Source organism: Rhynchophorus ferrugineus, unplaced genomic scaffold (genome assembly GCF_030347505.1).
Source record: "Rhynchophorus ferrugineus isolate W39M unplaced genomic scaffold, kcgeb_rfMv2 rfM9, whole genome shotgun sequence".
Taxonomy (NCBI): Eukaryota; Metazoa; Arthropoda; class Insecta; order Coleoptera; family Curculionidae; genus Rhynchophorus; species Rhynchophorus ferrugineus.
Genome location: NW_027472588.1, coordinates 39,445,022 through 39,577,598, shown reverse-complemented (window position 1 = coordinate 39,577,598; position 132,577 = coordinate 39,445,022). Strand labels below are relative to the sequence as shown.

Genomic DNA, 132,577 nt, shown 5'->3' with positions numbered 1-132,577 from the left:
AGAGCGGACAACTTAGTTGGTGGGGCCACTTTCAGCGTATTTAACAGGTGGGGCAAAAGTCCTGCCACCATTTTGATTGCGCGCCATGTTGGTTATTTGACGTTTAGCTCAGTTTCGCTTTAACCATTGTGTGGTGTAGACGTCAAAATTTTATTATGGATAAAAATACGCCACAGATCGAACAGAAACAGTGAAAATATTTATTGAAAATAATCGTTCCATTATTGCCACTCAGCGGAAATTGAAGAAATTGCAGGATGTCATGAAAAATGATGATAGCGAATCGCGGTCACCATTTAGCCGATATAATTTTTCAATCATAATGAATAAAAAAGACCAAATAAACTTTTTATGAAAACTAGACTTAGTTATCTTTCCTTTGAGCAAAGTTATAGGCAATCAAATTGGTAGCGGAACTCTTACCTCACCTTGTATAGTTTTAAAAGGTCTGGGAAGTAAGAGCGGAGAGAATGGTCTAGTCAAACAACCTAAACAAAACTGGGACGAAAATATCAACGAGATATTACAGAAAAGAGAAAAAACTCTGAGAAAAGGAAGAATGTTGAGTATAAACAATAGTAAACGAAAAATATTCATTATTGAGAAATTCTTTGTTCTTTCTTTTCTTTGAAATTCTTTGAAAATGTTTTTTTTATCATTTGTTATTACCATTTTAGGAAGCTATATTTTTAAAGAATCGAATATTTTCAAAAACAATAAATTCGATTTCGTTAATATTTGTTTTTTGTATTAATCGTCCACAAATATAAATAATAACCCCCGTACCATACTTGTTTTGTCGATACATAGCAGTTGTGTTAAAATTATTGAACGAATCAAGCCGCAGGGTTAACTACGGCTTATCCAATGGTCATTAATAATAATGCCAATGTTCGTAATAAAGGTTGAGTTATGTAAACCACCGAGACTGTGCGATTTTCCTTGATTTGCTCGTGAAAAATATGGAAACGTAGTTCCAATCCGTGTAAAATTTAAAATAATTCATGTTTTATTCAGTATCTGTTTATGTAATTAATTGGATATATATCTGTGTGGAATGGGAATTGGATTATTGGTCGTTTATTTATTACTAATGGGTATACAAGTTGAAAATCCGTCTTATAAATGGAATATTATTGTTGAATAAATTGAAATGTGAAGATAATTTGTTTTATTTTCTTCTTTATTAAGCATTATTAATGTATCACCTGTTTAATTTTTTTAACCAATTACATCTTACATTAGATATGCTTACTACAGTCTCAATTTACAAATTAATATATCAGTACTATTCTGTTGTACTTTTATTAATAGACAAGCAAGGCGGGTACGGAATTAATACATCAGTATGTGTTTCCCAAATTAAAATAAGTTAATCTACTTAAGCCAAAATTAAGAATTCACTTATACACTAAAGAAGTTCATGTGGTTTGGTACGTTTCAATCCTTTGATTTCCTACGTGTTCCAGTAGCTCTATTGCTTCCACGTTGCTCTGACTTAGCAACCTTATTTCATATTTTAAAGCGAAATCTTGATGTATCCATTTGATTTCGAGGTCATCTTGCAGTTATTCGTTGGTTACGTAGCGATAAGCATTGGTAATTAATCGTAGAACTTTGATTTGGTTTGCCTTGTATTAATGCAACCCCATATTTACGCTCCGTAGGTCCAATTTGGCTTTATACCTTTATACCTTTATTGAAAATAAACCATTTTTAATTAAGTTTAAGAAAGTATGTTTTAATAACCTTTTTTATAACCTCTTTATTAGATACACTTAGTACAATCTTAATTATATATTTATAAATTAATTTATTACTATTATTTATTTCATTTGTACTTGGATTAATTCACTAGCAAGACGAGTGCGAGAAAATATATCAATATGTATTCCTCAATTATAAAATTACAATAACTTATAACTATAGTTTATACTAAAACACTTTATATAAGTTCGTATGGTTTGGTTCACTTCAATCTCCTGACATCCTGCGCGCTGTCCAGCAGTTTTATTGCTTCCACGTTAGTATGATTCAGTAATCTTCTTTCGTGTTTCAAGGCGAAATCTTGTATAACTTCGCAAATCCATTTGATCTCCAGGTTATCGTGCAGTTCTTCGTTGGTTACATAGCGATAGGCATTGGTAATCAATCGAAGAACCTTGTTTGACAGCGTTGTATGACTAGTTGATTTGAATTTTTAGTGCAACCCCATATTTGCACCCCGTAGGTCCAAATTGGCTATATGGTTGTCTCATAAATCAACCTCTTTAATTTTAGATTAAGTTGAGAGTATCTTCCGACTAACCAGTATAGCTATTTTATTTTGGTTCTAATGTGCTTTGCTTTTTGTCTAATATGATGCTTCCAATTTAATCTACCGTCAAGATGGATATAATTAAGTTTTTATTATTTCGCCGCGATGCAAAATTTACCTGGACAGATTTGGAGCTATTAAGTTGAATTTTCCAATTTTTAGTCCAATTGTAGATTTTATTGACTGACACTTGTACTTTTTCTACTACCCTAGTCAGAGATATGTCGTTTGCCATAATATTTGTGTCGTCAGCAAAGGTTCCAAGTAGCGTTTCTTTTGTTGTTGGAAAGTCAGCGGTGTAGGGCAGATATAGGAGAGGTCCTAAGACGCCACATTATGGAACTCCAGCCGAAATAGTTGTAAATGTCGAGAATGCCATTTCGTGCGATACTCCAAAAAAATATGACTCCAGCAATTGACAATAGTTACGCGGTAATAATTTGGTCATCTTACAGATTAATCCCAAATACCAAACCCGATCAAAAGCTTGTGAGACATCCAGGAATGTTGCAGGGCAGTATTTATTTTCCTCAAACGGCCGCAGTTACTCTGTGCTTAATAACCTGTAAAAGGTTTTCTATAGTCCTATGGGATCGCGGTTTATTATCGTATAAAGAATTAAGTTTGCCGATATATTGCTGTTTGATATAAATCCGTCAAATTACAAAATTTTACGACGAGTTCTGTTCAACAATGCCAAGTTTGCAGGAAGATGTCATGTGTTATCTGACAACACTTAGTTCTACAAAAGTCAAAAATATGTATGTTACATAACACTCATAAATGGACTTAGACTTGGACAACCTAGTACAAAAAATTCCATGCTTGAAAATTTCTTGGATTAACTAAATCGAAGATGATTGTCTTTGGTGTTATATAGTTTTCAAATGCAGTTTGAAATAATTGTTGTAAAGGCATTTGATTAGTTGACGCATCACGTGAAACCGTGTCATCGCGTGATTAACCTCTGACGTCACATTGTATTAACCAAGAAAATTGAAATAAAAAATTAAATTTAATATCTGTAGTAAATTGATTGAATAGATTATATATTAAAGTCTCCTTTTACCGACGAGCTTTTATCTGGATTTAACCTACCGACTGGCGAGTGACCAGCTTAGAAATCATCCCAGAAGACATCCGGTCTTACTCAGTCTGGTTACTGGCGTGAGTTTGATCATTTTTCTTGTCGGATTTGGCACTCTTACTTAAGACGATCGCAGATATTAAACAATCATAAACATACATTTACGATGATGGCCCAGTAGGAATCGAAACCGCGGCTATCGCAACAGTAGGAGAACCGTCCTGCCGGTGTTATGGCAGGATGGTTCCTGCTGATGTTATGAATATGGTAAAATCTTGAATAAAAATGAAATAAAATTGAAAAAAGAGAACAATCTTGATACAGTTGCTAAATGAGGAATAAACTACCGCTTTGCCTCTAAAAATCGAAACAGATTATAAATAAGAAGTGCGTTTAGTCCTTTTTTTTTAAAAATCCGAGACATTAAATAAAGTAACACTTTAAAAATGAGATTCCAACTACTCTAAATGTTATTTCGAAAACAATTTGATTTATAAACAAATTATATAATATTTAGTCTATTAATATCTCTAAACATTGACATTTGAATGAAATAATTTAAATATCAATATTGAGTTTAAATAAAAAATAAAAAAAACAACAGTGTTAATCGGTAGATCGAAAAGCTGTCAACAAAGTAGGCGTGTTTAACAAGTCGCCTACTTGTTTCTTCACAACAATAAGTAATAGATACCTAAAATCAAAAGCCGACGCTTATCCATCCTTAAGAATATTCATGGGCAGACATTATAAACAATGGTATATTGTTTATTATTACGACAGCTACCGGCAGAATGAAAATTATAATAAAAACATGCAGCGTTAATTGGAGAAAGAGGTTTATTATTCCTATTAGCTGATTTTAATTGGTAATTTCAAATAAATTTCACTATTTTTATTTACGCTTTCATCGAGGAGAGGGGACCCATCCAGCATTTCGTTTAAAACTATTTAATATAAGCTTGAGGAAATGGTAATTTCGGTTTTTCCTGATAGATAGCTTTAGAGGCGTATGTTTCTAGTAATAATTATTCAAGGAAACCATTTGAGATAAAACCCTCAAAGTATATGTATTTTGGGGTGAGTGAAATCAAAATCCCTGTAAAATTGCTTTAGGATATATAATTTTTAAGTTACGTGGCATAAACGTAAGGTCGTCCACAAATTATTATACCACCATTCGATTCAGCGTAAAATTCTCTACAATCCCTATAATTTTCATTAACCTGATGTTATTTGAACAGATATGATATCAAAATATTTGAAAATGGCAGAAAATTGCAAAATTTCACGACTATATATATGGAAAAAATGGAATTTTTTTTTACCTCTCCGATTGGGACAAAACTCCGAAATTATATGTATTTAAGGCTGAAAGATACGAAAATCCATATTAAATTACGTTAGAATTTATAATTTTTAAGTTACGTGGCAAAAACAGAAATTCACTCATTTTTCGAAAATACATTTCTCATTGTATATCTTAAAAACTAAAGGTCGTACACAAATTATTATACCACCATTCGATTCAGCGTAAAATTCTTTATAAACCGTATAATTTTCATTAACCTGATATTATTTGAACAGATATGATATCAAAATATTTGAAAATGGCAGAAAATTGCAAAATTTCACGACTATATATATGGAAAAAATGGAATTTTTTTTTACCTCACCGATTGGGACAAAACTCCGAAAGTATATGTATTTAAGGCTGAAAGATACGAAAATCCATATTAAATTACGTTAGAATTTATAATTTTTAAGTTACGTGGCATAAACAGAATTTCACTCATTTTTCCAAAATACATTTCTCGTTGTATATCTTGAAAACTAAAGGTCGTACACAAATTATTATACCACCATTCGATTCAGCGTAAAATTCTTTATAAACCGTATAATTTTCATTAACCTGATATTATTTGAACAGATATGATATCAAAATATTTGAAAATGGCAGAAAATTGCAAAATTTCACGACTATATATATGGAAAAAATGGAATTTTTTTTTACCTCACCGATTGGGACAAAACTCCGAAAGTATATGTATTTAAGGCTGAAAGATACGAAAATCCATATTAAATTACGTTAGAATTTATAATTTTTAAGTTACGTGGCATAAACAGAATTTCACTCATTTTTCCAAAATACATTTCTCGTTGTATATCTTGAAAACTAAAGGTCGTACACAAATTATTATACCACCATTCGATTCAGCGTAAAATTCTTTATAAACCGTATAATTTTCATTAACCTGATATTATTTGAACAGATATGATATCAAAATATTTGAAAATGGCAGAAAATTGCAAAATTTCACGACTATATATATGGAAAAAATGGAATTTTTTTTTACCTCACCGATTGGGACAAAACTCCGAAAGTATATGTATTTAAGGCTGAAAGATACGAAAATCCATATTAAATTACGTTAGAATTTATAATTTTTAAGTTACGTGGCATAAACAGAATTTCACTCATTTTTCCAAAATACATTTCTCGTTGTATATCTTGAAAACTAAAGGTCGTACACAAATTATTATACCACCATTCGATTCAGCGTAAAATTCTTTATAAACCGTATAATTTTCATTAACCTGATATTATTTGAACAGATATGATATCAAAATATTTGAAAATGGCAGAAAATTGCAAAATTTCACGACTATATATATGGAAAAAATGGAATTTTTTTTTACCTCTCCGATTGGGACAAAACTCCGAAATTATATGTATTTAAGGCTGAAAGATACGAAAATCCATATTAAATTACGTTAGAATTTATAATTTTTAAGTTACGTGGCATAAACAGAATTTCACTCATTTTTCCAAAATACATTTCTCGTTGTATATCTTAAAAACTAAAGGTCGTACACAAATTATTATACCACCATTCGATTCAGCGTAAAATTCTTTATAATCCCTATAATTTTCATTAACCTGATATTATTTGAACAGATATGATATCAAAATATTTGAAAATGGCAGAAAATTGCAAAATTTCACGACTATATATATGGAAAAAATGGAATTTTTTTTTTACCTCTCCGATTGGGACAAAACTCCGAAAGTATATGTATTTAAGGCTGAAAGATACGAAAATCCATATTAAATTACGTTAGAATTTATAATTTTTAAGTTACGTGGCAAAAACAGAAATTCACTCATTTTTCGAAAATACATTTCTCATTGTATATCTTAAAAACTAAAGGTCGTACACAAATTATTATACCACCATTCGATTCAGCGTTCATTTTTCGAAAATACGTTTTTTATTTCATAACTAAAAAATGGAAAGATGCTTAACTATTATTATAATACAATTCGATTTAGTATAGTGTTCTTTATAGTTAATGCTATTTTCATTAATCTGATATTATTTGAACAGAATTGACAGCAAAGTATTTGAAAATGGTAAGGAAATTCACCACTCTATAGATACAAACAAAATTGTTTACCTTTAGAATAAAGACAAGACTCTCAAAATCAGAAAATATACACATTTTGGTGTGAAGCAAAGGACTGTAGCTCTAAAATGGCTCAATATATACTTCATCTTTAAAATTGAAATCCTTAAGTTATCATATTATAAATGGATAAAATATATTACGGATTAAAAGCGTATCACATTCTCCAGCCCAATTCTAATTAATCTGCTTGTTTTAATTATTTTTGATTGCTTTCATTGCAACCAAATAATACATGTTACTTTGCAACAGACTTTCGTCAGTCAAAAACACTATTTCGATCAATGTTATTTGATATTAATTTGCATAAACGACGTGAACGTTATGGCGTAGACAAATATCACATTTTTTCCGCCAATATCGATATGTAACGTAGAAGGTCTGGTCAACTTTCAAATTTATTGAAACGGAAAAGGCGACTGGTTTCAGATCGGTGGCGAATTTCGATATGAACAACGGCAACGACATGTTATTAGCGGCAAAATTAGTATAAATCATATTGGCGTGTGGCTCTCGGTTCTATTCTTTTTTCCTTTTCGGTGGGTTGTCGACCTAGTATTTGCGAAACCCGCAATTATTTCGTTATTTTTACTCGAAATTATACCGTGGATGAACTCATTCTTTAAAGAATCGTTCGGTTAGTTAGAAGAAGCGTAGGTGGTACATTTACGTGGCGTTTTGGTAATTTCTTTCCAGTGTATCTTTTATAGAAAACACATTTATTCAAAGTATTAATTCATTTCATATAGCAGGCAATTTATGGATGCCATTACAAAAGAATGTTAAACCAATTGAACCTATGAGTCTATTTTAAGGAGTTTTGTACGTACGTCATCTAAATTTATGACGTCAGAAGGTCGCAGTTTTGCCGTACCAATTCTAAGTTTTAGTTCAGTTTGGCTTTGACATAATAACATTCTAATCTAAAAAAAAATAATTAAACAAAAATACCGTTACCAAAAATAATTTATTTTAGCTTAAATCTAAAAGATATATTATCAAAGGACTTAAATCTTTAATTAAGTACACAGTTATAATAGTTTGTAGGTTAGGGTCTGTTTAATTATACTTTCATTGAATTCTTTTCGACACCACCTGAGTGAGAGTCAGTGAATATCAATGACAAACTAGATGACTATATTGATATATTGATTTATCATAATAATATACCATAGAGAGATTATGCATAATATTTTTACTTTAAGATTAAGTGGGATTACTAAAATTTTACCAGAAAGAAAAACACGAAATTATTATAGTATTTTTTGGAGTATTATCGACATTTCCCTCGTTGCCCCCCAATTGATCCTGATTTGGTTCCAATGGGACCACCTCGGAAGTGCACTAAGAACTTTGAAAATCGGCTTATATACAGTCGAACATAGAACCTCCTCCTTTTTCGAAGCCGGTTAAAAATAAGCTTTATTATGGTAATTGTTTAATAAAAAATCTTCCCTATGTATGATAATCATATTCTATATATGATTCTGAGGGAATTTTGGATGGTACGATTTAGTATTTTCGTTTTCTGCATCACTATCGCAGAAACAAACAAACAAGATATGAGGAAACAGCGATATACGTGTTACACAGTAATAAATTTCATCTTGTTCGTAAATGCCAATGGGCCAGCTTCATATCTTTCACCTTTAATCACCTTTCCGTGTTCTCTACCGCGATCGTGCTTATTCCATTTTAGCTACATTCCTTTAATTTTTAACAGCTTGTCTAGGTTAATGCAGTCTATGCATATCTCATGTAGATTACCTCGAAAATATTCTTTAATACAACGATTTTTACTTACACTTTCATTAGTTCTTCAGAAAATTCAGAAGAATTATTAAAATTTTCAGTTTTTCTTCGTGTTTTCGTGAATAAAGACACGTTAAGGCGTGACCATATCATCAGCATAAACTAGCAATTATACTATATAATGCTGTGAGATCATTGATGTAGAGGAGATGGCTATGGCACGGTCCCAAGACACTTCCTCGAGGCACGCCAGCCCTTATCGGATTGAAATTAGTGTATTTTTCTTCATGTTTAACACGAAAATATCTATCACCTGAGCTATGGGATGTTTAAAATCCCTGGTAGCTTTCCAGTGAGAATACTCGGTAATAATATTCACAGAGAGTCTCGAAAGGAATCCAGCGATTGGTGCTTTTTTGATTTCTTTAATTTCCTTTATTGATTGCTATATGGCTCTTTTAAGTAAGGTTATCTAATTTCTTTTAGAATAAAATGTAAGTTGTAGTAAAAAAGTGTGATTCCATGAAAATCAATCTCACATAATTATCACTTGACCAAGATTGAAATAATACAATTAGGTACTGTAGAGTGGGAATTGCTGAAACCAAAATGGTGAGATTTTATCAGCTGTCTTCACCTATCACCTGAGCTATGGGATGTAGAGTGGGAATTCCTGAAACCAAAATGGTGAGATGGTATCAGCTTTCTTCATCTATCACCTGAGCTATGGGATATTTAAAATCCTTGGTAGCTTTCTAGTGAGAATACTCGGTATTACTATTCACAGAGAGTCTCGAGAGGAATCCAGCGATTGGTGCTTTTTTGATTTCTTTAATTTCCTTTGTTGATTGCTATATGGCTCTTTTAAGTAAGGTTATCTAATTTCTTTTAGAATAAAATCTAAGTTGTAGTAAAAAAGTGTGATTCCATGAAAATCAATCTCACATAATTATCACTTGACCAAGATTGAAATAATACAATTAGGTACTGTCAATGTTTAAAATCCTTGGTAGCTTTCCAGTGAGAATACTCGGTATTACTATTCACAGAGAGTCTCGAGAGGAATCCAGCGATTGGTGCTTTTTTGATTTCTTTAATTTCCTTTGTTGATTGCTATATGGCTCTTTTAAGTAAGGTTATCTAATTTCTTTTAGAATAAAATCTAAGTTGTAATAAAAAAGTGTGATTCCATGAAAATCAATCTCACATAATTATCACTTGACCAAGATTGAAATAATACAATTAGGTACTGTCAATGTAGAGTGGGAATTCCTGAAACCAAAATGGTGAGATGGTATCAGCTTTCTTCATCTATCACCTGAGCTATGGGATATTTAAAATCCTTGGTAGCTTTCCAGTGAGAATACTCGGTATTACTATTCACAGAGAGTCTCGAGAGGAATCCAGCGATTGGTGCTTTTTTGATTTCTTTAATTTCCTTTGTTGATTGCTATATGGCTCTTTTAAGTAAGGTTATCTAATTTCTTTTAGAATAAAATCTAAGTTGTAGTAAAAAAGTGTGATTCGATGAAAATCAATCTCACATAATTATCACTTGACCAAGATTGAAATAATACAATTAGGTACTGTCAAAATGGTGAGATTTTATCAGCTGTCTTCACCTATCACCTGAGCTATGGGATGTTTAAAATCCTTGGTAGCTTTCCAGTGAGAATACTCGGTATTACTATTCACAGAGAGTCTCGAGAGGAATCCAGCGATTGGTGCTTTTTTGATTTCTTTAATTTCCTTTGTTGATTGCTATATGGCTCTTTTAAGTAAGGTCATCTAATTTCTTTTAGAATAAAATGTAAGTTGTAGTAAAATAGTGTGATCCCGTGAAAATCAATCTCACATAATTATCACTTGACCAAGATTGAAGTAATACAATCAGGTACTGGTCAGACAGGATCAAGACCATTAGAAAGTATGCTCCGTTTCATATGACAAACAAAAATAACAAAGCCAAAACGTAGTAGTATGATAATGAACGATACGAGACATAAAATTATAAAAGTAAATAATAAAAAAACGGTGGCGGAATTTAGTTGAATGCCATGTGACTGGTCGGTCAGGAGGCTATGCGACGGTGAAAACTACGTGAATTCATACGTATGTAAATATATCGCCTGCATTTTATTAATAAAACCGAAATCAGAATTTCAGTTTGTTTATTATTAATTGTACAGCTGTAATTTTATGTAGAAAGTCATTTGGTCGTTGGTGTCGTTAGGATTTATTTGTCAAAAGTATAGATTTGAAAGTTCTGTATCATTCAATTTTTTAAAAATAAGTATTCATGATAAATAACATTTTTTTAATATATATTTAAGTCTTCTGGTGATTTAAATTTAAACAACACTATATACTCCACCAGATCAATTTTCTTAGCCAGTGTTGCGTAGTACTGCGAGGAAGAAATCATTATCTTAACTGACCACGTCGCAAATGATTCGTTAAAGGTAACTACAACAAGTACTGTTATAGTACGCACTGGCAAGCCGAAGAACCGACGACTTTTTTAACGTTTCAGGCTAGATGAATTAGCATTCTTCGCCATAGAGCGTAACGATCATTAATAATCATTTTTCGTGACTGTTTATCTTATATACAGGGTGGTGGGTCTTCTGTTTATTTTTGAAATACATTCATTTATACATACATTTGAAATACATAATGTTATACATAGAGCATATTCAAAGTTTATTTGTATATTCGTCATCGATATTTGTGACGTGGAGACGTCATAATGTTGCCGCATCAACTCTGAGTTTTTGTTCAGTTTGGCTTTGACATACAACAAAATTCTAATCTAAATAAAATAATTGAACAAAAAATTCATTAAACATATTTAGTTTATTTTATTATTATAGTGAGTCTAATGCATATATTATCGAAGGACTTAAAACTACAATTTAGAACACAGGTATAATAGTTTGTAGGTATATACCATATCCACAAAACAATTACAATCATATCTGTGTACACAAATCTTTCACGCCCTATAATACCATTTTCTACAGTTATATTCTATTAATTATGTGCATACCTTTAGTTGTTTTCACTTTCATCACTCTGTCTCAGGAACTTCCAGCTTTGCACAGCATTATCACTTATCCTGAAAGTTTCCTTTAGTCACTTTCACTTTCCGAGTCACTGTCCAAGTTAATCACTAAACTGTTAATTTCCAATATGTCTAAAACATGTTCACGATTCCACGATTCATCAATTACTTCCTCTGTATGTCTATGTCTACGAATATTATTCTCGGCCAGCATGACCTATTATAATATAGATCTTTGCTTTTGATTGAATATACAGTGATAGGGAAGAAGTCGTAAGACTATGTGACCATATTGTCCAATCATCTGATCTACTGTATATCTTTTCTACGCATATACAAAAAAACTTTGAATAGACTGTATTAATTTCACGTTAAAAATAGATTATTATGTGTCCGAGAATCGAATATCTTAACCATGATGTCTGAAATTAATGAAGAAGAAGCTGCAGCAATGAAAAAAATAAAAGCAGGTGTATAGTGAGGCAGTGTTTTGGTCCCTGTTCTTTACTATACTGGAAATGTTACTGTTGATTTGCTGGTGACACGGGGATACTTGCTATTAGAGAAAACTGCATTACGCAAGTAGTAATATAAGTAAATGAACCCAAACATGGAAAATAAACGTCAACGAGAATAAATCAGCTCATATTGGTTTAGACCAAACTGTTCAAATACCAATAAATGTGAATACAGTAAAAATGGGATAAGAAATTGAACTCAAACAATTATATTAATTTAAATTTGTTTTATTCGTAATTTAATTTCGTGTATATATCGCAAAATTATATTATTATTTTTGTATTGTTTGGTCTGAGAACAGATATCAAAGTTGAATAGGTTTAGGAAGGTATTAAGCTAAAATGTGTGTATATAGTAGAATATAAAATATGTGTAGTAGATAGGTTAATTTTTTTTTATTTACTTATTACAATCATGTTATGCACATATCTTGTTTTAAAGCGTTTTTTTTTTGTGTTAAAAATCTAAGTTTGATTATTTTTTATCTTATTTATTTTCGGTTCAATTTTTTTTGTTAAAATTATTTTATTTTATTAGAGACCAATAGGTCTTCCTAGATAAGTATCTAGTTTTAGTCACTCTAGAGAGAATTTGCAACTTAGTCGACAATGACTGGTAATAATATATTAATAAATAAAAAAATCTACCCTCTGTAAAGCTGACCGATTTAAACCACTATCGGTATCCGATCGATAGTAATGGAAGTCGTCATTCAAACGGTCAATAATAATCCATATTTTAATGATTTTTAGAATGGAACGTCATGCCTCACAAGATAGGTACTGCTGGTTCCGTTGGATAATACAGTAATTCATTTTTTTTTTCTTTAGCCAGCGCACTTATAACCGTCAATTTAACTGTAATAACACCTAATTATGGAAACACAACTACAAAAAATGTTGGATGGTTTCTTCAATAGACATATTGTGGATAAAATTGAATACATTATAGGAAAAACACACTATTAGTACCAATAATTTAATAATTTATTATCAACATTAATTCGATAACTACACATGATCATAAAACAATTTAAATAGACATATATTGAGATAAATGTGTACAATTTATATTAATTAAAAATGTTTTAGCAAAAAAAAATTAACAGACTTCAAACAATATATAAAGAACTCACTAAAAGTAAAAAATAATCAAACTTAGATTTTGAATACAAAACAATGTTTTAAAATAAAATATTTACATAATAATCGTTGTAATAACTAAATGAATATAACCAAAAACCTTATTTAATCTATCTACTACACGTATTTTATATTCTACTATATACACACAATTTAGCTTAATACCTACCTAACCCTATTTGTCTATTTACAATATTATTTTAACTACTACCAACTGGTAACTGTGAAGTCGGTATGAGCAACAATTTGGATTTGTTTTGTTGGTAATTTAATTTTTTGTATGTATCACAAAATTATATTATTATTTTCGTCGGTATTAAAGTCGGTTAAAAATAGATACTATCATTTTCTAAAACTTTTTTGCGTCAATATTGAGTCGAAAGAACGATGGAAACTGTTTGCCAGTCAAACCATGCCGCATCGATCTGAACAAGTAGTAATCAAAAGGTTCTATGTCTGGATAGTACGCTGGGTGCGGTAGAATTTCCCTTTCGAACTTGACAAGGGGATGACTTTGCGTCGTTTACTCGTTATTGTTGATCTTTTTTACCACAATATGTCGTTCAATTAGCTCATTTGGCATTGGTGAACATCTTTGAGAACAGTTTAATTGGGTTTTGGCAGCTCTTTGTGTCTTTAGTATACATATTCCGCTTCGATGTTGACGTGAATGATTTTTATGCACTAAATCATGATTTTTGCACTTGAAGTTATCATAGTAGATTCACCTTTCATCGCCATTTACAATACGTATACGTATACAGAAAATAACCTTTACCTTTTTACATTAATACCTTAATACTTTTAACAGTATCAGTTAAATATCTTCTGTAAGTAATTTTGTAGTAGATTTTGCGAGCAATATCATGAGCCCGATGAGCCAATACATTTGATACAATTTAAGTCCAAGTTGTTTCCGTTTAGAGAGTATGTGCTTCTTCCAGGTTAGGCGTCGATCTAAGTGCATACCAAGATATTTAACATGCTCTCTTGGGGGAGTTGACGATGATTGATATTCACTGGTGGACATGTTCTTCTACGCAGGGTTGTTTCATTGGCTTTAATGCGCCATGTCTTCAACCATAATTGTATTTGCTCCAGGTGGGTTTGTAGGTTTGTTGATGCTGTAACTGGATATTCATGGGATGCTAAGATTGCTGTGTCGTCTGCGTATGTTGGACGGTACTGGACCCAGTACACTACCTTGCGGAACTCCTGAATATATGGGATTTAATTCGGTATGTTCATCAGTGTTATTAACTGATAGTCCGGACGAGGGAGAAGCTAACAGTAGGTCATCTAGTTGTCTAACCTCACTGTGTCTGAAATAATAATTATGCAGAATAGTACTTTTAACAATATTGTTGAACGTAAAAAATAATGGGTTATTTACATTATTTATAACTCAAGAATGGCTAGATCGATTTTAATAATCTCTGGTTTGTTGGACTCTCATTTCTCATTTACACAATGATATATACATATAACAGAAATTCAAGGAAAAGTAGTGACATGTAACATAACAAAAACATTGAAATCTAGGAAGAAATTAAAGTGGCATAATTTGCAAGTGGCTCTTTAAGCAACTTCTTGGCAGTTGTACTGAATATATATGTGTTCTGACGTATGAATAATATGTGTTGAAAACAGCATGCTTTAGTGCCAAATGCTATACCCGGTCAGAAGCTTGAGAGATGTCCACGCATATAGCAGGGCAGTATTTCTTTTATTCGAATGCCTTTCCAATAATCGCGGTTACTGCGTGTACTTGGTTGATTGTCGAATGGTCCGAAATCCAAATCTTTTATTTCCATAAATGGTTTAGTACATTTTAACAGCAGTTCTCAAATAATTTTCATATCGCAGGTAGCAGCGAAATAGGCCTGCAAGATCCAACTTATTTTGCCAGTTTGTCTGTTTTTTCTAAACATAATTATTGGAGCCATTTTAAAACAATCCGAAACATGCTTCAGTCTCAAACAGGCATTGAATATGTATGTCGACATGATGAGTGCTTTTCGTGATAGCTCTTTCAATAACCCAGGTAAAATATCATCAGTTCCAGGAGTTCCATTGGGGAAATCAGATTTACAACTACATCGGGCTGATAAAAGGATTTGTATTAGCGTTGGGAACGGTAGTCGCAATAGTCGCGATAGTCGCAAAACAATCGAACATTCACAGTCAAAAAACCAGCGACTGAAAATAGTAATTACTATTGACTGTATGAATTGTGAGAGAGAAAAGAACAGAGAGAAGCCTTGTTTCTTCCTTTGTACAATGTAATATTATTAGCAAGAGAAAAGGGAGAAATTCAAAAGAAACAAAGAAACTTAATAATAGATATTGTTTATTTTCCTTTTCCTATAACGATGTGTGGCTCACTGGTATTCAAAAACAATGACTGTCACAGTTAAGAGACTTAAACGTTGTTTAGTTTCGAGTTACTATCGAGGAAAGTGACAAATTACATGCGGCTGCTACCATCTACTCCGAGTATAAATCAAACCGGTCACGTTAAATATCAAGTTCCGTTTGATTGTCGAAGTGGCGATCGTTTTTTTTTTGATTTTCTCGTTATGAAATACCGTCCTGGCGATGTGGAGCGCCTGTTTAATCCCCTCGGGAACGAGACAATACGATTATCGAGATGGTAATTATAAAATATTGTTCTTCACTTCGGCCGTCGCGCCTAGATTTGTCAGCGGACAAAAAGAAAGCGCAGCTGGATGATGTTAATCCATTTGTCACATGCGGAACTGTTGTTTCCGTTAAGTCGATCCGGTAACTAGACCTATCGGGTCTAGCAGGGCGACTTTCAACTGTTAAATTTCTCGGAATATCACTTCGGATATTTTGTGGGTAAAATAACACGTTGTTGCGACCTTTGACCTCTTCAAATATCATCCAATAGCAAGTTATCCAACAAAACTAAGACGTTCCACTTAAGAATTCAGTTCGAAGGAAATCTAACCTAGTTTGATGGTTGTGAAATTTATATGAATTAAATAATAGTTGTCCATTCACTATTTATTGAGTTACTGAGTCCAGAATTTGTAATATGGGAAATTATTTTAAACATAGAAACATTTAAACATTTTAATAGAAAACCTATTAATTTAACTCAAAAAAAACTATTTTTTTTAATGAAAAGACGAGGCGACTGGTTCAACGATGATATAAGGTGTCATTGGTGCTAAAAATAGGTAATATACTATTTTTTAGATATCTCACTCGTAATACCATTTAAAACAGATGGAGACCCCTAGATGTAAAGTCTGTAGTCACTGCTGTACTAGTTGTATACTGTAACACCTCCCTCCCAAAGAAAATATCACAAAAGTATATGTGGTCTTTGTTCCGTATTGCCATTGGTTTGAATATGGCATGTATGTCCGCCAGTTTACTTTTGAAGATCTAAATAGCAATGTTTCTACTCAAATCTCCATGACCTCTCTATGGAATGGTTTTACAAGTTTCGGTAAGCTAAGAAACTAAGCTACTACAAGTCACCATTGGTAGCCATTCACCATGAACTCGAAGCTTCTGTTCAAATTTCTATCAAATTATGTTAATTCACAGCAGCTTCAGTCCGCCTTTGATGCTCTTACACCTTGAACTATGATAAATATGTCGGAAATCCACGGACTGGGAGTGTTTTCCAAGGCTTGAGTGTTTCTTACTTGAAATAGTATATAGCTAGGGGATCTTTGAGCGTGTTCAATTCACCTTTTGTCATCTTACAGCTTTAGCTGCGATACTTGCCAACTCAGCATCTGCCTGTCTTCTTTTCTTGATAAGTGATTTGATGAGGTTGAAGTTTTTTTGATGAATTTGAATAATGATTCACACTAGTTAACTACCGCCCACAAATACCTTACAAATATACGATGTTTTATTTAATTTTAAATTGTTTATATTAATATTTTCGTTTCTTTTCAGGTAAGGCTTACTCACAATCACCTACATTACAAGCTGCTGCACTATTGGGTATATATTTATTATGTATAAAGGTATTTATTTTAGTTAATAATTAGTTAATTAGTGTAAATTGAAATTGAATGAAATAGCAGACACTCTAAAGATATCAGCTGAACGTGTACATTATATCATTCACAAATATTTGGGTATGAGAAAGCTCTGTGAAAACTAGGTGCCGCGCGAGCTCACTTTTGACCAAAAACAACGACGAGTTGATGATTCGGAGCAGTGTTTGAAGATGATCAAGCGTAATAAACCCGAGTTTTTGCGTCTATATGTGACAATGGATGAAACATGGCTCCATCATTTCACTCCGAAGTCCGATCGACAGTCATCAAAGTGGACAACACACGATGAACCCGCTCCAAAGCGTGGGAAAACGCAAAGGTCGGCTGGCAAGGTTATGGCGTCTGTATGTTGGGATGCGCATGGAATAATTTTCATTGACTATCTTGAAAACGGAAGGTCCACTAACAGCGTTATTGGACCTTTTAAAGGACGAAATCGCCGAAAAAGGGCCGCATTTGAAGAAAAAGAAAGTGCTTCACCAAGACAATGCACCGTGTCAAAAATCCATGAATTGGGCTTCGAGTTGCTTCCTCATCCACTGCATTCTTCAGATCTGGCCCCAACGACTATTTCCTGTTCTCAGATCTCAAAAGAATGCTCGCTGGGAAGAAATTTTCGTCGAATGAAGAGGTGATCGACGAAACTGAGGCCTATTTTGAAGCAAAGGACAAATCGTACTACAAAAATGGTATCGAACAGTTGGATGGTCGCTATAATCAGTATATCACTCTTGAAGGGAGTTATGTTGATTAAGTAAAACTAATTTTGCCAAAAAATGTGTTTTACTATGGTAGGCCGGGGACTTTTCAATTGAACTGTTATCTTGCTGCATTTACACAATGTTGATAACAAACATAAATTCGTCAGAAAGAAGAATCAGAAGAAGAAAAGCCTTTACGAAGTCAAAATTCGATGTCGATCGGTCAAACGATTGGTCAACAACTATATAAGAATAACAGAAGAGATGCTATCTTCCATCTTAACAAGGCGTGACTAAACCTAACTCCTTGGTAACCCGCTAAAAACTGTGACACCTTGGTGAAGAAATTTTGATTATCCATATAGTCCAGACAGAGTACCGTAGAGTTACCGTAGCTCACATATCATGAAGCTTTGGCAGTTTTTTTTTAAATGTTGATGAAATAATATAAGAATAACGGACTAGAAATTTCTTTTATAGATTGGAATGGGAATTTTTTAACAGATGTTACATTCTACATAATATAAATACACTTAAAAATTAACTAAATATGCTTTATAAAAGATAATCAGAATCAAGTAAACAAAAACAGTGACCCTTTTCACTCGAACGCTGTAACGTTAATAAATCCGGTTGAAACAATATATTTGAGTTAACATTACAAATGGCGTAAAGAACGTATTAATCTGGGTTAATTAAATTAGTAATAAAAGATCATTTTAGTTGCCACAGAGGAAATTTTAAATGGCTGAAATCCAATATTCGTAATTTAATTAGAATGTTGTATGTCTAATGATGGAAGTATTAGAGCGTATATTAATAGAAAAAGTATCATATCGTATAAATTAATGTTATTAGTGATTAGTGGTTTTTTTTTACGTTGCGAAATAATAATAATATATATCTAAAATAGGAGATATCTTAAATTGTATTTTTTGTGTTGACATCTTTATTAGATATGCTTAGTTCAATCTTAATTATAAATTAATTTATTGCTACAGTTCGTTTATACTTGGATTAGTTCACAAGCAAGACGACTGCGAGAAAATACATAATATGTATTCCTCAATTAAATTGTAAAAAATGAAATTGTTTTTTACTATTAGGCGCTTGTATTGCTTATTGTATTTTTTCATTTTAAAAAGGTATTTATTGTGAGAAAATGGAACAGTATAACGTGGGCCAAAAGTCCCGCTACCATTTTGATTACCTATAACTTTGCTCAAAGAAACGATAACTAAGTTTGGGTTTCATAAAAAGTTTACTTGGTCTTTATATTTTTTTTTAGTTTTGATTGAAGTAAAGTTATGTTGGCTAAATGGTGACCGCTATTCGCTATGAAACTTTCGGCTCTTTTTAAGGCATTTTTCATGACGTCCTGCAACATCTAGGGTTGAATTTCTTCAATTTCGTGACGAATATTGTCTTTAAAATGTTGAGTAGTTTTGGGGGTTATTCACATAAACTTTTGATTTTAAAAAACCCCACAGGAAAATGTCTTGTGCTGTTAAATCCGGAGATCTGGCTGGCCATGCCAAATCGCCATTTCGCGAAATTAGTCTTCGTGAAAAAACGTCATTGAATAGTTGAATTGTTTAACGAGTTGTGTGTGCTGTGACCCCATCTTGTTGAAACCACATGTCCTCTAGTCCTTGCTCTTGCATTTCAGGCACAAGAAAATTTCGAATCATGTCTTGGTACCGTTTAGCAGTAACAGTAACAGCAACACCTTGGTCATTTTCAAAAAAATAGGGACCAATGATCTTTCCAGCATGAATACCATACCATATAGTTTCTTTTAGTGGATGCAATGCTGTTTCATAAATTAGTTGTGGATTTTGTGTTCTTTAAAACCGACTGTTCAGTTACTGACGTGGCCGCTGAGAAGAAAATGGGTTTCATCGCTCATCAATTTAGACGAAAAATCTTTTTCACCATCATTTTCATCAAATTTCACCAGACAGCCTTAGGATTGCATTACTGTACTCAACTTTCTGGAGACTCCGCGACACTATCGCGCACCAGGGTCTTATTTTCAGTGTTACGAGACGTCCGTTGTCTTCCAGAACGAGACCTGTCTGCCGTCGTACCGTACTGTCAAAAATTCGTATGTAAACGATAGATGATTAGGATATTTTTGACGCAATTTCCGCTGAGTGGCAATAATGAAACGATTATTTTCAACAAATATTGTCACTATTTCCGCTCGTTCTTGTGGCGTATATGTATCCACAATAAAATTTGGACGTCTACACAACACAATAGTTAAAGCGAAACTGAGCTAAACATCACATACCCAAGATGGCGCGCAATCAATATAGTAGCGGGACTTTTGCCTCACCTGTTATATATTTATCAACATTTTTTCAATATCTGGTAACATACCGATACCATGTTGAAAGATCTATATTGATTTGGCTGCGACCCGATCATCAATCTGAATAAGTGATAATCAGAAGGTACTAGGTCCGGTGAGCACTTTGGTCGTGGCAGAACTTCCCACTGGAGCTATAATAATGTATTCTTCACAACTTTTACAATGTGTGACCTCTGTGTCGATGTTGATGACCCTCTTGGACTAACCCATGAGTTTTTCCTCTTGGTATTGTTGTTATAGATCCACTTGTTATCTGCATCAGTTGTATCAGCTTTTTTGAAACGGTTCGATATAATATTTTCAGCCAATTCGTTTGGTAATTATTTTCATTTCTTTTGGATCATTCTCATTACATGTAAACCGTTGATTCATCAGGTTTTTTGACAGTTTTTTACCTTGTTTTCAAAGACCTTTTTTGGTCTTCCATGTCATATCTTGACATTAATATCAAAATTTCCAATTTTAAATCATTGAAACCAAAGCTGATACTTGGGATATGACAGAGTAGCATCACTATACGTTCCTAGAAGTCCTCGATATGCTCTGGCAGTAAATTTCATTGATACCTCGCAGGTTTATGTATATATCTCTGATCAGAATAAAGACGAGCACCTATTCCTGACAAACAAAAAAGTAAATAAGACAAATAATATATACAATTTTTGTTTGTTTGTTTTTTTTTCCGATTCGGAAAGAACTAAAATGTTATTTAATATACTTATATTCATTTCAGTTCATATCTACCCACAACCGCTGCCCCTGTCACCACATCCCCCGCAAACTCAATACTCCCACCTTCACCTATCACTAATTAATAGCCCAATTATTGCAGTTTAACCTTTATTTAGTGCACTTATACCCAAATAAATCTATCCGTATCGATAATTTATATAAAGACTCAGAAAACACATTCGAATGTTAAAAAGCAGCCAACCCAAAGTGAAATATCTTTCAAGGTAGCTTCCCACTAAGAGCGACGTAAAAGGTTCCAATAAATAATAAGGTTAATTGATACAGTCGGCCAATTAAGAGACGCCGAATGCTGACATTTTGGGAGTGAGAGACTGTTTCTAGTGATTCCATTTCGACGAAATTAATTCGGTTTTTCTTACAATTTGTTCAATCTATTTCTGTCCTGAAAAATAATTGATGATAGTTGAACACATTATCCTGTTAAAGGCTGTTTAAAAGGTGAATCATTACTACGTTAATATTACTATAATTTGTTTTTGAAGTAGTAGTATAATTTATAAGAACTTGTATGTATTTCGATCGGCGATATGTATTGGTGAAAATGCGAATCATCAATTAAGTAACTGTTAAATTTTATGGTTTTGTCTCTACATAAAACAACAGTTGAGTATTATTGCCTTAGTCAGTCTATATAGACCTGCATTTTTGATTTCTATTTCTTTTATTATTTGATTTTCATTTGAAGGAATTCAATCTGTCCAAACCTGTCAAAATAGAAATCCATGATGGTTCTAATCACTCTTTCTACGAACAAAATTCTTTCCTGATATATATTTCCTAAAACACAAAGAACCAGAAGCGAGGGAAGGGATAAATCTGGCGAATAAAGTGGATACTGTGATAGTTAGTAGTTTAATTTATAGACTTCTGTTATTTTTTATAAGTAGTGTCTTTAGGTATATTATTTGCATGTTTTTTTCTGTAAACCATTTTTTTTCAGGATTTTTAAGATCCAACTTGTCCATAATCTTACATTAATACTGCCTGGTTATCTTTTATGACTATAATAGAATAATGCCAATTTTTGGTGTCTTCATATGATATGAGATGATGTTCAGTCACGGAATAAAAGCGAAATAAACAGTAAACCCTTTAATTGAACAATGTTCGGTAAATATGGTGGATGGAGTAGTACGTCCCACGTAAGTCTTTCCAGTTAAAATTTCGCATATTTTAAAAAACACGGTAAAAAATATGGTTATCATGTTATAAGATCACTTAATGGTATTTCTATTAAAAAAAGATTTCTTTCGATAACCAAAGAGTGGAGAATAATATCTTAATTTCCTCTACAACAGTTGAAAACCGAAGGTTTCGGTGTAAGTATTTGTTCTTCGAGTATCTGGTTGCATCCACAATACTTTTCAGGACTTTATTCTGAGATACTTGTATTATGTTGATATTTTTTTTCGCAAAACATCCTCATAATTGCAGGTGTTTCTTTCACTGTTGAGTAACCTTATTCTTGTTTAACTCTAGACATCCTGTGTGGGATGTAGAAGTTCAGTGTATTACTTCGGTAACCTTTTAGGGACTTTGGTCAATCGTTGAATGCTTGTCTATAAAACAAAACTAATACACCGGTATTAGATTTTTCTCTATAGAATTGGTTTTAACACACATTTTTCAAATGCTTCTATTTTAATCCGAATCCGATTCGTATCAATGCATTAATCAAGTTGGCGAGTTTTATAATTACATTTGGTAATAAATTACAATATATTATTCTTTTCTTTGACGATTTCGTTTGGCTTACCAACTAGAGAAGCTTAAAAAAAAAGAAATTTGCAAAATTATGTTGTCAGCAGATGTCCAATTTGATGTTTAACATATATTCATTAAAGAAATAATAATTTTCATTAAGGAAAATCATTCGCCAGGTGTTCATTTTTACGCCCAATTCATATTTACCACGGCAGCAATTATCAATATTTTAACGATCTGCAATATGGTCAGTTGCATCGTAAAACCGAAAAACCACAATGGAAAACGTGCGAAGAAAAATCCTCCGTGTCGTTGTCGTGAACGATCATTGTTCTCCTTCGTTTTGTTTCACGATTGGTCATTGGGGCATGAAACACTTTCTTTTTGGTTGACAGCGTAGTAGTATGATTTGTTTAGCGTTAAAAGTAAATTACCACGTTGACTGCGCGATTGATAAATGAGTGCTGCAGATAATATCATTCTTGGATTATTTAATATCTGTAAAATGCATAAATCCTTGCAGGTTTTCTACTTCCCTTTGCCAGATATGTTTCTTATAAGTTTCTCATGCTGTCAGAAGCTGGACTTACTATTGTTTAACATTTTCAAGATTGATTCTGAGGTTCTGATCTATTTTGTTGATCTAACAAGTAATACGTAAACATTATCAGTTAATACTAAGTTAGGACCTTCCTATACACCTAGATGTAAGTTATTATAAAAACAAATTGTAGGTTAGTCGACAACCATTAGTAACATTTTAATAAATAATAATTTAAAAAATTAACTTATAGTCCGATTCTGGAATAAGATACGTTACATCATGAGGAAGGAGAATAAGTAAAAGAAAGTCAAAATGAAAAATAAACAAATGTACAAGAAATATTATTATAATAAAAAATTAACTTTTTTCTAATAAGATAAAGAAGATAAAAACGTAGAAAAAAGAGAGAGAAAATAAAATTTAAAAAATAATAATGACAAAAAAATGGACTAAGAGAACTATAATATTAAAACATTATAAACTTATTAAGTTTTTAACTAACGATTATAAAAGAGAACAAACAATTGATGAACGATGACAGCATACGAAGAAAAAATAACAAAGAAAAACACAAAATAATAACTGGACAGAGATCTTATCTATTCTAAAAGATCTAGAAGGCTTCTTTAAAAGAGAGATATCGCATTGCATTTTTCGTTTAGTTGATCTGGGACACAACTTTTAATACGTAAAGAATGGTACTTAGTAGTAGTATTAGTACTTAGTATTTTATTAATTAGTATATATATATATATATATATATATATATATATTATATCTATATATTTTATTCTATTGATCTGTTATTCAATTTTTTTTTTATATCTTTAATGTACCCTTTTTACCAACGATGTTTTATCTGGACTGGACCTACTGCTTAACGTGGGCTCCGATACAAGATCTTCGGCATTACGCCTACCGACTAGCGCGTGACCAACTTAGAAATCATCCCAGAAGACATCCGGTCTTACCCAGCCTAGTTACTCGCGTGACATTGATCATTTTCCTTGTCGAATTTTACACTCTTGCCTAGGATAATCACAAATATTAAACAATCCCAGGCATCCATTTACGACCATGCCCCAGCAGGACTCGAACCCACGACTGTCGCAATAGACCGTCCTGTCGCCTTTACCACTGCGCCCACCAAGCCGGAGTATCTAAATTTTGATATCTAAAAGAAGGACTTGGAAGTATAACAAGATGTAAAAGCTAAAAGATTTGAAAGTAACAGATGTATATTAAAACGTCGCCGATGAATTCTGTCAAGTTCACTTGAAGACAATTTCAAAAATATGGATCCACTTTCTCGCGCACTTTATATTTATATTAATTGCTGTTACACATTTAGCAATATGACATAATTAGGAAATATATAATAACTGGTGATGATATAAATGGATTTCCAAACTGCAAAATGATGTTAAGAAATTAATTCGATGATACCTAGTGGTTTTTTATTAATTAGTAGAAAATGTAGGTGTAGTTTACATATATGTATATAAATGAATGGATTGTAACATATATTATATAATAATTTCCATTTTTTGTATTCAAATTTCAACTGTTTTCAAACGATTTGTTGGTAACGTTTGGTATTAGGACTGTTATTTGAGTGTCACAAAGTATTGGTTTTATCTCTGTATTCGCCTCTCAACTTATAACATGCGTTACAGATCTCTTCTCATGATTTTAGTCGGTTCGATTTTTAACTATTCAATATTCATAAACAAAATTTAAAACATCAGAAAAAATCACCAGCCTTATTTTATATTTCTTTATGACAGTAATATAGGTTATATTAATTTCCTTACTATTATACTAATAAATCTGAAATAAAATTTGAATAAACTGAATCATTTTAATTAGATACACACCTCCATACCATTCTCCACACCTTTATGATTGATTATCATACCAAACAATGTATTATTGTATTTTCCATAATGTTTTCAGCGAGTATTTGCCTAGGACTTACTGAGATATATGAAAACAATCAGTGAAACTAGCGATATATACCTCAATATTTTTTGTTAATACCAATTTCAACTTTTGGCCCGTGTGGTGTATACGATTTTTTTCATAGCCGGTCGAAAGTACCTTATTAACAACATTCAAAACAACATTGATGATTATTTTTAAGGTTAGAGGTAGCAACGTTAATGACAGCGGTAAACAGTTTGTTGTAGCGACAGAATAAATAGTCCCTAGTTAAGAGTGTCCGCATAAGAAATTCCTCCCGTCGTTATTGAGGACGCGGGTGTACTTCTCCCAGGGAGTAAATGTTTAACTTTCTTCCCTGTTATTAAGTACGAAAGAACGTACTTTTAACCGAGGTATGAAAAAAAATATTTTACTAAGCCTCTTGAAAGTTACCAGTTTCTCTTTTTGTCATGAAAAAATATGGGTTTTTGAGCTTAAAGGTATAGATGTAGTATAGGTGAAGATTATTGAATATTGTCGGAAGTTATATATTTCATTTGATATTCACGCCTATAAAACGCAAATAAATAATAATATGTTGATTTTTTCGTAGAATAATCGTAGATGTCAGTCATGTAAACATGTCGGTCAGTTACGTGTTTAAAAATGGAAGCATGTAATTGGCAGCTTACATGGTTTGTGATGAGGTTGTTATTTTAAAATTCTTGTATATGAGCTGGCAGGTTGTTTGATAAGTTCGCGGAGACACAGCGAAAAAGAAAAAAATTATTTGTAGTTGTAAAAATGACATATTTTAAAATATTTTCTTCCAATTTTTTGATACGTTTATTTTATCAATCCTCCAATATATGCACATCTACGTCGGCTATTGAATTTTGTTTTTTGAAAAAGTTCCCCGTCAAAAATAAGAAATATACAGTTACTTTTTGATCTGCAAATACCATTGTAATATGAATATAATGTAATAGCAATTAAAATGAGTTAGATAAAGTGGAGTTATTATAGCTTTGTCAAAGAAATATACAGGAATTATAGGGCATAGAAATATAGATAGGGGCTTTTGTAATAATAACAGCATTCCAAAAATATGGAATATAATGAATAAAAAGACACCTTATAATGATGAGACAGCCAGAAGTAATGAATATCCTAATTGAGAGTGTCAAAATAGCACAAGTATATGCATCTAAATATATATAATAATAGGTCATAGAGACATTCAAAATAATGGAAGTCAGGAGGTAGAAGTGATCACAAGAATTAGAAAAAACTTAAATGTATACTTTTCTATAAATAGCAAATTCATGAATAAAAATAAATATCAAGACAAACTGAAATGGAAGTGTACAATGCAGTTTACAGACCAATCCTAATTTTCGTGTACTGGATGTAGATATAATCAAAGGGAGATAAAAGTAAGATACTGATAGCACAAACCTAGAACTGTCAGGGATGTAACAAAGATAGATAGGGTGAAAAGAAATACGAATAATCACTGCAAGATTATATGGCAGAGATACAACTCTGTAAAGACACTTACAGTACATGGAGAATACAAAACAGTTAAAAATAACATTGGAAGCAAGGATGGAGAGGAGAAACATCAGAGGGCGACCTAAGCCTGGGACTGAAACTGCATGTAAAATAGTAGAAAACATTGTATATTCCCCCTACCGCAGTGTATTTTCAAGTAATGTTTCATAACAATATTGCGAAACATATTTTGACCGGTCACTCCAGTGAAAAGTAAATTTTTCTGAATGAAAACGCCGATTTTGAATATAAATCGTGCGCTTCTGATATCACACTTTCACTGGACAATACTTTATATTCTACGACATTCCAACTTATGATTCTCTGAATGAATCACTGCACCGTACAGGTTTTTAAATGGCCAACAGCGCCACAGTTCGTAATTTAATTGACTCAATTATGTTCCATGCACATTTTTCTCGGTATTGTTGACTAGAATTTATCTAAGCTGTTATACCAGGACTCTACGATGAGTAGTAAACACAAACATTAACAGGTCAATTGAAACGTTTCCCGGTCTACCATAGTAAAACACATTTTTTTGGCAAAATTAGTTTTTTTTCTTCAACATAATTCTCTTCAAGGGTGATATACTGATTATAGCGACCCTCCAACTTTTCGATGCCATTTTTGTAGTACGATTTGTCCTTTGCTTCAAAATAGGTCTCAGTTTCGGCGATTACCTCTTCATTCGACGAAAATTTCTTCTCAGCGAGCATTTTTTGAGATCTGAGAACTGGAAATAGTCGCTGGCGGTCAGATCTGGAAAATACGGTGGATTAGAAAGCAATTTGAAGCCCAATTCATGGATTTTTGCCATCGTTTTCAGTGACTTATAACACGGTGCATTGTCTTGATGAAACAGCACTTTCTTTTTCTACAAATGCGGCCTTTCCTTCCTTTCTCCAATAGCGCTATGTAATAGTCGCTGTTGATGGTCCATCCTTTTTCAAGGTAGTCAATGAAAATGATTTCATGCGCATCCCAAAATACAGACGCCATAACCTTGTCAGCCGACTATTGCATTTCCCCACGCTTTGGAGCGGGTTCATCGTGTGCAGTCCACTCGGATGGCTGTCGATTGGACTTCGGAGTGAAATGATGGAGCCATGTCTCATCAATTGTCACATATCGATGCAAAATCTCGGGTTTATTACGCTTGATCATCTTCAAACACTGCTCCGAATCATCAACGTCGTTGTTTTTGGTCAAAAGTGAGCTCGCGCGGCACCCACTTTGCACAGAGCTTTCTCATACCCAAATATTCGTGAATGATATGATGTACACATTCGGTTGATATATTTAGAGTGTCTGCTATTTCATTCAGTTTCAATCTACGGTCATTCAAAATCATTTTGTGGATTTTTTAAATGTTTTCGTCATTAACAACCACGTCTAAACTTAGCATACCAATCCTTGATGGTTGATTTTCCTGGGGCAGCGCCTGGAAACTCGGCATCAGCCAAGTTTTTTTTGACTATCGACTGTTTCGAGTGTTTTCAGTCGATAGTTCCCAACGCTAGTTTTAACAACGCTAGTTTTATATCTTTTGAAATTTTGCCGCATTTTAACCGCTTTCTTTTTACAATAACACTTCTTTCTCCGAATTTAGAATACGGACGATTGACAAACGTCACGGTTAACTTTTTAGCCCGTCATGTCATAACAAACAGGAACGTAATTGTTGTTGGTCTTTTTTATTGAGAGACAGTACAACGATCTTGTTTTTTTTTCTCTCAAAAACCGACGTTCATTTGTCGACTATGCGTATTGTTTATTGGAATTAAGCAACAATTTACAGAGTGTACGTGATCATTTACGTAATGACGGTTTAAGTGGTACTCGTTTTTTACTATACGATTAGTTATTTACTAACTGAGGGCGTAATTGATGTTACGTGAGAGTTGTAGTAGCTAAAAACGCGATACGATAGGCAAATTGAGGTGCATAAATGCAATTTTATTTTATATTGTTTTGTTATTTAGTATTATTTTAGGGACATAATAAGAAATTATATTAATTATAAGAAAATGTTATTTGGTCACCATAATTCTAATCAAAATCAATATATATATATATATATATATATATATATATATATATATATATATATATAAATTTTACTAAAACATTAAAAAATCCACAAAATGATGTACATCATATCATTCACGAATATTTGAAAGCTCTGTGCAAAGTGGGTGCAAAGTGAGTTCACTTTTGACCAAAAACAACGACGAATTGATGATTCGGTGCAGTATTTGAATCATTTCACTCCGAAGTCCAATCGACAGTCATCCGAGTGGACTGCACACGATGAACCCGCTCCAAAGCGTGGGAAAACGCAACAGTCGGCTGACAAGGTTATGGCGTCTGTATTTTGGGATGCGCATGGAATAATTTTCATTGACTACCTTGAAAAAAGAAGGACCGTCAACAGCGACTATTACATAGCGTTATTGGTCCGTTCGAAGGACGAAATCGCCGATAAACGGCCGCAGTTGAAAAACAAAAAGTACTGCTTCACCAAGACAAAGCACCGTGTCAAAAGTCTGTGAAAACGATGGCAAAAATCCATGAATTGGGCTGCGAATTGTTTCCTCATCCACCGTATTCTCCAGATCTGGTCCCCAGCGTCAAAAAAAATGGATAAAAAGAATTTCGCGTGTTGATAAAATATTGCTTTTTGAAAGGAAAAAATACAGGTGGCGCAAAAATTTGGCTTGATGCCGAGTTTCCGGACACTGCCCCAGGAAAATCAACTATTAAGGATTGGTATGCTAAGTTGAGACGTGGTGAAATGAGTACCGAACACGGTGAAAGCAGTGGACGCCCAAAAAAGTTGTTACCAACGAAAACATTAAAAACTTCCACAAAATGATTTTGAATGACCGTAAATTGAAATTGAATGAAATAGCAGACACTCCAAAGATATCAACCGAACGTGTACATCATATCAATCACAAGTATATGGGTGAATGAGAAAGCTCTGTGGAAAGTGGGTGGCGCGCGAGCTCACGTTTGACCAAAAACAACGACGCGTTGATGCTTTGGAACAGTGTTTGAAGATGATCAAGCGTAATAAACCCGAGTTTTTGCATCGATATGTGACAATGGATGAAACATGTTTCCACTATTTCACTCCGAAGTTTAATCGACATTCCTCCAAGTGGACTGCATACGATGAACCCACTCCAAAGCGTGGGAAAACTCAACAGTCGGCTGGCAAGGTTATAGCGTCTGTATTTTGGGATGTTCATGGAATAATTTTTATTGATTACCTTGAGAAAGGAAGGACCATCAATAACGATTATTACATAGTGTTATTGGAACGTTTGAAGGACGAAATCGCCGAAAAATGGCCGCAGTTGAAGAAAAAGAAAGTACTGCTTCACCAAGACAAAGCACCGTGTCAAAAATCCATGAATTGGGCTGCGAATCGCTTCCTCATCCACCGTATTCTCCAGATCTGGCGCCCAGCGTCTATGAAAACGATGGCGAAAATCCATATCGAAAAGTTGGAGGGTCGCTATAATTAGTGTATCACCCTGGAATTATGTCGAATAAGAAAATAATTTGCTAAGAAAATTTGTTTTACTATGGTAGGCCGGGAATTTTTCAATTGACCTGTTACATGGCACGTAGAAAATCACTTCGTTAAGTGATCTCCTCTACAAAATACTATTTTAATTAATTAGTCTTATTTTAAAACTTATTCTAAAGTCTGTATGTATCCAATAATCAGATCGGATGGTGTTAGATGTTTTAATCTATGCACTTCACTGTCACTTCGCATATTTAGCCGATTAGCGTGTGCAATGCGATGCACTGACACTCTTTCGAAGTACTTCACACAAACATGTTGAATTATAGTCGTTATTAGTTCTATAGGAATGTCGCCTTGTATCACTTCATTTAAAACACAGTACGGAGCATCGACAATGACACGCAACACTTTATTTTGGAACCGTTGTATGACGGATATATTAGGATTGCTAGCGGTTCCCCATAGTTGGATTCCATAGGGCCAAATAGGCTTGAGTATAGTTTTATACAATAATATCTTGTTATCTCGTGATAACTTGAATTTGCGTCCGATAAGCCAATACATTTGGTAGAGATAAGACTAACTAATGAAGATAATATTTAACTCTCTTATTGCACACTGGGCAAAATGTTGAACCACTAAGGGTAATAATAAAAAATCAACTGTTGGATATTTTTGTTATTAATATTATAGTTTAAACGATTTTAAAATATGTTATAATGTGCAATATACGGCATTCCTTTTTAATCCAATGCCCGATGCAAAACATACGACATATAGACGTACCCGTATTAATTACTCTCTTTTTTAACCTCTGGTTCATTTTATGGTAAAAAATTGAAACTCAACACCGTCTGCGTCATACTGTCGATGTACTTGAACAGCTTGTATATCCTCTGTCTCGTATTTCGTTAATTTCCTGTTTAAATTGTTATAATAAAAGCTAATCAACTATAAAAAGGGGTTTGTCTGGAGGATAGATAAATGAACGTAGTTAGCGGCATAGAAATAAGGCACTTAAATGGTTACTTCTCCTTTTGCAACTCGTACCGTTGTTACCAGCTTACCAGACGTCTTTTCTAAATTATATTTGCGTAATAATCTATAATTTTTAAGATATTTGTTATAATTTATTTATTACATTATTACTAGTCATTGCTAACTAACCTACAATTCTTCTTTACAATTACTTAAATCTAGGTATATAACTAGGAGGACCCATCGGCCTTAACTTAGTCTCTGGTGTAATAATGTTTATTTAGTAACACTGTTTTTCTATTGAATAACAGGTCAATTGAAAAGTCCCCGGCCTACCATAGTAAAACACATTTTTTTGTAAAAATTTTTTTTTGTTCAACATAATTCCCTTCAAGTTTGATACACTGATTCTAGTGACCCTCCAACTTTTCGGTACCATTTTTGTAGTACAATTTGTCCTTTGCTTCAAAGTAGGCCTCAGTTTCGGCGATCACCTCTTCATTCGATGAAAATTTCTTGCCCGTGAGCATTCTTTTGAGATCTGAGGACAGGAAATACTCATGGGGGGCCAGATCTGGAGAATGCGACGAATGAGGAAGCAATTCGAAGCCCAATTCATGGATTTTTGACATTGTTTTCACTGACGTGTGACACGGTACATTGTCTTGGTGAAGGGGCACTTTCTTTCTCTTCAAATGCGGCCGTTTTTCGGCGATTTCGTCCTTCAATCGGTCCAATAGTGCTATGTAATAGTCGTTATTGGTAGTCCTTCCTTTCTAAAGGTAATCAATAAATATTATTCCGTGAGCATCCCAAAATACAGACGCTATAACCTTGCCAGCCGACTGTTGCGTTTTCCCACGCTTTGGAGCGGGTTCGTCGTGTGCAATCCACTCGGAGGAATGTCGATTGGACTTCGGAGTGAAATAGTGGAGACATGTTTCATCCATTGTCACATATCGACGCAAAAACTCGGGTTTTGCTCCAAAGCATCAACGCGTCGTTGTTTTTGGTCAAAAGTGAGCTCGCGCGCCACCTACTTTGCACAGAGCTTTTTCATACCCATATATTCGTGATTTATATTATGTACACGTTCGGTTGATATCTTTGGAGTGTCTGCTATTTCATTCAATTTCAATTTACGGTCATTCAAAATCATTTTGTGGAAGTTTTTAATGTTTTCGTTGGTAACAACTTTTTTGGGCGTCCACTGCGTTCACGGTGTTCGGTACTCATTTCACCACGTCTAAACTTAGCATGCCAATCCATAATAGTTGATTTTCCTGGGGCAGTGTCCGGAAACTCGGCATTAAACCAAATTTTTGCTTCAATTCAATTTTTTCCCTTCAAAAATCAATATTTTATCAATACACGAAATTCCTTTTTATTAATTTTTTTTCACTATAAGAAAAGTTGCTTTACTGAAAATGCTATAATTCACAAACTAATGATCGGAGAGCTGTTAAATTTATACACGCATATTTTAAGGGTTAGGGCTAACTAAAAACATATGGATTTAATTCTAGTAGCGCCATCGATGTGTCAGACCGGGGACTTTGTAATTGACATGCTGTACCTCAAATGGCTTGATTCTATAGAATCTGTATCCTGTTCTAATGTTATCCAAGAGTTGTAATACGTCGATATTGGCATGAGAATGGATGGTCTTTCTTCATGTCTTCTTGCGATTTTTGATAAAGATATTGGGTTGAGGAGGAAAAAATGAGTTTATTTACTTTAATTTCAAACACTGTGTATGTGTGATTTTGATGTGACTTCAATCTTCTGATTTTCTAGCTGTATTGATTCCTGTTCTGTATTACGAGCTGTGACTTAGCAACTTTATTTTATGTTCTGGGCCGAAATCTTGGATCCCTTCGTATATCAATTTGAATTCGAGGTCATCGTGCAGCTCTTCGTTAGTTCCGTAACGATAAGCATTGGTAAAAGTGATGACAAAAATGTGGTATTTCGTAGTAATGTAGTGAAACATTTCCTTAGAATGATAACCATTTTAAGATTTCGTGACTAATAAGGATGTGATATAATGTTATAAGTTAATAGAAAATTGTATTTGCAGACTGGTTGCATTATATATGTAGAAGAACTAAATATATAATAATAATCAAATGTACTAGTTCATTTAGTTTCTAAAACATTACAAATGTATAAAGGTATTTCTTATTAATTTGTTTTAATTTCCTTTTAATTAAAATATCAGAAAATGATAAATTGGGAATGTTATAGATTTACGTAATTAACTAAGTACTTTTATTCAACATTATCTTTTTTGAAAACAATAGAATGAATGTTTACATAATATTTAAATGTAAATGAATTGCTTAAAATGTATTCTTATGCTAATAATATTTAATAAATCATCCTAGCCATGAATATTATGATAGTGTTTTTACAATTTTAATAATGTTGTATAAGAAGTATAAGTAGCAGTCAATTCAAATCACCAAATGGACTAGAGACTACAAAATTCAGCTTAATAACTCCAAATATGTTCATGTTAATTTTGGGTTTCGGTGGAATGAAGAAAATCTGATTATATCATTTGACGGATGCCCGATTCCTCAAGCAGAATCAGCTAAATACCTCGGAATGCATCTCGACAGTCGGTTAAATTGGAAACATCGTGTTAGAGAAAAAGCAGAGCAGATTGAAGTCAAGCAATTATCAATATAATAGTCGGAAAATACTCTCAACTTTATCTAAAATCAAATATAATTGTTTATAAATCAATCATAAAGCCAATTTGGACCTATGCAAATATGGTGTTGTTCTAAAAACATCAAACCAACCTCTACGATTAATTGCCAATGTTTATCGCTACGTAACCAACGAAGAGCTGCACTATGACCTCGAAATCAAACGGGTATACGAAGGGATCCAAGATTTCGACTTAAAACATGAAACACGGTTGCTAAACCACAGCAACGTGGAGACAATTAAAAAAAAATTATCGGTGGTAAACATTTGGTATAATGTTTACGCGTTATAAACAACAGTTTTTACGCTGTTATATGACGAAAAAAGCTGATGCGCCACTATAACCACTATTAAAAATGCATATTTTAGCAAATAAAGGTAGAACGGTGCTTCAGTAGAATACTCTCCAGACCAATCACAACAAAAAACATCAGCACTCAACAATTGACCAGGTCCACAGAATCACAGATGTTATTGAAAAAGCCTACGAAAGTCAAAAAGTATACTCAGCTATATTCTTAGATGTAGCACAAGCCTTCGATAAGGTTTGGCATGAAGGCCTTGTTCATAAACTACAGAAAATGCTACCAAAACAACACACCGAACTATTAAAATCATACATTACAACCAGAATGTTTAGAGTCAAACAAGAAGAAGCTTACTCTACAATAAAAGAAGCTAAAATAGGTTACCTAAGCTTACCACAAGGAAGTGTATTGGGACCCAATGCTTTATCACCTTTACACTTGTGATATACCACAAATGGAAAATATCACGATGGCTACATTTGCTGATGATACTGCGATTATAGTGAAGTGCGTAGACTCAAACGCAAACTACCATACGAACTGATTAATACACACATAGAGTGAAATTTAATAACCTAGAATAAGCTATAATAGTTTTTAGAATAAGTTAGGATATGCTTTAAAATAAGTTAGAATAGTATCTAGAATAAGGTTCCATTTCCATTTGAACTGATGCCAAACAAACAATACACGACCAATCATCATAAAACTTCGTCTGCATATGCTGACATAAAAAAGCGACCGATCACAACAACTTCTAAAAATATCCCGAGCATTTCTTCTACGCTCTTGTACCTTCTGCGACTAAAACAGGCTATATCGTAATTTTAGAAAGTAGATCAACTGGATGCAACCGTTCCCGGCCGTTGTCATTGATAAATTAAAACTAAATGACCCGCGAATGGTTCTTAAAATTCCCCGTAAAGTGTCCTGCTGACAGATGGATCGATAAAAGACTCCCAAAGATTCCAAAGAACCTCTCGTTCGGTTTCGTCCTAACTTAAATACTGCTCTATTAACCGTAAAGCGTGTTGGGCTGACGTGTTTACTAGAGAAAAAAAACGTAAACATAAGTTTTCAGTGTTTTGAGTGTTCGATGTGGGGGGTCACGACCAAACTACACGACGGCGGACTTTATTAGTTAAATTTGCATCTTTTCTATTACTAATTGTAATAATATCCGGTGTCCTTGCTAATTCAGCGTTTATTTCTGGTAATGATTTAATATCTATTATTGAAAAAACGCTTTTCTTAATCATATGAAAATAGTTTCGAAATCACCACTCGACAATTGACCAACTGCACTCGACGAAATTATATACTGCCCTGCAATATTCGTGGACGTCTCGTAAGTTTTTTACCGGGTATGGCATTTGGGATTAATCTAAAGAATAAGCAAATAGCGTAGAGTAGATAAAGTTATAAAAATGGCACCACAAAACATAAGTTTGTTTTTAAATATGTTTTAAAGTCTCCTTTTACGTCTAGGGGTTTATTTAGACTGGATCTGTAGTTTAACGTGGGCTTCGAACCACGGTCCTCATCATTAAACCTACTGACTGGCGAGTGACCAACTGAGAAATCATCCTAGAAGACATCCGGTCTTACCCAGCCTGGTTACTGGCGTGACTGGGATCATTTTCCTTGTCGGATTTTGAACTCTTAGCATAGGGCAACCACAAACATAAATTTACGACCATGCCTCAGCAGGATTCGAAACCATGACTATCGCAACAGTAAGCGAACCGTCCTGTCGCCTTTACCATTGCGCCATCAAGCCGGCTCTAATTTTATTAAAATTATACCCAACATTCTAAAAAAGAACAAAAACCATCTATATTGCATAGTGTTGAATAGTGAGAAGTTGAGTGAATTTACATTTTTATATCTAGTATTATTTAGTAAATAACATTAAAGACCAAAGAAGTGTATAAATACAGATAATGTTATTTTTATTATAATTTATTTACAGTTAACTCAATGGAAGGAATAAAAAAAAAAAAACGAATCATAACCGATGTATACGTACCAAATTCATTAATTTTAATTTTCATAAACTTTCCGATCACGTGGTCAGGTAGCAAGAAACCGAACGGCGCGGACCCAAACGTTCGAAAATTCAACGTCCGTGCACGCCGTCCGGTCCCGACCCTACAGTGTATCTCCGTATTATTAGCAAAGGAGGAGCCACACATGTGATAATAATAGATACCGTCAAACGAAATGAATTTTTAGCTTCGAACACACTGCGTTGGCCAGAGACCATCGCTAGTACCCGAGAAAATGCGGTGAAAAGTACGAGAGAAAGAAACAAAAAAAACGACGTTTCGAAACCGAACAGTGCGAAAATTTTAGTGCCATGAATGCCGTTTAGTTTGTGATATAAATCGTGGGTGTACGTGAGTGAGTTTTCCCAGTGACATAGTAACAAGATAGAGGAGGCAATAAAACAAGAAGGTATAAATTAAAATGCGTGATATATTTTTGCGAAAAGTTTTGCCAGTTTGGCCGGTCCAAGATGCAAACAAAACGAAATATATCTCGTAAAACGTGACGAATGGTGCAAGACGAAACAACATTTTAAATATTGGTTTAATTTTTTCGAGTCGTCGGTTTTTTGTTCGGATTCTTTATTTCATGGCGGGGGAATCGATTGTTTATGAAGATTAACGGAAAGGTTTCTGTAAAGTAGGTCTTTAAATACGACTAAATTAATTATTTCGATCGATAGGGAGATGGTATGGAAAAATATTGATTTTATTGGACCAGTGGCTTTTACTGACTTCATTTTGATGAAATAAATTTTAGTTCAAGACAAAATTATGATTCTTTTTTTATCACTGTGTCGTACAATACAACATATTTGAATTTCTCTCAAAACTACATATAATTTCATACTACATGTATACATTTTATTAGTCATGATACACTGGTCATTAATTTAATGGGTTTTTAATTTTAAACAATTTAATTATCCACCTAATGTGAAATAATTTTTATCCTAAGTTTAAGTAAAACGATGGATAATGTTTTAAATGTTTGAGGATAGTTTATCGAATAGGTTTCTACAGAGGAAGTCATGTATGTCAATGCAGTTATGTCAATTAATAGGGAAAAATATTGATTTTATTGGACCAGTGGCTTTTACAGACTTCATTTTGATGATGTAAATTTTAATTAATGACAAAATTATGAATATTTTTTATCACTGTGTAATACAGTGCAACACATTTTAATTTCTTTCAAGATTATATGTGATTTCGTACTAAATAATATACATTTTATTGGTCATGATTCACTGACCATTAATTTAATGGTTTTAATCAATATTAACCGTATTATTACATCAAGTTATATAATATTCTTTTTTATTAGTGACAGTTTTGCTTTGTTAAATTCTATTAAATTAATGATTTTGCGTCAGAGTTTCCATGTTTTTCCTGATATTAAATATCATAATAGCATATATTTCTTACTAGTAAATTAATTGATAAATTCAATGTGCATTATGTTAAATTATTTAAAATAAATAATGATTTAGTGTTTAAAAATGTTATATATAACCAAATAATTAAATTATCCATCATTTATAAATGCTTCTACTGTTACAAATTATGAAATCATTTCTGTATGTTAGATTTCATTCACTGAAATAATGCACATTGTTTTAGACGGTTGGGGATCAAATTCATTTGAAAATTTTGTTGGTGATGAGTACCATGATATAAAATAATGTCTATTATCTAATTTAACATAATATTTGACAAGAATTGAGCTAAATATTTGATTGATCCACCTCACTGAATTATTTTTAGCGAGTATTGCAGTGATGTTTTATAATATTTCTTATTAAATATTTAAAAAATTAATTAATATTGACATAAATAATGAAATATTGTAATAACCTTAATTATATGGTAAGACATGGCTTAAGCATTAAAAATAATAACGTTCAGCAGTATTTTAAGGAACTTGGAATGTAATTGGGATTAGATTAGGCAAAAACAGGCCCCAGGAATCTACGAAAGCAGATCAATGTCGTGCGTTAAAACCTGGAAAGCTGGTAATGAATGTCTGAATAATCTCTTCTGAACTGTTGGTTTACTAAATCCTGCTGTGCAAAGTTAGCACTTTAACTGACCTACGAAAATATGACCACAGAAACGCAATAGAAAGGACAATTTTGCTATAGAATCTAATAGTACGAGAGTGAGCTGTTAGCCATAGCTGAAGGGAACCCAAAAACCTTGAATGAAACCTATCCCAGTCTAAACAAGGGGTTACCTATTTAAATATAACGAAAGAATGTATTTAAATGTTCGAGATAGACGGATGTTCTCCATTAAATCAAACAAAATTAATAAGAAATTAAATATTTCGACGACATTTCGTTATTTTATTCATAATGGTGCCATTATTTGTTCTTCGTTGATATCTTAAATGCTGATTCACAGACTAATGACTAGCAGTTAGTGTTAACATGAACTAAATTCTATTAGTTTAAAGTATTATTGTAAACTGGTGTATTATTTTCTTGAAAATAATGGTATGTTTTTATTAATATTTTATTTTTTAAATATTCGGCACTTCTTTAAACCATTTTAGTACGTTTCCTAGAATGTAATAATAAGCAAAGGTTATTCAATCTGTTGTTGTTCCTAGAAATACGACTCCGAAAAATTTCCAGTCCAAAGACTTGCAGGCCAGCTTACAAATCAGACCCTTTTTTATGTAGGGACACTATTGTGATAGCTATCTCATTCATAAAATGATTTTAGAAAATGTATTGTTCGATTACAGCTGTCGATGCCTTTCGTTCTTTTTTTTTAATATGTCTGAAATAGTCGGCCTGCTTTTATTAATTCTTGTAGCTTTTGTGATTTAGTTTTCTGTTTATAGTTTATGTAGGTATTTTTACTAATAACAGGTCATTTGAAATGTCTCCGGCCTACCATAGTAAAACACATTTTTTTGGCCAAAATTAGTTTTTTATTCAACATAATTCCCTTCAAGGGTGATACACTGATTATAGCGGCCCTCCAACTTTTCGATACCATTTTTGTAGTACGATTTGTCCTTTGCTTCAAAATAGGCCTCAGTTTCGGCGATCACCTCTTCATTCGACGAAAATTTTTTCCCAGTGAGCATTCTTTTGAGATCTGAGAACAGGAAATAGTCGCTGGCGACCAGATGTGCAGAATACGGTGGATGAGGAAGCAATTAGACGTCCAATTCATGGATTTTTGCCATCATTTTCACTGACTTGTGACACGGTGCATTGTCTTGGTGAAGCAGCACTTTCTTTTTTTTTTCAAATGCGGCGATTTCGTTCTTCAAACGCTCCAATAACGCTATGTAATAGTCGCTGTTGATAGTCCTTCCTTTTTCAGGGTAGTCAATGAAAATTATTTTCGTAGGATAACGTCGACCATGTGATGTTGATGGGTTCCGTTCCTCGTGCTATCCTTCCATGTACGTGTCGAACACCTCTCGAGTGGCTTATGTTGAGCTGGTTTATCTGTTAGGCACTTCGATCACGTCGGGATCACCAATTGTAGAAATGTTCGCCTGGTCGGTCTTTTTAGAATGTTTTCTCTTAAAATCGAGCTCGCGGTATTCCAATTTTCCTATCTAGAATTTTTATCCTTACTCCTTTTGACTTACAACAAGTAAAAGAATATGGAATACGTCGAAACTTCTTTAATGCAGCATATAGAATAGAAATTGACGTTTTCCATTTGACAATAGTGACTGGTACAGAGCTTTTGCAATGAAAAATAATCGCTAGAATTTCAGAGAGACTGACAAAAATGCAATTTGTCCCAACAGAAGAGCTCAAATTAATATCTAAATAACCTCTGGTCAAATAAGTTCGATAAGGATCCTTGTTTAACACTGTTTTTCCACAAACTGGTCAGCTATATATTGGAACATTTTAATATTATACTATTTTCAGTCTAAAAACCTATCCCTAAAGTATAACAAAGAAAGATATGAATAAAAATAGGGAGTAGTAAATTAAGCAGTCACTGTTAACTGTAAATATGTTAATGGGATGTGTCGTTATCAGCGTCAGCGAGAGTAAATATGTTCAAGAGTCTGTTTAACAGAGGATTTATCCCATCAGCTGGTTAGGAAACTTGCGAATTCACATCCAAGACGACGTGTATACGTATCTTTATTAATAAAATCGTTATAGCACCGGTTAAGTCTTATCTTTATTTTTTTATTTAAATTGTATTGCGTACGAAATGGCGTGTACGGATGCATGATAATTAGTTATAATTTATAATGATTACGTAGGGATCTTTGTAGGTATTTATAAAGAAAACGACACAATATTTCATTATTTTATATATTTATTTTAGTAAAATCATTAGAAATCGATATGTACATAGGGCCCATAAATTAATTTTAAATGATTTCCAACATATATTGTAAATATGCATTAATCGCATATGACAGGAAGACTAATTTCGCGAAGTTGCGATAAGAGCACCAGACTTAGTTTATGTGAATAATCCCCAAATGATTCCAGCTTCGAATGTTGCGGGATGTCATGAGAAATGCTTTAAAAAGAGTCGAAAGTTGCATAGCGAATTGCGGTAACAATTTAGCCGATATAATTTTTCAATCATAACGAAAAACAACGTAATGATCAAAATGGTAGCGGGACTTTTGCCCCACGTTGTATAAGGCGCGTCTCTAGATATATGGACATTTTGCATCCTGAAAATGGAAATTGCGATCTTTGTTAGTTCAGTGAGTCCAGATAAGTCCAGATTGAAGAGCATAGTTCCCCATTTTTCTTCGCTCCTGAATTCGGAGTCTCTTCTGTATTATTTTCTCTGAAGAGATTTGCTTGTTCCCTGGAGAAATTAGTGCAGCATCAATTTGGAATTTCGATCGTTGATGTAACTTGGGAGTATGCATTTTCGATATAACTAGCAAGCTTCCATCCTTCTGGTTCCTTCTTCAATTTGGTATTGGCATGATTAATTGGTAATTTGGCATGATTCAATCGGGTTAAGTGACCCGATTTTAGTAACAAATCCTGTTATAGTTTCCAATAGGTTTTTCATTTCGTTGATTGGAATGACGCTCCAAGTTATCTGCTAACAGTTAGTAACACCGAGAAATGGTCTGAATCCAAAAATCTGTGATACGTTGGGTATTTCCTTGTATCGAATTAGTAGGTAGGCTCATTAGGAATGATGAGATCGAAATTCAAAGTGTCGCTGAGGTTGATGATGAGGCTTCCTTATGTATTTAGAAACTTTGTAGTTCAAGAGAAATTGTGTAGTAGCATATAACAGGTCAATTGAAAAGTCCCCAGTCTACCATAGTAAAACACATTTTTTTGGTAAAATTACTTTTTTTTATTCAACATAATTCCCTTCAAGAATGATACACTGATTACAGCGACCCTCCAGCTTTTCGATACCATTTTGTAGTACGATTTGTCCTTTGCTCCAAAATAGGCCTCAGTTTCGTCGATTTTCTTCCCAGCAGGAATTCTTTTGAGATCTGAGAATAGGAAATAGTCGCTGGGGGACAGATCTGGAGAATACGGAGGAAGCAATTCGAAGCCCAATTCATGGATTTTTGCCATCGTTTTCACTGACTTGTGACACGGTGCATTGTTTTGGTGAAGCAGCACTTTCTTTTTCTTCAAACGCGGCAGTTTCTCGGCGATTTCGTCCTTCAAACGATCCAGTAACGCTATGTAATAGTCGCTGTTAATGGTTTCCGTTCTGTTCTGTTTCAAGGTAGTCAATGAAAATTATTCCATGTGCATCCCAAAATATAGACGCCATAACCTTGCCAGCCGACTGTTGCGTTTTCCCACGCTTTGGAGCGGGTTCATCGTGTGCAGTCCACTCGAATGACTGTCGATTAGCATCAGGCGAAATTCTTTTTTAACCATTTTTTTCACAATAACAAAAGTTGCTTCACTCAAAATGCTATAATTCACAAACTAATGATTCGACAGCTGTCAAATTTATACACGCATCTTTTGAGGGTTAGGGCTAACTAAAACACATATGGATTTATTTCCAGTAGCGCTATCTATGTATCAGGCCGAGGACTTTTCAATTTGTTTCAACAGTACAACTGTGTAGTATAACCTGTTAGTTTGTAGTAGTGTTCCATTATTATCGAAGTTACGTCGATGCTGGTGTACCCTTGTCATAGAGAGGGGTAATGTTTTATATCAGCTTTGTTGTTAATTACTATGTCTCTATTGACAACTTCAGAAATGTTTGCAGTATGAAACTTCACAGGGGAAAGCTTTAGGCCACCACGCATTCACCTACATCAAAGTCTAAGGTTGGCAACGCTGGTGGAGTGGTACCATGCGGTTCCCAACTCCTTTTTCTTTTCTCTACCCCCTTCTAACAGAACCACTTCCACAGCGCTACCGTACTTCCTGTATCTTAACGTAATATCCTGTCCATTCTCCTGTCGGCCACATTTTATTCAACCAGTGTTTTCAGTTCCCGTGCGAATTCCTTCCCCGAAATAATAGTGAGTGTTCGGACAACAACAATCGCATCGACAGCCACACATTCCAACCGACCAGACGAACATTCCTACAATATAATTAATATTGTCATAACAGTTGATTAAGCACGGATCTGATACGATACACAAGCATTTGCAAAGGCATCTGGAAGGGAGTCCTTCTCCATTGATGATTGATTCTTAACTATTCTTTGGTGAACTAGACATATTATCTAGGGCAAATGAAAACAGCCCAAAATACTTGATTCAGTTTTTCAGCCCGAGTCAGTGGCATCATACGTCTTGTGAAAAAGTGGCGAAACATTCGGTAAATTCGGTTAAATAAATTGTACGATAAAAACGTCACCAAGTTTCCTCCGACCCAAATTATATATATCCAAGCTGTTCGGGCGTGAAAAAATATCGTGTAAAAGTCAGTGAGATATTATTTAATACATAAACACTATAATACTATATTATATAATATACAAACACTTCGAGATATTAAAATTAGGCTTGTTTTCCCCCCAATTCGTATTACGAAAAGAACCAGCGCATTCTCACTTATTATTGACAACAAAAGCCATTACATAAACATCAAACCGTAACAGTAATTGAATGTTATTCGAGACTGTAACAACACAAAAGTTTGGTATAGTAAAAAATGGTGATTTCCGAGTCAGAATCGTTACGAAACTGTTCGGTCCGGTTGTTGACATCTCGATGTTTCACTGCTGTTTCTGATCGGGTTGTTTCAGTAAATTTAATTATTCTGTGATGGTCATTTAAGTTGCGCATTGTAAGGCCAATCAAACTTACAGTATTTGCGTCAAGCCGTTATAATATGGTAAATTTCTATGGATGTTTAGAGATTATTTAAACCAACCATCTGTGTCGTTACGAATAAGATATTAGTATATTTCTAACAGATGTTTTTTAATTAAATTATATGTTATACTAGCTCAATCTAGGTGTAAAATATATTTTTTTAAATTTATTTATTACATTATTACTAGCTGTTGCCGAATATATAGTCTATTCAAAGTATTTTTTTAGTAATGCGTCGTGGATATTTATGACGTCGAAACATTACAATATTGCCGCATCAACTCTGAGTTTTAGTTCAGTTTGGCTTTGTAATTGAACAAAAATGTTATCAAATATAATTTATTTTAACATTATAGTACATCTAATAAGTATATTATCGAAGGACTTAAAACTACAATTAAGCACACAGGTATAATAGTTTGTAGTTTAGGGTAAATGATGTGGCTCGGTGAATGGAGGTAAATCGAAATAAAACAGTGGTATTTACATAATGTGACCGTTATTTATTGACAGTATAAAAAATGAGAAAAATACAAAGATAAAAAGGATGGCAGCGGAGTTACCTGAAGACGAGGCTTGGGCAGTCGATGGTGGCACGTCTTAACCAAACGAGGGTTGAGCACTGAATGACCGAAATACCCTTCAATAATATCCCAGATAAACGTCTCGGGGTTGCCGCCAGCTATTCGGTGTCGGGTTCCAATTGGCACCCCGCCCGTGTTCAACATCTGGGATTATATTTCTGGGTATTTTGTAGACCGTTATTCCACGATGTAAAATTCGACATGCCTCAATTCGCTACAGTAGGTTAGATTTGTTTTGTTTACATTAAAATTTTTTCCACACCATCCATGAGCTAGAGTTTCTAGGCGCGTTTTTTATGTAGTGTTATGCCCCTGGAGACCTAATCCACCTAATTAACAGTTGTATATCTGAGAAACATATTTTACTTTCATTCGAGAGCATATTAACTTTTTACGTTTAGTTCTTATTTCCTTCGATGGTGTGTTTACGTGGCAAATCATCTTGGTATCACTGTATTTTTACTTCTTCTTCTACTACCTGTGTATACCATTCTTGACCAAATTAATCACTGAATTATGTCTAATCCGTTTACCATATCTACAAAACAGTTAGTAGTCATTCTCTCCTCATACGTTCTAATCTAAGGTTCATGTTTAATTTTGAACAATTACAATCATATCTGTGAAAACAAATCTTTCACGCCCTACAATACCATTTTCTACAATTATATTCAATTAATTATGTGCATACCTTTAGTTCTTTCCACTCTCATCACTCTGTGTCAGGTATTTCCAGAATTATCAAATATCCTGAAACTTTCCTTCGTTCGCTTTCACTTTACGAATCACTGCCCAATTCAATCACTAAACTGTTAATTTCTAATCTGTCTAAAACATGTTCACGATTCCACCATTTATCAGTTACTTCCTTTATATGTCTTATCGAGTTCATCCAAACCGAAGGTGTTATGGTTGACAATCCTTCCTTCCACATATTTGATGGAATATCCTTCTCAACCAGCAATATATCTGCAATTACCTATTAATAAACATAATGAACAACAATGAATGCTATTGAAACTTTTACCTTTTTCCATCAATTTTTGTTGTCTTTTATTGCCACTTTTTTTTTATTTTCTAGTCAAGGGTGTCACAATGAACCATTTTGAAATATTCAAGTTTCTTATATTATTTTATGCCTTTAATTGAATTCTTTTGAGGTAATGTCTGGAAGTTCTATTAAACCTCTCCGACAGTTATATTTACACTATTTAAACCCTATCTCCCTAACACCTTACTAACGGAATTTGCCAGCAAAAGGTGGTCTCCATTAATTTAGCGTACATCTGACAACCAGACGGCGACCGGCTGTCAGATGTATGAAAAATTCTTGAAAGCCATAGTGATAAGAGATATTAACTCTTACGTATACATTATTTAGTTTTTAGATTTACTCTAATGTTAAAACAAGTTATATTTCATAATATTTTTGTTCAATTATTTTATTTATATTAGAATTTTTTTGTAGGTCAAAGCCAAACTGAAGTAAAACTCAGAGCTAATTCGGCAACATTGCAATATTTCGACGTCAGAAATATCTCATTACTAAAACAACTTTGAATAGACTACTCTATATATACAGCCGAATACAGAACCTACTCCTTTTTTGAAGTCGGTTAATAAAACAAATTAATTGGATACTACACAACATTTTGTAATATTTGCCATATTTCAAAAAATATGGTTTAAAATAGTAATACGTTTAAATTTTTTTTCTTCTGTTTTGAATATCGAGAAATCAGTAACACGTCTAGTGGACTAACTAAAGCTATACGTTCAAATCTGTAGAATTCATGATTATACTGATATGAAATTGATTTTAAATTGTTCTTATGTAATTGGTTACATTCAGATATTATCTAGAATGAAATAATTAACTTATATCATTTCAGTGTCTTTTTCTTTTCGTAATATAAATCAAATAAATAATAACTAGGTCTTATTTCAATATATTAAGCTCCAAACGTTTTTGAATGACTTGTCGTTTTTAAAATATCAAAACCCCTTTTTTATATAATATAGTTTTTTTCCGCTAAATCAAGTTAACACGTATTAGATTATTTTAAAGCGTTTTTTTTTATTTTGTTCGAAGTGGACTGTGGAAGTCTGTCGTTTTTTATTCAAATTAAATGCACTATCGCTGAGGTTTTTTTCTTGAAAAAGGTATATCCGGTCAGGAAATTCATTCCGGTATGGGAAATGCGTTTAGAATTCGAAAGTAACTTCTTCAGCGTCGAACACACCACGCGTGGCTACAACCAGGAAGCCCTATAAACAGAAGATCACAGGATGGCCGTTAATAACACTACCAACTTACTAAAAAATCTCTAATATATATAAGTTATTTGAACATTTTTTCATGTAGGTTAAATTTTCATGGTACTAATGTTAGGTACTTGCTTGTACTATGATAATTTTTTCACCCTAAAAGAGTATTTATTGAAGTTATAGGTAAATAAATGATGTGGCTCGGTGAATGGAGGTAAAACGAAATGAAACAGTGGTGTTTACATTATGTGACCGTTATTTATTGGCTGTATAAAAAAATGTGAAAAATACAAGCAATTGAGTACTGAATGAATCGAAATACTCTTCAATAACTTCCCAGATAAACGTCTCGGCATTTTGTTGTATTGACCTGAACAAGTGGTAATAAGAACGCTAATTGCAGCAGAAATTCCTATTCGAGCTGTAACAATATATTCTTCATAATTGTCGAAATAAATGTGCTGCTAATCTCTATTGAAATATGTCTCTCAATCTCCCTTCCAGAACTAGCGCTTGTCGTAGTAGATCCACTTTTCATTGCTAATGACAATACGTCATAGAAAGCTTTTTTTTTTGTCCTGTAAACAATGAAACTTGCAGTCGATTCGTCTGGTAGCCATCTTGCCTTCTTCTGGACCTTCTTCCATCGCATGCAAACATTTATAAATGGTTAATTCATCAACTGTTGTAAGCTGTCTGGAAAGTTCTTTGAAAGTTTGAACTGGGTTTTCACCCAATAAACATTGCAATTCACCGTCTTCTAACTTTTTTGGTCGTCCAGATTGTTCTTTGTCATTGACATTAGAATCGCCATCTTTACATCGTCGACACAGTAGTTACATTTCATGACAAGAACCTCATGAGGTAACAGTCATGGCTCCAATTTTGGAAGCTGTAAATTAATCGACAAAAAACCCAAGTCATCATTTTTCACCTTACTCATTCTTTCTAGCAAGAGACGAACAACAATAGTCAACACAAAAAGTCACTGTCATAAAAAGGACATATTTAATTTAAGACTATATCATCAGTGGTTAATAAAACCACTGTTTGTCCAGAGCAAGTGTTTTTGATTATTATTTCGACTTGTTTGTTTTTTATTTGAATACTCTTGTTTTTATTGATCACGATAAAATATGTACCTTGTGTGACCTTGTAAACCTTTTGAACAATTAGAAAAGCTTGATTCCGTTAAATTTGTTATTTGACTATGAAATGAACCATTAAAAATCATTCTTTGTCAGTATTTTTTTTTCAATTCATTAAAACAACCTTTTGTGTTACTTTTACAGTGTTAATGGTCTAGATCTGTCAATTTTTTATGACACAGTCCTAATATACTTTTTAACACTATTATATTTTCGATTGAGAATAAGCAACAATACGTACATTAAGCATTATCGCAAAGTTTATCGCGGTATTTTGGTTATTTTAATTATAAATCACGTTGTTGGAACAACAAATACAGGTACTCGTAATACGCACATTTTGTCCGGCCTTGGACTTAATATACCTTTACCTACCATTTAATAAAATTACTAGGTACAAAATTCAGTGTAATAACATCAAACAAAAACTACTTGTTTACATAGATTCGTATATATATATATATATATATATATATATATATATATATATATATATATATATATATATATATATATATATATATATATATATATATATATATATATATATATAATATATATATATATATATATATATATATATATAACGGTCCTCAGCATTAAGCCTACCGACTGGCGAGTGACCAACTCTAGAAATCATCCCAGAAGGCATCCGGTCTTACCCAGCCTGGTTACTGGCGTGACTGGGATCATTTTCCTGGTCGGATTTTACACTCTTGCCTGGGCATTCACACATTTTAAACAATCACAAACATACATTTACGACCGTGCCCCAGCAGGATTCGAACCCGGGGCTATCGCAACAGTAGGAGGACCGTCCCATTACCTTTACCACTGCGCCACCAAGCCGGCGTATTTAATATATTTAATATTTTAACAATATTTTTGAAAATTTCATGTATCAAAGAACTTAAGTTTTTAAATATCTAGATGGACAACTAATGTTATCAATAACATATTGATATTCTATAGGACATATTCTATTAGGACATTTTATTGCAATTCTATCTATATACATCTCCAATTTATATAGAGATTACATTTAAAAACGTCTATATCAACCATATCATCCATATTTGTATATGTCATTCATCTATCTCAAAGCAAAATATTCATCTTGCAGATTATCGTACTTTTCACCTGGTCTCCAGTCAAGACATCATTATCTTCACAAAACAATAATTTATTTACCTATGTTCTTTTATAAAAATATATACTTTTTTCTTGTTTGTTTTACTCCTCCACCCTCAGAGTAGTAGTTATTAGATCATTAGGGTGTCGTTGATGATTAATATTATATGTTTTGTTCATTCGATCCAGGTTAACTCTTGTTAGTACATTCAAGTAATATCTATTTTTTATGAGTTACTATAATTTTTGCTACTATTTTTGATAGACAAATCCCAGACTGACTCTCTAGGTTTTGGTTGACATATTGTTCATTTACTAACCTAAAACAAATTAACCATCCATAATTACAGCAAAATATGTATAACAGTTATAATTACTTTTAATATTACTTCTAGTACAATTGTATATCATTTCTCTCATACCCTTTGCACGTTTTTTATTTGAACAAAAAGAATAATTTTCTTCTTTGCTTCTTGTTATTGTTTTGAAATCTGCAGTTATATCGAGGTGAAATTTTGGCTTCTGTTTGATCTCCTTGAAAATGTTTTTTTTTATTTGGTGGTTAATATTCCCAATACAAACAAAATTGATACTGTTTTGATATTTTAACTATGCTATGACTACACGACTAATAGTAATACAATACTAAGAATAACACAACAATTTAACTATTATAGTTATAAACTTGTTAATGCGTTACAAAATCTAAATATTCTAAATTATTTGTTATTTTCACTCAAGGGTAAATTTTAAAATTATACACACTGTAGGTAGAAAAAAGCAATTTAACCAATTGTGCGGATGTGGAAATCTGAACAATCCCTTGTATAGTCTATTCAAAGTTATTTTGTTATGTACGTCATCTAAATTTGTGACGTCAAAACGTCGCAATTTTGTCGCATCAACTCTGAGTTTTGGTTCAGTTTGACTTTAACATACAACAAAATTCTAATCTAAATAAAATAATTGAACAAAAATGTTATCAAATATTATTTATTTTAACATTATACTCTATCTAAAAACTACAGTTAATTATACAGCCACAATAATTTATAGGTTAGAGTTATAACCTCTTATGATATTGCTATCAGGAATATTGCGTGACAACCGGACGACTTTGACAGGCTCATTCGTTCACGTGTTCGAACTAATCAGGCAGCATTGTGTCTCTTTTTAACTGGAATAAAATGAGAAGGAAAATGTGTCTGATTCTGAAACGAATTTACAAATTGCGGCAGGCAATACATTAAACATCTTGATGACGTATGTACAAAAAACTTTGAATAGGCTATATATATAGCATATTCTTATTCGACGTCATCTATGACGTGCATTGTCATGTTTCATTCTACAGCAACGCTATGAATGTTATTTCAATTAATTATTTGATCTTTTTAAAAAACGCAAGGGTTATTTTAATAAATAAATGAATGTTCGCTGTTATATATAGCTAATATTCTATAAATATTTCAGTGCGTCCCTGAACATATTTCTGAATATACCATCCTAATTACACAACAATTTGTTCTACATTCGCCATGACTTCGGACCTGGTTATTTTTTAAATTCGCCGTATTTCGTTTTGCACTACGTCACTTGGTACAAGTACACTGGTTCAGTATATAACGTTTTATTGTCGATTTAGCTTCCGCTCCCGACCGAAAGCCATCCGCTATGCGATAACGCAGCGTGTCCCGATGATTTTCTCTCCTCCAGCGTCGCGATGAAAAAGTTCTGCAACAAACTAGCGAAAAAGGAATGGCGCGTCACCATACCGAACATCACTTCGCCGGTATTCGGACGCTCCCCCAACAAAGAGACTGAGGACAAGACATCGAAACGCTCGTCCGGATTCTACGACCTACAGGAGGCTCAGGTCGAGTACGACAAGTGTCAGAGTCTACCGAATAGCGTTTATATCGAGAGTCCCAGTAGTTCTTCCGAGAGTGACGTGGACGACGACAACTACCACGATGCGAGGGAGAAGAGCAGTAACCAGGACATCAGGAGGAGCGTAAGCGAGAACGAAACCGACCAGGAACTGTACGTCGACGTGGAGGAACCGAAGAATATCGACAGGAACAACAGCAGGTTCGAGTACGATGTTCCCAGGATCAGTTTCAAGTTCAGCGAGAAGAGGGATCCCGAGTCGAACATCTACGAGAACAATGTCCATGGTTCGGAGCCGGTGTTGGTCAAACACACGGCAAAGAGCGAGGTTAAGATCGTCCTCCAGACTCCGGAGGGTGATATTAGCACCGATGCACCTCCGGATATCCCACCGGATACCATCCATGACGTCGAAGAGACAAAGAAATCGGAGAATGATGAGGATCTACCGAAATGTCACTCCTCCGAGAAATTCGGCAGTCAGACCGAAATAGTCGTCCGCAGGAGTCGCGAGAACATACCCCTGGCCATCATGAAGTGCGGAAGCGATCCAAACCTCCGCTCCAGCATAGAAGACGACAATTTATACAAAGTCCCTCGCACACTGAAGATACAACACCGCATGTCCCAGTCACTCAATGATTTCGACCCGGAAAACATGAACCAGACCATCTCCACGTCGAACCACTCGAGCATCGAGCATATATCCTGCAGTCAGGTGAACCTAGCTCGACAGAATCAACCGCCCAACAGAGCGGGTTCCGTATCGACGGATTCGATAAAGTTAGATTACTGTAAGACGCGCAGTAAGCTGCCTATAAGGATCCGGAGACCCACTTTGTTGAGGAAACCGAAGAAGTCGGTCGATTCCTGGAATAATTTCAAGAGCAAGGTCAGCAACATGATCTCCGAACAGCAAGAGGCTTTGCAGAAGGTAGACAGGGAGAAGATCGCGATGAACATCGAGGAGATGTACAAGAGCTCGAAGAACAAATGCAAGAAGGTGTTCCAGAACACGGGCAAGATTTTCTCGCCCAGATCGACGCCGAGCAAAAAGTCGGGAGTGTCGGAAGGGTCGTCGGACGTGGTCAGTTGCGCGAACTCGCCCAGTATAGGGAAGAACAGCGAGAGTACTTTTACTTTCCGGAAATCTAAACTAAGGGTTAGCGATATCGAATATAAATTGAACGTGAACGGTGAGAACAGTGCCGCGATGAGTGATTGTGAGCCCGTATCGCCGATCAGCAAGGATGGAAGCGAGGATGTTGGAGACGGGATGAAGGAAGAGTTTGAAATCTCAACTATTAGAAGTGCCTTCAGGAAAAAACTGTTCCTTCCGGAGGTAAATATATCATCAGATTGTTGTGTTATTATTGGAGATACAATTAATTAATATTTCTGACTTGGGCAATACAATTTTTTGGGCTAAAGTTCCACTACCATTTTGATTGCGCGCCGTCTTGGTTATTTGATGCTTAGCTCAGTTTCGCTTTAACCATTGTGTTTTGTAGACGTCCAAATTTTATTTTGGATAAATATACTTCTTTCAAACATTTTTTACAGCACTAGAAACAGTAGGTTCAACAAATGTTAAGTCCTGAAATTTCTTAGGGAGCTTGAGGTGTATCTTCGTCCAGTGAAAACCACTTCAAGCATATAAATTTGATGTTATCAGTTAGTTAGTCATTTACAATGCTTTATTTTGTCAGTCCTTTAAGTGCTTTGCGATTTTAACATTCTATTCTAACATTTAATAACACCAATACTTCTCTAACGTTTTTCTGCTGATATTATCTCATTCCTGTTTGAAGTAACTGATTAGAGACAATTTTTTTCTAACTATTTACCTCTAATCGTTATCATTAATGTTTTGAAGATTTTTGCGGACATTTGACAACCAGGCGAATTTTAGACTGTTACTGTTACATGTTAGAATGCGTCACACAGTATTGTGTTTCTTTTCGACTAGAATAAAATGTTGAAGAAAAATACGGTCTGAATTTAAAAAGAATTTACAAACTACAATAAGCAATTATAGTAAATATTATTCTAATTACGTGACTACTTTTATTTGTTTTCGCAATATTCCTACTATAACATCGATTACTACCTACTATTTATAATCAATATATAAAAACGGTACTAGAAGAAATATAGTCTGTTCAAAGTTATTTTGTACATACGTCATTTAAATTTGCGACATCAAAACGTCGCAATGTTACCGCATCAACTCTGAGTTTTCGTTCGGTTTGGCTTTGACATATAACAAAATTGTAATCTAAACGAAATAATTGATCAAAAATCTTATCAAATATAATTTATTTTAACCTTACAGTACATCGAAAAGCTACAGTTAATTATACAACCACAATAGTTTATAGTTTAGGGTAAATTGATATGGCTCGGTGAATGGAGGTAAAACGAAATGAAACAGTGGTGTTTACATTTTGTGACCGTTATTTATTGGCAATATAAAAAATTTAGAAAATACGAAATAGATAAAACGGATGGCAGCGGAGTTACCTGGAGACGAGGCTTGGGCATTCGATGGTGGTACGTCCAAACCAAACGATGGTCGGTTACTGAATGATTAGAAATACCCTTCAATAACATCCCAGATAAAGGTCTCGGGGTTGCCAGCTATTCGTTATCGGGTTCTAGTTGGCGCTGCTGGCACCCCGCCCGTGTTCAACATCTGGGATTATATTTCTGGGTATTTTGTAGATCGTTATTCCACTATGTAAAATTCGACATGCCTCAAGGTCGCTACAATAGGTTAGAGTTATAACCTCTTATCTTGTTTTCAAGAATTCTGCATACGTCTGAAAACCAGACGACTTTAACAAGCCCATTCGTTTACGTGTTCGAACTAATCAGACCGCATTGTCTCTTTTCGCAATTTAAAAATTGCGGCAGGCAATATATTAAACATCTTGATGACGTATGTACAAAAAAACTTTGAATAGACATAAACTATATACAACAAAATTCTTAACTTACTTACAAAGCAATACAATACTTAAGCTAACTTTTTATATTAAATAATATATAAATATAGTGTGATAATAAATATAGTGTAATAATAAATACAATATGATAATACCAGATATCAGATATAAACAATCAAGCCAGGTCAAAACAAAATTGGCTGACATTTAAGAAGAATTTAAAAATATTTTGTAAGCATTTACAGAATATCTTTAATTTATATTTTTAATAATTTTTTAAGGTTTATTGCTACTTTGACAGTTATAGGTTTACTAAAATTTTCAACGTTTTTTTTTTCGGTATATTTTTAAAAAGATCGATATTTTTCCCTAGTTAGTAAAAACTGCTGAAGTCCACCGGGTACGGACAATGCGTCACTGAAAGTAGCCACAGATGGAGATTTAGGGTAGTTATATGGCAGTGGTTGTTTACATGGTGTGACTGTTATTTTATTGTTAAGTTATAAAAAAATAGAAATAGCAATTGATAAAACAGATGGCAGCTGTGTTACCTGAAGACGAGGCTTGGACAGTCGATGGTGGCACGTCTGAACTGAACGATGGTCGGTGACTGAATGTTCGAAAGTACCCTTCTTATCTCTCAGGGTATTTTGTAGACCATTATTCCACGATGTAAAATTTGACATGCTTGAAGATCGCTACAGACATATCTTATCATGAAATGCTTGTTTTGATGGGAATCACATCAGTTAAACAACTATGATGTTTGGACATCATTATCAGCTTACTAAAACAAATAATGATAAATATCAGTCGTTTTCACTTTTAAATAAACAAACAAAAACGCCAAATTTCATCAGCGACCGAAACCAAACAGGCGATGGAGTAATCGAGGAAATAAAACTGTCAGAATACCAATTTTTTACCTTACGCTAACTATTTATTTATCGATTATTTACAACCTTTAGATATGCCGCCTATCATAAAGGTGTACGAGACGACAGACGACAAAAACAACTGAATTTATTGACCAATTTTAATGAATTACATAACGTAGTACGACGTCGTACAATCACCTGTTCAATCGAGCGAAAGGTCAATTGGTAAGTTCACTTGTTAAGTCGGCTCGCGTTGGAAAACGGGTCAGTAACCCAAACCGTTGGTTCGATAGATGAGGGCCGCAAGGAAGACGAATTTATCGCGAAAAAAATTACGTTATTTCATAACAGAGGATGTTTGGTAATATAACCATGAAATTATCTGAAACATTGAATATTGGTACAACTGCTATTCAAAATTATCTCCAGTTTCGATCAATGGTGTTGAGGTTCTCTCTATGATGATATGTTGGTGTTGATAAAACATAATAATACCGGAGTTACTATTCATATTTCTGGCTGAATAATTTTTTCCTTCTCTGTTCAACAGTAAGTCGCTGTACCGTACATCTTCTAGGCTGTTTGTTATTGTATTTTTAATGAGAGTCTCTGGGAGCAACTACAATCGCACTACACGAATCTATTACTAAACGAATCATCTTACTGAAACTGGGGATGTCGCATCTCTTGAGCTTCGCGTGTTGTTGCTTTCATATTCCACAGAATACATTACTCCACAACATCTCCGGATTTAACGCATGCGCATATTGAGCTCCATTTAATTTTAAAACAGAATAATCCGAGTTTGACGTATGTATCCGTGATGCGTACATACAGCTTCATTTACTTACATTTTTGTTATAGTGATTATTAGATTCAATGTCGGATATATTAAGCAGGTAAATAGATTCAGGATGTAAATAAAAATGGTAAAATTTTGGAAATAACACATTTTATTTAAAAAAGTATTGAATAAAACGAAATAATAAAAATATAATTAATATATGTCCAGCCATTCTATTTTTATAAAAGCATCGTATTACACCTCATTATTTCTTATAAATAAATATACATAAATTTGATAAATAATTGATTTTGATGTTGAAACTATATATAAGGAGGGAAATAAACATTGAAATTTTTTGGAAATAACACATTTTATTTAAAAAAGTATTTAATAGAACGAAATAATAAAAATATAATTAATATATGTCCAGCCATTCTATTGTTATAAAAGCATCGTATTACACCTCATTATTTCTTATAAATAAATATACATAAATTTGATAAATAATTGATTTTGATGTTGAAACTATATATAAGGAGGGAAATAAACATTGAAATTTTTTGGAAATAACACATTTTATTTAAAAAAGTATTTAATAGAACGAAATAATAAAAATATAATTAATATATGTCCAGCCATTCTATTGTTATAAAAGCATCGTATTACACCTCATTATTTCTTATAAATAAATATACATAAATAAACATTGAAATTTTTTGGAAATAACACATTTTATTTAAAAAAGTATTTAATAGAACGAAATAATAAAAATATAATTAATATATGTCCAGCCATTCTATTTTTATAAAAGCATCGTATTACACCTCATTATTTCTTATAAATAAATATAAATAAATTTGATAAATAATTGATTTTGATGTTGAAACTATATATAAGGAGGGAAATAAACATTGAAATTTTTTGGAAATAACACATTTTATTTAAAAAAGTATTTAATAGAACAAAATAATAAAAATATAATTAATATATGTCCAGCCATTCTATTGTTATAAAAGCATCGTATTACACCTCATTATTTCTTATAAATAAATATACATAAATAAACATTGAAATTTTTTGGAAATAACACATTTTATTTAAAAAAGTATTTAATAGAACGAAATAATAAAAATATAATTAATATATGTCCAGCCATTCTATTGTTATAAAAGCATCGTATTACACCTCATTATTTCTTATAAATAAATATACATAAATAAACATTGAAATTTTTTGGAAATAACACATTTTATTTAAAAAAGTATTTAATAGAACGAAATAATAAAAATATAATTAATATATGTCCAGCCATTCTATTTTTATAAAAGCATCGTATTACACCTCATTATTTTTTATAAATAAATATAAATAAATTTAATAAATAATTGATTTTGATGTTGAAACTATATATAAAGAGGGAAATAAACATTGAAATTTTTTGGAAATAACACATTTTATTTAAAAAAGTATTTAATAGAACGAAATAATAAAAATATAATTAATATATGTCCAGCCATTCTATTGTTATAAAAGCATCGTATTACACCTCATTATTTCTTATAAATAAATATACATAAATTTGATAAATAATTGATTTTGATGTTGAAACTATATATAAGGAGGGAAATAAACATTGAAATTTTTTTGAAATAACACATTTTATTTAAAAAATTATTCACTAAAATGAAATAATAAAAATAATTTCTATATGCCTTTCTGTTTTTATAAATACACCATATTTAAAGTAATTTACATATTTAAACAATTAACAAGAACTCCAAAAACCATATAAATAAATAATACCATAAAAATACCAAAATCGTTTCGATCAAACCCAGTCAATATAATTAAGACCAAATGAAAAGCCACCACTATATATGAAAGCACTGAAATGCTACTAAAGATCTCCAAATATGATGTATGATCGCCACTATTCTTGATCCACAAACCACATTCATGAATTGACTACCTCGAAACATATTGTACCTTTACTAGCCTAAAATGAATGGACTATCGTATCTTTTAGCTGAAAAAAATCTCAGTCAATACATCATTATATTTACCACACAATAATTTATTTACTTACGCTCTTATATAATAATGCATTGTATTTTCCTTGACTTTAGATCATTAGGGTATCGTTGATAGTGTTATATTTTGTTTATTTGATCCAGGTCTACTTCTGTTAGCAAATTTAATTATTTTATAGTATTGTTGTGCACTGTTCTTACATTTTAACAATATGCTGTCTAATTTCTTCTTCTCTGAATTTCGTATTCATCGATTTTCACTTTCAACAAATTCTAGTTACATCTCCCTATAAAATAAAATTTAAATCAATACTAAATATTATGTTTAAAATAATGTCTAATTATTACCTGTTACTCCAATTTTTGCTACTATTCTTGATGGAAAACCTCATTAATGACTTGTCTACTTCCAACACAACAAGCATCATTTTCTTCTCTGTTCTTGTTGTGCAAAATACAAAATCTAAATATTCAAGATTTTTTTTGTTGTTATGACAGACAGTACCGATCGACCCGAAAAGAATGGACCGCCATTAGAAAAGGAAGACAATATAGTTTCATATAGTTTATTCCTGTCTATGGTTTATTATATGCAGGAAAGTGCGCATGCGCCAAATCCGAGGGCGTTGTGGAGTAATGTATTCTATATTCCACTCAGCGTCAATACCAGCTTGTTCGCATATTTCTCAAGTATTTTCTGATACTTTATCCCATATTGCATTATTTTGTGCTTTACTGTTAGCACACCCAGATTCACATACACATACTTGTTGCTCATGCCTTGAAGAATATGGAGTAAGTTCTTCAAAGCCTTGCTCTGAAAGCTTTCCAATATTTTCATGTTGCTGTTGCTTGCTGTACCCCATAATTCAATGTCGTATGTCCAGATTGGCTTGATGATGGATATGTGTACCATTTCACTGCTTAAATTGCTTTCATTGCTTAAAAGGGAGTGACTAGCTGTTAACCAATTCAGACCACGGAGTCTGCTGTCAAGTTGTTTCAACTTGGTCCAAATATGTTCTGCCAAGTTAACCTGCCATCTAAGTGAAGGCCCAAATATTTTGCATGTTCCTCTTGTGGGATTTTTTGATGATACACTGGTTTCATAAGATTACGTACGGTGTTTGTGTTTTCTCGATATATAATCTATAATGGATACAAATCCTGTTTATCAGCCCAACGTAACTATAACTGATGTAACGTTACAGTTACGTATTGATGATATTTCACCTAGGTTAATGAAAGGGCTACCCTGAAAAGCAGTCATCATGTCGACATGCATAGTCCTGCTTGCATATTGAAACATGCTCCGGAATATTTTAAGGTTTCTCGAGTAATGATGCTCAAAAAACCTGAGAAACCGGCAGAACAAACCGGGTGTCTTCAGAGAACTATAAAATCAACAAACTCCAACGTTACGTGTTTAATAATCGAGCTCTGATGGTTATTTTTCCTTTCTAACAAATCAAACGTAACGGATTCCGTTGTTCGATAACGCAAAATCGAAGGTGACGAGATGGCGAACTCGCGAACATTCACGAAATGCAATGGCAAGGCCTCCTTACTGGCCCGACGCGGTTCCGATTGAATACACCGCGATACAAATGGATATTTTAAATGTTAGATACTCATCATGGCCAGGCCATGGTCTCGCTATTATGAACATAATTTTTTCACCAAAATTAACTACTCATTTATCAATATCGTATTACGATTGCAGATCCATTCTAAAAAATCATAATTTATCTTTATATATATATATATATATATATATATATATATATATATTATAACATTAATTGAAATTGCAATATGGAAGGTCTTGTGGTAATGTGGTGAATTTGACAACTTATTTTCGAAAAATCTGATGGCGGAAAGACAAAAGAAGCCAAAATATTATTACATAGAATTTCTAATATATTATTAAAATAATTAATTTCTCTTGAAACACAAGTTAACACTTTTTCGTTTAATTTTCATCTTCTACATTATAATAAATATATATATTTTTTTATTAATCTCTTCTAGAACGTCAACAATCTGCCCTTGGACAATAAGTATTATTGTTTGATTTCCGTTATATAATATAACCATCCTGACATGTAAAAGATCACTTCAGTAAGTGATCTGCTGTACAACTTATAATCTAAAGCTTATTCTAGACAAGTCTATCCTAACTTATTCTAAAGACTATTCTAACTTATTCTAGAGATTATTAAAGCTTACTCTATGTGTCAATTAATCAGTTCGGATGGTAGTTTGCCTTTGAGCCTACGCACTTCACTGTCATTGCACACATTTAACTGTTTGGCGAGTGCATGGGGATGTACTAATAGTCTTTCAGAGTGCTTTGCATTAACACTTCGATTCACACTCGTTGTAGTTTCTAAGGGGATATCGCGCTAAATCAGTTTGTTGGACACCTAATATGGGGCATCAACAATGACTCGTAACACTTTATTCTGGAACCACTGGAGTCACACCACGCCCCATCAGCCAATACATTTGGTTTAGTTTAAGTCCAAGCTGTTTTCGTTTTGTCACTATACATTTTTTCGATGTCAAACGTCGATCAATATGCATTCCCAGATATTTAACGTTGTCTGCTTGTGGAAGTTCATGATTATTCAATTTTACTGAGGGACATGCTCTTCTACAAAGGGTGAATGTCACATGGGTAGATTTTATCTCATTTGCTTTGATACGACACGTTTTTAATTCGACTTTGTTAAGAAAATGTAATATAAAGAAACCAAACCAAACTTGTTTAATTTTAAAACCATTAGTCTATTGAAAATTATTTTGTACATACGTCATCTAAATTTGTGACGTCAAAACGTCGCAATGTTGCCGCATCAACTCATCAACGAGCTTTAGTTCAGTTTGGCTTTGACATACAACAAAATTCTAATCTAAATAAAATTTATTTTAACACTACGGTAGATCTAAAAACTACAGTTAGTTATAGAGCCACAATAGTTTATAGGTTAGAATTATAACCTCTTATCACTATTGTTATCAGGAATATTGCATACGTCTGACAACCGGACGACTGTGACAGACTCATTCGTTTACGTGTTCGAACTAATCAGACAGCATTGTGTCTCTTTTTAACTGAAATAAAATGAGAGGGAAAATATTGTCTGATTCTGAAACGATTTATAAATTGCGGCAGGTAATACATTAAACATCTTGATGACGTATGTACAAAAAAACTTTGAATAGACTATAGATATATTTCTTCACTCTTTTAAATATTATTGTTTCAAAAATCCCGAAAACCAAAGAGATAATGTTCTGCTCCATTAGTCAATACCCTTTCTTTCCAAACGGACTCACCCGAGGAGTCCAAAACGAAATAACGATAATCGCAGCTATCTAGATATTAAAATTAAAACAATCTTGTACCCAATATTCGATTAGGTTTTTTTTTTCGTCGTCGTTCTGTGGCGTGTCGTAATTAGCTTTGCGTTCGATTATTCGCTGTTTGCTTTTCGCGTTATTGCTGTAAGGTCAAGTTGATTTACAGTTCTTCTCAGTATTTTGTGTTAACAAGAATGGTTTCTTTGCAGGGCCAGAACGGGTTTGAGGATCTACGAAGGTACGTCAAGCAAGGCGGAGATTTCTGCAAGGAACTGTCAACGATACTGCAAGAAAGGTAATTATTTGTTGTTATTTTTGTTACTATTAGTTGGTTGCATGTGTGCTGATCACTTCTTTTCTCAAAGAATGTTTTTGGGAAAATGGAAATGAGAAAAATAGGTATAATATACAGTCTGTCCAAAGTTTTGTACATACGTCATCTAAATTTGTGACGTAGAAACGACACAATGTTGTTAATATTGTTATCAACTTTGAGTTTTAGTTCAGTTTGGCTATGACACAAAAAAATTAATCTATATAAAATAATTAAACAAAAATACTGTTATCAAATATAATTATAGTAAATTTAATGTTATTATTTAATATTATCAAACGACTTAAAACTACAATGAAGTACACAGTTATAAATAATTTGTAGTTTAGTGTTCTGTTTAGTTATATTTACATTGAACTCTTTTCCATACCACCCATGGGTTAGAGTTCTAGGCGTGTTTGTAGTTGTATCCTAATCCACCTAATTCACAACACACCTATTTCACAATATCCAACTATTATATTTTACTTTCATTAGAGAACATATTTACTTTTTAAGATTAGTTCTTGAGTCCTTTGGCACAGTGTTTTCTTGTAAAGACATTTTGATGCCACTGTATATCTCCTTTGTTTGTTCTGTTAATTTAATCACTGCATTCTTCTTAATGCATTTGCCATATATGCAAAACAGTTACAGCATTCTTTATCTCCTGACACCTTTTAACCAAATGCTCGTGTATATTTTGAATGATTACACACATATCTGTGCATGTAAATATTTTACACTCTACAATAACATTTCCTACTGTTATCATATATAAATTATATACTCACCTTTTCTTGTTTCCACTCTCATCACCCTGTCTGAAATTGGCAGTATTGTTTTTACAACGATTATTAACAGGTCAATGGAAAAGTCCCCAGCCTGACACATAGATGGCGCTACTAGAATTAAATCTATATGCTTTTTAGTTAGCCCTAATCCTCAAAAGATGCGTGTATAAATTTGACAGCTGTCGGATCATTAGTTTTTGAATTATAGCAATTTGAGTGAAGCAACTTTTGTTATTGTGAAAAAAAGGATAGAAAGGAATTTCGCGTGTTGATAAAATATTACTTTTTCAGGGGAAAAAATACAGTTGAAGCAAAAACTTGGCTTGATGCCGAGTTTCCGGACACTGCCCCAGGAAAATCAACCATCAGGGATTGTTATGCTAAGTTTAGACGTGGTGAAATAAGCACTGAAGACGGTGAACACAGTGGATGCCCAAAAGAGGTTGTTACCGACGAAAACGTTTAAAAAATCCCCAAAATGAATGATGATTGATTTTGAATGACCGTAAATTGAAATTGAATGAAACAGCAGACAGTTTAAAGAGATCAACTGAACGTGTACATTATATCAAAATCCATGAATTGGGCTTCGAATTGCTTCCTCGTCCACCGTATTCTCCATATCTGGCCCCCAGCAACTATTTCTTGTTCTTAAATCTAAAAAAAATGCTCGCTGGGAAGAAATTTTCGTCGAATGAAGAGGTGATCGCCGAAAATAAGACCTACTTTGAACTCTAAATCGTACTACAAAAATGGTATCGAAAAATTCGAGGGTCGCTATAATCAGTGTATCACCCTTGAGGGGAATTATGTTGAATAAAAAAAACTAATTTTGCTAAAAAATATGTTTTACTATGGTAGGCCGGGGACTTTTAAATTGACCTGTTACGTACATATGTATTATAATATTATTTTTTGTGTTAAAAATCTAACTTTGAATATTTTTTAATTTTTAGTGAGTTCCTTATTTATTTTTTGGAGGCGGTTCAATGTATTTTTTAAAAATATTTTTATTATGTCATTTTGGTTTGAATATCCATTCGTTTTAGTATGTTTACGGTTTTTCTGTATTTTTTTTTTAATTGATTTTGGCAACTCCTATGTTTTTTCCTGCAGAATTTGAGGCGTAACACTCTACATAAATTAAAACTGTGTCAGATACAGTTCATATTATTTTTAAGTTTGATTAACGATAAATCTCAGTAGATATTTTATTTTTATATCACATCTAGAAGCGGAAATATACGACCTTTTATTTTCTATATACACAGGGTTGTTAAAATACGTGTACTCTGAAAGTGTTAACCTCTTTCAGTGAATTAAAAAATCAAACGTACGATTTGCCCTCAATTTTGATCTTCATGTACAAAGTCACCGTCTTTGTTGAAGAAACAAGGTTACTTACAGTGAACAGTTGTTTTTTCAAACTCACTGGTACATGAGTTATAAGTTAATATCGCCAAACTGAATGGCAATCATCTCAACGTTAAACAGCGTTTAAGACAATAATTTCGTTGAAATATGTGAGACTTATGGAAATAAAACTCTGGGATTTTGCATTATGGCATCATAGCATCTCACCAGGCTCTTGTTTCGAACAAATTTCGCCAGAAACACCATCTATAAACCACTATAGACCTAACCATACTAAATAGCCACTATAAACCACACTAGACAACAAAAAATAATTCGTGCCGGCTTGGTGGCGCAGTGGTAAAGGCAACAGGACGGTCCTCCTACTGTTACGATAGCCGAAGGTTCGAATCCTGTTGGGGCATGATCGTAAAGTTATGTTTATGATTGTTTAATATTTGTGATTGTCTATAGGCAAGAGTGTAAAATCCTACAATGATAATGATCCCAGTCACGCCAGTAACCAGGCTGGGTAAGACAGGATGTATTCTGGGTTGATTTCTAAGTTGGTCACTCGCCAGTCGGTAGGCTTAATGCTGAGGACCGTGGTTCGTGGCTCTCGTTAAACTGTAGGTCCAGTCCAGACGAACCCTCGTTGATAAAAAGGAGACTTTAAAATATGTAAAAAAATAATTCGTGATCATATTCAAAAAACAATTCAAAGAAGCTAAAGCAGGTGTACCACAAGGAAGTGTACTGGGACCAATGCTGTATCTACTTTACACTTATCATATACCACAAATGGAAAATATCACGATGGCTACATGTGCTGATAATTCTGCGATTATAGCAGTCGGGGACAATAGTGAAGAAGCCTCACGAAAATTACAACGGGCAAGTGACAATATAAATAATTGGACACAAGCTTGGAAAATAAGAATTAATGAAAGTAAATCTGTACATGTGCAGTTCACCTATAAGCAGAGGATCTTCAGATACCCACAGTCAGTCAAGAAATCAAGAGAATTGCAATGGGGCATGAGGAAAGATTCCATTCTCATACTAATATTGAAATATTGCAACTTTTGGATACCACCAGAACAGGACACAGACTCAAAAGAACCAAACCATCTGATCTTGTGTAGTGTTGTGTAGTGAGGTGCTTATATTAAAAATTCCGCAGTGACATGTATAAACATTATTTCACCAGAGACTGAGTTAGGGCCGATGGGTCCTCCTAGTTATATACCTAGATTTAAGTTACCATAAAGACAAATTGTAGGTTAGATGGAAACAACTAGTAACAATATATTAATTAAATTTAAAAAAATATTCAAAAAACACCAACCTTCTTAAAGAAATTAACAATTATTTATTAACGTAAGATTAAGTGTTTAATACTCGCGGTTTTTTCGATCATTGCTTTTGAGTTATTTTTAGAGCGGACCCTGATACCTAGTGGGACAAGATCATTTATTATATTAGTGTAAATTTATATCGATTTTATTGCCAATTCTGAAATAATTATTTTGTTTATATCGTATATTTTTAGTTCTACGCCACCGAATGATTAGTCATGTTTTATTTCTATATAGTTTTTATTAAAATTTTATTTCATGCATATTATTTTGATGTTTTTACTATATAATTTTGAATGAAAATCTTCTTATTATCTGTTGTGAAACGGTATCATTATTTATCCTTATATAAGATGGGTAATTTGTACAAAACGAAATATCTCTACTGTAATATATAAATTTTGTATTCAATAGTATAAATAACTTCTGAATATTTGTGGAAAGTAATTTCAATGATAGGCCAATGTGGTTGACTTGATGGTAATCCATATTCTCGACCCATTTTTTCAATATTTTATCTAAGTCTTTGTGACACTGCCTTAAGAATAACATAATTTTCCTATAGATCATTAAAATACTTATCTTAATGTTTTCAACATGATAATAAAAACATGTTTAATTAAAATTATTTTCAAAGATTCATTATGGAAATATTTTTTCATGTCAAAACTGTATCATTTACTTTTATATCATTTTACTATTAAGTAGGCACCATTCATTTTCATGTTCATGTTTCATGTTCAATTTTGACGATGTCTAGTTTTAGTTGTTGAAGCAAATATAGTCAGGTAGAACCCAAGAAATCGAAGAACCAATATATATGACAATATTGACGTTTTGACAATTAAAAATTATGGTTTAGTGATTTGTTCTTGGGAAAAAACGCCCGAAATGATAAATTAGGTGACGTCAACAAGGTTTCTAATTGTCATTCGTTGATTTTTGAGCACTAAATTATCGTTTTGCTTAACGACTTTAAGGACTAGATTCATTGTCTTTTAGGTGTTCTCTATCTTCCTTAATCAATTTTCATGAATTAAAACTTGTTTCACATATAATAATATTGCCTAATAATTTTTAATATTATTTTGAGCGCACGGAAAGCCAACGAAACCATTTTTAAGCCAAAATGCTAAGTGCTTTATTGTTTTTTAGAAATTTGTATTAAAAATTAAAAAAAAAACATTTTCCTTGAAAATTACTGGCTCTATGGCCGCAAAACTTATCAAAACGGTCAGATCTAAAAACGGAAAAGAACAAAAAAGTATTCGGATTTAAGAAGGTCCCAGTGAACTAAACTTGAAAGTCCTACTATTTGTTAATCACGGCGGTATCATTCGAAAAAGTTATAGATGTGTCAAAATCATAACAAATTGATATTGAAAATGAGAAATTTCTTATAAATAATTATTTTTAAAATGGGTATCTTCCTGAATAAACAAAAATAACAAATATTGTTGCACAGATAGTATAATATGTCTAAACGCAAACACATGTATGACGAAATTAGTAATCCCATTCACTGATAATACTAACCCAGTTCTTGTGATTGATTATGCATTCATTCAATAGCAGCAGCCTAAAAATAAAACTGATAAGGGTTGTCTAAAATTGATGTTTCATATGTTCGATTTGGGAAAAATCTTGCGTAGTCAGTCTTGACGCTGAAAAAGTTCTGGTGATGCTATCTCATCTATCACAAAATGAAGACTTTCATACATATAAATTTTTGAATATTTGTATGATGTTTCTATTGCTTTGCTTGGTACAACCCATCAGTTGAACTACATAAATGCACAGTGGTTTCGACACTTGTTGGTAAAGCAAAAGCTTATTATATACTAAGAGGGCGTAATATCTACCCAATAACCAGTACCTTTTTTATACTTGTAGGAATGTTTGCCTGGTCGATCGGAATGTGTGGCTGTCGATGCGATTGTTTGTCCGAACACTCACTACTATTTTCGGGAAGAAATTCGCACGGGAACTGAAAACACTGATCGAATAAAAATATGTTTATTGCGATATTAAATGATACATGTGGTCGACGGGAGAATGGACAGGATATTAGGTTAGGTAGAGGAAGTACGGTAGCGCTGTGGAAGTGGTACCGTTACATGGGGGTAGAAAAAAGAAAAGAGAGCGAGACGTCGTCGTGGTAGTCTTTTATAGCCGGGAACTGCATGGTACCAATCCACCGGCGTTGCCAAACTTGCTGTAGGTGAATGCGTTGTGGCCTAATGGGTCGTAGCGGTCGCTACATCACCCCCCTCCTAGTGGGGCTGCCGTAGAACGTATTTCTATGTGCAGATTCCGGAGTGCACCCGCAATTACGCAATGAATCGTCTAGGGACTGCTTATGAGATGAGGATCCAACCTTAGTCAGGAGATTTACGGAATCAGCTGTCATCGAAGTTGTAGCAGGACGTCGTTCGTCTTGGGGCGTTCCGATTTGTTTGAGGGTACCTATAAGTGTGTTGCCTAGGTGTCTCGTTTCGTGATGCAAGGGTGTTCATGTATTGATGTTATGCATGATGGGCTTCTGTGGTTTTCGTCCATCGCGTTAGTCTTGTGGGATAACGTCGATCATGTGATGTTGATGGCCTTCCTCGTGCTATCCTGCCATGCATGTGTCGAGCACCTGTCGAGTAGCTTATGTTGAGGTGGTTTATCTCTTAGACACTTCGATCACGTCGGGGTCACCAATAGTAGGAATGTTCGTCGGGTCGGTCGGAATGTTCGTCGGGTCGGTCGGAATGTGTGTCTGTCGATGCGATTGTTTCCGAACACTCACTATTATTTTGTGGAAGGAATTCGCACAGGAACTGAAAGCACTGGTTGAATAAAAACTTGTTTATTGCGATATTAAATGATACATGTGGTCGAGGGGAGAACGGACAGGATATTAGGTTAGGTAAAGGAAGTACGGTAGCGCTGTGGAAGTGGTACTGTTGCAAGGGGGTAGAGAAAAGAAGAGAGTGAGACGTCGTCGTGGTGGTCTTTTATAACCGGGAACCGCATGGTACCAATCCATCAGCGTTACCAACCTTTGAACTTGCTGTAGGTGAATGCGTGGTGGCCTAAATGGTCGTAGCGGTCGCTACATACTTACGGAGTTCTCTTTTTTCCCTCGGGACTTTCACCTAAGTTTAACATCAAGGGTTATACCAAGATATTTGACTATATTTCCATCCGGAACCACTTGCTGATTTACATATACTGACTTGTGCTTGATTCTTTTGTTGATGAAATAAATATGCATTGATTCATTTTGATGCGCACTTTTTCTGTCCAGCATTGTATTTCGGCAATAGCTGTTTGTACATATTGGGTTGATTCAGTGTTATTACCTGCAATGGCTAGGATTTAGTGTCATCTGTAAATATAGCAACAACATTTTCATTGATGTAGGCAATCCTCTAGTGTACAGCAGATAAATGACTGGTCCCAATACATTTCCATATGGTTTGTATTTTCCTCAAGTCAGAATAGGCATATTCTTGTTTGACTCTGAGTTATCGGTTATATATAAGTCTAACATTTTTCAGTATTGGTCAGGGAGAAGCTTGAGCAACATCTAAAAATATTGCAGAACAAACTTTATTTTCTTCTGGTGATTTGGTGATTTCTGTGGCATTGGTGATTCTGTGAACCTGATCAATTGTGGAATTTTGTTTCCAGACACTAAATCCTTGATCCAGAATAAGATGGTTTTCTTCAATGATTGGTATTTTACTTTGGTATTATATATATTTTGCACAGAGCTTTCTCATGCCCAAATATTAGTGACTGATATGATGACTGATATGTTGCTTCAACTGTGTTATTTCCCTTCAAAAAGCAATATTTTATCAACACGCAAAATTCCTTTTTATCCATTTTTTTTCGCAATAACAAAAGTTGCTTCACCCAAAATTCTATAATTCCCTAACTAATGATCCGACAGCTGTCAAATTTATACACGCATCTTTTGAGGGTTAGCGCTAACTAAAAAATATATGGATTTAATTCTAGTAGCGCCATCTATATGTCAGAATGGGGACTTTTCAATTGACCTGTTAAATACATGAATGAATATATGTAACAACTATTGCTTGTAATATTAGCACATATATATTTACTTCTTGTTCTTTTTGTTGATGTTGAAATTGATGGCACAGGTTCATCTGTTTCTAAGGAATTTGCGGATAAATACATGTCATAATCTTAAGTTTTTAAACCTGTCAATTTACTTTCTGTGAAAAAAAAAAGTTATTTGTACTACTAATTATTTTTTGAAATATTAATGTACTGACTGTAGTTTCCATTGCTAAAAGGTATTTATATTTGATTAGGTACATAAAAGACTAACTATTTAATATACAATTTCAAATTTTCTTCAATATATTCTTTAAAGTTCTAGAAAGCATTAAAAGTTGTGTTCTTATTGCTTATATAGCTCCCACCCTCTTGTAACCAATCAGCAAAGGTTGAATATGTGAATATTAGTTTCCCTTCTATGTTTTCTATATTTTGTGACTATGACTTACCTTTGTGGCGATTAATTCTCAACTCTGTCATGGACAACTAAAAATGTTACGTCAGGTTATTGAAAGAATACTCCCCAAAGTGTCATGTCATGTCAAAAATCGCTCTTTTAATAGAATTAATTTGTTTTCTAATATTAAATTTAACTTTACTAGATATTTACTTAACTTATTTAACATTAATGATCATTTCAGAGCGGAAGCTGAGACACAGTACGCCAAGAGTCTCTCGAAATTGAGTGCAAAACTCTCAAGGGCATGTCGAGAAGGCGTGGGCGGGACGAACGAGGCCTGGAAGGCCGTCGCTCAAGAACTGGAGGCCAAGGCGGACGCACACAGACTGACTGGGAACGCTCTGTTGGAGGATGCCGCCAAACCTTTGAAGAGTCTCACTGAAAGTCAGCACAGGTGAGCTAATTTCATACAGTTTAAAATATAGGAGTCCACTCGTAGGTACGCATGACGTGCGCGCCAAAATTTTGATTTTGCCACGTTGCCTGTTCTTGTAAATTATACGTATATTTCAGGAATATATTTTCTTATCACATTTACGAATGTTACCATCTAAAATATACTGAAAATAATATCAAGAACTTTTTGTAAAGATATTTCTAATTATAGAATAAAGAAAGGAAATATATCAAAACAAGTATTACAATTTTTTACCAACATAAGCACCTTGTTCTTTTCATATTTCAAAATCTTCAATCGACTCAAATTTCAATGTTTCTTGTTCAATTTTTTCCCTAGGATAACTGTACATCGAGTCTAAAATATAATTAATTAGATATAGAATTGAATCCAATTTGCATAATTAAAATAAATAGTAGAACAGATACTTACCAGGATGAAAGTTCCCCAAATGTCTGTTCATTGGTTTAACAACAATCACAACTAAATAATTTGTCCATTATTAACTACTATTTACAACTACAATTTGAACGTTACAAAAACAAATAACAATATAATACTAACTCTATATGGAAAATTAATAAATTTCTTAACCCTGTATATAAAATATAAAATTAATTAACAAATGCTGCAGATTGTATTCGACTTCGGGGCATCGCTTATAACGTGGCAACGTCGCACTATGGCGCAAAAATTACCGAAATTAACCGAGCACTAATAACGCGTCACTGAATATAGACATTACTATTTAAAGTGTTTTTTTTCTCAATTTTGTTGTATCTGGAAATTAAATTACCTCAAATATATTTTCAGTTGTTATAAATTCTCTATTCTGTTACTTAATGTTTGGTAGTTATTTCAATTGTAGGAATGTTCGTTGGGTCGGTCAATCGGTCGAAATTTGACAGAACACTCACTACTATTTTTGGAAGGAATTTGCACGGGAACTAAAAACACTGGTTGAATCAAAGTTGTTTATTCTGACTTACGATTGATACATGTAGTCGATGGGAGAATTGACAGGATATTAGGTTAAGGTGAAGGAAGTACGGTAGCGCTGTGGAAGTGGTACTGTTACAGGGGGACGGTGATAAGAAAAGAGAGCGAGACGTCGTCGTGATGGTCTTTTATACCCTGAAACTTGCATGGTACCAATCCACCGGCGTTGCCAACCTTTGTAGTTGTTGATGGTGAATTGGTCGTGGCCTAAAGGGTCGTGGCGGTCGCCACATAACTCCCCTCCTAGTGGAACAGCCGTGGAACGTACCTATATGTGGTGCAAGTTCCGGAATGCACCCGCAATCACGCAAACAAACGCCCGGGGACTGCTGATGAGATGGGGATCCCAACCTGAGCCAGGAGTTTTACGGGATCAGCTGCCATCGGAGCTGTAGCAGGACGTCGTTCGTCTTGAGGCGTTTAGCTTTGTTTGAGGGTACCTGTAAATGTGTTACGTGTCCCGTTTCGTGATGCGAGGATGCTCATGTGTTGCTGGTATACATGATGGGCTTCTGTGGTTTTCGTCCATCAGGCTAGTCTCGTGGGATGTCGTCGACCACGTGATGTTGATGAGTTCCGTTCCTCGTGCTATCCTTCCATGCACGTGTCAAGCACCTGTCGAGTGGCTTATGTTGAGTTGATTTACCTGTTAGGCACTTTGATCACGTCGGGGTCACCAATTGTAGGAATGTTCGAATCGGTCGAAATGTGTGGCTGCCGCTGCGATTATTTGACAGAACACTCACTACTATTTTTGGAAGGAATTTGCACGGGAACTAAAAACACTGGTTGAATCAAAGTTGTTTATTCTGACTTACGATTGATACATGTAGTCGATGGGAGAATTGACAGGATATTAGGTTAAGGTGAAGGAAGTACGGTAGCGCTGTGGAAGTGGTACTGTTACAGGGGGACGGTGATAAGAAAAGAGAGCGAGACGTCGTCGTGATGGTCTTTTATACCCTGAAACTTGCATGGTACCAATCCACCGGCGTTGCCAACCTTTGTAGTTGTTGATGGTGAATTGGTCGTGGCCTAAAGGGTCGTGGCGGTCGCCACACAATATTTACAGTATTGACTCTCAATGATAATCAAACAATAAAACTATACATGACTGAAAGATTTATTATTATCAAGAAAATACTGAAATAAGCGCAAATATATGTCACAATAATTCGTGGAAGAAACTTTGAGAATTTCTATGTTAACAAGACTCATAGATATGATTCAAAGTTATATGAGGAAGGTTCATAGTACACACTAGTTTTTAGGTATACTCCTAAACTATGTAATTGTAATGAATCACGGAATATATTCCTAATATATCTCAACTTCCTGGAAGCAAGCTTCAACAATTTTCCTAACATTTCTTTGATTTTGAACAGCTTATCTAAATATGCTTAGTACAATCTTAATTTACAAATTAATTTATTACTACTGTTCTGTTGTACTTGCATTAATAGAGAAGCAAGGCGATTGCGGGGTAAATACGTCAGTCTGTATTTACCAAATTAAAATGAAATTAAACTACTTAAGCTTAAGTTAAGAATAACACTTATACACTGGACAAGTTCGTGTGATTTGGTTCACTTCAATCTCCTAATTTCGTGTGTGTTGTCCAGTAGCTGTAATGCTTCCAACGTTGCTGTTAATTATCAATCTTATTTCATGTTATAAAGCGTTGTCTTGGTTAACTTCATGTGATTGTTGTCTTCTTGTAACTTGGCACTAAAACTTCGAATCACGCTCGTTATAGGTTCTAAGAGGATAACGCGCTGAATAATTTTGTTGGAGACGTAATGCGGGGCATCGACGATGACTCGCAACACTTTATTCTGGAACCTCTGGCGGATATATATGTTCGATTTGCTAGTAGTACCCCACAGTTCAATACCATGGGTCCAAATGGGCCTAAGTATTGACTTATACAGCAAAACCTCGTTGTCTAAGGACAATTTAGATTTAGTTTAAGCCCAAGCTATCTGCATGTTGTTACTATATGTTTTGTCCACGTTAAACGTCGATCAAATCTTTGATCTTTGATCAAATTAGGAGTATATTTCGACCAACCAGTATATTTGTGTGATTTTGAGGTTTATGTGATGCTAATTTTAAAAGAATGTTACTACAATCAAAGAATATTGGATGAATTTCTTTGTTATAAACAAAAATAATCACGATTTATTTGTTTCTTAACTCGCACGGATCGATCCGTATAATTTACTCTGAATATATTATATAAAATTTTCATAAATACATAAAACATAAATGCCATGAACGTTGTGGACATGTGTTTCTGTATCAATGATTTCTAATTCGATCGGCCTTGAGAAGGAATAACAATGAAACTATGTTTTGTTTTGAATTGCAGGTCTAGGAAACAATGCGAGGCGGCCGTGGAAAAGGCGGCACGTTTGTTGGCCGATGGGAGGGCAGCCGAAGCCAAAGCCAAAAAGCAGAGCCACTCCTGCGCGAGGGACAATGAGAAGCTTCAGGACGCCGCCATTTTCGATACCACCAAATTTGCCAAACAAACGTGAGTTACTTTTATTTAATTTATTCCCACAAGACTTAATTATCAATATTAACATGCCCATTGGAAAGTTCCCGGCCTACCATAGTAAAACACATTTTTTGGCCAAAATTCGTTTTTTTTACTCAACATAGTTTCCTTTAAGGGTGATACACTGATTATAGGGACCCTCCAACTTTTCGATACTATTTTTGTAGTACGATTTGTCCTTTGATTCAAAATAGGCCTCAGTTTCGGCGATCACCTCTTCATTCGACAAAAATTTCTTCCCAGCGAGCATTCTTTTGAGATCTGAGAACAGGAAATAGTTACTGGGGGTCAGATCTGAAGTATACGGTGGATAAGGAAGCAATTCGAAGCCAAATTCATGGATTTTTGCCATCGTTTTCAGCGAGTTGTGACACGGTGCATTGTCTTGGTGAAGCAGCAGTTTCTTTTTCTTCAAATGGGGGCGTTTTTCGGCGATTTCGTCCTTCAAACGGTCCAATAACGCTATGTAATAGTCGCGGTTAATGGTCCTTCCTTCTTCAATGTAGTTAATGAAAATTATTCCATGCGCATCCTAAAATACAGACAGCATAATCTTGCCAGCCGACTGTTGCGTGTTCCCACGTTTTGGAGCCAGTTCATCGTGTGCAGTCCACTCGGATGACTGCCGATTGGACTTCGGAGTGAAATGATGGACCTATGTTTCATCCATTGTCACATATCGATGCAAAAACCCGGGTTTATTACGCTTGATCATCTTCAAAAACTGCACCCACTTTGCACAGAGCTTTCTCATACCCAAATATTCGTGAATGATATCTTTAAAGTGTCATTCAATTTCAATTTACGGTCATTCAAAATCATTTTGTGGATTTTTTAATGTTTTCGTCGGTAACAACCACTTCTGGGCGTCCACTGCGTTCAGCGTCTTCAGTGCTCATTTCACCACTTCTAAACTTAGCATACCAATCCTTGATGATTAATTTTCCTGGAGCAGTGTCCGGAAACTCGGCATCAAGCCAAGATTTTGCTTCAACTGTATTTTTTCCTTCAAAAAGTTATATTTTGTCAACACGCCAAATTCCTTTTTATCCATTTTTTCCACAATGACAAAAGTTTCACTCAAAATGCTATAATTCACAAACTAATGATCCGACAGCTGTCAAACTTATACACGCATCTTTTGAGGATTAGTGCTAACTAAAAACATGTGGGTTTAATTCTAGTAGCGCCATCTAGGTGTTAAGCCGGGGACTTTTCAATTGACCTGTTACTAGATAGGTTAAATAAGGTTTTTGTTTATTTTGATATAGTCATTACAACGATTATTATGTACATATTTTATTTTAAAACGTGTTTTTTCGTGTGTTAAAAATCTAAGTTTGATTATTTTTTATTTTTTGAAGTCGGTTCAATTTTTTTGTTAAGAATATTTTTAGAATAACCATTCATTGAAATATGGTATTAATCGATTTATTGTTTATTTGCAGGTTATCAAAAAGTGCGAGTTTAATACATCTAGCACACCGACAGAATTCGGCGGACAAAGAGAATGCAAAAGTAAGTAAAATGTATATTTCCTGGATATACGTCGATCAGTTACACAGAAATTACGCAGAAATTGGGACGAGGTTAAAGAACGATTTTTTTACTAATTACCACTACGTGGCGTTGAATCGTTTTCCACATCGTAACTTTTTTAAAACAAGTAAAAACGGTGATATATATACAATTGTTTACCTGGTATGATAGTTTTCAAGGTGACGAAAATCATATTTTATTCTTTATTCAAATGATGTCGGTACGGGGGTAAGATGAAAAGTTCTCGAATGTCGTTCTCTAAATAAATTCATTATTTTACTAATTTTAACCATTAACGGTGATTTATTGTATTAATAAGTACAATGGGTGGCCAGATTATTAGGGACAATATTGATATTATTTAATGTCCTAGTTTATTTGGGTTCCTGTTACAATTGATTCGTTAAGGGCCTCATATATTGGGATCCTAAAAACTATTTAAAAAGATATACAAAACAGTTTTATAATCTTTTTTTTTAGTAATTTTAATATCACTGAAAATAATAGAGTTAATTTTAATATTTGGTACTGCCACCAACAGGTCAATTGAAAAGTTCCCGACCTACCATAGTAAAACACATTTTTTTGATAAAATTAGTTTTTTATTTAACATAGTTCCCTTCAAGGGTGATACACTGATTATAGCGACCGTCCAACTTTTCGATACCATTTTTGTGGTACGATTTGTCTCTTGCTTCAAAAGAGGCCTCAGTTTCGGCGTTCGCCTCTTCTCTGAGAACAGGAAATAGTCGGGGGGGGAGCAGATCTGGAGAATACAGTGGATGAGGAAGCAATTCGAAGCCCAATTCATGGACTTTTGCCATCATTTTCACTGACTTGTGACACGGTGCGTTGTCTTGGTGAAGCAGCACTTTCTTTTTCTTAAAACGCGGCCATTTTCCGACGATCTTGTCCTTCAAAAGGTCCAATAACGCTATGTAATAGACGCTGTTGATGGTCCTGCGTTTTTCAAGGTGGTCAATGAAAATTATTCCACGCGCATCCCAAAATACAGACGCCATAACCTTGCCAGCCGACTGTTGCGTTTTTCCACGCTTTGGAGCGGGTTCATCGTGTGCAGTCCATTCGGATGACTGTCGATTGGACTTCGGAGTGAAATGATGGAGCCATGTTTCATCCATTGTCACATGTGGATGCAAAAACTCGGGTTTATTACGCTTGATCATCTTCAAATACTGCTCCGAATCCTCAACCCGTCGTTGTTTTTGGTCAAAAGTGAGCTCACGCTATTTCATTCAATTGCAATTTACGGTCATTCAAAATCATTTTCTTGATTTTTTACATGTTTTCATCGATAACAACCTCTTTTGGGCCTCCACCGTCTTCGGTGCTCATTTGACCAAGTCTAAACTTAGCATACCAATCCTTGATGGTTGATTTTCCTGGGGCAGTGTCCGGAAACTTGGCATCAAGCCAAGTTTTTGCTTCAACTGTATTTTTTCCCTTCAAAGAGCAATATTTTATCAACACGCGAAATTCCTTTTTATCCATTTTTTCGTAATAACAAAAGTTCATTCACAAACTAGTGATCCGACAGCTGTCAAATTTATACACGCATCTTTTGAAGGTTAGGGCTAATTAATAAACATCGCACAACCAAGATGGCGCGCAATCAAAATGATAGCGGTACTTTTGCGCCCTTATATTACAATACCTAGACAAAACGACAACAATACTGCAAAGTGTTAAAACGTTTAACAGGCAATGACTGAATGAGAAGAAACTTCACACAATCGACAAATAACTCGCGTATGCTAGTTGCCACTTCACCAAAACATTAACGATGAAAAACGACATAATTTATTCAAACAAATATAATTATCTATATATTCCATGAATACGAGTACTGTCCCTAATAATTTGGCCACCTACTGTAGCAATAATGCAGCGATACGTTGTTATATGATTAACACATTTGAAATGTATGCACGTTCATATCAGAAAGCCATAGCTATCAAGTACCATTGATGAAATGAAGAAATATCAAAACCCAACCCTTTTATTTAATTTTTTTTTTATATATTGTAAAAAGTAGTTTGTCAATACCCATGATATAAAAAACTAATAAATAATAAGATGTATTGGTGAAAGTGACAAATAATTTGTCTATTGTCCGAAGAGTACATTTTTTATTATAGAAAATAACAATATAAACCTTTACGTTTATTAGCAGTACTTACTTTTCGCATACGCAATAGCAGCTACTCTCGTACGAATATATATTTTCCAACATTATGATATATAATTTTTGGTTCATTGTTATTTATGCCCTATATATTTACTTTCTTTTAAATAATACGACTAAACACTTTCGCTTATAGTATAATTATTTATAAGTTTTTTTTTAATTAATTAATGTTAATTAATTCTCGAGATAGTTTCAGTTAAACCACTTGTTGCTGGCCGTGTGAAATGTATATCCGCAAATTTAACTTTTTTATGCAAATGTCATCGTTTTTGCATTTATCTATTGTTTATTGATAATCTTAAGGTTTTTGTATTATATTTTAATTTACACATAAAGTAATGATATATTAATATTTTTATCTCCTTTCATATATTTCCGCCGTTGCGTCAGTTTTTTTTTTTTGGAGACAATATTTTTTTGGATGGGACAATGTTTGGTAAATATGGCGGGAGGATATGGCTTCCCTTTTTATCATTTTCAAGTGGACTTTGTGAATCCAAACCATTCTTCAATTCACATTCACAAAAAAAATTGAACCGACCTGAAAAATAAAGAACTTACTAAAAATTAAAAAATAGTCTAACTTAAATTTTTAACATAAAAAAAACGTTTTAAAATAAAATATGTACATAATAATCGTTGTAATAACTAAATGAAAATAAACAAAAACCTTATTTAACCTATCTACTACACGTATATTATACTATATACACACAATTTAGCTTAATACCTACATAAACATATTTCACAAAATTATATTATTATTTTTGTATTGTGTGGGCTCGGATTTTACTCAATAAATTACGCAGTTATTTTATTAAGTATTACAATGGCTAGACCAAGTAAAGGAGCAGCCCATTTGAGGAAAAATAGGAATAAAGAAACAATTATTGAAAACAAGGAACGCCTCAGACTCCGAGGTCCGCTACCTGACCTAGGTGATTTGACAAAGGTTTTAACCAAACTAGAACAACAACAAAAAGTCGTTGCCCCCACCGGGAATCGAACCCGCGACCTCCGCTAACTACTACACCACAGAAGCAGTTGCCTCCAACATTTTTACGGCTTCTCACATGATATGGTTAGTGTTTAAAAAGCAAACTGAATGGCTTTTGCACTGAACGACTTCCGGTCTTCCGACACATCAGTTCAGCAATAATATTATATACAAATATCTGATTATTTTAGATCAACAAATATGTGAAAACTCTGTAAGTGCCTTTGAAATTTGAGGATTTCCCTCGATTTCCCCCCTTCTCCCATCAGATCCTGACTTGGCTCCAATGGGACCACCTCGGAGGTGCACTCTTTTGAATAAAAAAAGAACTATATAATATATATATATATATATATATATATATATATATATATATATATATATATATATATATATATATATATATATGTATATATATATGTATATAAGCTCACCATTTAAATATACACACATCGTCTGCATTTGTCCCGATTGTTAAATTTACAATAGTTTTCTAGGCTATCCTGTAAACCGGCCTCTTTAAAATATTATTAGGTTTCCTTTCGTTCGATCTCACGCTAATTTTAAATTCATTTCCGATAAATCAATGCGAATTTAGTTCAGGTACGTTCACTTTAAATTAACGGTTTACGGCACCTAATTAAATTGATTTGCCTTAACAAGTGTTTATTTTCTGGTGTAGTCTGTTCGTTTAAATTTATCATCATACATTCAGATATGTATGAAAATAATTGCATCACTATACATTAGAAAACAATTGAATAAACAAGCAACCAATACAGGTAAACATTAACCTATCAAAAGTCATTAAAACGTCAAAATTTTCCTGTAATCATTACAGCTGAATATCTAATCAAATTCAAATTAACTAAATCATATATGTGTTTTTCCTCCATCAAAATGTCAGCATAACATTAGAATCGACATCATTTTAACAGACATTTTTAATTTATTACAATTAATTCCACACGAACGACCGTTTTCTGCTCTTCTGACCATAGCAATGACTGAGAAATCTCGTCTAGGTTATGTAAGCCGCTGACACTTGGAAGAAAGTGAAATAAAACGCTATTAAGGAAATAGATAGTATCAATGGTATCATTTTTTGTGCGCACCTAACGTTTATCGGCTATAAAAGTGTATGCAATGAAAAAGTCCGGAACTACAGCATTATAATAAACTGGAAAATGTTAAATTTATGGTTATTATAAATCGAAACTATTTTTACTAAATACTTACCTATAACAGACATTTCTGGTCATTGAACAACACTTTCAATAAGCATAATAACTCAATTAAATTAAAAATAAACTTAATGTAATTATTTTTCTTATTATCTGTAAATATTTCATAAAAGCAACTTTCAAAAATAAACTTCTTACTTCAAATTACATACGTAATGTCATATTTGACAAGTGTGTCATTTCAATATGTCTTGCATCAAGTGATTTACATAAGTTTTACTCTATCCAAGGCGGATACAATTATTAATATATTTACCTTTTAAATTTCAGTTAGAAGGAAAGAAGAAAAAAGCGGAAGATGCGGTGAAGAAGGCTGATATTGATTATTACACGCACTGTGTACGAGCGGAAAGATCAAGGTGAGCTGTGACTTTATACAGATTACAGAGCTAGCATAAGGAGTTGACAGTCAAGAAATAAATAATTTTGTCTTTGTATTTTAAGATTGGAGTGGGAATCGGCAGTTCTGAGAGGCGTAAGTACTTTCCAAGCCCTCGAAGAAGAACGTCTGAACAACCTGAAAGTCGTTTTAAATGCGTATCTTCGCCACAACAATGAACTCCATCCAAAAATTGCCGAGGTAAGACGACTTACATGCTAAATGAAACGTACCCCTAAAGGTTATGCAACTTACATTACACGAATAAAATTGCGAACGTTCTAAAATATCGAATTGTTCCACTGTACCATGATTAGGCTGTCACTGGACAAATTTTGTTAATAAAAGGGGTATTTAGCTGGAGCAGTGGAGCGAAAAAATCATTCCCCAAAAGATATTAATATAATCCTATGAAATTGTTACGCTTGGCGAAGTAGATTGTAACTAATAACGAGAATAATAACACCGAAAAATTGGTTTGCATATTTACTAATGTAGGCCAATGAATTTCAGTATAACTTAGCATTTGTTACTAATACGATATATGAAATTAAAGTATTTTTGGTTGTCTATACACTTTATTAAAAATATAAATTACTGCTATAAAAAATATTTTCTATAACTACATTATTGCGTTTGTATATAGCCTCTGTCACAATCGTATAAAGAAATAAATGCATTTATATTGTCGTATTAGATTGTTATATAATCGTAAATCTACTAGTTATTTGCTTGATAATAATATAGCAATAAATCTAAACGCGCCAAAAAACAAATAACTCGTTCTGTATTAGGAACTAGTACTAAAAGCAAATTCATACCAAAAACAGCTTTTCAGATTCGTTTGTTGTAAAAAAAGGTTACGCCATATTATATAAGCGTTGTCAAACTCGGACTCGTTATAATAATATATTTAACTAATAATTATATTTAACCCTTCTCGCTATTCATACACAGGTTTTGCATTATCGTCGTGTCTGTTCGGAATGCACCGAAGAATACCGAAACTGTCATTGTTTGACATTGGAACTTAATTCACCATATATTTTACTGTTTTTAGTTTTCATTCAATTGATTTTAATCATAATATCAAATTTTTAATGCCCTTTTTGTTTATTTATAGTATTTAAGTACACACTCAATGTATTTATTGAAAAACTATGTTTTGATCATATTACATATCAAAAAATAATTTTCTACAGGCAAACGAGAGGCTCAAAGGCCCCATAGCGGAAGCGGAGCCATCCAGAGACCTCGTGACTTTCCAGAATCTGAAGCAAACTTCACAACAGGTTTCGGAACAGTTGTTGCCTGATTTCTACTGCGAACACATCACGTTAGCCATGAACAGGGAAAGACGAAAACAGGTAAGTCGACTATACAAGGAATTCTTAATTATCATAGTTCACGCGCATCAGTTACTGGTACTTTGTGTTTGATGGACATAACACACATAACAATGCAATGCAATGAAATATTTAGAAAAACAAACACATTTAACAACAGATTGATGTGACAACAGTCGACTTACTGGCGCCTACCACTAAACAAAAACTCGAACAGTTCCCAAATGTCAAGAACGATACCTTTGAACGTTATTTTGAAGTTTTTATGGGCTTAATGTCAAACATAAGTCCACCTAATTTGCCCGATGAATTCGCCATAAACCAATTAAAAATAATAAAAATATTGTACAAGGATTTCAAGTACTGGATTTATTTTTTTGAGTACACCACAGTATCATAGGAAACTGGGTTAATTGTTTTTTTTCTCGCGTGATTACTAATTTTCAGTTTAAATCTCATTTTATTTGTGGTGTATTAATTATTATAGCTTTATAATATATCTTGTGTTTTTTAATCTGAGGTGAAAGAAATCTGATCCATTATTTTATATGTTGCTGTTATTTAGAGGGAATTGTTATTTTAATTGTTTTAGCATCAGTATACTGAATAATTTCTTTCAAGTCACTTTCTTGAGGTTTAAATCCAAATAAGTGAATGTGAATTTTCCGGTTTGTATGTAGCATAGTTTGACACCAATGCAAGAATATGTAGATAAATGCACTTAACTTAAATCTGACTGATATTAAATGTCAAAAAGTTAATAATTAACACCATAACACTGACAGAAACAATCGAACATCATTGTTTTTATTGCAATGCATACTTGATGTAAAATCGTTTTAATAAAAATAAAGTGTATATTTCTGTGTGATCCATTTCCTCGCAACTGGAACATTATTTTTATTTAGGCTCTGGTCAAACTGCTTCATTTAATACGGCAAGATATTGACCGTGAAAGAAAGTCAAAGAATGGTTTGGAGAACCTGTCCAAGGCCTTCAAGCAGACTCCCACCTTTGGTACCGAAGATTCCCAGCAAAGTGTTTTCGAAAAACTGTATCATGTAAGTTGAAACTGACAAGAGTCGGTATCTGCAACCCTTGAATGAAGGCTTCATACCACGAATTTATTTAATATACCCAACGATATTTAAAATCCTGGTTATTTTACAATGATATCAATGGTTTTCAGATGAAATCAATGTTAACATACCTGGAAGGTGCCAGATATAAAGTACACAGTGCCTTGGCCGAGTTGGACAGTAGGCCTCGCGCGGGACATCCGCTAGCACCTCACATCACCATCACCAGAGACAAATCTGGCTTGCAACAAAGTGTTCTCAAGGTAGGTTTCGATGGACTTGTTGATTCGTCATTGTGAGTAATACATGTAACGTTTCAGGTACCTCAGTGGTTGAAGGAAGAATTTTTCGAGACCGACAGGAGTCCGCTGAGCGAGAAATCACTCAAATCGGAGAAATCCGACAACTCTGACCCTCACATTAACGATGTCGAGGATAACGTACTGCACGACTGGACCCATAGAGGTGCGGCCGATGGTAATTCCAACCAACCGGATTCAGATTTCGGTAAGGCGATTCCAAAAATAGGCTTCCCCACGTTTGTTGTCATTCTTCGTTGTCGTAGATGAATTCTCGTCGCAGTGTAGCAGCACGGACCATCCCGCTGAAGCTGAGAATATACACCCAATCGCCAGGTGCAGAGCGATATACGCTTACACACCGAATCTACCTGATGAGCTTACTTTAAGTCCTGGTGATATTTTACAGGTAGTGTAAAAAAGCGGTACTATAAATTTATCCCTCAAGATACATGGTCTAAAATATATTCCGATATTGTCGATTAGTAACTGAAAACACTGGATGGATATACAGCAAGAGACATAAATCATATTCATTATGTTACGATGAAGTTATATGTAGTAAGAATAGAACAATCTAGTTAACTATGCAAAACAAATGCTCTCTTTCATTAAGTAGTGTAATCTTATATTTTATATAAGAAGAATTATTATTTTTTCACCAAATTGAAAAACTAGTAGAAATAAACATTTTTTATGAATATATATGCATATATGCTTCCTATGACTTTTAAGTCCAAAAAAAATAATTACATTGAAAGAAATATAGTCTATCCAAAATAGAAGTGATCGCACGTCATATCTACTTATTACTTCAAAACGGTGCAATGTAGCCTCATTTAACGTTGACATTTTACGCATTTTAGTTTAATCTAGCTTCGATATATAACAACGCTCTAATATAAATAAAATAATGCATCAAAAATATAATTTATTTTAACATTATAGTATATCTAATGCAAATATTATCGAATGACTCATCAGAGAACAGATTTACCTTTTTATGTTTAGTTCTTGTTTCCTTCATTGCTGTGTTTTTTGTCAAATCATTCTGCTATCACTGTATTTCTCCCTAGCTTCTTCTGTTACTACCTGTGTATATTTTTCTTCAAAAATTAAATTCAATCACTGCATTCTCCTTAATGAATTTGCCATATCTGCAAAACAGTTAGTATTAATTATCTCTTTGTACATTTTAACCAAATGCTCATATACATTTTAAACAATAACTCACATGTCTAGGCACATAAATATTTCACACATTACAATACGATATTCTACAGTTATCCCATATTAATTATATACTTGCCTTTAGTTCTTTTCACCCTCATTACTCTTCAGGGCTTTCGTGATCGTTTCTGATTCTATGAGTTCTCTATAGATGATCGAATAAACTTATCATTGTCTCCCACCGGGAACATCCAATCCTGGAAATAATTGATTATTTCATCATATTATTTTCTATAAGAAACAATTATTTCTGTAAAAATGTTTTAACTAGATATAGAACTCTATAATAAACTAGATATAACGCTATTTTGAAATGTTTTAAAACACAATATACTTAGTTTCGGTATTTTATTATTTCTTAATAAAATAATTTAAGCAACAACAATATAGCTCACATATACTTCTAACTTCATCTTAAGATGCAGAAACAGAACTATGGAAACAGATCATAAACAATATACTGACAGAATAAAAAGTCAGTTATATCGTTATTTATGCAAAAATAGACTAGACCTCCGTATATTTGGTTGCCTAAGGGCGCAATAAGGTATTAAATTTATTTCGAATAAAATCTCACAACGGTTTCATTGCCCAATACATTTTATTACATTATAGCATAACTGTCAAATATATCTTAGTAGTGCAAGATTTAATTTAAAACAAATTACAGAAAATTGTTCTTTAGCGTAACACTACGTGTAATTACTAAACAAAACTATGAACTATTTATTTTATTTGAATTAGAACTATAATGAACAAACCAAATGAAAAGTTCTCGGTCTATCGTATGAAGACATTTTTATAAGCAAATATTCATGTGTCCGGTCTTTTTGATATGAAGATAAATTATTTTTTGATCACTGTGATATTATCGCGGGTTAAATTGGTTTAAACGATTTAAATATATGTTTTTTTTTGCAGGTGTACAGACAACAAGACGATGGTTGGTGGTTGGGTGAATGTAACGGCAACGTTGGAATCTTTCCCGCGACCTATGTCGAAATCGTTCCTGCCTAGATGATAAACTTCCGTGTAAAGAGCAATAATAGTTGGTAGCAATAAACAAACAAACAAAAAATCAATACAGATAAAGACTGACTCAACACGCAACATGTTACATTCAATCGTGGGATTGATGAGAGAGAATGTTCTCTATATGTGAAAAAAAAATGATATTTTGTTTCGGCTGGATTTCTGCTAAAGGTCTAATTACTAATGCTGATAATCATTCGTTTAATTTTTAATTCCGTAATTAGTCGACCACATTGAGAATTTCAATTGTTTTAAAGTATTGATATTTATTATGTTTAATACTGTAATAATTTTGTTTTTATTATTCTAGCCGCTGTTTATATTAATACGGTGTTAACTAATTAATGTATAAATAAATAAAGTACATTTTTATATTAGATGTTGTTTTATTATACAGGGTATTTTATGAGTATAAATACTCAAAATAAAATCAAATTTGCTGAGAACTTAAATGTTTGCCATTCCTGTTCGAATGTGATTTTGCCATATAATTGCCATGGCCGTCTTGGATGTGGACAAGGCTGGAGAGACTTTTCTCGATAACTTCTTGCAATAATTGGGCTCTATACCTATAATAATATACAGGATTTTGTTTGGGATTGAGGGGTCTTGAACCATATTTCAGGTTTAATTTAGTTTATAACGCAGGAGTGGTTTTTTGAGGGGCTCGAACCTTTAACCATTACCAGTATAGATTAGTAACTTTACATATTTTCTCTTCCAGAAAGTAATCTAGTTATGTTAAATGTTGCATAAACTATATGACATATAAGTCTGCGAACCAAATTTTTTCCTTTAAATTCTTCACAAAGTGGATGGCTGCAATTCTTGCGCTATAATCCCAATAACTATATTTTAAAAAAAAAATATGCACAATTTGCTAGTGTTGTTCTGGCGTCGGTTCACTTATGATGAAATAACAAACCAAACAAAAATCACTAAACATGGATACGAGAGGTTCTCAATAAACGAAAGGTATTTAAAACATTTTAATGTGTGCACTTTATTATGTATTATATTTTCCTTTAATATATGATTTTACTCGAAAAATTCTCAAAAATATATATAGTCTAATCAAAGATTATTTGTATATGCGTTATCAAGATGTTTAATGTATTGCCTGCTGTAATTCCTTTTAGAATTAGACAATATTTTCCTCCTCTTCTTGTTCTATTTAAAAAAAGACACAATGCTGTCTGATTAGTTCGAACACGTAAACAAATGAGCCTGTCAAAGTCGTCGAGTTGTCAGACGTATACAAAATTCTTGAAAGCAATAGTGGTAAGAGGTTATAACTCTAACCTATAAACTATTGTGGCTGTATAATTAACTGTAGTTTTTAGATGTACTATAATGTTAAAATAAATTATATCTGATTACATTTTTGTTTAGTTATTTTATTTAGATTTGAATTTTGTTGTATGTCAAAGTCAAACTGTCAATCATTTTAACACTGTCTTCGCAGTTATTCTAATTAGGAACACAATAATAGAACACAGTTATTTCATAGAAAACTAACGTAAAATACTACTAACTGGCAGTCGTTTTTGTTGAAAATCTACCAAAAAAGCAAATATGTCACTTTGTTTTAAAATCTGTCATCAAATGCTTTCGAACATAAATCTCAGATATTTAAAATTGTAATATCAAATTAAATATGCATCATTGACAGCTGTCAAAAATATTTTATCACCAGCTTAAAACTATACTACTAAGATACGGTATTGTTAACTATGAGGTTTTTCTGCTATTAAGAGGACAGAGTTATAGACCCTAACTTTTTTTAAAAAATTATAGTTTTCTTACTTCTAAGGTTTAGAAATATGTTTTGGGACCACTTTAAATTGAGCTGGATTCGTTAATATTTGAAGGTTATGTTGTGTTATGACATCCAATCTTCGAATATGACATTTAAAATCAAACAATATAATTTTGTGGGCTAGTAACAAATGATGTATTTATTTTATAACATACCTCTTTATTATAAATATATTCTTTATAGATGTTTATAAAATTAAGCAGGATAATTAAACCTGTTTTATTTTAAATTAATGGCAATGTTATATTTCATAAATTAAACTGTTAACAAGAATTAGTGAACGATTTAGTACGAGGGTAATTCTCCTGTAATTTAACGAGACAAATGACGGGCGATGATCCTTTAGAGACATTCTTGTCGTGAGAACTCGTTTGTCCAGACCGCGACGAACACTTACAGACAATAAATTAATCGACCACACAACATCCTCCGTTTCCATACTGTGATTGATGGTATCTGTCGTCAAAGAGAGCTACTCCATTCTGAACTCGTTACGATTTGCTCGGCCAACTGTGAAATTTGCTTGGTCGTTTATGTCCGTAGCGGCTCGACAATTGAATAATCAATAGGGTTTGGACACGCCTACTCTTGAACAACGAACTAAGGGCGAGTATACGAGGGTTGTCTATATTGTAATATTTTTTTTTACTCTTTTTACTATCGAAAGGTTCGAATGTTGAACCATTTGATAGTAAAAAAGTAGTCGAATGTAATTAGTAATTACTATTTCAGTTGAATCTATGCTTCTAATGTTTTCCTATTCGTGCTGTAACATGGAAATGTATATGAAAGAGGAAAAGAAGGAGTTAATTGGAGAGATTAATTTATAAAAAAAGGAATGGAACAGTGATCCCAAATATGTTTCAAAGTAACAATTAATTAATACGATACATGTAATTAGTTATTACAATTTCACTGCAATGTGTGCTTACGAATGTTTTTTTCTTGTTTTTTTCGTCAACCGTGTCATAAGTGGGACTAAGATATAAGTATACCTTCTCATGCTAATTTTAAGAGAGATAATTGCTGGACCCTAATGCGTTGGAAATATTAGTTTTCATTTTCGCGTGTAACCTACGCGTCTATAAAATTCGCCTGGTTGCCAAATGTCCGCAAATTTCTTCAAAATATTGGTGATGGTAATTACAGGTTATAAACAAGGCAAGCGTAGTTTTGGCGCTTTCCTTATTTTCATACGTTTAATATCGCTAATATCTGTTCAGGCTCTGATTGAAAATTCAGACTGATTGAGTCAGAAACAGATTGTTGTGGCGTTGTGGCCAAGTTTAGGTAGGTATTAATTAAATTGTGTGTATAGAGTAGAATATAAAATACGTGTAGTGGATAGATTACAACGATTATAATGTACCTATTTTATTCTAAAACGTTTTTAGGTGGCTAAAAATCTAAGTTTGATTATATTTTTACCTTTTAGTGTGTTCCTTATTATTTTTGAAGTCGGTTAAATGTTTTTGTTAAAAATATTGTATTTTTCCCCCTTGTAGTGTTAGATATTTACTCAATAAATTATACAGTCATTTTATTAAGTATTACAATGGATAGGTCAAGTAAAGGTGCAGCTCATATGAGGAAAAATACGAATAAAGAAAAATAATTGAAAATAAGGAACGCTTCAGTTCAAAAAGTCGTTGTCGCCGTCGGGAATCAGACCCGCGGACTCCGCGTGTATGCAGAACGCTATAATCGTTACACCGTAGAAGCAGTTGTCTACAATATTTCTAGGAATACATTACTCCACATCTCCGGATTTGGCGCATGCGTATATACAGCTACATTTACTTTACTTTATTGTTACCATAAAGAAGACCAAAATCGTTGTGATCAATCACAGCCAATATAGTTAAAACCAAATGAAAAAGCCACCACTATATATGAAAGCAGTAAAGGAAAATTTTCTAAAAATCTCCAAATATTGTCGCTAATACTATTCTTGATTCACAAACCCCATTAATGAATTGACTAGCTCGAGCTTTCGATTAACATATTGTACATTTACTAGTGTAAAACAAATGGATGGTCGTATTTTGAAAGACATCTCAGTCATCATTATATTTACAAAACAATAAATTATTTACCTATTCTCTTATATAATAATGTACTATATTTTCCCTGTCATTAGATCATTAGGGTGTCGTTGATAGTTTTATATTTTGTTTATTTGATCCAAGTCTATTTTTGTTAACAAATTTAATTATTTCAAAATATCACTGTACACTGTTCTCATCTTAGCAAAATGCTGTCTAAATTCTTCTCTGATTCTCTGAATTGCACATTCTTCGACTTTTACTCTCAACAAATTCTAGTTACATCTTACTGCAAAACCATCTTACTAAAATATATTATGTTTAAAATAAATGTCTAATTATTACCAGTTACTAGAGTTTTTGCTACTATTATTGATGGACAAACCTCATGAATTACTTGACTTCCAACATAACAAGAATATTTTTTCTCTTTTGTTAACATTAAATTTTAGTATATTTTGAAACATATTCGATGTCTTTGAGAAAATGATGATGTGCACCTGATGATGATGATGATGAGACCAGTGTATGTTAAATCACCAAGAATAACACAACAATTTAATTATTATTACTATAGAACTATTAATGTAAGACAAAATCTAAATATTCTAGATTTTTTTGTTGTTCTGATCTGATCGACCGTACCGATCGATTCAAAAAGAATGGACCGCCATTAGAAAAGGAAGACAATAGAGTTTATTCTATGCAGGAGATGGAGTGGATGCAGGATATATATATATATAAATATATATATATATATATATATATATATATATATATATATATATATATATATATATATATATATATATATGTTACAATGTTACAGTCGAACGTAGAACCTCCTCCTTCTTTGAAGCAGTTTAAAAATAAGTTTTCTTCTCGACCTCGTATAACGAATCCAACATACCCGGGCCCATTAATTCCTCCTAATTACTAAGCCACACTTCTGTCGTCCGCAGCAATATGTTGCTGTCATCGACGGCGGCATTATCGCCCTAGTTTCGAGCCGGTCCTCCTCCGCCGCCGCCCCGTCCCGAGGACCCAGGAAGCGCCCTCCGTGAGAACCTCGTCCCGGCCCATTGAAATTCATTGTTGCGAATTGTTTGGCAACAATTTTAAGTGTGGCGGATTACTGTCATTTTCCGGGGTCCGATAATAAGCGTTCCGTGACAAATTAATAGGTTTACGCGCATAAAAAAAGACGAAGGGATTGTTTTTATCGGTCGGATACGTTCGGTTTGTTATTTTTTAGACCTGGGGGCTTGTTGCTGGATTCTGCTACTATGGTTACGTTTGCAGAAAAAACCGTGGCGACCGCCACGACCCCTTAGGCCACCACGAATTCGCCACCAGCAAGTACGAAGGTTGGCAACGCCGGTGGATTGGTACCATGCAGTTCCAGGCGATAAAAGACCATCACGACGACGTCTCGTTCTCTTTTCTTTTCTTCGCCCCCTTGTAATAGTACCACTTCCACAGCGCTACGGTACTTCCTCTACCTAACCTAATATCCTGTCAATTCTCCCGTAGACCACATGTATCACTCAATATCGAAATAAACAAGTGTTTATTAAACCAGTGTTTTTCAGTTCTCGTGCAAATTCCTTCCAAAAATAGTAGTGAGTGTTCGGACAAATAATCGCAGCGGCAGCCACACATTTCAACCGACTAACCGACCCGCCGAACATTCCTACAATTGGTAACCCCGACGTGATCAAAGTGCCTAACAGGTAAATCAGTTCGACATAAGCCACTCGACAGGTGCTTGACACGTGCATGGAAGGATAGCACGAGGAACGGAACCCATCAACATCATGTGGTCGACGACATCCCACGAGACTAGCCTGATGGACGAAAACCACAGAAGCCCATCATGTATACCATCAACACATGAACACCATCGCATCACGAGACGGGACACGTAACATACTTATAGGTACCCTCAAACAAAGCTAAACGCCCCAAGACGAACGACGTCCTGCTACAACTCCAATGGCAGCTGATCCCGTAAAACTCCTCGCTCAGGTTGGGATCCCCATCTCATCAGCAGTCCCTGGGCGTTTGTTTGCGTGATTGCGGGTGCACTCCGGAACCTGCACCACATAGAGGTACGTTCCACGGCAGTTTCACTAGGAGGGGAGTTATGTGGCGACCGCCACGACCCTTTAGGCCACCACGAATTCACCACCAGCAAGTACAAAGGTTGGCAACGCCGGTGGATTGGTACCATGCAGTTCCAGGCGATAAAAGACCATCACGACAACGTCTCGTTCTCTTTTCTTTTCTCCATCCCCTTGTAATAGTACCACTTCCACAGCGCTACCGTACTTCCTCTACTTAACCTAATATCCTGTCAACTCTCCCGTCGACCACATATAACATTGAAATAAACAGTATTTCTTCAACCAGTGTTATCAGTTCTCATGCAAATTCCTTCCGAAAATAGTAGTGAGTGTTCGGACAAATAATCGCAGCGGCAGCCACACATTTCGATCGACTGACCGACCCGACGAACATTCCTACGAAACAATCAGAATAATATAAGTAAGCGGACTCAGACATGGAGAATAAAAATCAACGATAGTAAAACCTTGAACATTGAATTCACCTATGAACAAACTGAATTATACTATTGTCCTATGCAGTAACTATTCATCCCAAGTATCTTGGGATGGCCCAAAACTTCGGTGGGAAGAGCGTATGAAAAAGACGTAAAAGCGAGTCTTATTTGTTTATATTTTCGCGACATTTTCTTTCTTAAACACAGACAGAGACATGTAGCATTCATGGAAATCATAAATCGTTCCCAACGTCTATGATACTTTTATATTCTAGACCTTCAGCCTTTGGGTAGTTCAAGTGTTTTTTTAAAAAAAGTTTGATTACCGCGAATTTTTTCTTCGGGAGTTGTATTTGCCAGATGTTAGAACTTCATAAAAGTCAGTTTCTAAAGACAGAGTCGATGTCTTCATACTCAGTTTATTTTACTATGTTTTGTGCCCGTCCAAGCTGAGTTTCATCAAATGGTGAGTTTGTTCACAGAGTATTCCGGTTTTTTATTTATTATTTTCCATTTGTTATTCTTCATTTATAATCTCTGCTGTGCGTTACTTTCCTTTGGTACCGTGTATACATGTCATACTTCATCCTAGAATAGTCTATAATTGCTATCAGTTCGTAATTGTCTGTTTTATAATGATTATCCGTGAATTGTTGACTACTATGGACAAAGATTATTGCTAACCATCCTGCCAACCATACTCTATCATTGTATTGCCTACTATTGTAATCGTCTTCTATAGAGATTAGTAATATCATCCATTACTAGTATTTTTCACAACTCCCATAACAACATCAGAGGACGAAAGGCGTTTCTCAACACTAAAGCGCATCAAAAGGTTTCTCAGCAATTCAGTTGGCCGAAGATTGTTTAACAGCTCTTTCCATGCTATCTAGTAAAAACCAGTTTATCTCCGAAATAGACAATTTTAATGACAAAGTGATTACCAAATTTGCGAAAAGAAAAGAACGTAAGATAGACTTAATTTATAAAAAAATAGGTAAGTTTTTTTTGCAAATATTGCAGAACACCTTGAAATTGTTGTGTCAGTTTTGTTTAAAAATATTGGAAATATTTAAAGAAACCCAAATTATTATTGTAACTTACTAATGACTAATAAGGTGCAAATAGATAATTTTAATGACAAAGTGATCACGAAATTTGCGAACAGAAAAGAACGTAAGATACACTTAATTTATAAAAAATAGGTAAGTTTTTTTTGCAAAAATTGCAGAACACCTTGAAATTGTTGTGTCAGTTTTGTTTAAAAATATTCGAAATATTTAAAGAAACCCAAATTATTATTGTAACTTACTAATGACTAATAAGGTGCAAATAGATAATTTTAATGACAAAGTGATTACCAAATTTGCGAAAAGAAAAGAACGTAAGATAGACTTAATTTATAAAAAAATAGGTAAGTTTTTTTTTGCAAAAATTGCAGAACACCTTGAAATTGTTGTGTCAGTTTTGTTTAAAAATATTGGAAATATTTAAAGAAACCCAAATTATTATTGTAACTTACTAATGACTAATAAGGTGCAAATAGATAATTTTAATGACAAAGTGATTACCAAATTTGCGAAAAGAAAAGAACGTAAGATAGACTTAATTTATAAAAAAATAGGTAAGTTTTTTTTGCAAATATTGCAGAACACCTTGAAATTGTTGTGTCAGTTTTGTTTAAAAATATTGGAAATATTTAAAGAAACCCAAATTATTATTGTAACTTACTAATGACTAATAAGGTGCAAATAGATAATTTTAATGACAAAGTGATCACGAAATTTGCGAAAAGAAAAGAACGTAAGATAGACTTAATTTATAAAAAAATAGGTAAGTTTTTTTTTGCAAATATTGCAGAACACCTTGAACTTGTTGTGTCAGTTTTGTTTAAAAATATTGGAAATATTTAAAGAAACCCAAATTATTATTGTAACTTACTAATGACTAATAAGGTGCAAATAGATAATTTTAATAACAAAGTGATCACGAAATTTGCGAACAGAAAAGAACGTAAGATACACTTAATTTATAAAAAATAGGTAAGTTTTTTTTGCAAAAATTGCAGAACACCTTGAAATTGTTGTGTCAGTTTTGTTTAAAAATATTCGAAATATTTAAAGAAACCCAAATTATTATTGTAACTTACTAATGACTAATAAGGTGCAAATAGATAATTTTAATGACAAAGTGATTACCAAATTTGCGAAAAGAAAAGAACGTAAGATAGACTTAATTTATAAAAAAATAGGTAAGTTTTTTTTTGCAAAAATTGCAGAACACCTTGAAATTGTTGTGTCAGTTTTGTTTAAAAATATTGGAAATATTTAAAGAAACCCAAATTATTATTGTAACTTACTAATGACTAATAAGGTGCAAATAGATAATTTTAATGACAAAGTGATTACCAAATTTGCGAAAAGAAAAGAACGTAAGATAGACTTAATTTATAAAATAATAGGTAAGTTTTTTTTGCAAATATTGCAGAACACCTTGAAATTGTTGTGTCAGTTTTGTTTAAAAATATTGGAAATATTTAAAGAAACCCAAATTATTATTGTAACTTACTAATGACTAATAAGGTGCAAATAGATAATTTTAATGACAAAGTGATCACGAAATTTGCGAAAAGAAAAGAACGTAAGATAGACTTAATTTATAAAAAAATAGGTAAGTTTTTTTTTGCAAATATTGCAGAACACCTTGAAATTGTTGTGTCAGTTTTGTTTAAAAATATTGGAAATATTTAAAGAAACCCAAATTATTATTGTAACTTACTAATGACTAATAAGGTGCAAATAGATAATTTTAATGACAAAGTGATCACGAAATTTGCGAACAGAAAAGAACGTAAGATACACTTAATTTATAAAAAATAGGTAAGTTTTTTTTGCAAAAATTGCAGAACACCTTGAAATTGTTGTGTCAGTTTTGTTTAAAAATATTCGAAATATTTAAAGAAACCCAAATTATTATTGTAACTTACTAATGACTAATAAGGTGCAAATAGATAATTTTAATGACAAAGTGATCACGAAATTTGCGAAAAGAAAAGAACGTAAGATAGACTTAATTTATAAAAAAATAGGTAAGTTTTTTTTTGCAAATATTGCAGAACACCTTGAAATTGTTGTGTCAGTTTTGTTTAAAAATATTGGAAATATTTAAAGAAACCCAAATTATTATTGTAACTTACTAATGACTAATAAGGTGCAAATAGATAATTTTAATGACAAAGTGATCACGAAATTTGCGAAAAGAAAAGAACGTAAGATAGACTTAATTTATAAAAAAATAGGTAAGTTTTTTTTTGCAAAAATTGCAGAACACCTTGAAATTGTTGTGTCAGTCTTGTTTAAAAATATTCGAAATATTTAAAGAAACCCAAATTATTATTGTAACTTACTAATGACTAATAAGGTGCAAATAGATAATTTTAATGACAAAGTGATCACGAAATTTGCGAACAGAAAAGAACGTAAGATACACTTAATTTATAAAAAATAGGTAAGTTTTTTTTGCAAAAATTGCAGAACACCTTGAAATTGTTGTGTCAGTTTTGTTTAAAAATATTCGAAATATTTAAAGAAACCCAAATTATTATTGTAACTTACTAATGACTAATAAGGTGCAAATAGATAATTTTAATGACAAAGTGATCACGAAATTTGCGAACAGAAAAGAACGTAAGATACACTTAATTTATAAAAAATAGGTAAGTTTTTTTTGCAAAAATTGCAGAACACCTTGAAATTGTTGTGTCAGTTTTGTTTAAAAATATTCGAAATATTTAAAGAAACCCAAATTATTATTGTAACTTACTAATGACTAATAAGGTGCAAATAGATAATTTTAATGACAAAGTGATTACCAAATTTGCGAAAAGAAAAGAACGTAAGATAGACTTAATTTATAAAAAAATAGGTAAGTTTTTTTTTGCAAAAATTGCAGAACACCTTGAAATTGTTGTGTCAGTTTTGTTTAAAAATATTGGAAATATTTAAAGAAACCCAAATTATTATTGTAACTTACTAATGACTAATAAGGTGCAAATAGATAATTTTAATGACAAAGTGATTACCAAATTTGCGAAAAGAAAAGAACGTAAGATAGACTTAATTTATAAAATAATAGGTAAGTTTTTTTTGCAAATATTGCAGAACACCTTGAAATTGTTGTGTCAGTTTTGTTTAAAAATATTGGAAATATTTAAAGAAACCCAAATTATTATTGTAACTTACTAATGACTAATAAGGTGCAAATAGATAATTTTAATGACAAAGTGATCACGAAATTTGCGAAAAGAAAAGAACGTAAGATAGACTTAATTTATAAAAAAATAGGTAAGTTTTTTTTTGCAAATATTGCAGAACACCTTGAAATTGTTGTGTCAGTTTTGTTTAAAAATATTGGAAATATTTAAAGAAACCCAAATTATTATTGTAACTTACTAATGACTAATAAGGTGCAAATAGATAATTTTAATGACAAAGTGATCACGAAATTTGCGAACAGAAAAGAACGTAAGATACACTTAATTTATAAAAAATAGGTAAGTTTTTTTTGCAAAAATTGCAGAACACCTTGAAATTGTTGTGTCAGTTTTGTTTAAAAATATTCGAAATATTTAAAGAAACCCAAATTATTATTGTAACTTACTAATGACTAATAAGGTGCAAATAGATAATTTTAATGACAAAGTGATCACGAAATTTGCGAAAAGAAAAGAACGTAAGATAGACTTAATTTATAAAAAAATAGGTAAGTTTTTTTTTGCAAATATTGCAGAACACCTTGAAATTGTTGTGTCAGTTTTGTTTAAAAATATTGGAAATATTTAAAGAAACCCAAATTATTATTGTAACTTACTAATGACTAATAAGGTGCAAATAGATAATTTTAATGACAAAGTGATCACGAAATTTGCGAAAAGAAAAGAACGTAAGATAGACTTAATTTATAAAAAAATAGGTAAGTTTTTTTTTGCAAAAATTGCAGAACACCTTGAAATTGTTGTGTCAGTCTTGTTTAAAAATATTCGAAATATTTAAAGAAACCCAAATTATTATTGTAACTTACTAATGACTAATAAGGTGCAAATAGATAATTTTAATGACAAAGTGATCACGAAATTTGCGAACAGAAAAGAACGTAAGATACACTTAATTTATAAAAAATAGGTAAGTTTTTTTTGCAAAAATTGCAGAACACCTTGAAATTGTTGTGTCAGTTTTGTTTAAAAATATTCGAAATATTTAAAGAAACCCAAATTATTATTGTAACTTACTAATGACTAATAAGGTGCAAATAGATAATTTTAATGACAAAGTGATTACCAAATTTGCGAAAAGAAAAGAACGTAAGATAGACTTAATTTATAAAAAAATAGGTAAGTTTTTTTTGCAAAAATTGCAGAACACCTTGAAATTGTTGTGTCAGTCTTGTTTAAAAATATTCGAAATATTTAAAGAAACCCAAATTATTATTGTAACTTAGTAATGACTAATTAGGTGCAAAAACTCGTAAAAAAATGTCCAGGTTACAAAAAAATATCACTGTGTACATATATATTTTTAGATATTTAAAGCCTCCTTTAGACTCTTTACCAACCAGCGTTTATCTGGATTGGCCATACTGCTTAACTCCAAACCACGGCCCTCGGTATTAACCCAATGTTTTTTTGTTCACGATTTATGTGAAATATTTGCTTAATTGGAATCACTACTCTTCAAACCGATACATATTTAAAATTATTGAAAATTAAAATTAGAACATTTTTTCTGTTTATTATTATTATTATAATGTACATATAATGTATATGATATAAAAAATTATTATTTGAAATAAATTAATTTAAAAATAAGTATTAATCTACAATCTGGAAGCGTTGAGCCAGACATCGCCCTCCACAGACAATACAAAACTGACTTTCTCGATTTGGATTGGTACTTGGGTCTTGTCATTTACGGTGAACTTGAACTTTTTCAGTAAACTGACTAGGCCAATTTTCGTCTGCATCATACCAAAACGAAGACCTACGTGGTGATAAAATCATCAAAACAGTTGCTTACTATGCGAATTAATTAAATGCTTACCTATACACATTCTGGGCCCCTCTCCAAATGGTAAGAAGGTCATATCCGGTCTTGTGGCTTTGTTTTCCTTATTGAAATTTTCTGGATCGAATATCTCCGGATTCGGGTAGTATTCCGGGTCCATGTGTATGCCCCAGACGGGTATTTGAACCTTAGTGCCTTTTTCGATGGTTACGTCGGTTCCCGGTACTTTGTAATTCTTGCTACAAACGCGAGGGATACTTGCTATTGGTGGATATTTTCGTAACGTTTCTAAAGCAAACCCAAAATATGTGTGTTTTGTTTAATACAAGATTTTTATTCACTATTTTTATTTGTATATGTCACAAAATTATATTATTATTATGCACCGACTTCAAAATGATCAATTGGTAGTAGTAAAAATGATATTGTAAATAGATAAATAGGTTTAGATAGGTGTTAAGCTAAATTGTGTGTATATAGTAGAATATAAAATACGTGTAGTCGATATAACCTATCGAGGGTTTTAATACGGTTTTTGTTTATTTTTATTTAGTTATTACAACGATTATTATGTACATATATTGTTTTAAATTGTTTTTTTTTTGTGTCTAAAATCTAAGTTTGATTGTTTTTTAATTTTTCCTTACTGTTCCTTATTGATTTTTTGAAGTCGGTTCAATTGTTTTGGTAAAAATATGTTATTTTTCTCTTTTTACTAAAAATTACGCAGTTGTTTTATTTAATATTGCAATGACAAACAATGAATGAAAATAAAGGACATGTGTACATCACATCATTCACGAATATTTGGGTATGAGACCAAAAACAACGACGACTTGGTGATTCAAAGCAATGTTTGAAAATGATCAAGCGTAATAAACCCGAGTTTTTGCATCGATATGTGATAATGGATGAAATATTGATCCATCATTTTACTCCGAACTCCAATCGACAGTCATCCGAGTGGACTGCACATGATGAACCAGCTCCACAACCTGGTAAAACGCAACAGTCGTCTGGCAAGGTTATGGCATCTATATTTTGAGATGCGCATGGAAAAATTTTCATTGACAACCTTGAAAAAGGAAGTACTATCATTAGCGACTATTACATAGTATTATTGGGCCGTTTGAAGAACGAAATCACCAAAAAATGGCCGCATTTAAAAAAAAAGTAAATGCTGATTCACCAAGACAATACACCGTGTCACATGTCAGTGAAAACGATGGTAAAAATCCATGAATTGGGTTTGGAATTGCTCCTTCATCCACCGTATTCTCCAGATCTCGCCCCCAGCGACTATTTCCTGTTCCTAGATCTCAAAAGAATGCTCGATGGGAAGAAATGCTATCGAGAAGTTAGAGGGTTGCTATAATCAGTGTGTCACACTTGAACGGAATTATGTTAAATGAAAAAAAAAGGTCGGGGACTTTTCAAATGAACTGTTATTAGCGTTTCTTTTAAAATTTGTAAATTTTTTTAATATATTACACATCTTTCCTACATTTACCGTGCTAATTTATCAAGTATCGATTTTGAATTTATTTTAGTTGAATACAAACTTACCATTTATCACCATATCTAAGTACTTCATCTCCATCAGGGCCTCATACGTCAGCACTCCCCCATGTTGTTCGTGGACCTCCAGAATCTCCGTCCTCAACCTGTCCTGAATATCCTCATGTAAACTAAGCTCCAATAAAGCAAAGGTCATGGTGGTCGACGATGTCTCAAAACCAGCCAAGAAGAATATAAAACATTGTCCGATAATTTCATCCTCGGTCAAACGTTCGGTATTTGATTTCCCTTCACCGCGTTTCATTTGAAGTAACAGGTCCATGAAATCCTTTCTGAATACGTTGAACCTTTCCCGATATTTTATGGTATCCATAATGGTATTGGAGAAGAATTGGTCGATGTCATGGTCGTTACTTTTGAAGCCTAGTTGTCCCAGTACTGAAGATGGTACAGTGTTTGTTAGGAATAGTCGTAAGGTATTGAGTTTGACTGCTCTTCGTCCGTAGTGGCGGAAGAGATTTTTATCCTCGCCCATGGCATCATTCTCGATACCAAAAGCACAGCTGGCGATGATATCGGTCGTGAATCTTGATGTTATGTCTTTGACGTCAATGGGTTCCCCTCGAACGATGTAGTTGTCGACCAAAGTCTCCAGACCCTCCGTCTTAGCCGACAACGTCTCAAACATCATCTTCATCTTAACGCTGGTAAACGTGGGAGTGAGTTTCGTTCGAAGAAGTTTCCAGGGTTCACCCTCCATACTAAACAGGTGCATGGACAGACGGTCACTAGGATGAGCGAACCCACCGTGTCCTATGAAGTGTGAGAAATCCTTCACCATAATGTGTTTGACGATGGTTGGATCCGTCGGTACGTAAACAGGTTCCAAGAAGAAGTATATCCCGACATGCTTCTGTTTTAAAGCCCTGGCCTGCTCGTAAATGTCCCGAAACATTACCAGCAACGAGCGCTTACCCATCAGCTCTCTCCTGGCATTCCCCAATATAAATTGCGGTTCGATCTGATACAGATTTCTTCGTTTCCAGTAACTTTGTCGACGCCTAGCAAACCACAAGAAGGCAACTAATACAACAACCGCGTAAAACAACATTTTCTCTCGATTATACTGTAATTTTTACTTCAAGAAACAGATATTCGCTGTTTAAATAAGCCAGACAATCGGTTTAAGCTATTATTTCTCATGGTAAATCATACATGCGCTCTATCTTTATGAGAGAAATCGCCACAAGTGTTATTAATACATACCAACGATAAAAACTATCGAACGCATGCTATTATAAACGAGGACGGATCGTTTTAAAGATGGTGGATTTATTGTTTTTATATGAAACAAAATAATAATGGGAATTTGATTTAAAATATTGTTAAAAATGTATTATATAACTTTTCGATTCTATTGTTTCTCTTATGGAGGTAAATCGACATCGGACTATGCGTTTAAATCGTCAGGCTTTCATTATATAATTAAGAGTATAATGTAGATGCCTATTAAAAGTGCATAGTACTCGTGTCCTAACTATTATCCTAACTACCTTCTATTTAACCTGGTGTTAAGTAGGTCTTATTATCTCTCCGTTCATTTTTTCTGTTTTATGGTATGGTAGGGTTCATTATATATACAGGGGACGGACAAAACAATATTACACCTGAAATACACACATACAACGTGGGGAAAAAGTCCCGCTACCATTTTGATTGCCTATAGCTTTGCTCAAGAAAAAGATAAGTGAGTTTGGTTTTCATAAAAAGTTTATTTGGTCCTTACAATTTTTTTTTCGTTATGGTTGAAAAAATATATCGGCTAAATGGTGACCACGACTAACTATGCAACTTTCGGATCGTATATCTGGCTGAGCATGATAAATCGCCACTTCGCGAAATTAGTCATCTTGTTGAAACCACATGTCCTCTAGTCCTTGCTCTTCCATTTCAGGCACAAGAAAATTTCTAATCATGTCTTGGTACCCTTCAGCAGTAACAGCAACGGCAACACCTTCGTAATTTTCAAAAAAATAGGGACCAATAATGTTTCCAGCATGAATACCACACCATAGAGTTGTTCTTAGTGGAGGCAATAATGTTTCATGAATTAATTGATGATTCTGTGTTCCCCAAAACCAACTACTTACTGACGTGGCTACTGGGAAGAAAATAGCACTCATCGCTAACCTCCCTGTCTTTGTCTGCTGTCTTTATGTGTTTGTCTAAGTAGTCTCAGGTCTTCCAAAAATGTAGACCATCATTAAAGATGAATTTTGTGGTGAAAAATAAGGCCACCCTCTAAATACTTTGAGATTGAAAAAACAAACATTGGATAGCCAACTTTGACAGGCCCACAGTCGTTCAACAGACATGTCTTCAATTATACTGATTGTCACATCGTGATTAGAAATGAATAACTTAATGTTTAATCAATTTTTAACATTTCTAATATCATTTCGGGAAAAAGCATGACGAATTTGCCTTAAACATCGCATTTGAAAAACCGCAAGCTTACAGATATCATACTGTAAAGGTATTGAAGTCTCGTAGCCATACAGAATGTTTGAGGAAGATTTTAGTATTGATTGAGGAAAAATCATATCGACCACGGAATATGTAGCAGTATATTGAACCTCATGTCAGTTTTTAAAAAAGAACGATTATATTTTACTAAACGAATATAACTGAAGATAAGGCCTTTGTATGCTATTTATTTACAGCTTAATGCTAAAGGTAGCTGTTTGCATAAAACAATCAATTGATTTTAAAAGATATCTACTCCTCAAATGCATCTCCTATCATTTGACACCAAAAACAGTCAATGTGTTCCTTCTAGCCGACCAAATTGTCAACAGGGAACATTATTTCAGTTGTAAATATATTTTTCTCCATTCTAATCACCATCAAAATAAACCTCTTTGATCACATTATTTTAAATCAATTAAAGAAATTAAACAAGGTCTTGAAAAGCATCCTAAGAATGAAATTTAATAAATCTTTTGAAGAAGACATTCCTTTGAAGGCGATGAAACAAACCGATTGAATATTATTTTTGTTCAGTAATATATTTTGACTTATTCCTTCTACTTATTAAATACGCTTATAATATACTACATGTTAAATATGCTTTTTCTAGCATGACTAGTGTGTAACTTATTATGTGTGTAACTATATGTGTAACTATTGTAGACCTTCATACATAAATCATTATTTGATGGAGGTTTAGGGATAAATTAATACGAACCTTGCTATTTACATTATAGTTAATATTAATATTTACATGTATATTATGTATGTGATTTAATGTTGCAAAACAAATCAACTGCGACTTTATTTACAGCTCTTTAAGATAAGTCTACTATTGCCTGGTTATTTGAATGCATATGTATTAATATTTACCGATAAATAAGTTGTACACTTGCCGGTTAGTTTCTGTTAAAAATTATTGGGTGGATTTTTCCAACCGCTTCATATTTTTTTAACTTTCATTTCATTAATTTGTTAATAGTAAAATTTGACTCCATTTTTAGCTGATGGTTCAACAATATGCCCAGCGGATAACAAGCATTTCTTAAGATAACCACTACATATATATTATATAGAAAATAACTTCAATAAAATATTTATTGTCTAAAATATATTGTTCTAAATCTTAGTCTAAGGTCTGTATACACTTCGCGACAAAACTTTAGCACACTATATATAATTTCATGTCAATACATGACAAAAATACATTTTTAACTTTTACATTCCATAACTGATTATAAAGTCACAAAGACATGGTTAATGTTTATTTAATGGTTCTTTAGGCGGAACGTATAACAATAGTTTTGCCGTTAGATCGGCGCGACGAAACTATAGCACAGTTTGGTAAAATACTTATAGGCTACATATTTTGTTTAATTTTCTTTAAAACGACAAGTTTATTCGAAGATTCTAGTCACTAAAAGTGAAGATTAGGGAGAAGTTTCTTTAATTTAACCTGAAATCCTTTATGCCAAATTTTATCAAAGACTATAGATATATTTTTTTTGTTACTTAATTAATACATTGTTACTAATCGTTTCCGTCTAACGTACAATATGTCTTTATGATAACTTAAATCTAGGTATATAACTAGTAGGACCCATCGGCCCTATCTCAGTCTCTGGTGAAATAATGTTTATACATGTCACTGCTGCACCTCACTACACAACACTACACAAGATCAGATAGTTTGATTCTTTTGAGTCTATATCCTGTTCTGGTGGTATCCAAAAGCTGCAATATTTCAATATTCTCATGAGAATGGAGTCTTTCATCATGCATTGAAATTCTCTTGATTTCTTGACTGACTGTGGGTATCTGAAGGTCTCGATGTAGATAATCAGTCCTATAGTATTTGGGTGCACCCACAACACCTCTCAGGACTTTGTTCTGAAAAATGCCTATTTTGTTTATGTTACTCTTTGCAGAACATCCCCATAATTGAACTCTGTATGTCCATATAGGTTTCAGCATTTGTTTATATAATAGCAATTTATTGTGTACTGATAATTGTGATTTTCTTCAAATTATCCAGTACATTTTCTTATATTTCAATATCAGTTATTTTCTTTCCTTCTTTATATGTTCCTTCCAGCGAAGTTTTGCATCAATATACATTCTGAGATATTTAGCGTTGTTGCTATATGGAATGATATTATATGGTATTATTTAATGTTACTGCTGCTTGACCTGTCTGTTTATAGGTGAACTGCACATGTACAGATTTACTTTCATTAATTCGAGATATAATAAACAGAATTTCTTTGTTTTATTTACGTCAACTTATGCCAAGAAAAAGGTTTTCAAATTTGTAAATTCAGTTCGTTTCTCAATTGTTATATTGAGATCAATAATAGATGTTTTAAAATAATTCCTTCTTTTAGCTTCGCCAAAAATAATTAATTATATAGATTAATGATATATAGGTTTGGTAATCTAAGGATTAAAACAAACATGAAGTTTCCTTTGAATATTATATTTGTTGGGAAATTATATTAGTGTCTTAAACATTATCAAAATCATGTGTTCCAATGTATCTGGATCTAATTCATTACAATTATTATTTATTTTATACACTGGTAAATATAAAAACAACGTCGCAGTTAGCAATGTTAACAACTAACAGTTAATACCCACAGTAATAATAAAGAAAATACCGAAATATATGAATTATGTTATACTTTTGAAGCGTTCAACCAGACATCCCCTTCTACAGACAGAACAAAGCTAACTTTCTCCATCTGAATAGGTGTGCGTGTTTTCTCATTCACCGTAAATTTGAAGTTCTTCAGCAAGCTGATCAGTCCTATTTTAGTTTGCATCACTCCAAAACGAAGACCTACGAAATAATTAATAATATAAATTAATATAGTTTGTAATAATAAAGTTTCAACCAAAATTAAACAAAATCTATTACAATATAAGAAACTTGTAAAAGAGTACTATAATTTTACATTTTTTCGGCTTTAGTTCGTTGACCAATAGAATTTAGGAACTGCAATATATTTGCCCAAAGAATTTAGTTTAAGGAAAACTTCATTGCGCTACAGTATTTCAAACAACGATCTGGTTTTTAATAAGACATTGATAGAAATAGAATAATTACTATCTGATGTAAAAATTATGTTGTAGGATTGATAATTCCACTAAAAGAATGTCTATTAGAATACGAACATACAGTCAACAATGTAAAAATGTATTTAGCTAATGTCATACTGTCAAGCTCACTTCTGATGGGGAACACAAATAACACACACATATATAACACTTTTCTTTTATGTCATCATTGTCAAATGCACAAGCAAGTGTACTGGGGCCAATGCTACTGGACTCTACTCTACACTTGTGATATACCACAAATGGAGAATATTACGATGGCTACATTTGCTGATGATACTGCGATTATAACTGTCGGAGTCAATGGCGAAGAAGCCACACGAAAATTACAATAGGCAGCAATTATTTATGACAATATAAATAATTGGACACAAGCTTGAAAAATAAAAATTAACGAAAGTAAATCTGTGCTGCTCACCTACAAGCAGACCGTATAAAGACCAATAACATTAAATGATACTATAATTCCATATAGCAACAACGCTAAATATCTCGGAATGAATCTTAATACAAAACTTCACTGTAAGGGACTTATAAAGGAGAAAAGATAAGAACTGGAATTTAAATATAAGAAAATGTATTGGAAAATTGGAAGAAAATCACAATTGTCAATACATAATAAATTGCTATTATATAAGCAAATATTGAAACCTATATAAACATACGTAGTTCAATTATAGGGATGTTCTGCAAAGAGTAACATAAATAAAATACAAATTTTTCAGAACAAAGTTCTGGGATTTATTGTGGACGCACCCAAATACTATAGGACTGACCACCTACATCGAGACCTTCAGATACACACAGTCAGTCAAGAAATCAAGAGAATTGCAAGGGGGCATGGGGAAAGATTTCATTCTCATGAGAATATTGAAGTATTGCAACTTTTGGAAATCACCAGAGCAGGACACAGACTCAAAAGAATCAAAGCATCTGAATCATTATTTCACCAGAGACTGAGATAAGGCCGTTGGGTCCATCTAGTTATATACCTGAATATAAGTTATCATAAAGACAAATTGTAGGTTGGTCGGAAACGACTAGTAACAATGTAATGTAATAATTAAATAATAAAAAAAAATTGTCAAAAAAGGATCAGAAAATATGGTCTCAAATATAACCATTGAAATGATATTTAAGTGTATGTACTATATCAAAACTATTACGGATTATTTATACATAAATGATTTAACAACATAACTTACCTATACACATGCGTGGACCTTCCCCGAAAGGAATGAACGCCATCTCTGGTCGTTTGGCTTTATTTTCCACACTGAAATTTTCGGGATTGAACTTGTCCGGTTCGGGATAATATTCGGGATCCATATGTATGCCCCAGACGGGAATTTGAACTTTTGTGCCCTTTTCAATCGTTACTCCAGTCCCAGGAACCTCATACTTTTTGCTGCAAACACGAGATATGCTTGCTGCTGGTGGATGCTTCCTTAGCGTTTCTTAAATGACAACAAATTATAAAATAATTAGTTTTTATCCTAAAAATGTCACGAGATTAATAAAAGGAAAAAAGAATGTAACAAATTAAAATTAAGAAAACATTACTCTTACTAATACTATAGTTAATCGAGCTGTAAATGGTCAATAAAAATATGTAAACTAACTTTGACTTTATTAACATACTTTTTTCTTGGTATGTTTTAATTTAATTAGCTATAGCGTAATAAATCAATTACTTTAAGCTAATAATTAGTTCCATTATCATACAGAATATAATATGCTATCCCTATCTAATATAAAATAGTAGAAGGAGTTGACAATAACTTTTAACTGAATGACGGAATGACGCTATATTTACATCTAAAATGTTCTAAAGTCTGTTATCTTTCAATTGAGTTATAGTATGGTTTCATTGCATTAGTATTAGTAGATAATATATATGCGGCTTTTGAAGTTTTTTTTCTAAAAAATGTTCACTAAAAAATAATAAAATGCATTCTACAATATTTTTAGATGTTTCTCAATCTTCCGATAAAGTTTGGCATCAGCCGATAGTTCAGAGTGAAAATATTCAAAATACTAGCAAGTGTACCACAAGGAAACATATTAGGACCAGTATTTTATCTGCTGTACATTTAAGACTTTATAATCTTTTGCTACGCCAACAAATCTTGAGACCAGTATGAACTTATCGTGTTCAATTCTGGGGTTGTACCAACCAAAACCATAGAAATATCATACAAAGACTACAAAACAAGATAGTGCAAATTATTGTTGATGCCCCATAGTACATTCGTAATGACAATCTTCATAAGGACCTGCAGATAGAAACTGTCGATAATGTTATCAAGGGCTGTGCCCAAAGACATGAACACAGGTTCCATCAGCATGTCAATGTTGATATTCTCCAGCTCCTAGATAATGATGGTTTATTTAAACGACAAAAGAAAGTAAAATCGTTTAATCCCAGTTCAGTGAAGATATAAGTAAAACCCAAAGTGTCTATCGTAGAACCACTTCGTATTTTTAAAACCGTAATAAACTAGAATAAAAACAAACAGCTTATTAGTGTTAATTAACTATATTCCTATAATTGTGAATATGAATTTATTTTATGGTATTTATTATTAGAGAATCTTATCATTCTTAACACACAGACAAACAAACCTGTTGTACACCAACTACAAAATGCCTCCAATGTTGATTAGCTAAAAAAGTGGATAAAGAATTTGCTGTGTAAAGGTTCTTTCTGCAATAAACCAACGCTGAAACCTGCCTCTACTATTTCAGCCAAAGAAAATGAATGTACACGAAAGTATTATTTAGTTATTACAGATCTACGTTATTCTCTAGATAAATATTCTTGCCCTAAACTGACATTACTTGCCTACAGATACTTTTATTAAAAATTTAAACTTTGCTATTGGACACACTATACAAACATTAGTGTTCAGAAAAATAGAATGTCACTAGGTAAGGGTAATAGATAGATAATAGTGACATATAGTTAAATATATATTAAATCATTGTAAATAATAGATTATCATTTTATTTTTGGTAATCAAAAATATAAAACAAACACTTTTTCAAATATCAGATAATAATAATATAGCAATACAATATGACTAAGCATGACTTTATATTCGCAATATTATTTAGTTTCAACAACGTCATCTGTCAAACAGAACAAAACAAACTTCAGAAAAACAAAATGTCATTAAACAAAACGCTTTAATGTACAATTAAATATACTAAGTCATCATAACAAATCATTTTTGACTTTTTTTAGTAATCGATCTAAACCGAACCAATTCTGCTATATCATATAATCATACAACTTAGAGATAAGACAATCGATTGGCAAACAGTTATGCTTGTTAACGTTTATTCATCAAAAAAGTTCGTCTCGTGAATAAAATTGATCTTTCCCTCAAAATTAGCCCTTATTTTGATAATAGGACACTGGGCATTAACGAAACTGGCGAACGAAAGTATAGGGGATACTCCCAAATAATTTTATTACAACTAAAATCTGCACAGGCCAGATAACGACCACGTACATAGTTTTGATCGTTTCTTTAGGAGGAAGGTATTAATACAGTTTTTCTATATCTCTCTTGCAGAAATGATGATTTCAATTTATGTTTAGGTGAAATAACCCATTTATTATTTTGAAATAAATCAAAACGAGATTTTGTTAAGTCTTTAATAATTTCTAATATATGAGCTTTAAAAAGAATCATTCTTTTTTGAAATCTGTATTATAATTTTCAATCTCGACTGTTGCTACATTTTTTTTCATATCAGAGAATATGAATAATGATTAAAAAAAGTTAAATAACGTACCATTTATAACCATATCCAAGTATTTCATTTCCATCATGGCTTCATACGTGATACGACCATCATGTTGATCCAGGACATCGTTGATTTCCGCCCTCAACTTATCCTGAATATCTTGATTCAAACCCAGTTCCAATAGAGTGAACGTGATGGTGGTTGAGGATGTCTCGAACCCGGCCAGGAAGAAAACGAAACATTGCGCTATTAATTCATCGTCGGTCAAAGTCTGAGCGTCTGTTGCCTTGTTGCCTTCGGTGTTCCTCAACTGCAACAGTAGATGCATGAAATCCTTACGTACTATTTTATTTTTCTCTCGATATTGGATGGTATTCATCACGGTTTCTATAAAGAACTCCTCCACATCCTGAGCGATAAACCTAAAACCCAACGGTCCTAGGATGTATGCCGGTACAGTACTGGCGAGGAACAAAACTAGCGGGTTCGGTTTGAACACTTTCTTTCCGAATTCCCGGAAATCGTTCTTGTCGTTGTGTAAGGCATCGCTCTCTATACCAAACGCGCAACTGGCGATAATATCGGTGGTAAACCGAGCCGCGGCTTCTTTTATATCAACCGGTTCCTTGCGGGTGATGTAACCATCGATAAGTTTCTCCAAACCGTCGGTTTTCGATACCAAAGTCTCAAACATCATCTTCATTTTACCGGACGTGAACGTGGGGGTCAGTTTGGTTCGAAGATTTCGCCAAAGTTCACCCTCCAGGTTGAAAAGATTCATCGACAGACGATCATTGGGGTGAGCGAATCCTCCGTGTCCCTGGAAATACGGGAAATCCTTAATCATAATCTGCTTGATGATGTTCAGGTTTGTGGGAATGTACAGTGGCTCCAGGAAGAAATATATTCCAACATGATCCTGTTTCAGAGCTCTGGCCTTCTCGTAAATATCGCGGAAGAGAAGGAAAATCGATCGCCTCCCCAATATCTCGTTCTTACCATTACCAACAAAAAAATCAGGCTCGAATTGATATAAACCCCGGCGTTTCCAGTAAGATTGTTTATATTTAACGTAGAGTATGAAGGCGACCAACGCCAACACTACATATAACAACATTATCACTGAATATCACACACACAACCGCTACTAGTACTCCATACAAACAAGCCTATGCAGGAAACAAGTATACAGCGCAAAATATCTATTAATATATTATCTTAGTATTATCAAAATAAACTAACTCCATGTGTATGATTTCGTTATTTGTTTGATTATTTGATGATTTCTTTAACCAAAAAATTGCGCACGCTTTTTATAACTTAACCTTTGTAATGGCCCTGAAAAAAAAAATTCGTTTAATTCTACAGTTTATACATTATATTTTGTCAAGGATGAGATCACGTTTTTAAACTGAGTAGATGACGTGTTAAATTATAGTATAGACGGTTGACTAACGTTCCATTGACCCACCTTCGTCGATTACACAAGCCTGTAACAAAAAATGTTGTTTGGAAACATTTTTCACTGATTCCGATGTATTTTTGATATGCTAAACACGAAAATAATATGAAAAACTTCCAGGGCGTTAGTAGATTTAGGCAAAATGCTAAATTATTGTAAATATATTGGATTTTAAATTATCAGTCAGAATAAATACTAATATAGTTTCATTCAAGCTCTTTATGAACCTCATAAATCATTATAACAGGTCAATTAACAAGTCCCCGGCCTGATACATAGATGGCGCTACTAGAATTAAATCCGTATGTTTTTTAGTTAGCCCTAACCCTCAAAAGATGCGTGTATAAATTTGACAGCTGTCGAATCGTTAGTTTGTGAATTATAGCATTTTGAGTGAAGCAACTTTTGTTATTGTGAAAGAAAAGGATAAAAAGGAATTTCGCGTGTTGATAAAATATTGCTTTTTGAAGCGACAAAATACAGTTGAAGCAAAAATTTGGCTTAATGCCGAGTTTCCGAACAGTACCCCCCAGGAAATCAACCATCAAAGATTGGTATGCTAAGTTTAGACGTGGTGAAATGAGCACCGAAGACGGTGAATGCAGTGGACGCCAAAAAGAGGTTGTTACCGACGAAAATATTTAAAAAATCCACAAAATGATTTTGAATGACCGTAAATTGAAATTGAATGAAATAGCAGACACTCTAAAGATATCAACTGAACGTGTACATCATATCATTCACGAATATTTGGGTATGAGAAAGTTTGGGTATGTTTGAAAATGATCAAGCGTAATAAACCCCGAATAATTGATTGACGAACAGATAAAACTTCAAGCCAAACCATCTGTTTTTTTTCTACTTTTGCGGATAAGTTATAACTATATATATTTATACATTAAAAACATTAATCAAAACAAACATGAAAGTCTATTTATATCCCTTATATTATCTAAGAAAGATGTTTAAATATATATTAGGTACATAAAATTGATAACATACGACGTTATATGTTCTTAAATATAACGACCTGACCTGTTGCAACAACTCTTATTGTATTGAATATAAATAATACATTATCAACCACTAATATAAATGGAAAAAGTTTGATACACTTAAAAATAGTTTTACAAAAAAATTGTGATGGTATAAAATAACGATATATACAGTAAAATCATATCATTAAAAATTATACTCTTGTTGCGTCACACACACACCGATAAAACAAAACCAACCTTCATTTTACATTATTCTTCAGTAAGTTGATCCATTTTGGCTGCGATTACTCCAAAACAAAGACCTAGGATAGAATTAACACTGTTAATAAATAGGTTTAGAATAGTGTTTAATATAATTCGAGTGCAACGTATTTGCTCAGTGATTATTTGAATTGTCCTCGTAGTAATTTTTATCTGATTTGAAGAAAAAACTATTTCATTTGGTATAGAAAAAAGTGTTTTTTCATTAAGACATTGCACAGTTGGACCCGAACAGTCTATGTACGAACTGCTGCCCCATCCACCACATTCGCCAGATTTAGCCCCCGTGACCATTTTCTGCTCCCAATTCTGAAGAAATGGCGGGTGGTAAGAGATTTGTATCGAATGATGAGGCTAACACTAAAACAAACCCTTATTTTGAAGGCCTTTAGGAAACTTACTATTTGGAAATAACCCAAAACAAAAATCGATATTGCCGGTTGCTTGGTTGGCGCAGTTGAAAGGCGACAGGACGGTCCACCTGCTGTTGCGATAGTCACGGGTTCGAGTCCTGCTGATACATGGTCGTAAATTTATGTTTGTGATTGTTTAACATTTGTGATTGTCCTAGGAAAAATTCGACAAGGAAAATGATCCCAGTCACGCCAGTAGCCAGGCTGGGTAAGACCGGTTGTCTTCTGGGATAATTACTAAGTTTGTAACTTGCCAGTCGACAGGTTTAATGGCGAGGACCTGTAGCTGGTTCGGAGCCCACGTTAAACTGTAGATCCAATCCAGATAAACACTCGTTGGTAAAAAGGAGACTTTGAGATATAACAAAAAAAAGTCGATATTTTATTCAATATATTTTTCTGGTGACAAAATTATTACAGTTTGGTCCATAAAATAAAGATAGGAAGGATTAAAAATTGTCAGGTATAAATAAATTTTAAATACATTTAATACAACAAAAATTAAATAAAATATACATTACATAACACATACACTATCAACGAATTTAATTTAAAACAAACATAGAGTATTTGTTTAAATAAATATAATACAAATCACATATAGTTGATAACGAGTATATATTTCTAAATATTATGACTTGACCTAATACAACTTTTATCTACTATCTACTATGAAACAATCTATGAAAATTAACAACAAATATAAAAAATTAAAAATCTGATTTACTTAGGATTATTTTTTTCAAAATAGATTACAAAATAACGTATTATTAATCAAAAATATCCTTAAAACTTATACTCTTGAGGCGTTCAACCAAACGTCACCTTCAACAGATAACACAAAACTAACTTTCTCTATTTGGATGGGTGTATGGGTCTTGCTGTTCACCGTGAATTTGAAATTCTTCAATAAACTGATCAGTCCTATTTTGGTTTGCATCACTCCAAAACGGAGACCTATAACAATTTTAACAATATCAATGAATAGATTTTGAAGCAATAATCTAAAATAAAATAAACTATTATGCGAAGAAGAAAATAATAATTTTTATCAAAGCATTTATATTAAAACGTGTTCCAGGCTTTTGGAAGATGGCGAAAATTATAGTGATTCCAAAACCTGGGAAGTCACCAAACGAAATAAAAACCTACGAACCTATATCACTGTTGCCAGAATTATCTAAGGTTTTTGAAAACCCTCCGTTGAAAAGAATAAAACCGATCATAGAGAGAAAAAAACCTAATATCAACACACCAGTTTGGGTTTATTGACAAGCATTCAACAATTGACCAGGTCCACAGAATAACAGATGTTATTGAAAAAGCCTACGAAAGTAAAAAAGTATGCTCAGCTATATTCTTAGATGTAGCACAAGTCTTCGATAAGATTTGGCATGAAGGGCTTGTTCATAAACTACAGAAAATGTTACCAAAAATACACCGAACTATTAAAATCGTACATTATAACCAGAATGTTTAGAGTCAAACAAGAAGAAGCTTACTCTACAATAAAAGAAGTTAAAGCAGGTTTACCACAAGGAAGTATAGTGGGACCAATGCTTTATCTACTCTACACTTGTAATATACCACAAATGGAGAATATTACGATGGCTCCATTTATTGATGATACTGCGGTTATAGCTGTGAGATTACAATAGGCAAGTGACAATATAAATAATTGGACACAAGCTTGGAAAATAAGAATTAATGAAAGTATATCTGTACATGTACAGTTCACCTATAAACAGACAAGCACCAATGTCATTAACTAATACTATCATTCCATATAACAACAACGATAAATATTTTGGAATGAATCTTGATGCAAAACTTCGCGGGAAGGAACATATAAAGGAGAAAAGAAAAGGACTGGAATTGAAATATAGTACAATGTACCGGCTAAATGGAAGAAAATCACAATTATCAGTATATAATAAATTATTATAATATAATCAAATACTGAAACCTATATGGACAAACAGAGTTCAATTATGGGGATGTTCTGTAAAGAGTAGAGAACAAAGAGTCAAGAATAAAGTCTTGAGAGGTATTGTGGGCGCACCCAAATACTATAGGACTGATTACCTACATGGAGACCTTCAGATACCCACAGTCAGTCAAGAAATCAAGAAAATTGCAAGGGGGCATGAGGAAAGACTCCATTCTCATACGAATATTGAAATATTGCAACTACTGGATACCACCAGAACAGGACACAGACTCAAAAGAATCAAACCATCTGATCTTGTGTAGTGAGGTGCATATATTAAATAATTCAGCAGTGACATGTATAAACATTATTTCACCAGAGACTGAGTTAGGGCCGATGGGTTATCATAAAGACACATTGTAGGTTAGACGGAAACGACTAGTAACAAAATATTAATTAAATAATGAAAAACAATCACATAATGTAATTAATTAAATGTTCGAAAATTAAATCATTAAATATAACTTACCTATACACATTCGTGGACCTTCGCCAAAAGGAAGGAACGCCATCTCTGGTCGGTTGGCTTTGTTCTCTGGGGTGAAGTGTTCGGGATTAAACTTCTCCGGTTCGGGATAATACTCAGGGTCCATATGTATGCCCCAGACAGGTACTTGAACTTTTGTGCCTTTTTCGATTGTTACCTTAGTCCCAGGTACTTCATAGTTCTTGCTACACACTCGAGGAAGGATAGCCACTGGCGGATACTTCCTTAGCGATTCTTTAATAGCATAAATTATACGAATTATAAAAGATATTTGATCACACGTTAGAAGAATAAAAGTTCTACACAAATATTTATTAATAAATTGTTTTGGATCGTTTTCTGTTTGTAAAAGGTCAATTGAAAAGTCCCCGGACTGACACATAGATGGCGCTACTAGTATTAAATCCATATGTTTTTTAGTTAGCCCTAAGTTTTAAAAGATGCGTCTCTAAATTTGACAGCTGTCGTATCATTTGTTTGTGAATTATAGCAGTTTGAGTGAAGCAACCTTGTTATTGTGAGTCCGAGTTTCCGGACACTGCAAAAGGAAAATCAACCATCAAGGATTGGTATACTAAGTTTAGACATGGTGAAATGAGCACCGAAGACAGTGAACTCAGTTGTTGTTACCGACGAAAATATTTCAAAAATCCACAAAATGAATTTGAATAACCATAAATTGAAACTGAATGGAATAGCAGACACACTAAAGATGTCAACTGAACGTGTACATCATATCATTCACGAATATTTCGGTATGAGACAGCTCTGTGCAAAGTGGGTGGCGCGCGAGCTCACTTTTGATGGATTTTTAATACACATCTTTCTTAAAAATTTCTTTGCACTATGTTAGTGACACTAACATCTTTTCGAGCTTTCACCAGCATCTTTCTTCGTTATTTTAGCCTCGGTTGAACAAGTAAAAACAACGACAAAAGCAATTAAACAACATGGGATCAAACCATTTTCTATCTCTTTTTATTTTCAAGGCGTATACATGTAATATATCAAAACAAATTTCGAGAGTACAATTTTACCATTAATTTAGATAACTTGTTTGTTTTTCAATCACTCTATGAAAATTACTAGTTAATGATTTCAAATTATATATTATATTCCGTATTTGCTTTTCTCGGTATTTTTAAATATGTATTAAAACATAATTAGTAGAAAATAATAATAAATAAAAGGTATCTTAACAACCAATTATATTCACGTGATTGGGTTTTAGAGAATATTCAATATTTTAAACAATTTAATCAATACGTTTTGTACTTTTTCTTAACATTGCATGAATAAAATGTCCGAGAGATGTTTGAACGCGAATGAATATGAATTTGAAACGTTTGAAATGAATGAAGATCTTCAAACAATGTAGAATTCGAAGATACTTTTGACTTAAACTCAGATCATTCATCGCCGATTCTATTTCTAAGTGATGACATAACAAAAATACAAGAAAAATACAACCCAATACTAACAAACAAGCGAAAGAAACCAAAGGAATCAATTATCCCAAAGAAATTAAGCTAATAAGAGATTAAAAACAAAAATTATGGAAGAAATAGCAACAAAATAGTAAGTGTTCTACTTTGTTGGTATTTCAAATTAAAATAAGTTAAATAAACTAATATAATAAGTGAGCGTACCATTTACGACCATGTCCAGGTATTTCATTTCCATCATGGCGTCGTACGTTATTTTTCCATCATGTCGATCTAAAACCTCGTTGATTTCCTTCCTCAACTTATCCTGAATTTCCTGGTTCGAACTCAGTTCCAGTAAAGCGAACGTGATGGTAGTTGAGGATGTCTCAAAGCCAGCAAGGAAGAAAATAAAACACTGGGCAATTAATTCATCATCAGTTAAACTTTGAGTGTCTGCAGACTTGTTGTTATCGCCATTCTTTAGCTGTAACAGTAGGTGCATGAAATCTTTACGTATTATGTTATATTTCTCTCGGTACTGTATGGTATCCAATACAGTTTCGGAAAAGAATGCGTCTACATCTCGAGGAACTATTTTGAAACCCAATGGACCTAAAATTGATGCTGGTACAGTGTTACTAAGAAACAAATTAAACGTTGTTGGTTTGAACACTTTTCTTCCATATGTTCGGAAATCATTCCGGTCGTTCTCCATGGCATCAGTCTCAATACCGAACGCGCAACTGGCTATGATATCCGTGGTAAACCGAGCTGCAGCTTCCTTTATATCAACCGGTTCTTTGCGGGTGATGTAACCATCGATTAGTTTCTCCAAACCGTCGGTTTTAGACACCAAAGTATCAAACATCATCTTCATTTTACCGGACGTAAATGTTGGAGTCAGTTTGGTGCGTAGATGTCGCCAAGGATCACCCTCCAAGCTGAACAGATTCATCGACAGACGATCATTGGGATGCGAGAAGCCGCCATGGCCCCAGAAATGTTGGAAGTCCTTTATCAATATCTGTTTGATGATGGTCAAGTTCGTTGGGATGTAAATTGGCTCCAGGAAGAAGTATATTCCGAGGTGATCCTGCTTCAGAACTTTGGCTTTCTCGTAAATATCTCGGAAGAGAAGGAATACTGATCGTTTACCAAGCAGTTCCTTCTTAGCGTTACCGAAGAAAAATTCTGGTTCCAGTTGATGTAGACCTCGGCGTTTCCAATAAGATTGTTTAAATTTTACGTAAAACAAGAAGGCGACTAACACCAAGACTACATACAACAACATCGTCGCCTGACTATCGCACAAACTATCCCCACCGTCTATGAATACAGGTCTTATATAGTCTATATTATACAGGAAATAACTATGCAGTATAGAACCTCTGTAGAATTAATCTATTATAATTAAGATCGACGTAATATTATCACAACAAAATACGAGTGCGTATTTTGTAATTTGTTTAGTTCGCATGGTTGTTTATCAACCAATACATACGTATAATAACTGAATTTAATCATTTATGATTAAAAAATGCTTTTATAATAAAGGAATGCAGCAAGATATTTCTATAAAAAATAATAATAATATCTTTATCTATATATTAATCGACTAGGTGAAATTAAGGTCAAGGAAGAATGTTTAGGCCTAACATGTTTGTGTAATATGCGCTAAAAATAAATAAATTCCTATAAAAGGAATTACGTCCAAATCAAGCAACCAGGAATACCCGTCATATCGATGACATAAAACATATATTGTTAGCGTCCCCTGATTGGTGCTGTTATTCTGGCCGAAACTACCTACCCTTTTAGCTCTTGGCGGCGATGTTTACGAATAATGCATACCGTTTATAAAATAATTTTGGTATTGTTTGTCGCTAATTTTCTCTAATTAAATAATAAATAACTATTTCACCTCAACAACACCTGTTGTAAATATAAAATTAACCTAAAAATTGCTTCCTAATCACAAGTCTCGTAAACAACAACGCTGTGGCTATGAAATATGTCGAACTAGTTTGGAATAGATGCAACAGTTTTTATCTACTAAAACCCTTTCTATTTTATAACTTACTAACGACCCGCCCCGGCTTCGCACGGGTACAATGCTGATACTAAATTAAATACACTACAGAAAAAATATGAACGTTGTATATAAAAACATAGCGGCCCGCTCCGACTTTGCACGGGCATAAAATATATATGCCTATGTCACTCAATGAAAACATGATTAAAATCGATCCAGTATTTTTGGTTCATTCATTACTGCCCTTGGCCTGCACGCATTAAATTTGGAGTAAAACAATTCCTCTTCCCCTATACTTACTATGAAGATTTCCTGCTATCTTTGGAATATCTAAATTCATACAATTTTTATTACATTACACATTTTTAAACGCAAATTTTAAATTTGTAATATCTCCGAAAATATTTGTTTAATTTACATGCTGTAAGGAACCATATTGATCTATATTAATTGCACACTGTATTTAAGGTACTTAATTCGATAAGGATTAATGCCGTATTGCTTAAAATAGCTTCGTAAATAAGCCATTTTCTCACGTAAAAAGTAAACAATAAAAATGGTTAATGTGGGTTATCCCTAAAAGATAAACATATACCATCGCGGACTTTTTTGTAGACCTTTTTATGGTATACAATACTGTAGTACATTAATTTGATCTAACTCGTAGGGTTAGGCAGCGTTTTTGCTAATTGCTAAATAAGCCTAAAAAATAGGTTAATTTACGACATCACGTTAGAAACCTCTAAAATTAGCAATGTTGCCTTAGTATATTATGCATGTATTATACATATAACTCTTGAATCACTCTATCTATTGAACCGCATCAAAATCCGTTGCGTAGTTTTAAAGATTTAAGCGCACATAGGGATATAGGGACAGAAAAGGCGACTTTGTTTTATACTATGTAGTGATATATATATATATATATATATATATATATATATATATAATAAACATTATTCTTGTATAACTTAGTTCAAAATGTATACAGTCGGCTTGGTTGGCGCCCTGGTAAAGGCGACAGGACGGCCCACCTACTGTTGCGATAATTTCGGGTTCGAATCCTGCTGGCGTATGATCGCAAATTCATGTGTGTGATTGTTTAACATTTGTGATTGTCCTAGGCAAGAGTGCCAAATCCGACAGGGAAAATGATCCCAGTCACGTCAGTAACCATACTGTGTAAGGCCGGACGTCTTCTGGGATGATTTCTAAGTCGGTCGCTCGCCAGTCGGTAGGCTTAATACTGAGGACCGTAGTTAGGAGCCCACGTTAAACCGTAGGACCAGCCTAGATAATTCCTCGTCGGTAAAAAAATGAATTAAAACGATAGAGGTCATAGAATATTTATTGTAACTATAATATTTGTTAAATGAATTATACCCTTGAAGCATTCAACCAAACATCGCCTTCAACTGCCAGGACGAAATTAACCTTTTCCATTTCAATGGGCGTGCGTGTCTTTTCGTTAAGAGTAAACTTGAACTTCTTCAGTAAACTGATCAGTCCAACCTTGACCTGCATCGTTCCAAAACGAAGACCTAAAATAAATGTTATTCGGCTCGTTGTTTACACCAAATAAAAGATGGGATTTACCTATACACATTCGAGGGCCTTCTCCGAAAGGAAGGAAGGTCATCTCGGGTCTTTTCGCTTTATTATCGGCAGTGAATCGTTCGGGATCAAACGTCTCCGGATCGGGATAATATTCGGGATCCATCTGGATGCCCCACACGGGTATTTGGACTTTGGTACCTTTTTCGATAACCACGTCGGTCCCAGGAACTCTATAGGTTTTGCTACATACGCGCGGAAGGTTTCCTCCTGGTGGATATTTCCGTAGCGTTTCTGAAACCACATATCCTTCATCAGGTCATTCGCTTATTAAAATTATAGATAATAGATAACAAAAACAACATTCAGGAAGTATTCTAGTCTAGAAATTAAAAAAAAAGACTTCTTTATATTTTCAAAGTTCAATCTTTATTGAATTACTACATTGTCGAAATAACAGGTGGGGAAAAAATCCCGCTACCATATTGATTGCGCGCCATCTTGGTTATGTGACGTTTAACTCAGTTTCGCTTTAACCATTGTGTTGTGTAGACGTTCAAGCAGAAATAATGACAATATTTATTAAAACAATCGTTCAATTATTGCCACTAAGCAGAAATTGCGTCGAAAATATCCTCAGAAAACCACAATTCATCGTTTACGTGCGAATTTTCGACAGTACGATACGACAGCAGACAACGGACGTCTCGTCATGCTGGAAATGTGGCTCTGGTGCCCGATAATATTGCAGAGTGTCCAGAAACATTAATTCCGAGACGTGGTTCCCAGTTACACATTTCTGCACACAGGTAAAGGCGAATTTTGAACACGATTGTTTGAAAATGTTCCCGTACAAAATTCAATCAGTCCAAAAATTGTCACCGAGAGATCCTAATCAACGAGTTGAGTACAGTAATGCAATCCTAAGGCTGTCTGGTGAAGTTGAAGATTTTTCGACTAAATTGATAATGAGCGATGAAGCCCATTTTCGTCTCAGTGGCCACGTCAATAAAGAGAACAGTCGGTTTTGGGGAACACAGAATCCTCAATTAATTCATGAAACATCATTGCATCCACTAAAAACAACTGTATGGTGTGGTATTCATGCTGGAAACATCATTGATCCCTATTTTTTTGAAAATGCGGTGTTGCTGTTACTGTTATTGCTGAACGATACCAAGACATGATTCGAAATTTTCTTGTGCTTGAAATGGAAGAACGAAGACTAGAGGACATGTGATTTCAACAAGATGGGGCCACAACACACACAGCTCGTTCAACAATTCAATTATTGAATGACGTTTTTCCACGAAGACTAATTTCGTGAAGTGGCGATTTAGTATGGTCAGCCAGACTTTTCCTTATGGGTTTTTTTAAAATCAAAAGTTTATGTGAATAAGTCCCGAACTATTCAACATCTTAAAGACAATATTGGTCACGAAATTGAAGAAATTTAGCCTCAGACGTTGCAGGATATCATGATGATGATACCATTTAGCTGATACAACTTTTCAACCAACACGAAAAAAAATGTAAAGACCAAATTAAACAAACTTACTTATCTTTTCTTTGAGCAAAGTTATAGGCAATCGAAATGGTAGCGGGACTTTTACCCCACGTTGTACAGTGAATTACAAAACTGTTATTAATTGATTCTTGAGTATTGACTATTTGACTTAAAATAAAAGTAACAGTTGTATCTTAGACTTTTATATCTATATATAAATATATATATATATATATATATATATATATATATATATTTGTATATATATATATATGATATTGTAACTGTAATTATTCTTACAGTATATATTCTTCCAAATTATAATATAAATATCTAAGATAAAACTGTTACTTTTATTTTAATGAAATATAATGAACATAATGTTTTTTATAATAAAAATGAATATAAAATGTATATGAATGAATATATATACCCAAACTATATTATGAAACACTATAGTTCTTCGATCATTCTGTAGATTATAACTTGAACATAGATTTGGTGTGAATTATCCTGAATGAATCAAGTAGAGGTAAGGCGGCGATAATAATACGTGATCATGGAATGATTGTCAGTATGCCAAAGAAACGCAAGCATAATAACCGTCATTAAGCTATAAAAATGCAGATACTACAAAAAAGGTATTTTGAAAAATAAATATTAGTATTCTATAATCATAATTAAAAATTTAAGTAATTTATCTCTGTGACGTCCTGGGCATCCTTTCAAAATGTTTCATTAAGAGGACATTTCCAAGTTTTAATTATTTTTTAACCGACTTCAGAAATGGAGGAAGTTCTATATTCGGCTGTATATTTTTTTATGTATGTTCGCCGATTTCCCCGTCAATTAAGGACCGATTTTCAAAATTCTTTCTTTATTTGAAAGAGTGCACTTCCGAGGTGATCCAATTGGAACCAAGTGAGGATCTGAGGGGGTAAAGGGAGGGAAATCGAGGGAAACGCTCAAAATTTATAGGCACGTACGAAGTTTTCACATATTTTTTATCTGAAATAATCAGATAGTTGTGTATAATGTTATTGCTGTGTTGATATGGCGGAAAATCAGAAGTCGTTCATTGTTCATTTTAAACTTAGTGGATTATGAAATGTCTATCATAACATTAACTTTGGCCACAGAATTGTAACCACAAAGTGATAAGTTGCCCCGTTGATGATTTTCATTAAGTTTGTATTTCATTAAGTTTTTCGGTTACTTACCACTGACCACCATATCTAAATATGTCATCTCCATCATGGCGTCATAGCTAAGCAATCCGTCGTATCGTTCTAACACATCGAGGATTTCATTTCGCAACTTTTCCTGAATATCCTGACTAAATGCCAGTTCCAATAGAGCAAAGGTGATTGTTGTCGAAGATGTCTCGAATCCAGCCAAGAAGAAAACAAAGCATTGTGCAATTATCTCGTCAACGGTTATTCTTTGGGATTCAGGCGGTTGCTTCCCGTCATCACTTCCATTTTTCAACTGCAATAACAAATCCATGAAGTCTTTACGCCTAACCTCGTACTTCTCCCGATATTCAATGGTATCCAACACTGTTTCGGAGAAGAATTTGTCCAAATCTTTGGGAGCAAACTTAAAACCCAACGGTCCCAAAATCCACGACGGCAAGGTGTTGAAAAGGAGCATATAAATCACGTTGGGCTTGAACATTTTTCTCCCTTGCCGTCGGAAATCATTTCGGTCATCGCCCAAGGCATCATTCTCAATACCAAACGCGCAACTGGCTATGATATCAGTGGTGAACCGAGATGCTGTTTCCTTTATATCAACCGGCTTTCCGCGAGCCATGGAACCTTCGACGATTCTTTCCAAACCCTCCGTCTTCGCCACTAAAGTATCGAACATCATCTTCATCCTTCCGGACGTAAACGTCGGCGTGAGTTTCGCTCGAAGCACTCTCCACGGTTCGCCTTCCATAGCGAATAGGTTCATCGACAAGCGATCCTTGGGATGCGAGAACCAACCATGGCCGTGGAAATGTTGAAAATCCTTTATTAAGATGTGTTTGATGATGTTCAAGTCGGTGGGGACATAAAGCGGATCCCAGAAGAAATATATTCCGAAATGTTTTTCTTTCAACGCTCTGGCTTTTTCGTAAGTGTCGCGAAACAACAGGAAAATGGAACCTAGACCGAATAATTCTTTCCTGGCATTGCCGAAGAAATATTCGGGTTTAAATTGATATAAACCCCGTCGTTTCCAATACGTTTGTCTATATCTCACGTAATATAATAAAGCAATTACCGCAAACACTATATATATCATCATTGTTACTTAGCGAAACACGCACTGAGAGGCATTCGTATGTAAAGTGACTTTAAGAGTACTTGGAAAACTACTGCGTATAGTTTGAGTAGATAAAAGTAATATTATCGAATGTAACTACGATAGTGAACATTTGCTAATTTCCTTCTGATACTATTGGCTAGGAACTTACACCCGTCATGTACCCGACATTAATTAAAACATGACCTTTCCAATGATTAAATAAGTAATATATCATATTTCGAACAGACGTACTAATACTATTTAAGGTTGTATGGATTTTTTCTTAAATTACATTAAGGGGTTATACCACATTAGATTTTTCCATTTCTTTATTAGCTTAAAACATTTCGACATTACACTCGAACTATTATACTCCTATATATAATTTTGTAGACTATATATTAGTATATATATTGACGCTAAAAACCAGTGGATGAAAGAGATCTCTTTGGCGAACATCGAAGAATCATTTCGCAAAGAGCTAATGAAACCACAATAAGACGCCTGAAGAAGTTTAATAACTTTCAGGGCAATATGTTTAGGTTCCAACGCTGCCCAAAATCAGAGTCAGTGCGTACGTCGAAATCAGAGCGAAAATCAATGAAAACGACAATTGCGCACTTTCCTAATTTATTAAGTTCTTCTTTGAACTGACGAAAGTGCAAAAATCTTATCTATACAACCTCGATTGTCTTGTCTTGTCTCTATAAAATATATCAGATGTCTTTATAAAAATAAAAAAGATTCTGGAATATCAATTGCTGGAGGATTTGCTAAACTCTTTGGTTGGTCATGATTGTAACACTATATGAAGCCTCCATGGTTCGATACGAAACGCGCAACTGGCTATGATATCAGTCGTAAACCGAATTTCCACGAGCCATGAAACCTTCGACTATTATTTCCAAATCCTCCGTCTTCGCCACTAAAGTATCGAACATCATCTTCATCCTTCTGGTCGTAAACGACGTAGTGAATTTCGCTCCAAGCACTCTCCAAGGTTTCCCTTCCATCGCGAATAGATTCATCGAACTATTACAGGCCTGTAAATTAGCCTATATATTATTTTTAAAGAATTGTTTTTATTTGAAGCTAGCTTAGATAGATCACGACTTATATATCGGAACAATGAATAATCAGAAGGTACAAGGTCTGGAAAATACGGCGGGTGGTGTAGCACTTCCTCTTTTAATGTTTCCAAGTATATATTCACAAGTTTTGCAACACTTGATTGGGTCTTATCATGGTGAAGAATAGCTATGTACTCTGGCTGCTTTTCGCCCAATTTTCGAAATAACGCTAGAATTGTATTCGATAGTGATTCCTATTGATGGTTTAATCGGTTAATGTGTTGTCAGTATCAACCACTCAGATCACCACTCTAAATGGACGAAACCAATATTTACATGTTGAAATGAATAAAGCATGGTCTCCAAAATCTTCGCACAGCGTTCTGTAACTTTCAACCGCCTTTTTCTTCAAGTACTTGATACAAATTCGAACATTTTCAACGAACTGAAAAATGTTTTATTAACTATTCGACGAAATGGGACATATTAAAAGGCCTACCAATGAAGCTTCCATATAAACTTTTTTAACAAATCTTATAAAATTAATTTATAAGCCTATCTCGCTAAAACCTATCTTGGCAGTTACATATAATGACAAGAAATAAGAGGCCAAAATCATATGATTTAGTAGCTCATCCGGTGAGTAAATTTACTTCATTAATATATTCACCACTAAGCGTTGATTTTATATTATCTCAATTTTACTCTTTTTCATTTTACATATTTTTTACGTTGTTCGTTTAAATAAAATTTAAATAAACAAGTCTTCGTGTCTTAATTTACGCAAAGAAGAGAGAAAATAAATTGTATTTTATGTACAACATTGTTTTCTCTATCTAACAACTCAAGAACTTTAAAATTTGACAAATAACGGCGGTTTTCAGTTTGTACTCGTATATTAACGATATATAGCCTGTTATTTTGTACATACGTCATTTAAATTTGTGACATCAAAACGTCGCAATGTTGCCGCATCAACTCTGAGTTTTAGTTCAGTTTGGCTTCGATATACAACAATATTCTAATCTAAATAAAATAATTGAACAAAAATGTTATCAAATCTAATTTATTTTAACGTTATAGTGCATCTAAAAACTACACCTGATTATATAGCTACAACAGTTTATAGGTTAGGGTTATAACCTTTTATCACTATTGTTTTCAAGAATTTTGCACACGTCTGACAACCGGGCGACTTTGACAGGCTCATTTGTTTACGTTTTCGAACTAATCAGACGGCATTGTGTCTCTTTTTAACTAGATTAAAATGAGAAGGAAAATATTGTCTGATTCTAAAATGAATTTACAAATTGTAGCAGGCAATATATTAAACATCTTGATGGCGTACAAAAAAACTTTTAATAGACTTTTAATATTAGTTTTTAGGGACACTTACCATTTACTACCATATCCAAATATTTCATTCCCATCATGGCCTCGTAGGTTATAACGCCATCGTTCTGTTCAAGCCCTTCGACAATCTCTTTTCGCAACCTGGCCTGAATATCCCGGTTACCTGCCAACTCCAACAGAGCGAAAGTGATCGTTGTGGATGAGGTCTCAAACCCAGCGACGAAGAAACCGAAACACTGTGCGATGATCTCGTCGTCCGTCAAAGTCTTTGACGATTTCGCCGAACTTTCAGTGCCGGCGTTACCGTTCTTAAGCTGTAAGAGTAAATGCATGAAATCCTTGCGGGAGACGTTGTTTTTTTCTCTATACTGTATAGTATCCAATACAGTTTGCGAGAAGAAACGGTCCAAATCGGTGGGAGCGAACTTGAAACCCATAGGTCCCAGAATCCACGACGGTACCGTATTGAACAGAAGCATGTAAAGAATACTGCGTCGAAACATCGTCTTTCCGTATCTTCGAAACTCGTTCTCATCGTTGGTCAGGGCGTCGGTCTCGATACCAAACGCGGAGCTGGTTATGACGTCCGTGGCGAACCTAGCCGCACAGTCTTTGATATCGACGGGTTGCTGACGGGCGACGTGCTCGTCGATACATCTTTCCAGACCCTCGGTCTTCGCCATCAAAGTATCGAACATCATCTTCATTTTACCGGACGTAAATGTTGGAGTCAGTTTGGTCCGAAGCAATCGCCAAGGATCGCCTTCCAAAGAGAACAGGTTCCTCGACAAACGGTCGTTGGGATGCGAGAACCAACCGTGACCATGAAAATGTCGAAAATCTTTGATCATAATGTGTTTGATGATGCCCGGATCGGTGGGGACATAGACCGGTTCCCAAAAGAAGTATATTCCGTAATGCTTCTCTTTCAGGACTTTGGCTTTTTCGTAACCATCACGGAACAAGAGAAACAGGGACCTTCGGCCGAGCAGTTCCTGTCTCGAATTGCCGAAAAAATACTCCGGTTTGAACTGATACAAGCCCCTTCGATTCCAATAAGATTGTTTATACTTCACGTAAAGTAAGAACGTAATCAGTACCAACACTATGGAGAACAACATTGCTACCGACGATACAAGCACTCAGTCACAACTATAACCGATACTTCATATGTCTGCAGAAGTAATCGGAAAAACGCATTTTATATCAAAAAAATATCTTTAAGTCGCATAACTGTTAAGTATGGCGCCTTAAGTTACGCGTTATTTCTCTAAAAAAAAAGCATAAAGTAGATTAAATTGTCGTAGTTTGCTTAAGTAAATATCGTATTTAGGAACGATTAGATATAAAATTTTCCTTAGTTATGAGGACTATAAGTTATTCTTGAGAATTAAAATTATTTCTATCAATGAAGATTTCTATTATTCTAGTACTTCTGTCAATATTTGCAACGTCCCATTCTTATTGTTACGTCTAAATATCTCTAATCAGTATATTTGGTAAATAGGTAATATATAACGTTTTAACAAAGGTAATGGGAATGTAATATGTGCACTTTTGACAAAACCACATTTTTTTACAAATGTTTGGACAGTTACAAATATCCTTACCATAAATAATAGGTCAACTGAAAAGTCCCAGGCCTACCATAGTAAAACAAAAAATTTTTTGCAAATTAGTTTCTTTTATTCAACATAATTCCGACCAAGGGTGATACACTGATTAAGCGACCCTCCAACTGTTCGATACCATATTTGTAGTACGATTTGTCCTTTGTTTCAAAATAGGCCTCAGTTTCGTCGATCACCTCTTCATTCGACGAAAATTTCTTTCCAGCGAGCATTCTTTTGAGATCTGAGAATAGGAAATAGTCGCTGGGAGCCAGATCTGGAAAATACGGTGGACGAGAAAGCAATTCGAAGTCCAATTCATGGATTTTTTACACGGTTCCTTTTTTTTGGTGAAGCAACACATTCTTTTCTTGAAATAAGACCATTTTCGGCGATTTCCTCCTTCAAACGTCCTCCAATATCTATGTGTAATAGTTGCTATTAATGATCCTTCATTTTCAAGGTAGGCAATGAAAATTATTCCATGCGCATCTCAAAATACACACGCCATAAACTTGCCAGCCGACTGTTGCATTTTTCCACGATTTGGAACGGGTTCATCGTATGCAGTCCATTCGGATGACTCGATTAGACTTCGGAGTGAAATGATGGAACCATGTTTCATCCATTGTCACATATCGACGGAAAATCTCAGGTTTATTAAGCTTGATCACTGCTTCAAACACTGCTCCGAATCATCAACTCGTCGTTGTTTTTGGTCAAAAGTGAGCTCGCGCGGCACCCTCTTTGCACAGAGCATATTCATTCCCAAATATTCGTGAATGATATTATATACGCGTTCAGTTGATATCATTAGAGCGTCTGCTATTTCATTCGGTTTGAATTTACGGTCATACAAAATCATTTTGTGTATTTTTTTTTCGTCGGTAACAATCTCTTTTGGGCGTCTTCCTGCGTTCACCGTCTTCGGTGCTCATTTCACCACATCTAAACTTAACATACCAATCCTTGATGGTTGAAGTCCGGAAACTCGGCATCAAGCCACGAAATATTTTATCAACACGCGAAATTCCTTTTTATCAATTTTTTTTCACAATAACAAAAGTTGCTTCACTCAAAATGTTATAATTCACAAACTAATGATCCGACAGCTGTCAAATTTATACGCGCATCTTTTGAGGGTTATATAATTGACAATAAGCTGCAAGTGTTGATGCCGAAGTCAAAGAAGGATTTCGACTTGAACTAATCCAAATTCTAATACAGTTTTCAGCTTTTTCGTCTTTCTTCTTGTTTTTTAATATATAAAACGAAGTCCGATTTGTTCGAGCACTTATAAATCGAGAACTGATGGACCGATTTTCATGATTTTTAATTTCCTGGATTTGCCTCCGTCCCGAATAACAGAATAACTATTTAAAGTATTGGGAAATTGATGAAAAAATAAAATAAAAGAAAAATCATTTTCCAAAAAATTTATTACATACAATTTTATCCCAAAAATAGTTTATATATATTTATACTCTAGAGGCATTCAACCAGACATCTCCGTCTACTCCCAAGGCAAAACTGACCTTCTCTATTTTAATTGGGTTACTTGTCTTCTCATTCAAGGTAAACTTGAAATTTTTGATCAAACTAATCAGTCCAACTCTAACTTGCATCATTCCAAAACGGAGACCTGAAGATGATCGTTATATTTAATCAGATTTAATATGCTAGAGTATCGATAAGTTCGCGGAAATTAAAGGAAAATATCCAGTCTCATTTACAGTGAACATATTTATTTAGTATACAAGTTGCTATGTTTATAAAATGGTTAAACCAAATCTAATAAAATCATGAATTTTTTTTTTGTAGATGTCTGTTGATAAATGACAATCTACCATTGATAGGTAGATGGTGTCCCGAGAACTTATTGAACAACATAATTTATAAAAAATAAAGTTGGGAACTGTCGATGGAAAATAGTAAAAGCAGTCGATAGTCACATGACAGTCGAACTAGTCGATCAAATGACTACTTCAACTTTCACTGCTTTTCTGTTGAGCAATAATAGACGAAGATGTACTAATTCCCTCCTGTACTAATTTTTGAGAGAAGAAACGACGGAGATAATTGTTTTATTCTCTGTGGTATACAGATCAATTCATTTTAAATAATTTTAACAGTCCATAGTAAAAAGTTGTCAATTACTAAACAGTCGATAGTTCCCAACACTAATAATAATGTTAATATAAAATCAAAATTACCTATACACATTCGAGGACCTTCTCCGAAAGGAAGGTAAGACATGTCGGGCCTCTTGGCTTTATTCTCTGCGGTGAAACGTTCAGGGTCGAATATCTCCGGATTCGGGTAGTATTCGGGGTCCATGTGGATGCCCCATACTGGTATTTGAACCTTAGTACCCTTTTCTATAACTACTTCAGTCTCGGGAACCTTGTACGTTTTACTACAAACGCGTGGTAGATTAGGTACTGGTGGATGTTTTCTTAGAGTTTCTGAAATCATGATTTTTTTTTAATAATTTAAATTCTTCTTATTTTAAATTAATTATTTAATTTAAATTCTTAATATTCTTCTTTAAATCTATTCTAATAAGATATAAGATATGTCAATCTCAGAATTTCATTTAATTGAAAAAAAAACATTTACAGGTGTAGTTTCTATAATATTATCAAGACGAAACGACGAGATAATTTAGTGTAAACAATATTAATAATTATTTTCTACAATATAAATAAATTATGAGTCACCAGATAAGAGATCTAAAAAACATGTTTACCTCTATTATAGTTTTCAATATATTTGTTTATTAACTCAAACACATTATAATATGTAAACACTTAGAAATAGTTAATAAAACGTACAACGTGGGGCAAAAGTCCCGCTACCATTTTGATTGCCTATAACTTTGCTCAAAGAAAAGATAAGTAGGTTTAGTTTTCATAGAAAGTTTATATGGTCTTTACATTTTTTTTTCGTTATGATTAAAAAATTATATCGGCTAAATGGTGACCGCGATTCGCTATGCAACTTTTGGCTATTTTTAAGGCATTTTCCATGAAATCTTACAACATCTGAGGCTGAATTTTTTCAATTTCGTGACCAATACTGGCCATGTCAAATCGCCACTTCGCGAAATTAGTATTCGTGAAAAACGTCATTCAATAATCTTGCTGAAATCACATGTCCTCTCATCCTTGCTCTTCCATTTCAGGCATAATAAAATTTCGAATCAAGTCTTGTTACCGGTCACCAGTAACAGTAACTGCAATACATAGATCATTTTCAAATGAATAGGAACCAACGATGCATGAACGCCACACCAAAACAGTTGATTTTAGTGGATGTAATGATGTTTCATGGATTAATTGAGGATTATGTGTTCCCCAAAACCGACTGTTCTGTTTATTGACGTGGCCACTGAGAAGAAACTGGGCTTCATCGCTCATTATCAGTTTAGACGAAAAATCTTCAATTTCACCAAACAGCCTTAGGATTGCATTACGTTGATCAGGATCTCTCGGTAGTAGTTTTTGGACTAGTTGAATTTTGTACGGGAACAAAATTCGTCTTGAACTGCGTGCATAAATGTGTAACTGGAAACCAGGTCTATGAATTAACTTTTTTGGAGACTCTGCAACACTATCGTGCACCAGAGTCACATTTTCAGCGTTACGAGATGTCCGTTGTCTTCCAGAACGAGGCCTGTGTATTGTCGAAAATTCGTATGTAAACGATAAATTGTGATTTAGTGAGGCACTGGATGATTAGGATATTTTTGACGCAGTTTCCGCTGAGTGGCAATAATAAAACAATTAATTTCAATAAATATTATAACTAAACGGCACATTACCAAGATGGTAGCGATCAAAATTAATATATCTAAAAGTTATTCAGCAAGACGAATTAATTTTTAACATTGCTGGTACATCATTAAATTAACAGTTCATCAACAAAACTTACCACTTATAACCATATCCAAATACTTCATATCCATGGTGGCTTCGTAAGTAATAAGACCATCATTCTGATTCAACACTTCAACAATCTCTTCTCTCAATTTATCCTGGACATTCTGATTGCAAGCCAACTCTAACAGAGCAAAGGTGATTGTGGTTGATGACGTCTCGTACCCGGCTATGAAGAACCCAAAACACTGAGCCAGAATTTCGTCTTCAGTCAATTTTCTCGACACTTTCTGAGAGATATCGCCGTTATTCTCACCACTCTTGAGTTGCAAGAGTAAATTCATGAAATCCTTACGGTGAATTTTGTTTTTATTTCTATACTGAATCGTGTCCAACATGGTGTCTGTGAGAAATTTGTCCAGTTCCGGTGGAGCGAATTTGAAACCAATTGGTCCTAAGATCCACGATGGGACGGTATTGAAGACCAGCATGTAGAAAGTGCTGGGTCTAAACATTTTCCTGCCGTATTTTCGGAAATAGTTTTCATTGTCGCTCAAGGCGTCATTCTCGATGCCGAAAGCGCAGTTGACAATGATATCAGTCGTGAATCTAGCTGCGGTTTCTCGAATATCAACCGGCTGTCGACGAGAGATATGATGGTCTATCAATTTCTCTAAACCGTCGGTCTTTGCTACCAAAATATCAAACATCATCTTCATTTTACCGGACGTAAATGTTGGCGTCAGTTTGGTCCGGATCAATCTCCAAGGATCGCCTTCCAGGGCGAATAAATGCCTAGACATACGGTCCTTGGGATGCGAGTACCAACCATGACCCCAGAAATGCTGGAAATCCTTTATCATTATATTCTTGACAATGCCGAGGTCGGTAGGCACATAGACCGGTTCCCAGAAATAATATATACCGAAATGCTTCTCCTTCATGGCTTTAGCTCTTTCGTACGTTTCACGAAACAGCAGAAATATGGACCTCTGTCCTAACAACTCTTTCCTGGCATTGCCGAAGAAATATTCGGGTTTGAATTGATATAAACCGCGTCGTTTCCAATACAATTGTTTATGTTTTATATAAAGTAAAAGGGCAACCAATGACACCACTATGTACAGCAACATTGTTAACCGAACTATTACAGGTGACGACTTAAAAGTCAAATAAATAAGAAATAGAGAACGATCTGTAAATATATAGTATCTCTGACTATATCTTAAAATAGTGTCGTCATGTTATTGTTTACTATTAATTGGCACATGGCGGCTGTAATGAGATTGCAGAAAACATGTTTATTTGAAAAATTTTCCGTATTCTTTCTAGGTAAACATTTTTTACACGTTCCTTTAAATAAGTGGATAAAAAAATCTCAACTAACATATTTGTTATGTAATATCCGTCACATAAAATGATTCATAACAATTAGTTATTGAATAAAAAACAAGCTATAGGATTAACTGGATAAAAACTGTTATTATACTATATTATAATTTAAAGTAAATCACACAAGTATAGGAATTTCGCATGTTGATAAAATACTGCTCTTTGAAGGGAAAAAATACAGTTGAAGCAAAATCTTTGCTTGATGCCGAGTTCCGAACACTGCCCCAGGAAAATCAATCATCAAGGATTGGTATGCTAAGTTTAGACGTGGTGATATGAGCACCGAAGACGATGAACGTAGTGGACGCCCAAAAGAAGCTGTTACCGACGAAAACATTTAAAATATCCACAAAATGATTTTGAATGACCGTAAATTAAGATTGAATGAAATTGCAGACACTCTAAAGATATCAACTGAACGTGTACATCAAATCATTCATCAATATTTGGGTATGAGAAAGCTTTGTGGAAAGTGGATCACTTTTGACCAAAAACAACGACGAGTTGATGATTCGGAGCAGTGTTTGAAGATGATCAGGCGTTATAAACCTGAGTTTTTGCGTCGATATATGACAATGGATGAAACATGGCTCCATTATTTCACTCTGAAGTCTAATCGATAGTCATCCGAGTGGATTGCATACGATGAACCCGCGCCAAAGCATAAAGTTATTACATAGCGTTATTGGACCGTTTGAAGGACCGTATGCCGGGGACTTTTTAATTGACCTGTTACTATTATACAAGCCAGTATTTCAAGAAATATTCAAAAAATACAAGCATATTCCAAGAAAACTAACATAAATGCAATACAAGTTTTCTAGATATAATGATAATGATATATAGTTATAGAAGTGTTAGATAAAGAAGTTAGAATGTTACGTTTTCGTCTGCCACGTGCCA

At 33.6% G+C, this 132,577-nt stretch overlaps 5 protein-coding genes and 4 long non-coding RNA genes across 10 annotated transcripts; 2 read left to right on the top strand and 7 right to left on the bottom strand.

Moving 5' to 3' along the window:
- The first annotated feature begins 36,690 nt into the window (after window positions 1–36,690).
- On the top strand, window positions 36,691–84,913 carry Nost (Nostrin). The gene is made up of 14 exons (XM_076415009.1): window positions 36,691–36,959; window positions 50,612–52,198; window positions 61,075–61,160; window positions 69,405–69,617; window positions 72,991–73,155; window positions 74,631–74,700; window positions 79,442–79,530; window positions 79,616–79,751; window positions 80,753–80,917; window positions 81,805–81,957; window positions 82,086–82,238; window positions 82,296–82,482; window positions 82,541–82,683; window positions 84,426–84,913. Exons 2-14 carry the CDS (start codon window positions 50,690–50,692, stop codon window positions 84,519–84,521), a joined length of 3,165 nt encoding a protein of 1,054 aa, XP_076271124.1. The 5' UTR covers window positions 36,691–36,959; window positions 50,612–50,689; the 3' UTR covers window positions 84,522–84,913.
- LOC143202627 (uncharacterized) lies at window positions 45,078–45,576 on the bottom strand. Its single transcript, XR_013007204.1, has 2 exons — window positions 45,447–45,576; window positions 45,078–45,388 (listed from the first exon to the last, which is right to left on the bottom strand). It is a non-coding gene; the product is annotated as an uncharacterized LOC143202627 (long non-coding RNA).
- On the bottom strand, window positions 57,375–57,761 carry LOC143202981 (uncharacterized). The gene is made up of 3 exons (XR_013007264.1): window positions 57,701–57,761; window positions 57,556–57,645; window positions 57,375–57,495 (listed from the first exon to the last, which is right to left on the bottom strand). It is a non-coding gene; the product is annotated as an uncharacterized LOC143202981 (long non-coding RNA).
- On the bottom strand, window positions 83,193–83,998 carry LOC143202979 (uncharacterized). The gene is made up of 3 exons (XR_013007262.1): window positions 83,900–83,998; window positions 83,584–83,701; window positions 83,193–83,431 (listed from the first exon to the last, which is right to left on the bottom strand). It is a non-coding gene; the product is annotated as an uncharacterized LOC143202979 (long non-coding RNA).
- A 1,891-nt stretch (window positions 84,914–86,804) lies between the features above and the next one.
- LOC143203179 (uncharacterized) lies at window positions 86,805–89,953 on the top strand. Its single transcript, XR_013007288.1, has 3 exons — window positions 86,805–86,890; window positions 87,598–87,645; window positions 89,703–89,953. It is a non-coding gene; the product is annotated as an uncharacterized LOC143203179 (long non-coding RNA).
- Window positions 89,954–96,822: 6,869 nt separating this feature from the next.
- Window positions 96,823–109,237, bottom strand: LOC143203178 (uncharacterized). The gene is made up of 6 exons (XM_076415313.1): window positions 107,994–109,237; window positions 105,395–105,646; window positions 103,751–103,911; window positions 98,592–99,675; window positions 97,062–97,313; window positions 96,823–97,001 (listed from the first exon to the last, which is right to left on the bottom strand). The coding sequence occupies exons 1-6, from the start codon at window positions 109,060–109,062 to the stop codon at window positions 96,838–96,840; spliced, it is 2,982 nt and encodes a 993-aa protein (XP_076271428.1). The 5' UTR covers window positions 109,063–109,237; the 3' UTR covers window positions 96,823–96,837.
- Window positions 109,238–111,549: 2,312 nt separating this feature from the next.
- On the bottom strand, window positions 111,550–116,315 carry LOC143202959 (putative cytochrome P450 6a23). Its single transcript, XM_076414987.1, has 3 exons — window positions 115,206–116,315; window positions 113,539–113,790; window positions 111,550–112,036 (listed from the first exon to the last, which is right to left on the bottom strand). Exons 1-3 carry the CDS (start codon window positions 116,272–116,274, stop codon window positions 111,873–111,875), a joined length of 1,485 nt encoding a protein of 494 aa, XP_076271102.1. The 5' UTR covers window positions 116,275–116,315; the 3' UTR covers window positions 111,550–111,872.
- Window positions 116,316–118,347: 2,032 nt separating this feature from the next.
- Window positions 118,348–125,951, bottom strand: LOC143202958 (putative cytochrome P450 6a20). Of its 2 annotated transcripts, none has more exons than XM_076414985.1 (3): window positions 124,838–125,951; window positions 118,612–118,863; window positions 118,348–118,556 (listed from the first exon to the last, which is right to left on the bottom strand). In XM_076414985.1, the coding sequence occupies exons 1-3, from the start codon at window positions 125,913–125,915 to the stop codon at window positions 118,393–118,395; spliced, it is 1,494 nt and encodes a 497-aa protein (XP_076271100.1). In that variant the 5' UTR covers window positions 125,916–125,951; the 3' UTR covers window positions 118,348–118,392. The 2 variants fall into 2 exon arrangements, with proteins under 2 accessions (XP_076271100.1, XP_076271101.1); XM_076414986.1 differs by lacking the exon at window positions 124,838–125,951 and adding an exon at window positions 121,297–122,459.
- Window positions 125,952–127,825: 1,874 nt separating this feature from the next.
- On the bottom strand, window positions 127,826–131,459 carry LOC143202957 (cytochrome P450 6a8-like). Its single transcript, XM_076414984.1, has 3 exons — window positions 130,338–131,459; window positions 128,618–128,869; window positions 127,826–128,046 (listed from the first exon to the last, which is right to left on the bottom strand). The coding sequence occupies exons 1-3, from the start codon at window positions 131,413–131,415 to the stop codon at window positions 127,883–127,885; spliced, it is 1,494 nt and encodes a 497-aa protein (XP_076271099.1). The 5' UTR covers window positions 131,416–131,459; the 3' UTR covers window positions 127,826–127,882.
- Between the last annotated feature and the right edge of the window lie 1,118 nt (window positions 131,460–132,577).

Bases quoted from the DNA above. Each gene is read 5' to 3' on its own strand.
- Nost (XM_076415009.1), top strand. From the start codon at position 50,690: ATGAAAAAGTTCTGCAACAAACTAGCGAAAAAGGAATGGCGCGTCACC. The intron at 74,701-79,441 runs GTAAGTAAAATG...TTTAAATTTCAG, and splicing joins CGGACAAAGAGAATGCAAAA to TTAGAAGGAAAGAAGAAAAA. The intron at 80,918-81,804 runs GTAAGTCGACTA...ATTTTTATTTAG, and splicing joins ACAGGGAAAGACGAAAACAG to GCTCTGGTCAAACTGCTTCA.
- LOC143203178 (XM_076415313.1), bottom strand. From the start codon at position 109,062: ATGTTGTTATATGTAGTGTTGGCGTTGGTCGCCTTCATACTCTACGTT. The intron at 105,647-107,993 runs GTACGTTATTTA...TTGTCATTTAAG, and splicing joins CTTGGATATGGTTATAAATG to AAACGCTAAGGAAGCATCCA. The intron at 97,002-97,061 runs GTAAGCATTTAA...ATCACCACGTAG, and splicing joins GGGGCCCAGAATGTGTATAG to GTCTTCGTTTTGGTATGATG.
- LOC143202959 (XM_076414987.1), bottom strand. From the start codon at position 116,274: ATGTTGTTGTATGTAGTCTTGGTGTTAGTCGCCTTCTTGTTTTACGTA. The intron at 113,791-115,205 runs GTACGCTCACTT...ATGCTATTAAAG, and splicing joins CCTGGACATGGTCGTAAATG to AATCGCTAAGGAAGTATCCG. The intron at 112,037-113,538 runs GTAAGTTATATT...AAATTGTTATAG, and splicing joins AGGTCCACGAATGTGTATAG to GTCTCCGTTTTGGAGTGATG.
- LOC143202958 (XM_076414985.1), bottom strand. From the start codon at position 125,915: ATGTTGTTCTCCATAGTGTTGGTACTGATTACGTTCTTACTTTACGTG. The intron at 118,864-124,837 runs GTAAGTGTCCCT...ATGTGGTTTCAG, and splicing joins TTTGGATATGGTAGTAAATG to AAACGCTACGGAAATATCCA. The intron at 118,557-118,611 runs GTAAATCCCATC...CATTTATTTTAG, and splicing joins AGGCCCTCGAATGTGTATAG to GTCTTCGTTTTGGAACGATG.
- LOC143202957 (XM_076414984.1), bottom strand. From the start codon at position 131,415: ATGTTGCTGTACATAGTGGTGTCATTGGTTGCCCTTTTACTTTATATA. The intron at 128,870-130,337 runs GTAAGTTTTGTT...TCATGATTTCAG, and splicing joins TTTGGATATGGTTATAAGTG to AAACTCTAAGAAAACATCCA. The intron at 128,047-128,617 runs GTAATTTTGATT...GATCATCTTCAG, and splicing joins AGGTCCTCGAATGTGTATAG to GTCTCCGTTTTGGAATGATG.